The 144,179-nt window shown below is 42.4% G+C and overlaps 1 protein-coding gene across 6 annotated transcripts; it reads left to right on the top strand.

Moving 5' to 3' along the window:
• Positions 1-25,301: 25,301 nt before the first annotated feature.
• BCL11B (BCL11 transcription factor B) lies at positions 25,302-117,704 on the top strand. Of its 6 annotated transcripts, none has more exons than XM_009101758.4 (4): positions 25,302-26,527; positions 40,114-40,482; positions 68,732-68,947; positions 115,668-117,704. In XM_009101758.4, exons 1-4 carry the CDS (start codon positions 26,470-26,472, stop codon positions 117,677-117,679), a joined length of 2,655 nt encoding a protein of 884 aa, XP_009100006.1. In that variant the 5' UTR covers positions 25,302-26,469; the 3' UTR covers positions 117,680-117,704. The 6 variants fall into 6 exon arrangements, with proteins under 6 accessions (XP_009100006.1, XP_009100008.1, XP_009100007.1 ...); XM_009101759.4 differs by having other exon boundaries at positions 25,303-26,527; positions 40,117-40,482; XM_018907245.3 differs by lacking the exon at positions 25,302-26,527 and adding an exon at positions 28,538-29,190 and having other exon boundaries at positions 40,117-40,482.
• The last annotated feature ends 26,475 nt before the right edge of the window (positions 117,705-144,179 follow it).

Raw genomic sequence — 144,179 nt, 5'->3', positions numbered from 1 at the left:
TTTGTGAGCCACAGACTTAGTTCATTAAAGAGTTTGAACATCTTCAGAAGTGTCTCAGTAATCCTGATTGCTGGTATTAGAGCCAGCACTGGATTTTTTAAACCCCAAAAGGCAAACCAAGACATGGTTGTGCAATTCCTTTGCAGACCAAATTGAAACGAATCTTTGTGAAATGAAATCATGTTTTCACACAGCTCTATTTTTTCAGTATTGTGTTTGGACACACCAGAGATTAATGAAAGTGTGTATCACCTGGCTCTTACGTGATCCCTCACTCAAAGGTCTCACATCACTTTACAAAGATTATCGGCACAATTAATTGACCTGTGGTCAAACAGAAAGTCAGTGCTGAGGTTTGAACCCAGGTCTCCTCAGAGCCTTAAACTCAAGCTCATCTTCCTTGTTGGCAGAGTGCTGTCTAATGCAGTTTGTGCCAATGACATTTCATGATTCCGCTTGCATATTTAAAGAATAGGTGAGTGATCTCTCTCTGGACATACCTTATGTGCTCTGGTGCACATAATATCAAGTGGCATATGAATTCAGTACAGTGATATGCACTTTTTCAGAGCTTTTTTGCCTGGTATCTGAAGTATCTACCCTTTCAGTACCTAACAAACAGGCTGGAATTTATGCACAGACTTAACATCTTCAGTTCAACACAGAGTTTTAAGCAATATGTGAAGTTATCAAACAGTGGTAGGGGATGATTGGGGTTTTGATTGGCCAAAACCCATGAATTTCTGAGAAGCTAACACTTCCACAGATGCTCCATGGACAAGATCACTAGGAAGATAACTCTTGTGTCCTGATACAGATGCCAAGCTGGCTTTGTAATCTTGCAAGGACATTTAAAACAAAAGAAGAGAAAACAGAGTCTTAGGCTAGTGCAGGTTCAGTTGAGTCATCATGTCTTAATGCCCAACCTTTGTTTGTTTTCTATTTCTCTTTGGAGATCTTTTGCCATGGAAGGTTAAAGATTACTGAGATAACTAACAATAAATGTGTCTGGCGTTGTGACTTTTGACCAATAATTATAACTTGGCTTGAGTGAAACAAATCTGTATCCAATTTTATTTTACATCCTAGTGCAACAAAATTGACAAGGGCGTGAATTAAAACCCTAGCCCTGGTGATTAACATAAAAATGGGGATGGACATTTCTCTGAGCTGTGACAACCTGAGCCCTTGTCTTTTATCAGCAGTGTGGACTGCAGTGTGCAGTAATTGCTTAACTGCTCCTTTGCCCGTTAGGACTCAAATTGGCTTTGGAGTGGACTTGAGAAATGACTCAGAGTTTCAACAGACACACCCAGTTACTGGCTTTGTACTACACTAAACGCTTTCCAATAGAACATATTTTTTAAAGGAAAGGCTGTATATTGCTGTCTGTAGACCTGAGGGCATATATTCAGTCACCAACCTAGGCGCAGGTTGAAAGATATCGGTGCAAACTGCTGTCTCACACCCTGCCAGCCTGCTTCAGACCTACTCTGAAAGGATGTCTGGTATGGGGAGCAGCTATTTGCATGCCCCACATGACTGCTGCAGCTAGCAGAGCTGGCAGCAGGGACAGCTTACACAGGAGGCAGTGCCCTCATGCCCTGTGCAGGGTAGAGCCTGGAGCTGCAGGTGGCCATCAGCACATGTCCTGGTGCAGAGACCAAGGTTAGGGGAGATTTGCATAGGTGGTCAGCTATTAACAGTTGTGGCTTTGATGGTTTCCTCTGAAAAGAAGCACCTTACAGCCATTCCAGTTTGGGGAGCTTTAGCTAAGCCAATCCCTCTGCTGGTCATGTCCAAGGTATAAACTGGTTTATGGAGAGCAGCTGTCATAGGTGGGTGGCTACAAACCAAGGCTGTGCTGGAACCAGGAACTGAAGAAAAAACACCAGAAATTCTCATCACCAAAGCCAAACAATCTTCACTATCCTGCCCAAGAACCAACACTCTGGTCCTCGTCAGAGGCACACTGCAAAAATAAACATAAATTCTACTATATATACTTCTCCCATTCATGAATATTGAAACAAAAAAGCTTGACAGAAATAAATGAACTTATTTTCCAAAGTTATTTTTGTCCATTTTTTAAAATACAAATTAGGTGGTTCTTCGACTAGAAAAGGTCTAGAAGCTCTGTCTTCCACAATTGAACATGTTTATTAAACAGATTATTATCTTTCCTGCTTTAAGTAGTTTCTAGCATTTTGGTGCCACAGAGGAAGAACAGCAGCAGGTTTAGTTATTAATAATATGTTGTCATGACAATTTTTCATGCAATGTTGGAAAAATGCTCTCAATAACATTGTAGGTACAGCCAACTTTCAAAGTAGTTGCAAAGGCTGATTTCTTTGGGGAAGGGTGGTAAGGAGTAGGACTTGCCCTCTGTCAAAGTTTGAAAGATTTTTAGAAGTAAAACTCTGATATTTTTGCTTAAATTTGCAATTGTTCACTCATGTATGTAGTCATGTGAGAATTTCAAAGATTATTGGATAGGAAGGAGAACAGAGAATTCATGATACGGTGAAATTTCTGTTTCTTTTCAGGATCACAAATGCCAAGCAATTTCAGAATGATCCTTGAATACTTTTTAAATTTTCTTTTTTTGGTCTTTTACTCAAGAATTCGATGAGAGAAATTCTCAAATAAAACCCTTTAATTACCCACAAAGAGGCTTTTGTCAGAAAAGAGGCATCATCTAAGCCAAGAGAGATAAGGCTTTGGGTTTGGCTTTGGGTTTTCATCATCCTTAAGTTCCATGCCATTTTTATGGAAAAAATTGTTATTAGACACTGCGACTTCAGTCCCACCACAGGAGTAAACTTTACATTAAAGGAAGTCCTTTCAGAGTTACATTTTAAACTATTAGATGCCCAATATGTTTGGGTTAGGAAGGCTGCTGAGCCATTGAGGGATCTTGTTTTACCCCATGGGAACCACACCATTTAAAATGGAAAGCAGAGACCACCCTTCAAACTCTTTGCCTGCTTGCTGCACATCATTTCAGCACAGTGCACTGCCCCCAGGTAATCAGATACTCTGGTTTTCCAGTTAGTCTACTTTATATGAAAAATAAATATCCATTGAAGTGAAGGAGGAGAGCACCCGCGCATGATGAGGAGGAGAGAGACTTACTCTGCTGCCAGCGATTAGCACACTAATGTGAAATAAGGAAGAGAGGCCCAAATCTCTGGGCAAATAAATATTTTATAATCTACAACAAGTGGAAGGGTTTCTGCAAGAGAAATCGTGCTGGTGGAAACCAAGTACGGTGGATTGTGCCTCTTCTCAGGGGAAACCTGGCCTTGAGCTCAGGCAGGATGGTAAAGAGGAAAGCAAGCCTCCCCTTCTGTATTGCATGTCTATCCAGGGGACATGGGAGGAGACTTTTTCTTCTCTCCACATAGTTTTTATGAGAGAATGATGACCTGCTTTAGGCTTCTAAAGCAGCCTCTAATTTCAAACGGAGATAGATCCTTATCTGCTTTTGTAAGGCAGGACTTAGATCTATTTTCTCTTCCTAGCAGAAGAACCTCTGATTTCTGCAAAAATAACATCATAAATCACTTCTGGCAACCAAGAGCTGGGTGTGGATGTGGCAACAAACAGTGGGGGAACCCTCCTGCAGCAAAACTGACCCCAACAGTCAGCTTGTGTCCCCACTACCCAGAGAGGGAGATGCAGAAATAGGAACAGGATCAAGAGGCACTTTTGTGCACACTACCATGACAAAATATCTCAAGGCTTGCTTGTCCCAGCCATCAGCCCATCCAGCCTTGCTAGGGATCTAGCAACAGCAAGGTAACACAACAAGACACCCTGGGCACACTGAGTTGTTTTTGTTGTCCACATTGGTATTGAATTTATTTCTAATCTGATCTAAGTGAATAGCTAATATTAAATGTACATTTCATTATAAAGTGTGTGCCACCTCCTTATATCTGAGGACCTTGGAAGGTCCCTTAGGTTTCTTAATTTCTCTGTTTGCATGGGTGGGTAGCCCCAGGAGGGACAGCACTGGGCTGCAGGTTCCCTTGAGCCTGGGGAAGATACAGGATTTCTACAGGGGAGAAACACAGGGGCGAACAGCAGCAAAGAGGTACTGCTAACCTGCCCAGGGAGGTTTGGTACTGGGTTTAACAGGGGCCTCCACTACATGACACTGACACACAACATTGGTAGAAAAGGGCCTTTAGCCCTCTGATAATATCAAAGATGAAGCAGGGAAAGTTCTTAGCATCGAACCTTGAAAAACTGTCTCTTTTGGAATGATAAAAATATTCAGGTTGTTTGTGAGGAGAAGAAAACAGGCTCTGTATGAGGGATGGTTTTTGTACTTTACATCAGCCTCCTGTGTGTTTGTCCTTTCTGGGTACATGGGGAGACAAGTTTGCTTCTGTCCTTCACATTGGGAAAACAATGATCTACTGTCTTGGCAGAAGGGAGGACTATTGCTAAATCTGTGAGGGTAGGGTTTATGTAGCCCAATTTAACCTGAGTATCCCCAAGGTGCTTTATGTTAACACTTGTTCAGTTTTAGCTCTAGGCTGTATATCTGCAGATGGCCATGAACATTTCCTGGCACATCAGGACACCAGGCTCATTGTGGCAGCACTGCCCAGATATTCAGGGATGGATAGGCTGACTTACAAAGTCCTTGGACTAGCCCTGAAGGACCTCAGCACCCAGCTGTAGTCACACAATCCATGGCAGCAACAGTTTTCACACTGGGATTGCTGGGATTGCTTTGGGAGGAGAAGATGGTGGCCTTTTCCTGCCAAAAACATTCTAAGCTGTGAAAAAATTGTAGATCGTAGCTGTAATCCTGGCACATGCCAGAAGGAAGAGTTGATGGAAACTTCTTTGGCAAACATGGACTAAAATGGCTTCAGAAGGGCTAGGTCTCTCCATCGAGGAAAACCTTGACAAGGACATGCATCTCGTGTCTTTGCCCCTCAAGAGTGCCAAGTGAGGATGCTTTCACATGCAGGTAGCAGATGCCTGAGTAAGGGACGGCTGAGAGCACACATGGTGGATGGGTGCTCTAACACAGTGAAATCAGAGGTAAGAGGCACGTAAGGTGTGCTGAGGAGTCCCAGTCTGTGTAGCACTCTGTGGTTAAGTCATTACAATAAAGGGTACTGTAGCTGGGATGTGGTTGCAGGTTCCAGTAACATCTGGAAACCCAAATGCCCATGGTGAATGCAGCCCTGGGAGTCTGTCACCTGATTTTTCTGCTGTGATGGTTTCAGCATGATGGAGGTCCTGGCTGCAGTACTGGCAGGCATTTCTGTGGGGAGGGTCAGGTTGCAGCACTGCAGCAGCTGACACACACAGAAGATGATTGAGGTCAGCCTGTGTTCCCATCACATGTAGTTGGGCCATGATGGATTGCAGCCACCATCTCTACTGCACAGAGAAACTGGAGGCATTTAAGCCACTGCTGAGCTTTTATGGGAGTGTGTTTTGTGCTGTTTTCCCAAGCCATGCTAGCACCAGGTATGTTTGGAAGTTAAAGGATACCCTGGGTACTTGAACAGTATCCACTGTCTTGTGGCTACAGAGTGGAGAATTGTCCAGGACACATGGTTAATGTTACTCACAAATAACACTTAAAGCTGCAACACCTACCTGCGGGGTGGCTAAGCATGCATTGGGTGACATGAGGTTTGTAAGCATGAATCACATTTTTGCTAGAAACTTGGTATGGTATGGTATGGTAGACTTGTATAGAAATGGACAACCTCCCAGGCACACAACTCCTTCCTCCAGGCTGAAATGAGAGCAACAAGCAATAAACAAAGCCCTCAAATCCCACAATTTCCTCTAATGAAAGGTTTTAGCTCTCTCTGCACAGCTTTCCCTTCTTATATATTTATCAGGGATACAAAACTACAAAGCCCAGTCTGGCAGTGCCACGGTGTAATGGGACTGCCTTGCAAACACACCAGTAAACCCAAGCAGGAGGTGTTGGTATGTCCCCAAACACATCACTCCTGGTGTCCTCAGGAACAGAGCTTTCTCACAGAGGCTGTCCATCGCTGAAAGAGTTAAGAACATCTTGTCAAGGATATGCAGTTATCTGGAACTTTTGTTTATACAGAGAGGCAATAAAACATTCAGCGCCTTAGACCAGTGTAAGAAGGGTCAATACAAGCTCCAGCAGTTGTATATAAATTAACCTTTTAAGTATGGCCTAATCCATAATGATTCATTGACAGGAATTATTCCAGGAGGCTGAGCTGCAGCAAATTGTAGCAGTTGTAGCTGACTACAGTATCTCACAGCTGCTGGGCTGCCTCTTAAGATGAGGTATCTAACATTTTAAAAGGCTCTGACAATGTATTTCCACAATACTTGTTAGAACTAGGACGTCTCCAATGATCTTATGTTCCTGAAGTGGAACAAAAGTATGAGGAATCTGAATATATACATGAAGGATGTTTTGAAAGATTTTTGCTTTTGCTCTAGCGCTGACAGAATATGAAAAGGATGCTTCACTCCTACACGCTGGAGTGGTCACCCAAGAGAGCTCATTTCTTCTCCTCAGTAGGATTTAGCCAGGATAGTGCACTGTGCATATGAGCTGAGAAGCCTGCAGCGTCTTTGCAATTGTCAGAATTAAAAGTGAAGGAAGACAAAACAACCTCTCCCCTCCCACCCTCTGTCAAACATGCCTAATGAATAGCTCTACATGCACTGTATCAGAACCCCCAAACGTTGACGGCGATGCGAGGCACTAATTTGTTAGTTATCATATCTGACAAATTGTCATCCTGGTTCCACTCCTTCGGAGGGTGTTGTGCGTGTGACCCGGGGAAGGGCTCTCAGGCTTGAGCTAATGGGTGTGCGACTTGGAACAGGAGATGATGTGCCAAGATGGGAACCACAGAGTGGGCTGCCAAAAAAGAACAGTATAATTATCTGTGCATAATTCACGGCCGGAGAATAAGCTTTCCTCCAAAGTTGTCTGCAGCAGAGCTGTACCAGATTCATGGCTTTTTCAGTGAGTATTCACAAAGTAGTGACAATCTGTGCAGAAATGTTCACTTCTCCAAACTTTTTTTTTTTAATTGGACTAAAATAGACATTTCCATAGCACCCTTTGCTCTCAGGACTGGTCTGTTAAGATAAGTGATGACTCACAGATGTATATTCTTACTTTCTTGGATAGTTATCTCTCCCCTCACCCCACCTAATCCCTTCACCAATGGGCTTTGAAGGAAAAAAACCTCTTCAAGCAAAGGCACTATAAATATGAACTATTACAAGAGTATTAGCTCATTGAATCTTCAGAGCTGCTGCTGTAATGTGAGAACAGTGGCCCTAGTTGTCAGATTCTCAGGACAAATAGTTGGACAACATGAGCCAAAGGAAAATTTTCTTTAATTTTTAGCACTTTTAGGCAAGATGGCTTGCCAGTTCAGGTTCTGTTCAGCAGATGGCAAGATTTGAATGCATTGGTAAGAGTGTACATATATAGCCCACTGCTCTTTCAGTTATTATTGGACTGGATGAGGGTTATTTGGTTTCTTTTACCCTAATAGGAACAACCACCTCTTCATCCATATCACAGAAGATGGATATTTTTTTCTCAGCAATAAGTAAAAACTCCTTTTACAAAGTGCGTTCATTTTCTAGAAGGAGATTCAGCTTCCCAAAGAGAAAGCTTGGGAAATTCCTTAGCTAGTAAATCTGTCTGGAGGAGATCAGGGTGAAGGACCGAAAATCCTATAAAATGAATTTTGAATGGGAGGGAGAAGGTTCTTAGAGAAATGTAAAGGAGATGGAAAATGTTCCTGTAATTGCTGGCAAGGAAGGTGCAGATTTTGCTTGGGCACATTTCTTTTTGAAAGCTGATCCTGTTTTGTAAGGGCAGACAAGGAAGAGTTGCCAGATTTGTAGGACAACGAAGTTTGGAAAGCACTGGCAAAATATGTGGAATTGGATTAAATTTGACAAAATGTCATATTGCTTTAAGGCTCCTCTGGGTGTCCTGAAACAGTTTTGCTCCACGTAGCGCAGATTTCCTGTAAAAGCTTTGGCACCACCACCTCCATCCTGAGCTGCTCAAAAATGTTGCTGTGGCCATGCTGAAGCTGCAGGGATTCCATCTCACAGGAATTTCCCCAAAGAATAGGTGCTGTTCTCCCCCTGGTCTACGTGTAGGAAACACCTCAAGGAAAGTTCTGGGGTTGCAGGGAGCTTGTGGGCACGTGCATAGGAGCTGTGCCATTCAGGGGGCCTTGGCAAAACTGACTGGCTCTAGGTGGAGGCCAAGGGGCACAGTCCTAAGCAGACCCAAAAGTTTGAATCTGGAAGTAACATAAAGCACAAATGTCCTTTCCAGGCCCCAGCTACCTGTCTCTGGGGCTGGTTGTGTGGGAAGATGCTCGTGCACTTTTGTTGCAGCCTGCCCTGTGTCACTGCCTTGTTCTCATTTGCTTTGATAATTTATAATTACCAAATTAAAAGTCAGGACAGGAGAAAGATGTCCTAGTTCTGACAGACTGCTTCAGTCACAGGGATAGTTTGTAATTTTAAGCACATGCTTAATTACTTTGCTGGATCAGAGTCCAACTTTCTTGGTAGATACTGCAAGACTTTCTGGGAACACTCTTGGAAGGAAGAAACAAAAACATTTCCTCTATAAATGTTTGTGGAAAATGAATAAAAATGTGTGAGTATGCAATGAAAATGAATTCCCACTTTTTTATGGAGAAACCCAAGGCAGCAATGAGGATCTAAGCTTAGATGAACAGTGAGGAATGAGCTCTGCAGCCTTTTAAGCTGAGTGAGAAAACCTTGGGGTACTGACATGTCCTACACTTTGTACTCATGCAAGTATCTTTGTCAGACCAGCTGAGGAGAGGGCAGCAGACTGATCATACCTCAGGGATGTCTCTTCAAAACACCTCAGGAACGGGATGCCACACCAGAGTGTCTTTTTCTGATAACCAGATGACTTCAATTTCCGGAGATTTCAACCTGAGAGCTTTCATCAGCATTGCATTCATTTCAATTCATTGCATTGAACTGAAATTTTAAAAAATAAATTTAAAAAAAAAGTATTGGAAAATCAGGTGTGTACATGAAACCAGTCCCAGCATTGATCTAGCATAAAGGATGGCACTTACGAGGCAGATAATCCAGCTTCTCATTCATCTTGGCAGTACTAGTAGGGGGCAATATTTACATTTGGTTGAATTGCTCTTGGACAAATTTTCTCCACAGTACTAAATACAAAGAAGCCTTCCATTAACACCAGGAGAGCAAGGCATTTCATTCATCTATTTTTTCACCTATTTAAAAATAACCCAACATATTCTGGTTCTCTATTCTGTTACTGGTCTTATACTGGGATAGCTGCACTGAGTAAAGGAAAGCAGCAACTACATCGAAGAGAAGATTTGGATCCTGAACATTTACTGCAAACACCAAAGTTTTCTCCTTTTTTAAGTACAAAAGAACAAGGAATTATTATCCTTCTCCCAGCAAAACAAAGTAAAATCAATATTCTTTCCTGCGTCATTTCTCTGAGCTTCTTTCTTAAGCACACTTACTTTATGTTTTCTCCATTTTGGAGGCAGTCTGCTCTTATAACAAAAAAAAAAAAAAAAGGAGGGAAACAAGCATTTTAAGCTTGCTTTTTTTTTTTTCTTTTTTTTTTTTTGGTGGCGTAATTAGCATGCATTTTAGGCTAGGTTGAATTGTGCCATGTCTGTTTTGTTCCATGTGTGATAGAGCTCAAGGCCTGCTTATGTGTGTGTGGGACTGCACAAGTCCTGCCCATTGCACACAGACAGTCCCACCATGTCTGTCCAGCTGTATCCTGCTGGCTGCTAAAGGTCTGGACACCTTACTGTGCTCAAGAGAACAAGAGCAGAAAATGGGTTTCTGTTACTGCATGTCCCATCCCACCTGGAAGCTGCTCAGTGTGCTGTGATGGACGGTGGCTGGACAATTCTAGCCTACCCCTGGAACAGGACAGCAGACAAGAATTGCAGGACAGAAGTATTTATCAGCACCAGGAAACCAATGTCTGTGGCATATCTGCATAAACAAAGAAATTGTCTTAATAGAGAGCCACACCTAGAAGTACTACAGTCCTCTCCTGGGATCACACAGCATGTGGCACATGAACCCAGGTAGTCGACCCAGAGCAAGCAAGAAAAAGCAGGTTTATAAAGCACAGATAGAAAGAGAGCAAACAAGAGATGTGAGGGTAGACAAAAGACTCCAACCCTGTATGGTAGCAGGAAAGCCAGAACCAAGTCTGTATGCAGAGCTGACCATGAGAGATAAAGAAGAGAAAATGAAGGTGAAGATTTTTACTGTCCCACTGGGAATTAAAGGACAAGAAGCAAGTGAGATGCTGTTGCCAGGAATAATGCCTGAAACACTGGAATAGCTGATAAAGGTGTTTGATTAGAATCATGACCCTGCAGACAGAATGAGACTCTGGAGAAATATTGTTATCTTTTACCCCACCTCAAGAAGCAGGAGCTGAGATAGACACCTGCCTTACAGAGCTGCAAAATCTATAACTCTGGAGATGTTAAACACTCCCTAAAATGGAACCAAGATCATCTGTAGGACATGAGTCCTTCTTACAGAAATGTATAAAAAGAGGAGATCTAGCCCTAGAGAAACACCTCTAGATATCAAGGGAACAGCTAGCTATCCCAGGGAAAGGTCAAACCAATACAGCAAAGGAAGGCAGCAAGCAGGAGGGAACAGTCTACCAATAACACAGACAGCGGGGGCCAATGTGGGAATTCTGCAGTGAAACAACAAGAGAGGCTGGAAGGAAAATGCCTGGCAAGGGCAAAGAGGCAAGAGAGGTAAAGAAACAAAACGTTTGCTTCAATCTTGCAGCCCCCTAAGGAATTAAAAAGCTGAATGCCTTTTAGATATCCACAGCATGGCTTCAGCAGCAGGAGGGACTTTGGGGGTCCACACACCTGACAGGGCATGGCCACCAGACTTCAGGCCCCACATCTGTCCTTACATCAACAGGCAGGCCAGAGCCAGCTGGGTCACGGAGCTGTGATGTCGTTGAAAGAAGAGATAAGCAGCAATTCATTGTAACCCGGAGATATGTGACCACAGCATGGTGATGTACAATAAAACCACCTTGAGGTCAATGGGCAACACAGGCTGTTGATAATAAATCTGTGAAACAAGAGATGTTATTGCTCAGAGTTTATAACAGTTGACATTCAAGATCACCACCCAGGGCAGAGCACGGGGCAGTGCACAGCTTTCCTCCTGTCGCAGTACAAACCCTCTGTACCCTCTGCTTGTTCAAGGAGACAGACAGTCTCTGTGGGCCACGTCCAGGACTCAAACAGGACTAAAGGGCATAGCTCTGCTCCCTGTGCCATGTCAGAAGAGATAACATCGCCCAGCGAATCTGGCCCAGACACAGTCTGTGTTGTGCTCAGAGACCTCCTGACTGCATGTTCCTGCATATTGTGTGTAAAGGGTAAAGGGTGGATAAAATATTTTACTCTGATCCAGTAGCTTTGGGTACTCATTTTTGGACCTGATCTGTGTCTATCAGATAGACACAGATCAGATCCAAATCTTCTAAGTTCCTGTTTCAGAAAGTGCATTATTTACTTTACAATAGATCTTACACTGTTAATTTATATAATCATCAAAAATTATTTCTTCAGCCTGTATTTTTAAGAGCTAGCTAAATTTGTGGTTTGCCTGCTGTGCCAAGAATCTGGCAGGTGGCCACATGCTTTCACACATCTCCTTGCAGACTATGGGCTTGAAATCTAAAACCACTGGTGCCATCCTACAGCTGAAGTACTTCCATCCACACGAGCTCAAGTGCAATCACAGTGGGACCGACTGCCTCTTTGTTTGGCATCAGGATGTATAAATATCCAACACTTCCTATACAGGTATTTATATATTTCAAAGTAACTGACATGCTAGAATTATCAATAAAAGAAAGATAACTTACACAATAATCATCACTTGCTGACAGATGAAATTTCAGAGGAATCAGCTCTGCCCTTCTTTTAATGAAAATGAGTAACAAAACCTTACCTATGTGAAGCTTGCCTCTCACTATCAAAATAACTCAGCTGACCTGTGTTAAAGACTGTGTGAGAATTTTGGGGGAATACCAAGAGAATATAGGGGAATGGGCAGAGAATATTAATCTAGACATTGTATCCAGTAGATATAAGACAGCACCGATGACCTAGCTTTAAAATATGGTCTCATTGAACATCTGCATTATTATTCCAATACATAGAAGGTAATGCATAAAACATTTATTTAAACATGTATTTCTTTTGTAAATATAATTTTTGAAGTACAGCTTGAGATAAGACATCTGTGCAACAACTGTAGATAAAAATACAGTTGCCTTAATTTTCTTTGAAATGTTCTGCTTCACAATATTGTGCAATGGGAACTGCAGATTTTTTTGTGCTGGTAAGGTACAAGCAAGACTCAAAAAGACAATCCTGTGCAGAAAGTGCTTAGCACAAATAATTTTCTTGTGTACTAGGGACATTACTGCATTCTGTTCTAAGTAATATTAATAAGCTACAATCTAAGTGGGGAAAAAAAGATAAGTTTGTTAAAATGAATACTGACATTGATAGTGGCTGTTACTAAGTGCATCTGCCTCTCATGAGTCCCAGCCTCATGCTCTGGCCAGCAGGATTTTGAAAGGTATTTGTGTCTCCTTAAAATGTAATTAATACCTCAGAGGAGCCTTCAAAGCACACAGGTTCCTGGTTGATATCTGTTTCAATGAAAACAGAATAATACTGGGCATCTCTGGTTTGAAACAGAGTGGAGATGATAACCAAAGGAGAGGGAGGACAAGGGTAAGTACAGTGAAACCAACAGGATGGGAGACAGCAGTGCTAAGGAGATGAGGGCTCTGCAGAGATGTGGCAATTCCTTTAGCCTGTGGCAGGAATATCCCTCACTGATTAGAGCTAATTAGGGAGTACAGGCTTGAGCCTTTTTATCCTTCTCAGTAAACCTGCCTTTGATGCAGACTGGTTATAGCACAGCTCTGGTTCTGCAATGGATTTTGAATGCCTTTCCTTTACTGGTCCATTTAAATAAATACAACAAGCTCTCTAGGTTTCTTATGCACAATAAATCTATTTTGGTTCCTGATGACTGATTTCTTTGGCTCTGCAAGTGAGGTGAGAACACCAGCTTTGTTTCTTTTTAGCACTGTAAAGGAAGCCTTGTGTAATTTTGTGAGAGCTGGGAAAGGCTTAGAGAAGAGGTAAGGAGGTGATTTGGATTCTGAATTCTTCACCTTTTATTGAGGCACCACAACTGATTTCTCTATGACCAAGAACAGAAATTTTGTGACCAGAAATTGAGAATGACCAGTATTGGGAAAAGGATTCAGTTCTCTGTCCTAGCACGGATCAGTGGGTTGGAAGATGAAAGTGGACAAATTCAGGCTGGCAATAAGATGCATTAGTTTTTAACGAGGACAGAAATACCTAATTGAAGCAATTAATTTCTGGTGGTTTTGGACTTGTCCTTAAGTCAAGATGGGGCAGCTTTCTACGTTTCAGATGGGAGCTGTGGGTTTGGTTGCTGGAAAGCCTGGGTGAGGTTCTGGTGCCTGCATTATGCAAGTGGCCTCTAGCCTTCAAACCAACTAATCCAGGCTCTGAAGAGCAATGGGCAGAGTTGAAAGGTTTGAATTGCACAAGTCCCAGAGACAGGCAATTTGAATACTAAATGTCCCAAATGGCCACAAAATGAGCCTCTTGGGGAATCCAAACATTTCAACATATTCATCATAAAAATTAAGACCTCAAGCACACAGGAATATGCCTGTGATGTGCGACTACATTCAAGAAGTAGTCAGCAGCACACAAGTGCATGTACTCTGTATCAGGGAACAGCAGACATTTTGCACAGCACCAGGCAGTGCAAGTGGCCAGGGAAGCCAAAACAAGGTTAATGCCAGGCTGGGCCAGGCCAGCCTTGGGCCTCCCACCTGGTTTCCTGCACTGGACCTCATCCACTGACCTCTCAAAGGTGAGAAAAGTATGGCTGAAGCTTTACCTCTCACACAACCCATAAGGCTTTTGCTGTGCTTGGAATTGCTGCGCCCCAGAAGATGAGTTTTTGGTCAACCAGACACCTCCAACTCTGCAGATTTATGTCTTGGTGGGTGCTGGCCAGCTGGGAATGATTTCAGGGTTCATGCTCTCAAAAGCAGAGGGAGCCCAAGCTGATAGAGAAGAGCAAGACAGTAACCACAGGCACTCTGGATTCATGAGGTAAGACTGAGTGCTCTGCATGTGACTGAAGAAGCATTTGCTGGTTTAGTTCCTTTTATTGTGTTTAGCAAAGTGCCCTCTTTTTTTTTCCCTCTGGAATGCTAAGTCTTTTGGTTGGCACAGTTTGGAGTTTGGGCACACTTCAATTTTCTTTTCTTTTCCTCACTGCAGTTAGGAAAAGCTCTTTTTTTTACTGTGAACTTTATTTCACCAGAAAAAAATTCCAAATCTTAATAAAATCTGAAGGTGGCAGCAATGAAACAGCAGCAAGGCTGTGACTACAACTTCTAGGGCAAGTTCACATCACACAATGAAGAGACCCCCAACCCTCTGCTATGCTGAGTTTGTAAGGTCTCAGGTCTCAGCAGCTTGGGTCAGGAAGGGTGTGTGGCTGAGCTGGCAAATCCTGCATCTCTAGCAGGAGTGTCCAGCCTCGAGATGGGAAGAGCAGTGCTTGCCTGACGTGGCTGCCAACAGGCAGAAGCTGCCTGTGCAGAACCCACAGACATGCCCAGCCCTCCCCAGTAGTGGGTTTGAAAGCCCTTCTGCAAACACCAGAAGGTTGTGTATGCAGGCATGAGAGAATCTGCAGATTTTGTCTGTAGAAAGCTGATGTACACAGATGCTCTTAGGTCCAATGGTTTTGCTGAATTCATATTTTATATCCTTATAATTTCACCAGAATGTGTTATGCTGAAACTGTAAATTGATTTGCATGGGTTGGTCACCTCAGAACAATCTCCAACCTGCAGCAACAGATATGCTGTACTTTGGCTCAGAGATAAGGCTTGGTTTGTCAGTGGTAAAGGTATTGTCACGGGTGCTCCTGGCCTCTACCTATGGTCCAGAGCACCCCATCTCCCCTTCTGCCAGTGCCATGGCTCCTCCTTTGACCTTCCCTGTAGTCAAAGGGAAGTGTGGAAAAGTTCAGCAACACCCACCAACATTAGGAACTGCCTGAGCTACGTGGCTTGGATAGAGAATGATAAAGTAACACCCATGGCCATGAATGACCAGCTCAGTGTTAACCACAGTGAAACCAATCCTGAAAAGCCAGTCTGTGAGCTTTCACCCTGAAAAAGTCACAGAACAGTTTAATATCCCAGTGAGCTGTTGCCAAGGATGGGGGATAGTAGGTCGGAGTGCTTCATGGAGCTCTTTTGAGATTGTGGATTGCCTGAAGTATTACAGGTGTGGCAGCTTCAGCCACCTTGGTGGGGGCTTTGAGTGGACAGAGCCTCTGTCAGCTGCCTGACCCTTGTGTCCTCAAGGGTAGTGGGTGCAGAAGGTGCCCAAGTGACCTGGCTGGGTGCTAGTGCCTGACTCCCCCCAGGCAGTTGTGTGATGTTGGGTGGGGCAGGAGCCTGAGGGGGTGAGCAGATCTTCCTGGAGGGCACAGTGGGGGATGCTTAGGCAAGGACTGGCAGCTTGCTCCTGCTGCTGCTACTGCTCCTGTGCGGTGCTTCATGGAGGGGATGCAGAGGCGTAGCAGGCAAGCAGCAGGAGAGTAGGATGCCACATGGCGAGGAGGAGGAAAAGAAAGAGGTGGAGGAGTAGGCAGAAGGGAGATTCAGTTTAACATGGCATGCCAGGCCTCCACTGCTGCTTCCCTCCCTCAGGCCTGCTCATCATGAATTTAATTTGCGCATGGGGTGAGGGGGATTTTGTTGGCATAGTTTTATTCTTATTCGATGTGCTCCTTTGCATGGCAAACGCTGGTAGTGTGCTCATCACTGTGCATACAGGCAAACATGGCCTTGGGTGTACTTTAGTCTAAGGGCCTGGTTCTGCAAACACATGAATAATCTGAAAAGCAAGAGGACTTACTAATATGCTTAAAATGACACCTGCTTTTATCTTCATCTCTTTTCTTTCCCCTATCAGTATGCTTCTGTTTCTGGATAGCTGGTTTGAGCTCAGTGTCTCAACTAAAAATTTAATACAAAAAAAAAAAAAAAGAGTGATTTTTTTTTTAATAACCTCAATTTAGAGGCTGATCTCATCTACATATATTCACTAAAATAAATAGAATCCACTTGTGCAGTGTCCCAGCTAAGATTCAATATATGACACCTTGTCTTTCAGGAAGGGCTAAGGAGGGGTCATGCTTCGAATGGCACTTGATATGCAAGGGCATTGCCATTTGGAAAGATTTGTCTTAACCTGACTCAGAAGAATTTAGATATGTACTTCAGTATGTGATTATTTGCTTTGCTTATAAGCATTAATATGTTCTCTTAAAAAGTATTCCTTGGGAAAGTATCTATTGAATTCTTGAGCAATTTAGTGGAAGGCAGTGCAATTATTTCTGAAGGGGGATCAGAAAATTCACAAAAGACAGAATGAGCATATGTATATATATATATATATATATATATATATATATACACACACACACACACACACACACATATATATATATATATATATATATATACATATATATGTTTAAAAAATAGATTTCAAAAAATTCCTGGGCTTTGGTGTGGAGGCTCTGAGCAGCAGCAGAGCTCCCTCTTCTCAGTAGCTGCAACATCATTACACAAAGATACAGAGACACGGGAGCCACTATTCAAATGCAGCCCCTCAACTTCGTGACCACAAGTGGGTTCTATTTTGGTCCTTGCTTTTGAGGCTGCTTTTGATGAAGGGATCAGAGTTTTTTAGCTCCCTGCCACTACATGTTGCTGTTGACCTCTACCTGCTTCTAGCTTTTAGAACTTTGTTTCCATTTCCATTTCTTTAGTGTGAAGGTTGGGGATGGGATCTGTATTTTTAAAATCTTGGTGCCAACTGCTGTGTGCTGTTGTACTGTGCCTGACTTTTGCTTCCTTTACATTTCCTCTTGTGTTGTAGATCTAAGTTGCCCAAAGTATCTGCTGGAGTATGGCCTCTGGACCCACATCTCCTGGTGACCTGGGACACAAAGTGCTGTATGACAAATCCTGACTCGATCAAATTGGCAATAGAGTCTCAAGAATTATTTAGGTACCTAATGACCATTGGTTTCAGTATCAGGCAAGCCCCAAATTGAGAATTTGTGCATTGTTTTTCTGTGGTTTGATGTGTCCCTTCGAAATCAGAGTATTTTCTAGACTTTTCTAACCTTCTCCCCTCCTCCCCTCTGAGCAGACAGTAGTTTTGGTTACCCAGCATTGCTCTTGTATCTCCAGACAACATCTCCAGTGGGCTGTCATAAATTTTCAGTCCTCTTGTGTTCCATTTTATCTTCAGGCAGGGTTACAGCGCAGACCGTGGAGCATTCACCTGGGAAATTCAAGGGTGTACAGGTGCAAACCTTGAGTACCATCTCTGTATGACATTGGGGGAATTTACTCAAGCTGACCCTTACCTTGTACAGCTCATGAGTAATCACTTGACATTTTCATATTGCTGTTGCTTAAAAGAGAGGTAGAGGTGCTGTTGGAAGGTGGGTTTTATCTGTTGAGAGAATCGTTTTTTAGCCTGGTAATCTTGCATTTCTACTTCAGTCCTGCAGCTTGGCTGGATGACCTTTCAAGGTTATAGGAACACCTTTTATGCCTCCTTTTTCTTATTACTGGGACAAGCATTTCATTCATTACACACCTTTGTAAACTACCTGGAGATGCATGGGAGACATAAATGCAAAAGTAAGATTATTGGTATTGCATTATTATTTTCCCCAAACAATTCACTGTTTTCTACACATCAGAGCATGTGATTTCTTGTTTATTGTGTAATAATAACCCTGTGCTGTGATGGTAAGTAGGACACAGATACAACTTTTCAGAGATGTACAGTACTCTTTCTTATCTTTAATTAAATGCTATTCCCCTGTATTGGAACCCATTCTGTGATTATACATGTTTACAGTCTCTAAGTAACTTACCATCAAATACACTACTGAAAATCAGTGCCCCAAAGCAACTTGTGCCTTTTGTCCTGTACCATACCACGCCACTCTCATATTTTTTTTAATTGGTACTTCCAGTTTCCATTTTAAAAATTAAGGGGTTGAATTAAGCACTTTTTTATGAATTTCCTCCAACCATCTCTGCTTTTGATCTAGGGACATGTATCTATCTAGCTCTCTGCCCTTCCCCAGCACAGTAACCCCTGGGGATACCATAGAGCATAGAGATGATACAATTTAATAAAGTCACAATAAAACATCCAAGGCCTTTCATACTTTTTCACTTTCTTTAACTCAATTTATTTTTCATTTCATGGACAGAGATTTAGTCCTGGTATTAGTTTATGATTTTGCTGAAAGAATTACCGAACACATACAAAAAGGAAATATTATTTTTATTATTTATTTTGTGCCATGTATACCATAGGAAAAAAAAAATAGTTGAAATCACTTCAGTACCGCTGTGTTTTTCATTACAAAGTTATTACATATAGAAATTACTCCAAATTATCTGAAATGAATGGAAATTATGAGGTTTAAATTCCCCAGGTTACTGCAAGCACAGCACTGGAAATTTATTTTGTCATCTTGCTGAACATAATTGCTACAACAAAATTTCTTCCATTTTACAACCACAGCATAACTTATTTATACCAGTGTTGTTGTAATTTTACATCAATAAGTTGCATGGGAAGGAGTACACAGGTGGTAATTGAAAACAGTAATTTGTAGTGGGGTCCAGGTGGAACAGTTGGCTCAGAGAAGATTTCATTTGCTGCTCTGTACATGCTCTGCTTCTCGGTGGCCTTTGACTAGGGTGCTATCAAACCTCTGGTCCACCCAGCACTGAGCTGGTCTGATCATCCAAAATTACCTTTCAAAGCAGCAGTGGAGGTGAGGGGAAGAACTGACCTGTCCTTGTGGCACTGACCTGCAGCTCACACTCAGAAGCCAGAAGAGAGGTGCATGGGGAGAAGGTGAAAAATCACATCTGGGAGAGTGGGAAGCATGATCCTGGAGCCAGCAGCAGCATCCTTGAAGGAACTGAGCTGGAAGGGAATGCAATCCAGGGCTGGAGCATGTGTGTGTGCACATGTGTGTGTTCTCAGTATGTTCTGGCCAATGCCAGCTCTTATCCCTGGCTTTCCTGCTCAACTGTCCTCAGCAAGGGTGGCAAGACATTGTCATTTGTTTGTCAAAGGGAATACTGTTACTCGATCATTTTCAATTAAGATGTGAGTAGTTGCCTGAGACACGAGCAATGACGCTAACATTCATATTTTGCTCCTCTCTTTATGAACAGGAATGTGTAATTTGGGTGCAATATACAAGCACTCCCTGGCCAGGCATCCACATTTCTGTGATCCGTAATTGTCAATAGGAATAATGAAACTGCAGAGGCTGATACTGAACCTAGAAACTGATGAATTTCCCTCTTTGAGTTCTGTTGCACAAGTTAAAATAGTAAAAATAATAATAACAACGATGCTGATTTGTTACTATGGATATACCCTATTTAAATAAAATAAGGTGGGATGAAGGTAGAGGGAAAAAGAACAAGAATGAATGGGTTGCTGCTCTCTTCTGATGTTCAGACTCAGATTTTCATGATTCACAAGAGACAGGCTGGAATGTTTCTGTCATTAGTTCAAGCTGAAGATTTCATTGCAACATTCAGAGCTTAGAGGCCTTTGTTATTTTAAACAATGTAAAGGTTTCAAATCCTCTTAAAATGATCTGAGAGGGGAAAGAGAAGAAATTGGTTGAAACTTGCACTTGAAGACAGAAGAGAGCTGGACCAAATTTCAGCTTGTGTAAGTTCTGAGGAATACCTGTGGAAAGAAAAGGGGTTCTTTATCCCCATCACATGCCAACCAACTTATACATGAATCTCTCATGCAAGACTATGTTATGCATTTCCATAATGGACCAAGTTTTAAAAGTACTTTTTCAGACAAAAATAGCCCTCAAGTTCTGTTGTTTTCAGGGGGTTTTCAGGGATTTTTTTTGGATGAATTTAGTGCTGCTTCACAAAACTCAGCTTACTGCACCAAGAAATGATGGCATTTGTTTTCCAAAGGCAAAAACAATCCTTGGATTGAAGTAGCTAGAAAAGATGTGCCAGTTTTTTTAAAAAAAGCCTCCCCAGCAACAGTGGGTTTTTGCCCATCTTCCTTCAAATATTTTTTTGTCCTAAAGCGGGTGCTGTGTGGATGCACAAATGGCATTCATAGTGGGATGGAGTACTTATAGCAGATGGAATGCTTGACTCCTTTTTGTGTTGGATGCTTGTAAAGCATGTTCCCCTCCATCTTTGCCTGTCAGCATGTGCACACAGGTGAAGGGAGTCCTTTGCAGGATGAGAAAAGGTGCTGGACAGAATTGTTATTTTTTGGGGGGACCCTCAAGTTACAAACGTAGGGGCAGGTTTGGCTCTCCCTGCAGTCCCTAAGGTCCTGGAAGTGATTTCAGTGGGTACACAACTGAATATCTACTGTCAGAAAGTCTGATGTTTAAAAGAAGGGAAACATGAACTGATCTTGCATTTTATGTGATTTTTAAAAGCTTCAAAATTGAAACAGTGTTTTTATTCTGTTCTGGCTTGCTGGTTCCATGAGAGTTTTTTGTATGGAGTTTGGTTAGGTTTTGTGTGGGTTTGTTTGTTTGTTTGTTTGTTTGTTTTTTCTTTTGAGAAGTGGCATTGTTTTGCTCTTTTTTATTTTTATTAAAAATAGGTGCAAGGGGGGGGGAAAGCTGGAAAGCTCAGTCCCAGCATTTGAACTGCTATCTGGTACATTTGACACCTGGAAACAGTTAGAAAAATGAGGGACTCTATGTGACTTGAAAAAAAAAAACACCGAAAAGACTCAGCAAAAGAAGTCACAGACCACTGGCTAAGGAAGAGACTCCAAGAAAGGTTTAGAATGTAAATGTTGAGAAAAATCTCATTTTCTAATTTCGCTCCTAGAAACATCAGCAAGTCGCAACCACCAAAAATAAGAGGACACCAAATGTCTTGAAAACACAGCAAAATCTTCATCCCTTTTGCCTCACTCCAAAAAGTCTTGGGAACGGGGCAGAGGATAATACATTATCCTTTTAAGCCTTCATTTCACTGCACTCTCAAATACACCAGTGTCATGGAAAAGAAAATCAAGTGAATAAATGTTGCAATTTATATATATTTGAATAGATAACAAGAACAATTTTACTGTTTGCCATAAATGAAAACCCCACCAAATCATTCCTCTAATTGAGGTTCTGAAGCTCTGTTTATGGCTGCAAAGTGATTTGATAAAAAAAATTACACATTTTGAGTTATTATATCACCCAGAAATTTGATGCCACTTAACTATGTAATTTTCAGAAATGATATAAAACCACTGCAGAAAAATATTCGGGGAAGCCCAAAAGACCTCTTTTTATCTGTTTTTATGAGTCTAAAATGAGAACTTGCAGAGATCCTTGCTCTGTATGTGAAGGCTGAACTGCCACCTCGGGAGCTTTATTAATATGTATGTAAATATGATCTGGTTAGATCCTGTGTTTCTGTGCCGTTTCACAAGGTGGAGCGGCTAACTAAGCCTAACAGATCAACGCCCTGTGTTTATTTCCTTTTTTTTCCCTCCCAAGCAGCAACATTTAAAGATACAAAGAGAATAAGGACAGTAGCCTCATTATGAAGGTGCTAAAAGATGAGAGGCAAGGCAAGGGGAAGGAAGGTGCGAGGAAGGAAGAAGGAAGGAAGGAAGGAAGGAAGGAAGGAAGGAAGGCAGGAAGGAAGGAAGAAGGCAAGGAGGCAGGAAGGATAGTGAAGGAAGGACAGGAAGGCAGGAAGGAAGGACGGAAGGAAGGAAGGAAGGACGGACGGACAGAAGGAAGGAAGGACGCTGCCGTCACTTCCAGGATAGGTCCGGCCGTCAGTCAACGGACTGCCTTCCTTCTTCCTTCCTTCCTTCCTTCCTTCCTTCCTTCCTTCCATTCCTTCCTTCCTTTACTTCTAAACTTAACATAAGCTTTTACATTAAAGACTGAGCAAAAACCAAAATGACTTCACACAGAATCTGCAGCTACAATTTTTCTTCCACTGAAAAGTTGCTTGACCAAATGGAGAGAGAGTGGAAATGCATTCGAAATATGTCCAAGTGGCACATCAAGATTGTCCTCCATGAGGATATTGGGATATTGGGACTTCCTCTTTATGCTGATGCTATTCATGCATCTATATGCATGGCAAATATTAGCTAAAAACATTGCATGATTACAAAAAAAAAAAAAAAAAAGAAAAGAAAAAAGAAAAGAAAAAAGAAAAGAAAAAATAAAGAGAAACCTAGAAGATAAGCCTCTGTGCTGAGAGTTCTCGACTAAGCATGCCTTGCTGTATATAGGATAAAATGGAATATTTGACATCAGATGAGCTTGTTTTTCCCTATAAGGATGGTGTTTCTTTATGAGAACTCCTCAAATCCCTTAGATATTATGAAAACAGAAAATATTATTATCTTAATACAAGAGAGTGCTTTCTCTCCCCTAATTTAAAACAAGGGACCATAGTACTTTTAAAGCTAGCAAAAACCTTGATTTCTTCTGGCAGATTATGCTCCCATTTTGCTTGGCCTTTTTTCCTTTCTTTTAGACATTTTTTTTTTTTGGGGGGGGGGGGGTTGGGTGTTTTGTTGTTGTCGTGGGGAGCTGCCGTCCCAAGTTTGCAGGCCGGTGGCGGAGGCCGGAGCTCGGCCTCATCACGAGGACAGCGCAGAGGAGACTGGGGGGGGCTCAGCCCCCTGTGCCGGCGGCGGGCGCCCAGCACGGCCCCGCTCCCGGGACAAAGGGGGGCGATGCCGGGGCCGCCGCCGCCCGGGCAGCCCCCGAGGACCCGGTACCCTCTCAAGGGGCTGCTGCGGCGGGTAGGGAAGAGACAGAAGCGCGGGGCCAGCTGCAGATGGAGGCAGGTCGAGGGATAGGTCAAGGTTAGAAAGAGCCTGCTATTGATCTGGCTTTGAACGCGAGACAGGGAGAGCAGAGAGACTAAAGGGGGAGCTGTGAGACAAGACATTAACAGCTTTCAGTGCTAATGATCACAAGTGCCAGACAGGGGAGGAAAGAGAAGACTGAGAAATCACTTTGGAATTTTTTTTTTCCTCTATCGGGATGTATTTTCGGAGGAAGAGGAGGAGGAGGAGGCAGGCTGGGGGTCAACGCCCGAAGCCTTGCCCGGAGCCGGAGAGACGGGAGGGGAGTTGCGGCGGCCCCGCTGCCCCGGGCAGCCCGGGAGTCCGCCCGGTCAATCATTGCCGGCCCTTATCTCCTGCTCACGGTGCCCGCTGGAAGACACTGGTTAATCAACAGATGATGCCCAGTAACTTCCCGATAAGCCGCGCTCCTAAGGGGTGCAGCTTCCTGCAGCTCGCCGAAGAACGGCGGCGGCCGCCGGCGGCCGGACTTTGCACCCCACAAGGGCCCCGTGGCCGCGGCCGCAGCCCCGCGGCGTGGCCTGGGGACGGGCCGCGCTGAGGGCGGCAGCACAGCCACACAAAGCCTCTCGGCCTCGCCAGCCGCGAGCAGAGCGGCATCAAAGCGGGGAGAGCCGTGAGGGCAACTCCATCCCCGCTGGTCGGCCCGGGCCCCTTCCCGAGGGGGCGGAGGTCAGCGAGGGGAGCCTTTTCTCCCCTCCAGCTCTCCCGCGATGGTGCCGCATCCCCGACTCGGACACAGCTGCCTCCCAGGGCAGGAGTGGCGGCTCCCCTCGGGGCCCCGGGCCGTGGACCTGTCCCTCCCCGCCCGGCGGCGGGGCCCCTGCCGCCACCACTGTCATTTTCCTTTGCAGGACCCCGCAGAACAAACCAAACACACGGGGCGAACAATCGCAGCAGTTTAAGCTCCGTTAATGGTCTTGGACGTCGAGCGTTAGAGGAGGCGGAGGGCCGGGAGCGGGCTCGGAGGGCAGTGCCAGGCTGGCCCGGCGCCCACCGGCCGGGGCTGGGTGCCCGCCGCCCTCGGCACTCGCCAGGCCGGGCTGCGGGGTCTGGCAGCGCCGGAACGCGAGCTGTGAGCGGGCGGGCGGGCGTGGGGAGGGAGAGGCAGATTTGCTGGAGGAGGCGAGAGCGATGCTGTTTAGCCAAATTCTCCTCAAAGCTGATTAAGGGCACCGAGATGAATTCTGGTCCCCTCAAGACTCTTATGCGATTTTAATACGAAAATCACTCATTTAACGTGGAAAGTAAATGACTCGAGTGCTGCGCGAGTCTCCATGTGGGTTCCGGGTACAGGCTGGTTCCTTGGTTTTCTGCTCCATCTGCCTCCGAGCCCCCAGGCCTCCCCCTCTCCCCGTTCCTCTCGCCCTGGCCAGACCCGGTGCTGAAAAGCTGTTTGCACCGAACTGTTTACTTATCGGGGCAGGAGGGAGAGAGAGAGAAACAATTTCAGGAGATGGGCCGGGAGAGCGGAGGTAGAGGGGAAAAAGTTGGTTTCCAAGAATCTTCCAAGTTAGAAACGCACGCAGTTGTCGGCATTTACCTGCGTGTGAAATAGAAGGACAAGTGCACTGGGATGCAGCTCCTGGGAGCTCGGCGTCTCTCCGTTCGTGGCTGAGACTTAATTTCTCCAAGGAAAAATAGTCTCTGCCAGGATTTTAAGGGAAGGGGGGTTGGGGGGTGGGAGAAGGTCGGAGCGTGTGTGCGTGTGCGGATCGGGTGTGCGCGCGTGTCCCGCTACCATCGCACTTCGGGTAGGGAGAGAGGAGGGGGAAAAAATCCCTTTCCCCAGCCCACACAGATATTTGTGTTGTTGTAAAACTGTTTGAAAGAAATGCAGGGGGAACGCGCTCGCCGCCGAGGAGCTGCGGCGGCGCCTGGAGGGAAGGAAGAGCAGCCCGCGACCCCTGGGTAGCCTCCGTTCCTGGGCACGGACGGAAGGAGCACGACCCAGCGCCGAGCCGGGGCGGCGGAGAGCGGCGGCCGCGATGAGCAGCGGCGAGGCGGCGGCACGGGCGGGCAGCGCGGCACGGGCGGGCAGCGCCGCCGCCTCCCCCCGCGCCCCCCGCGGACCCCGGCAGCCTCCCCCGCCCGAGCCGCCCCCGCTGCGGCCGGCGCCTGGCTCAGGGAAGTTTGGTCGTGCGTGAGGATGCGGATTTATTCCTTCCCCCCTCTCTTTCCCTGGCCGCCGGCGCTCCGCGTACTGAAAGCGGCAGTGCACAAAGCCCGGAGCGGCGGCGAGCCCTGCGTGTGCCGTAGTTGGTGTGTGTGCGGTGTGTGTGCGTGTGCGTGTGCGGTGTGTGCGGTGTGTGCGAGTGGCGTTTCTTGTTCTCTTGCAGGGTACAATGTTAAAAAGCCACCGCTAGTCGCCCCCAGTGCTCCTACTCTCTGGGTCTTTTTGTCTCTAGTGCAGATTAAACGTCACGTCCGCACTTGAACTTGAATTTTATCCCATTGTACAGAGGCAGCCCCAGCCATAGAGAGACAGAGCGCTCCCAGAGAACCAGGACTCCGCCATCTTCACATTGCAATATATAATAGTAATAGCCAGCACCAGCCCAGCTGCACTGGGGGCTTCCTTCCTTCCAGTCCCAGTGCCAGGCGAGGGGGGAAGAGTGCAAAGTGGTGCAGGAGCACTGGCAATCCAAAAGCACCAGGGCAAAGCAGTGCCACTTGAACTGGGAAAGAGGAGACACAGTTTCGGCTACCCCTTTTCAAAAAATTCTCTCTATATATCTACCCAGCAAGGGTCAATCTCTGAGAAACATTTTTTTTTTTGGCGATTTTTTTTTTGAGTGGGGGCTATCCCAATTCTAGTACTTTTCTTCTTTTTTTACTACAGTTTTTTAAATTTTTTTCTTTTTTCTTTTTTCTTTTTTTTCTTTTTTTTTTTTTACCCACTTGGTGGAAAAGCGCACTTGCCAATTTGCCAAGCACTCTGGAAAGAGGGAAAGAGAAAAGTGTCACTGGCGGTGCATATCCTCCTAAGTTCAAGAAGAGATCTGGAAGTCCAAGTGGCAGAAGCAGTGGAGAAAAGACAGTGTGTGAAAGAGAAAGAGAGCGAGAAAGAGCTTTTCCTGATGATGATGATGATGATGATTTTTAATTGAGAGGGAATCCCAACCAGTGCACCACAGCAGCAACAAAAAGGAGGCTTTTTTTTTCGTTTTTGATTTTTTTTGAAAGAAGAACTCGATAAAGAAGAAGAATAAAGAGGGGGAAAAAAAGAGGAGGAGGATCGGCCCCCCAACACATCCCCCCAAACCAGTGCAGCTCTCCAGGCGATGCCAGTGTAAATGCCAGGGCAATGTCCCGTCGCAAGCAGGGAAACCCGCAGCACTTGTCACAAAGAGAGATTATCACACGTAAGTTTGAACTTGGAACCAGACGAGCCGAAATCGAGAAGCAAAATTAGGGAAGGGGAGGAAGCGGTTGGGGAGGGGGGGTGTGTGTGGGGGGGAAACTCCAGGAGCAACCAAAGCTGGTAAATGACTTCAGAGAGAGGGAGAGGAGAAGGGAATTAAAGAGGGGAGGGGGGTGTGCGGCTTGGGGGGGATGGGCTGGGGGTGGAGGGGGGGAGAAGCCCGAAGTTTGCTGCGCGTTTTTGCAGTGGTACGGAGGTGAGGCGGCCAGGCAGGCGGGAGGGCAGGCGGCGTGGAGCCGGGAAGGAGCGGCCGGCGGGCAGAGCGCGGCGTGGGGCGGCGCGGGGCTCTCCCGGGGAGCGGCTGCGTGTGCGGGGGGCGGCGGAGCGGGGCGCGCTGCTCCGGGCCGGGCCGGGCCACCCTGCCGGGGCTCCGCCGCTCGCCCGCGGCCCCGCTCCTCGTTCCTTGCTTCGGGGGCAGCACGGAGCGGTGGGAAAAGTTGGCCGAGAGCCTCGCCTCGGCGTGACAGCCGCGGAGGGTGGGGGGAGGAGGATCAAGGTGGGCAGCAAGGGAGGGAGACGCGGAACGGCCGGGGGGACTTAGCGGGAAGCACATGGAGACGCTGGGCCGGCGGCGGCAAGGCCGAGTCCCCCGGCACTGGAGCGCGGGGCAGGTAGACGGCCAGCTGCGCTCTGCCCGCCCCAGGTGCATCGCCGGCGGGGAAAAAGAGCTCTCCGAAGCGCGGGGCAAGGCAGAACCAGCTCGGCTGGGGCTAGAGGCAGGGCAGGGGCTGCCGAGGGGCCGGCTGCGAGCCGAAGTGTCTGTCGGTGGCGGGGGGCGCGAGGAAAGCCGAGGCGGGGACGGGGATGGAGTGCACGAAATGCGGGTCGGGCAGCGGCACCGGCTCGCCTGCGGGGCAGGAGTGGAGGCTGCACTTTGCTGAAGCTCCCATTGTAAGTGAAAATACACACATATACTCCCACCAGCCCCCCCCCCCAAAAAAAAAAAAAATAGGGAAGGAAAAAATAGAGGGGGGAAGGGAAGGAGGCATCCCCCCTCCCCCCAGAACCAGAATCCCCCTCCTCCCCGTTCCCACCCCTAAAGCTCCGGGAGAGGGGCGAGTGCCTGCAGGCAGAGTAGGGGGCAGGTTCCCGAGCGGGAGCCCCACTCCGCCGCTCCGCCGCTCCCGTCCCCGGGGGCCTGTGCCTAAAGGCGGGGGGGGGAAATGTGGGGGCGCCTCCCGGGGCGTGCGGCCCCCAGCGCTCCGCGCTGCTCCGACGCCTCCGGGGCACGGGGAAGGGGGAGGTCAGGGGGGTGCCCATTTCCCTCCTATAGCATAGGACAAGTTTGGGGGGTGGTAAAAAAATGCCCGGCACGCCGTGGTCCCGCACCCTGCAAGCCCGGTCGGAGCCCTGCCCCCCCCCCCCCCCCCGCCCCGCAAGACGAGTCCGCAAGTTGTGCTGCGGGGGGCGGCGGCTCGCACGGAGCCAGCCCGGGGTTGAGCCTGAACCGCGGAGGATCCGAATATTTATGTTGAGATTTTAAAAAATTTAAATAAATAAATAAAATATTTCCCCAGCTTCTCTCCCCTCCCCTGAAAGCCAAGAATAGGAGCCATCTGCCAGGAGCATTTGGTGCTTGCGAGCTCCTCTCTTTCTTTGTTACCGGTGATAAATTTCTGTTTGTAAGATTTCCTTGGGAATCGAGATATATATGTGTATATAATTTTTCCACCTCCATTGGGATTTTCTTTTCATAGCGGAGGGCTGTTGGGGGACGGTTTGAGTTCTGAAATATAAAATTCTATAGCTGTTTCTGTATTTTTTTCATATATATATATATATATATGTATATATATATATATATATATATATATACATACTTTTTTTTTTTTTTAATGTGCATCTTTATTTTTTAAAAAAGTACCCCTCACCCCACCTCCAGCCCATCAGCTGGTGGAACCTTGATGAAGATGCATATGGTATTCAGCTTTTTCTGGGGGGGGTTGTTTTTAATTCATTGTTATTTTGGAGCCAGATTTGCATCACCATAAAAGGTGGATTCTCCCCTTCCTCAACTCCCTCCCCTTCGTTAATTGCATTTTTGATTTTTGCCATCCGATTTGGAAAATGTCTTATCCTTTTTGTTGATGGCTTCTTATTTTGCCCCCCTTTCTGTTTTTAAATTTTCTTTTTAAAAGAAAAAGCATCAACAGCCACCTAAATTGCCCAGTGTAATTTCTCCCACTTGTTTTCTGTCTCACTTGAGAGGAGATGTGGGGTGTTGAAAGGGGGTGTGCGAAAAATCTGTTTTGTTGCGCACGTCTGAATTTGTTTCAATGGGTGAAACATTTCTTTTCTCGCTGCTGTTGCTGCTGGGGAGGGGGGGAAGGGGGGTGGAGAAGAGAGTCAGGTAGGTTTGTTATTCCAATTTGATCTCCTTTTCCGATCGCTTTACTTGAAGGTAAATAATGAGGCAGGAGAGTATTCAAAGGTGCCGAGGAGCTGCGTGTACAATGGGTTTAGCGAGAAGGCTGGGGGAGGAATGGAGAGCAGAACAGTACGAGCTTCCCTCCCTCCCCTCTTGTATTTATCTATCTCTCCATCCTGAGGAAGCTGGCGGAGAAATCAGGCTGCATACTGAACAGTGGCAGAAAAAAAATGAAGGTATCCAGGGGAAGGAGGTGGTGGGAGGCGGGGGAGTGGGGGGGAGCTGCGTCGGGCTGGGGTTGGGGCTGGGGAGCAGGAGCGCAGGCATTTCAGCACACAGGTCTGAGCCTCAGCTGCAGGCTTGCAGGAGAGAGGGTCGCAGTCTCTGCACTCCTTGGCAAGTGTCAGTCGTGGGGGAAAAGCAGCCAGGCAGTGTCCTCTATAAAGGGGAGTTTGGAAAGTAGTGGGCAAACCGAATAGGAAACCAAAGCACTTACAAAATAGAGTCAATCCCAAGCCAAGCCCCCAAAGCCAGGATGAACTGATACTGTTTTCAGAAATCTTGTTTTTATGTTGTGTTTAGCTTGGGCTTTTTTTGCCCTGTCTCCCTTTTTGGCATCTGTAAGGGGAGTTGCATTTCAGGATTGATTGGAGGTTTCTGCCAGGCAAGGATAGAGATGGGGAGAGAGATGGGGAGAGAGACAGAGAGAGGGAAGGGTTTTCTGACACTGTTCAGCTGGAGTTTATTTGGTTTCATCCACTTGGTGTTTGGAGAAACGTTTAGATCCTGAGTGTAAGACAAACAAACTCAAAAAGGAGAGAAAGTGCAATGTAGTTGTGCTCCAGAGTTGCAGCATCTCATTAGCACAGTGGTCTTTAAGACTGCAAAACGGAGTGGCCTGCCTGTGTTTGCCAGGCTCACCCAGGCAGCCTTGTAACCGTGTATGTGCAGGACAAAAGAAAGAGGTGAAACACACGAAGAGAAAAAAGCAACTCTGGACCTTCACCGCTGGTGGACTGAGAAACTTGGCAGCCAAGCTCATTTGAATGGGTGGACAATGCAAAAGAGCTGATTATGTATAGGAGAGGAGGCTGAAGTGTTGAGCTGCTCTGTGCAAAGAAATGTTATTTTGGTTTGGTTCAAATTGCTGATTTTCCAGCTTAAGATCTTCCATTTTTAACTTAAGAATTCTGTTTTCAAACTAGCTCTGCATTTTGCATTTGAAGGGAATGTGAAAGACAAGAGCATGTGAAAAGCTCGCTGGTAGCAGTTTTGCAGAAGGCGGCAAAGCTAGAACATTTCTGTAGAGCAGCAGCAAAGATTGAGAGGGAAAGGCACAGGAAAATCATACAATTCCAGGCAGAGAACCAGGTTTCCCAAGACAGGTCTTCAGTACCTGGTCAACAGGTTTCCTAGGAAGAGCAATAATTTCCTGTATCACTTTGTTTTGTACGTAGTCATTAAAAATCATAACAAAAACCCCTATGATTTTTTGCATGTCAAAGTTTTGCAAATTGCTCCAAGGAGCTTCTCTTAAAATGCATTTAGATTTAGTGCAATTAACGCACTTTCCCTGCAGAACAAAACCCACACCAATGTAATCAACTCTAATACAAAGAGAATGTAAGCTGTGACTGAAGAATTAGAGAGGAAATTACTATTATTTTAAGGATGGATGATTTTTCCATAATACCTGCATGGCTGTGCACAGAAAAGCACAGCCTTTTAAAAGACATCACATGTGTTTACTTTAAATAGGACAGGGGAATATAAAGGTTATATGCCGTCGACTTCCAGGTTATCTTTCATTTGAATATATTTGTATTGGACTTACAAAATAAGTTGAAAAATACTGGAACATTTTCATAGTTTCTGTTCTTTAAAAATATTTTTTAAAACTGCTGCAGAGTAACTAGGTTGTGGCTGTGGGTTGTTCTGTCCCTTTTGGTTGGTGTGTCCGGTGGCTTAAATAGATATGCAGTGGGTGAGAAACCATTTTGCAGTTTTTTTTTTTCTGGTAGGCAGATGCAGAGCATATTTTGTCAGGATTATTTAAATATTGAGAAATAAAACTCTTAAAGATTTCACAAACTGGCTGCCTTTAATAGAAATGGTGGGAGCCCTTGTTTTGCACAAAATGTGTGTTTCTCTGCAGAACAAAGGATTGTTTTGTGGCATATTTGGCAATAATTATGACTTAGAGAAGTGTGCACTCGAAGAAGTAGTACAAATTTTTATCATTTATAGACTCTGGTTGACTTCAGCTGCTCTTCCCAGGGCTGAGCTGGCTGCGAGCAAACCTCTCCGCTTCCAAAATGCCTCGCACACGATATTAGCTTGTCTCCCACATTTCCTACCTGGATCTCTTTGCTTTTTATGTTGTTTGTTGATGGAAAATACTTTCCAAAATAAACTTCGCCGGCTGCCGGAGCCTGCCGTGTGCCCCGGCCGCCAGTGGCGGGGGTTGGCGACTAGGGGGAGCTCCCAGCCCGTGCGATGGCCGCGCCGGCCCCGCCGCGGGACGCTCGGGATGCGCCGCCGGAGCCCGCACCGCCGCGCCCGGCGCGCACCGTGCTGCCAAGCGCGCTCGGCGTAAAGTTGTGCTATTGATTTTCATGCGAAGATCTATATAGAGCTAGCCGAGAGAGGCTGACGGCGAGACAAATCTATTTTTAACTAAATCGCGGCTGATTAATTGACTCGGGAGGACAGGAGTTTTTAATTAAAATTAGTTTTTAACGGTGCTTTTTATTGTCAACAGACAATGTTTAAATTCTCTATTTGTTGTTGTCAGATAGTGATTGGATTGGGGTAATGATACCTGCGCATGACTGAGCTCCTGCATGGTGGGGAGTGGGGGGAACCCATGGAGAACTGGATGTTTGTTCCAGTGGATGTGAAAACACAGACTGAAGAAGCTGGAGTTGTAGGACAAGATGTGTGCAGCAACAAAGCAGACACACATGTACAGAAATCGGCTTCTATTACATATCAGAAAGCCACATGTATTTCTGCAGAGAGGATTTGATATGAGACAGTATAATGTACTTTGATCCTCAGGTCCTTAGAGCAAACTATCTGTAGTTCCTGCAAATGAAAATAAAGCATTCTTTTTTTTCCTAGAGAAATAAACACAAAATCACATCTGTGATGTAGAAGTTGCTGTTGAGCAGCTCACAGGCTTCTCCGACGGGCTTGTGCTGTTCTCTGCTGCAGTCGGCTTGTGTGTCGTGGACAGACTTTAGCAGGACGTTTTCCTGCCCAAATGTATAATTTAGTGGCATGCACACGGGAAACTTTGGGTATGTGTTTCACTCATCCTGAGAACTCCATCGAGTCACAGCACTATTAACACAGGAGAAGTGTCTTACTTTTAGGGTGCAATATGTGCATGGAGGTTATCCTGTGGCAGGAAAGTGCGCTTTATTCTAACCTTCAAGAGAAGTAAATTAGGTCAGACAAAGGATCAGGGCTGTCATCAGCTGTACAAAACCCCTTCACTCTTGGGTAGAGAGGACCAGTAATTTGTCTGATGATTTCTCTACTTCATTTAATATTTGAATTGAGCTAGTTGGAAGCATATAGACAGCAGCCAGCTCATTTGACAGACCGGTAAGCTGAAGAGCACAGTGCCTGGGCTGTTGTTGTTGCTAGTGTTGCACAGCCATGGGGAAAACCTTCCCTTCTCCCCTCCCAAAACCTCAGACTTCACTTACTGTGGCTTTCCTTCCATTGCATGATTGTTAACTTTTATCAAGAGAAACAGCTATCCCTCTCTCCTCCTCCCCTTCCTCTACCCACCAAGTGCACACACACCCATGCTCCCCTTCCTCTCGCTCCCTCCTCTGCCTCCCACCCTTCCCACTCCCTCAGGTCAAAGCCTGGTGGACAAGATTCCCTGCAGAGACCTGTTACCCCAAAATGGCTCTCAGCCTCCTTGCCAGAGCATTTCCTACTCTTTGGTTGCAGTTTGGTTTCTCTAGGGTTGCAGTGCAGCTGTTGGTTGAATTTAGTCTCCCTTCGGTACCGTCCAGAGAAAGCATGTGGAAAAATAAAGAGTGGCTGGGGTTTACCCACATGCTTTAAAGTTAGCAATTCCACTAAAGCACTTGGTGAAGCATCAGCATCGTCTGTAGACGGCTTTATATGTATGTATCTTTCTAATGAGGGAGGGAAGAGGCATCAATAACTGCATGCATTGATAAATGCATGATTCATTCAGCTGCTTGTACTATAGCACCTTCCTCCTCGGTGTTTATTTACTTTTTAAAAATGTATCTGGGCAGGCTGCACACCATTTCGCGGCACTCAGCTGCAGCCTCAGAGGCTCCTGAACATCAGTTAAATTTTCTCGCTGTCTGCCCTCCTTCTCAAAAAGCTGTTGCTTGCTCAGTACTGTACACCCTTGCTGGAGCTTTAAGTAGCAGCTTATTTCTTTGCTTTTCTTTTTTTTTTTCTTTGCTTTTCTTTTTTTTTTTTTTTCTTTTTTTCAAAGGATATATAAAAAATGCCTAAAGCAGGCTATTCGAAAACAAATTAAAGTAGAGGGACACACTTCATGCATTGCAGGCACGCGCCAGTAGAAGGGGGTTAGAAGAATATAATCATTTTACTGGCAAAAGTGACACCAGATCGGGGATTTGATTAATGGTGCAGCATTCACAGGGACTTAGTTCTGTATTTTTGACATATGCAAGTCTTTTGTGTAGTTGCCTCAGTGCAAGAAATTCCGTTTTGTTTTTTTCCTGGAGCAGCTGATAATTTGTATGTGTGCTGGATATGCCCAAGGTACTTTCCAAAGACTAAGCACTAGACAGCATAGTACAAAAAAGGAATCCAAAGTTAAGGGAGAGGAAAAAAAACATACTGGTTTACTTAACTTTTTTATGACCCCTTTTACTAAGCCACTGGAAGAAGCCATAAATTCGCTGAATGTTATAATGAGTATGCTTCAATGAAAGTAGAAAAAAAAAAAAAAAGGCTTAAGAAAATCGTATATGAGCAACAGTGTGCCATAAACAATTGAAAAATGCAGTCTCTTTTGAGTCTGATATTTAAGAAAAGAACAGATCTGTTGTATTTAATACATGCTTAGAAGTAATTACTTAATTTTGATCATGCCTTTTAAATCCTTGGGTAGGAATCTCTGCTTCCAGTATTCTTTTCTATGCCAGTTGAAAGCCTGTACCCAAATACCGCTCCTTCTCCTTTTGTGGCACCGAGCACTCCTTTCTCTCCTTGGTTGTCGTTTAGTTTTAAATAAAACAAATGTATTCACTGGGGAACAAAGAGTGCTTTTATATCACATCATCACATCCCATTTTATCTGCAGAGATTTACAGCTTCTGCAGTCTATAGAAGAGCCTATACATTTTCTGCTTTCAAAAGCAGTAAATATTTTTTTATGAATGTATCGTTTACTTAAGAGATACACTACTCTCTTCCGTAACACAGTACATAGTTTCTGAAGAAATAACATCTGACAAGTGTTGGAGATATCTGCAGATTCTTGGATATTCTTGTCTTTTGTCCTGTTTGGGTCTGGCGTAGTTATTATGTATTTCTCCTTCTTCTTTTCCCTAAATCCTGATGCGTTGAGTGTCTCTTTGTGGCAATGCTTGGGGTTGTTCTGTCTCAGGTGTGTAGGGTTAAACTGCCGTGAGGGTTCAACTGCTTTTTGAGAGATCCGGTCTTCTGCAAAAGGTGTCTGAGGAACCAGTGCTGCAGCACAGTCCTTCACCTCGCAGCCTTCGGCGGGTGCTGAAGCGTTGGAGTGGCCGGGTCATTTGGCGCACCGTCTCTGCACCGCCGCGTCCCGGGCCCCGTGCGGTCCCCGCGGGGGCGACCGCTCCATCCTGCCCGCGGGCCCGGCACCTGCCGCGCTCTGCCGCCGGCCGCCGGCACGTGGCGGCGGGGACTGGACGGCGGCGGCTCTGCGGCTGCACCGCGGCCGCGCTCGCACGGCACGGAGGGGGCACAGCCTCGCCCGCCGCTGTTCCGGCTGCCTTTGTGCACTTTGCACATGCCGGAGAGTCGCTGGGAAAGTGAGGCACAGTGCGGTCCTCTGTGTTTTGGGGGCTTCTCCATCAAGTTGTCTCTTTTGTCAAACTCAGCCTCAGACTTACATGTAAGAAAAAAATTAAACACCGCAAACAATTGCTTTGCAGTCTTCAGAAAAATTAAAAATTGGTGTCAGATAAGTGGTGTCTGGTACCGCTGAGTGTGATGCTGGTGCAATATGTAGGCGTAATCTCAACTGTGCACCTTGTGGCTGCAGGGAGCTGCTGGGATGTTCTGGAAGCAGGTTATTGATAAACTTCGACGGCAAAGAGCCGCGCTGCCCGCTTTGAGCAGCGTTAGTCTTTGTGCAGCAAGGATCCTGACACCGATCTCGGTGATAACCCAGCCAGAGAGCGTGTGATTCGAGCTACTTTCCGTTAAGCATGTTGATGTTACAGTAAATGTGACATGTGGGTGTTGATTGAAGGGACATAATTTTCAGGCCTGCTTTGGGCCAACACCCTGAAGAGCAAGCCAGTCCTTTGTGCTCGCTCCCCAACTAGGCTGAGCTCTCTCTGGCTGTGCCTTCAAGACAGCAGTGACTGAGGAGAACAGTGCACTTGACGTGCTCCAGCACATTTCTAGGTAGTATCCTGCACCTGGCCACCAGGAACTGTGTTGCTATGGTGGACTCTGGGCTCCCCCAGCTTGTCCCAGAGAAGGGTAGCCCCTGGGGTAGCCTGTGCCTTGTCTCCCAGGTGGGCACTAGGGTGGGCAGTGGCTGTGGCAGGGTGCCGGGGCAGGCAAGGCACCCAGCAGCACCTCTGCGGTGAAGGCACTGGCAGCGCTCGCCTTCACCACCCCGTTATTGATTTGTGCAGAAAGCAGCCACTGGGGGGGAGTTTCACATGCAACACTTTGGCCCAACACCAAAACATTTCCTCTGCCCCCTTTGCCTCATTTTGATACTGTAGAACAAGAAAAATAAGGAAAAGAATAGGTTGGCAACTTCTAGATCCTTTCTTACCCTGGTTCTGCCGAGCAATAAAAAGACAAGAAAATAAATGATTGCTGTCTGGACCCAGCCTCACCCAAACTCTGTGAACATGCATCCATGGTTCTGTCCTTTAAAGCCTTGGAAATGACTTTTAGCAAAGCAGACTTTTCCACTATTAGTGGGTAAGATTTTGAGACAACTGACAGGCAGAAAGTAGTTAGCATTTGCATTCACTTTAATACTGGGCATGAGAGCATTGTTTGCATGGGGCACATATGCTCTAATGATGTCACCACGCTGGAGTAAGAGTGCTGGTGGCTTTGTGACAGTGCCTTTATGGAATTAAGGGGTTTGTCCACTGTATTTTGGTGTGGTAGACAGCCAGAGTCCTTGGAGATTCTGCTTAGAGTCCAGTCAGCAAGTGTAATGCTTTTTTTGAGTAAAACAAATGATTTAGATTGTCCGGTTGCTTTAATTTCACAAAGCCATCATAGAACAACTGTGTCACTCATGTCCCCAAAGATTGCCCATCACCAACTCACTGTGCTCCCTAGGCAGGCAATGCCAAGGCAATGCTCTGTGTAGGAATCTCTGGATGTAGGGAAAATATTGGGCACACCTTAACACGCCTGAAAGAACCAGGGCACGAGTCCTGGCTGGAAATAACTCATTTGCTTTTTTTTTTTTTACTTTTCTCATGTAAGCGACGTGAGATGTTTTCCCTCCTCCTATTTTGTGTGGCCTAATTTCTTCTTCTTAAAAATAAAAATTAATTTAAAATAAATACTTGTGAATAAACACCCTCCTACCTCCAAACCCATCTACCAACAACAGCAATAAAACCGCACAGTTAAATTCAAATAATGTGAAGCGACTCATTTTAAACCCACAGACACAAGCAGAGTCAGAACTTTAGATTGAGACTGGCCTAAATTGCCCCACTGGTATTAAAGGGCTCCTTAAACAGCCTAAGATCTTGGCTGTTGTATTAACCAGGCATGACCCAATGCGTTATGGGCTGGACTTGCAGGCTTTTTTCTCTTTCCCTTTGTGGGTTTTAAATCTCTCCTGTAATGTTACTTGAATGTAGGTTTTTAATGGCTTAATTGAGTTGTCAATAGGAAGCCTTTTCTTTCTTGTGTTTTTTTTATTCTGAGTAAAAAAAAATAAATGCAAATTGACATGGATAAAATGCATTTGAAGATCTATTCAGTATTTTGTTTTTCATTCTTTTATGTCTGTTTTCCATGTTGTGAATAAGGGGATGTAATATAGCTTTTGCATTGTTGGGTGAATAGCTGGTCTCATGATTGATGATTTATTAAGCTCAAATCAGAAATAGAGTTGAGGAAAAAAAAATCTTTTGATAGTTTGAAACCCAATTACTACTGATCATGAGGGCTCGGCGTACCAAGAAAACGAAAAGCTGATTTTTGGTGATGTGACGACTGCCAAAATATGAAGGAATACCAGATGTTATTTTAAAAAAGTGCCATTGCAGAGTCCTTGGAAAGAGAGAGTGAGTGAGTGTAAGCGAATAGGCATATGTGGATTTAGCTAATATTCAAATGAAATGTAGAACTGAAAAGAAAGAATTCGTAACAGTTTAGCTGTTCAAGCCTCCTTCATGTTTCCACAGACGCATGGTCAGGACCCTTATCAATTGCAGCAATTTTGCTACATTTTCAGAAGAGCACGATCTAAATTGCAGGCAAAAAAATTAATAAATCCTCACATCCAAAAGATAATAAAGTTGAGATCTGTGCTTTTCTTTATATTTGTTACATATATATAAATGCCAAAATTCAGCCTTTGTAATTTAAGACACAGACTCTAATCAAAAGGCTTTACAGGAATATTAGTGAAACTAGTTACGAACATTTTTCCCCCGTGCCATCTTTTATTCTTACGACCCTTGGTTCAGTTCCTGTTTTTGTGTTGTCTTTTCCAGCTCTTTGTCCCATCTCCCACTTGTGTATCTTCATTCCTGTGTGTGCCTCTCTGTACAGTTTTTTTAAATATTTTGACACACTCTTCCCCCTTAATAGGAATTCTGGCTACAAATTGCGTGCACGTTTCTAAAAGACCCTTTTCACAGTCCTTTTCTTTTGGCTCTAAAATGATGTATATGTAATTGGTAATTAAAGGTGCAAGCTCTCTTCAATATAAACAATATTGCTCAATGTTAGATCATTAAAGGGAACTGCAGCACTAAATAATTACCTTTTGCATCGTGACACACTGTTCTCAGGTATCTGCTCCCTTCCCAGCAGTGCCTTTTCAGCACAGGGTTATAGTCACATTTTCACTAAGGCAAGGAGACATCTTTTCATGATATAAATTGGTGAATTAATTGCTTAGTATTGTCTTCAAACTCCTTTTAAACCTAGATTAGGAGGAAAACTGTAATTAATGATTTTCAGAATGGGTGAGTTGGGAAGGATAAGCCTTCTCTTGCCCATGGTTGGCTCCAGCAGGATGGTCCATGCCTGGGCACTGCCCTGGGGTCCCCGTCCTTTTCTGCCGTCGCTGTCGCTGCTGCTGCCGCTCTCTGCTTTGCTGTTAGAGGGCTCTGATGCAACTTGTAATACAGCTGGTAGATATGCTGATCAGTTATTTATTCTGGAAGGCAAAAATGGGAGTGATTCTTTTTCTAAACTACCTTTTTTCGAGGCTTAACCATTTTTGTTGCCAGGCAATGCATTCCACTTTCTTGCCACTTTTCTGTGTTTCTTGTTCTTTTTGCTGTTTTTTTTTTTTTTTTAAGTTTTTTTTTTTTGGTGGGTTTTTTTCAATTGCTGTAGAGTGGGGCAAAAATCCTTTTGTTTTCAGAATGGAGAAGAATCCAGGTCTGAATTATAACATCTGTCTATCACAGTCTTATTTCTTTGAGATATTTGTGTTACTTACTTTTCCCAGGAAATCCACGAGGAAACTAATAGAGAACATTTTTCCTCCTATTCCTTTAATCGTGATTAGATTAGAGGTCTCAGTCACTGATTTACATACTGTTAGTTCCTCTATTTTGTTCAGCCCAAATCCTATAGTCCTTGCAGAGGCAAACCAGCCTTAGGCAAAAGTCAGTGGAAATTTTGCCTGAGTAAAGTCCAAGGTTTGTATGATTTGGCAGTTACATGGCAGAACAAGAGAAAACAAACAAAAAACCATGTTTTGCCCCAAAAATGGATTGTGATCCACAATTATTTTATAGTGTAAAAATTATCTTCTAAATACTGATTTAAAACATACTGGGTTTTATTAATTCTGACATGATAAGTTACATATTTCCTAGAAACTGATTCGAGTCACCCAGAAATTCTTTCCCAGTCTTTGGGGGTAAAGGTAGGAAATTCAACACGTCTGTGGACAAGATTTAAACAAAAAAACTTTTATTAGCCTATATAGCAATGGCAGGGGTTTTGGCATTGGAAAAACAGAGTGGAATATTTCAGGCTCAGCCAATATTCCAGTATGTTAAATAAGTGCCTCATTCCCTTTCCCACTGTACACACTTTTGAAACCCCTTAACTGCTCATGAGACCATACCCTGCTTGTGTTAGTCTTGCAAGCAGTTTTTTGTAATTTCTGCTAATGGGTGGTCATTTAATCTTGCTGGTAACTCTGTAATGGGACAAGGTGGTACTACTTTTGTATGGCATGGGGAGCCTGGTCCTGCTAGTTTGGTGCAGAAGAGCTTTCCCTCTCTCCCTGAAAAAGAAGGAAAGACTTGGGTGCATAAGCTTTGCTGGATGGGGCCTTGGCCAGATGGCTGGGAGACGCAGAGGGAATGAGAAGGTGGGATAAAAAGAGAGGCACTATTTCAGAATGTGACTCGGGGCTCGAATGCTTGCAAAATGGCTCTTTGCTGATATCCTTGCAGTGCTGGCAGCAGTGGGAAGGAGCTGTCAAGAAAGCTATGCCAGGTCAGCCTTTCCATTTTGTTTCAGGCAGGCTTGGTTGCAAAATATATTGAAATCATTCTGGGAGAGCGGAAAAGCTGAAAAATAAAAGAAAGATCTAATCAGGCTTGGCTCCTTTGAGGGGGGAGCGGGGAGGCTGGGCCTCTGGTGATGCATCCTTCAGAGTCTGTGAACACTCAAAGCAATCTCTTTCTCTTTTTCCCTCGTCCCCTTCCTCCCTCTTTCTCCTTGTCCATGCAAAGCAGAGGCTGACCATGTGGAACCGGCACTGGCCGACGAGGACGAGAGCCTGGCAATAGCAGACCCAGGCGGCATCAGCATCGCCGCAGGCGGGACAGACCCCGACTTGTTAACCTGCGGACAGTGTCAGATGAACTTCCCGCTGGGAGACATCTTGGTTTTTATAGAGCACAAGAGAAAACAGTGCAATGGCACTGGTGGTGTCTGCTATGAAAAGAGCATGGATAAGAGCAGCCCTCCCCCCTCCTCACGCGCCGAGCTCAGGAAAGTGTCAGAGCCAGTGGAAATCGGGATCCAAGTCACACCCGATGAAGAAGACCGTCTTCTCACGCCTACAAAAGGAATTTGCCCCAAGCAGGAGAACATTGCAGGTACAGCACGTTTTACACTCAATCAACTTGCCTAGGTAATCTTTTAACCTGAGTCCTCTAGAAAGTGCCATGAACAGGCTTCAGCAACACGTCTTTATAGGAGCCATCCATCTGGAGGATCCTCACGGCTCTGCAGGGCTGGCCATCCCCTGTTTAATTCTTTGTAGCTGTCTGTGCAGGGCCAGCTGCTGGAGAAAGGGGCCTCTCAGGCAGCTGGGAGAGTTAAGGGGCAGTCTGTACATCTGGGAAAAAGCAGAAAGTTGGGGTCAGAAAACATTTCAGGAGCATCCTTAATCAAGTAGCAGTGGCAGAGGGTCAGGGGACTTTGGTGAGGTGCCCGGTTCAGTTTTGTTCCAGATACCCTTTGTTACATGCTGACCCACTGGGAAGGGCTGCATCATGATACTAGGAAAAATCCTCTTCCCATTGACTGGTAGTAGGAAGAAGATTTTTTTGTGAGGGCTAAAGCAGGGTTCCATGAGGCCCTTCATTTTTCATTCCCTGGGTAGATGTCAGCTTCCTGACCTGCACTTCTGCCTGTGCTGCCTGTCATGGGTCTCTTTAGATGGCTTGGGTTGGGTGGGTAATGCCTCCACTCTCATGCACACCCCAAAGAGATCTTCTGAATAAGGATACAAGAGCACAGGCTGGCCTGGGTGAGCAAATTGCAGGCATTTTTTTTCTAAAACTCTCACATGTGGTGAAGTTAACGTTCATTCAGTGGACCTCCCCCACTCAGACGTGGGCAGGCAGGTGATGATTATCCACCTAGGTGAGGTGGTATGCAGTGGTTCCTGCAGAGTGCCTGGCATGGGGTTGCTTCCATCAAGCAGGGTGTTTTTCCCCTCTGCAGTGGTGAAAGGATGACTCTCCTCCCTGCTGGTGAGTGGGGGTTTTATGTTACACAGCAGGATCTCCCCTCAAACGGGCCTTTTTTGTTCAAACCAACTGCATCCCATACAGAGGACCAGTGACAATCTGCCTTTGCTGCCACTGTCCCGATTTATCTAGGAATTGTCCTATAGGATTAGATCTGACAGTCCAGGATCCCGCCTGTGGTAGAGATGCTCCCATGAGGGGATCCCCAGAAGACAGGTGAGAGGTTCCTATTTTTACAACTGAAGCTTGAGAGATTTCTGCCTTTAGTGTTGGAGGTCTCTGAGCCAGTCCCCAGCATCTCTGACAGGCTTGGGCATTACATCAGTGAGGGTGTGGGCTTTAAAATGCTGCGGGCATTGTATGCCCTGTCCTAAAAGACCTCCTGTCTTTTAGGACAGGGCATACAATGCCCATTGACTACAATGTTTTCTTCTGAGAGTATTTTTTGGGGTGCAGCCACCACCCTGACATGGGGCAGCTGTTAGCTCTGGGATCATTAGCTGTGGCAGGCCTGTGCTGTAGCATTGGAAGCAAACCTACCGTGAGAGCTGACCCCATCTTTTCCTCATCCTTTTTCAGCTTTCCTCATCCTTCTGCAGTCATGAATACATTTCTTGGTAGAGATGATTACATCATGGTGTAGCAGATTTGAGGGCTAGATTTTCTTTCCATTTGGTAGGAGCAGAAGGGAAGTATTCAGGACCTTCCCTAGTCTGCTGAAGGCTGCCTGAGTGGTGCTGAGAACTCCCAAAAGCTGTGGATCTCCGTGCAAGCTGATGGCGCTCAGCCCCTTGCAGAGGGTGTGCAGTGCTTAGTAAGGCTGGTTTAGGAGAGCTCTGCTGCAGCTGCAGTCCAGAGCTCATTTCTTACTAATCTCTGTCCAGGTTCAGTCTATAGTACCTCAATGGTTACACCCAGAGCAGAGGGTGCTGTCCTATCCCAGCTTCTGGGGGTCAGCAACAGCATAGCCAAAGCTTTTGCCATGCAGAAAATCTGCTGGGAGGTCGTGAAGGAGATGTTCACATGTGGAAAAGGCATAAAAAAATTAAAAGCCAATCTGTAGCACCTAATCTCTTTCAGACTAAACTGAATATCAAATGAAAAATATGTAGGAAAGATTTTGAATTGAGAAAAATAAAAGGGTTTATCATTTGATTGGCATTTTCTCAGCAGTGCATGGAGATAGGGACATCCACTAAACAGTGCTGTAATAATACTTTCTCAATTAGGAGCCCAGCTCTGAGATAAAAAGGTGCAGTGTCCTTCCATATTTTTTTTAATAGCGGCGGATAGTTTTCAATAGTAGGATAAAAGCCTCACATTACAGCCATGGAGGGTAGCCATGAAAAACCCACAGAAGTCATTCACTGGAAAGGCTTTAGTGGGATATACCAAACCCCTTATTTATATTTCAATAGAAAGGCTTTCTGCATTAGCCAAGAAAATCAGAATCTGCATTTAACATTAAAGGTATTTCCCAGTGAGCGGCTGTAGAGCATTGTTGTTAGATTTGTTAAAAAAAGAGACTAAATACGATTTCATAAAAGGGAAACTTAATCTCTAAGGCAGCTTTCTCCTACCCTGCCACCCCCTCCCTTTATTTTTTTATTTTTTTTGTAATAATGCAACAGCCTACAGTATTTTTACTTTATATGTGACGAAAGATATTCTTAGCCTTTCTGTACTGCGACAGGAAGAATGAATTTCTTTATTCCACCAAGAAATATGTAAAATAATCCCTTAGAAGTATGGGGAGATATGTTTGTTCAAAGCATTTAAAATGTTATTTTAATCAAAGGCACAAAACACTCTACATGCTGTGTCAGCTAAAGGAGACCATTACATTTTAACAGCAAATCATGTTCTTTTTCCCCCTCCTAGCCAGCCCCCCCCCTTTGAAACTAACTTTTTTTTATTAAATAAAAAGGCGAAAAAGATTAAAGAATAAAAAAAAAACTTCAGTGGCTCAAATGTATAAAGTAATTTAATATGGTGGAAGCATTAATTATTTTAGCTTAATTGAATTCTGAGGACTGCAGTAGTTGCATTTTTGTAGACAAGCTCTGTTTATTATTTCTTTGTGTAGATTAACAGTAAAGGAAACATAGATAACTTTCAGTTATTTATTGTAAAATAAATGTGTCAATTCATGTGTAAAGCAAGCTGTTCAAAGATAATTGAGTCTTTATATTTGAAGAGGGAAACCAGAAATCACCCACTCGCCACTCCGGCTCCCTGAAATATGCTGCCACCACTGCTGTCCTCAAAGAGGTTTCAGCCCCTCTCCTTGATCCTGTGTTATTTTTGCAGACCTTCTTTTTTGGTCAGAAGGATTTGTAAAGCCTTCTGTGCTGTGACAAAGCCACCAGACCCTACAGCTTCCCATGGCTGAATGCTCTGAGGGTATGTCAAGCGCTGAGCTTGGCTCTGCCATTGTACCTCTCGTAGCTCTGGGTGTGAGGATGCTGGGATGCAGAAACCGTGCTGAGTATTCATCCCGGCACAGGGTGATCCTCAGGTCTTTCTTCCTCTCTTTTCTTTACTTTCTTGGTAGCTCTTCTTGCCCCAGTCTCTGAATGCCTCTTGACCACACAACAGACCTTGTGCTGCTTTGAGGGACATGTTGAGGCAGAACTCAGGAGCCCACGAGAATTTTTATGTATGCAACACAAATCTCCGACAGACATTTCTATATTCCAGTGGAAACAAAAGCAACTTTGTCTCTGCAATCAGCTTTTAAAGATCTGATAATGAAATCTGTCGTCTTTCCCTGGCTGGTAACTTGCAAATCCAAGTTTTGGAGGTGTTTTCATTTAGTTACCACTGTCCGTAAGATGTGTGGTAGCATGTCAGCTGGCACTGGGAGGACGTGACTTGCTTAGGAGCAGTCTGCCCTGTAAAGGTTTTTTTTTTTTTCTGCTTTTCAAATTGGCTGACCTGTTTGAAAATCGGTTCTGCCTCTTGTACAGAGGGTGTGATAGTATCGAAGAGATGTACCAGATTGTTGCACAGCAAAACATAACCAATGAGTTGGCAAGCAGTTATCGGTCACTGCTTCTTTTATTTCACTGCTGGCAGGTATTTTCGAAAAAAATAGACCACTGTTGTATTTTATACCTCTTTTTATCTTTCATATTTATCAGATCTTGGGCATAACCAGGTGACCTGTCCTGACTGAAGAATGACCTGGGAAGGTGCTCCCACTGTCGTTTCACTGATGGTATCTCATCTTTTCCCCATGGCCCTGTGGTCTGTTTGTTAGCAGGATTCTCTGAAACTACCCAAGTTTAAAAAAAGTATCAGTCGGCTTGATTTTAATGCTGAGCACCCCAGCAAAGAGGAGGAAGCCTCTGTGGAGCAGGCACTACTTGGACCAGACCTTCTCCAGATTCACTGGCAGGTCTGCACCTTCAGGCCAGCAAACCTTCACAAACATATTACTACAGCAGCAGCACAGGTTCACTAAGATGGTGAGCTAATTTTTGCAAAGATAGTGCTAGGAGAGGGGAGGGGGTTGATTGGAATTCCTCATTCATCCTGTCCTGGCCACCAGTGCTGGGCTCCATACGTTGTACTAGATGTACATCATGAAAAAAGGCTCCCTGTCAGAGGCAGGATTTAACTGCAACCCCTGCTCCATGAATGTTCATTTCAGGCTTTTGAATGGTAAAACTGCCAGTGAGAGAAACTAAATAACTCGCATGTGCTGGAAGCCAGAGATAAACACCGCTGCAGGTTGCCATGAAATGGGCTATTTGATATATTTAGAATTGTTATTTTTCTCCAAATTAAGATTAGTTAAATCCATGTGTGTTGTGTGAGTGACTGTTAACTCAATGGCATGGATTATCCTTTTTTCAAATCTTGACAGCTAATTATTATTGCTGCCTACCCTGAGACATTCTCTTACAATGTACCATTATGGACCCGTGCACCCATATTTAACTGCAGGACTCAGACAGCCGGCGTGATGCCTTCGCACGTGAGGGGAGGGAAAGGAGCTGAAACAACCCAAGGACTGCCACGGTGACATCAGGCAGGTTGGGAAGAGGTGTTCAGAAGCTGAGGGCTTGGTGGCTGTCCCCTTCCCAAGGCTGTCATGGCACCAGGTGCTGCTACCAGAACCTCCCTGGGGTAATGGGTCTTGCAGGAGTGACTTCTAAAAGTGAGGTGAGGAGAAAACAGTACGTGAAGAGAAAGAGGCTTCTAGAAGTATGTGGTGACAGTGCTTGAGAAACTCAGCTGCAATCTTTTTCATGAGGCTTTTCCAGGCTTGTTTCTTCCTTTGAATTTGCTAGGGCTTTCCTGAGTGCAGAGGAGTTACCTGGTCACCTCCTCCTACTCCTTTGCTGCTTCAGCAGGTATTTAGCAACACGTTTTGCTAATTGGTGTTGCTGAACAGTAAGGGGAGGACACATGACACAAGGAAGGTGTCAACTGACAGTGCCCTGAGAGTGGGTTAACGAGCAAGCTTCCAGCCCCTGGGACCTTGTTGAGGTCCTTGCTGGGGTGTGGAGAGAAAAACAAGCAGGGTGATCTCACCCAGAACCCTGCTTGCACCTGCTTGGATGGGGGTGGAGGGTATGCTTGGGGAGCTTGGCTCTCTGGGGACAAGGCACCCTCAGCCCACAGGAGCAGCCTGCAGTGGCAGCTGCCCTCCCCTGATTTGCTGAGGCTTCAAGCTTAAACAAGGGCTGCTAAAATGTTGATGGCTTAAAGTTTTAAGGCTGTGGTGGGGGTCAGCACAGGGCTCTCCAAGGAACACGACTGTGGCCCTGTGGGAGGTCCAAAGAGAGGGCAGTGTGGAGGGTGCCTGTCAGCATGCCACCCCCAGGGCTGCAGCCACAGGGCAGCTGTTCCAGTGTCTCTCACCAAGGCGGCAGCATGGACCCTGCTAACCCCAGCAAGAGTTAAAGGTGAGAAACCTGCCAGTTACAAAACTCTTCCTTCCCCTTGCTTGAACTGCACCACACCCTGGGGCCCCACTCCAGCACCCTCTGCTCAGACCCAGCCCCTGGCTGCCAACCACCCTCTCCCTGCTGCCACCTCAGCTTGTCCCAGTTGTGTCCTGCCCAGGGTCTGGTCCTGCCAGGCGCCAAGGCTTTCCTGGCATCTGCCAGTAGAGAGTGAAATTAATCCCACCGAGTTTTTAAAGCAGTTTAAAAAAAATACTGAGCATATTATGCTCTTGATTCTCCCTGCTGATCTTAGCGTTTTGTTTTGTTCTTCCCACCATCCCATTTTCAAAGTTATCTTCTGTGCCCTGTATGTGGTTAGCAGGATTCCCACAAGGCTCCAGAAGTGGTGGGGGTCCAGTTTACTCTGCTGTGCCTCTGTTTCACCTGGGGTAATTCCCCTGAAACCAGTAGGACCCTGCTGGATTGCCTGGGTGACACAAGTGAGGACCTGCCCCTGAGTGCGTGGTGTGCCATACTGAGAAACAGGAACTTGCTGCTGTTATTTTCTCCCTCTCTAATCTTTCCTAGTCATAGTCATCTTCAGTTTTATGAGTGACAATGCTGGGTAAAACCTTTTCGACAGAAGTGCCATTTTGCAGGCTGATGAGAGGGGATTTAAGAAGGTCATTCAGTACACACAGCTGGTCTTCTTGCTCTGGGGTGAATGTGTGTGAGGAGTCACTCTTTAAGAGCAAAACTTGCCTGTTTGTACCACGTTGGCACTGCTGTTAGCCTCTTTTAATTCAATGGAAGAACTCTGGGCTTATAGTTAAAACCCACTAAAAATGTCACCCAACAAAGTGGCTTTTTGCCTTTATTTAAATCCTTTTGTGAAATTACTTGGGTCATGTGTCCAGAAACCGTATCCATATCTGGTTATTATTAACCATGGAAAGACTGGTAGATTTTCATAGGCAACAGTAACAGTGAATGGTGAAAAGGCACTGTTCAGCCAGCCATTCCTCATTTTTCTTGACAGCTTAGTGAGCAACTTTTAAGAGCAAAGTAAAAGTAGCGCCCAGCCAGCTTGTGGACTGCTTTGGCATTTGTGTGGATGCGACAAATAGCAATATGCTTGTGCTTGTTGGAGTGCTGACTGCAAGAAAGAATTTGTATGTGTTTGCAAGGGAATTTTGGATTGGGATGTAGCTAAAGGAAAGCTGGGTGTGTGGAAGTATCATAAACGAGAAAAGCTGGCTCCAACGATGCTCTTCTCCAATGATGGATAAATACTTAAAGGCACAGAAGTGGTTCCTTTGCTTGAGCAGGACAGAAGTGTTGCTATAGCATGAGGTTTTCTCCCTTCATGTGTTTTCCATAGATTGTTTTTCTTTCTCAGCCAGTGTTTGAGCTGTGCTGCCTCTACACACAGTGACCAAATCAGCTCTGACATAAAGGTTGAACCTGTCTAGGTTTTTTCTGAGATTGGAACATTTTTCTATCATAACTGGAGAAAAAAAACCCAACTCTGTGAAGTAGTCATACTTTTTGTACAAGAAAGGCTTGGATTTCTATGTCATGTCACATAACTTCAAAGGGCATAGACTTGGGGCTGACTTTCAGCACTGGCTTCAGTGGCCGAGTGGGAAGATGGGAGCCCGCAGGGTAAGAAATAGAGGAGAGAGGCCAGGTATAGAAATAAAACCATTTTTTCTCAGCAGAAAATCCTAGAAGCCAGGAGAAACTGGGTAACTCTTGTCTTGGGAGATGTGTGTGCTCTCTCCAATGAGAACATCCTTTTCTGCATGGTTTCTTTTCCCCATTCCCTCCCACCCTCCAAATGGTAATTGGTGGGCTGTGCAGTAGAAATGTTATAAAAAAAAAAAAAAAGAAGAAAAACTGGGTGGGTGGGGTATCTAGGGATTTGGTGTCTAAGCTCAGGAGTTAAGCCGGAAATCCCAGAGATGTAATGAAAACAAAACGGACTTTTCACTCGCGCTGTGGCATTCTGGCAGTGAGAACGCTTTCGTGAGCCAATGTTTTCATTGTAGGTTTTCTCGAGAGAAGTAGTGGAAATGAATCGTTAACCCCTTAACAGGAATGAATGTGGTTGCTGCAGTGAGGAGAGCAGAGCTGTCTTGGCTCCTAGTTGCCGTGTTGCAGAGCTCGGGGGTGTGTGTATGTTTGTGTGTAGTGGGGAAGGTGGGGTAGATACTGCTTGTAAGGAGTTTAATAACCTTAATGGCAGATGTGAAGTGGTTACTTAGTGGTTGTTGTTTTTTTCTCTTTGCATGTACGCCTTTGCAGAAAGATTCAAGTGTGATCAGCACAAACCACTGTTAAGCCCAACAGGTCATAAACTCTCTCCTTCTTCTGGCATTCGGTAGCATATTTCTTGAGCAAGAAAAGGGGGACACTGCTCACTGGTCCCTCAGCAGAGTCATAAAAGCTGCAGATGGAAAAGACCTACCAAGTAGCAGATCCCGGTTTTCTTGGAAAGTAGAAGTACAGGATGTGTGTCTGTAGCAGGCATGCTATGTATATAGCTTTAAATGTCCAGCAGTCTTGGATGGTGTGCAGCCTCACAGGAGTCAGCCTCTTCTTTAAAATTAAGGGAGTTTGGAGAGGAAGAGAGCTGGGAGTGATTAATCTAATTTACCTTAACAGCCACTTTTGGTGACAAGATCTTGTATCCTTGTTGTGATTAGGCTGCATCTTATTTTACTATTTTATTTCACGTTTTGATCACTGCTGGCACTTACCCTGTTTCTCTCTGCATTCTCTCGTTAGGGTAATTTATCTGCATGTATTCTTGAAAGCGGTACAGAGCACCAGCCCCCTCTGCTCTAGTTAAAGAGCATCTCATCTACCTTTTAGCATCTTGGAAGAACAATTAAAATCGTTATAGACCTTCTTCCAGCTGCCCCAGACCCTCCAGTCCAGCCCTTGCATGCAGGCTGTGGGACTCTCTGTGCTGTGAAGTCTTTGGATGTAATTGCATAGCTGCTGCAAAGGGCTGTGTCTCTGCAGCTGACCTTGCTCAGCGCATCTGGCCTCTGAATAGATGTTTGCCTTCTTTCTTCCCACTTTGACAGCTCCCCCCTCTACACTCCAGCCCCTCACTCTGCTCCAGCCCACTCCTTGTCTCTCATGCTGGGAAAGCACGGCGGCAGCAAGGTATTTGTGGTTGAAACTGCCTTGGCAGTGAGGAGAGCTTGAGGAAAGCATCAGTGCTCCTGCACACCCCTGTTTGGAGAGGGGAAAAATAAGAAAGGATGCTGTTGAATAAATGATGGTTCTACATGGTTTTTTATACCACACTGCTTTTGTAATGGTCATTTAAACAAGGTGGAGTGGTGGGGGAGGAGAGAACAAGATGAGGCTGCAGACAAGGATTAAACAGCCCTCTTCCTCTTTTAAGACATTTATTATTTTCAGAGTCAAACCTGTAGTCAGCTAATGTAACTGTAAAAGTCTCCTTTGAATTATTGCCGAGGTGCTCTGAAGTCTTCTATTAGAGCTGATGTACTTGTGTGCAGACAAAATCCAGATTTGAACTTAGCACCTACTTGTTTTATTTTCCTTATTAAACCAACTTCTGGTTATTTTTTCCTTTCAAGACCCACTTTTTGTTTCCCGTTTTCTAGACTACCCTATTACTAGCTCATAAAAAGAGTTAGAAATTGAAGAGAAGTTTCCTGAGCAAGAAGGAATTTTTTTTTCTTCTGTTTTTTTTTTTCTTCCCCTTATGTCTTGGCCTGGAGCCAACCTGTCTTTCAACAAGTGGAGAGCCATTCCAAGTTGAAATTTATAGAGCAGAGTCCAGGTTCAAGGGCTGCAGCCCGCCAACAGCTCCAGTCTCTTTGTTACTGATTAATTCTGCAAGCGGTTCAGCTGGTTTGCTCACTTCTGCCCGCTCTTCACAGCGCCGCAGCGCTTCCGAGCCGCCTGCCGCTGCTTCGCCCTCCCCTGCTTTCAGCAGGGCTTTATCCCCTCATTGTATAGCATCCCCCCCAAATGTACTTTAACCCCATGCAGTTCAAGCTGCAGTGAGTTGACTTTTTGGTAAATTACAAAACATCCTTTCCCTCTTGCCTCCACTATTTTTTTTTCTTTTTCTTTTTTTTTTTTTTCTTTTTCCCCTGACAGCTGATTTTAAATGTCTGGAGCTTCCCATTTCACTTCAGCTCATATTAACGATTGCTTCTTGGCATCAGTTGGAGCCCAGGTTCCCAGGTTTTAATTAGTTTACTCAAATGCACACAGTGGAGCAAAATAGTTTCTTTCAGCTTTACCTGCAAAGGATGTTTCCTGTCTCAGCGAGGGGGTTTTCCTCATGGAGGGATTTGAAAGGCAGAAGTTTTCAAGTGGTCTCAATATGAGGCCCCACAAGAGCGAGTGTGGGAGGTGAGGGGGAGAAAGAGCAAGAAAGAGAAAAAGAGAGAGAGAAAAAAGCAAACAAAAAGCTAAACCAAAATAGATTTTGGGAAAGTACCTTGAAATGAGGATGCTCCCAATCCTGCAAGAAATTGGATGTCAAGGCACAACCTTGTTGACGTCAATGGGGGTTTTGCCATTGGCTTGGGCTCCATCCTTAGCTGCACCGAGCTGTAGGTACGCCAACGGCCCTCTGCAGTCAGCGGGATTACTGATGTGCAGAAAGTTAAGCATGTCTGTAAGCGTTGGCAGGATTAAGATCTGTGCTGGTATTTTCAGACCAAGTGAAATGCATGTGGGAGTTTTTTAAAGAAGAAAGTGCATGGGAGTTTTAAAAAGGGAGAATATAGCGGAGCCTGCCATTTTTAAGTGCCTTGGGGAAAAACCTGGGTTGCTATTAAAAATATCGGAGGACTAATGTGTTACTAATTGTGACACAATTAACTTCTTAAAAGTATTTGGTTGTGAGTCCCAAGAAAATAAAAAGAGATGGAGATGAACAGCTAGAAATTCAGGCCTGTGTTTCAGTTAAAACATTTCTTTTCTATTAACTAGAAATAAAAGCAAGCCTAGAGGTTCACTTTACCGTGCATCTTGGTTACTTTGTTCCTAGAAGTCTGCTTTTTAGTGGGTTTTTTAAAGAATTAAAAAAACAAAAACACAGAAAGAAGCTCAAACCCAGTAGCTGTCTGAGACCCCTGTATGTGGCTTTACCACACAACTCTTAAATTCTTGTTTAAACATTTCTCAAGAGCTGTTTCTTTGGGACGTAAAAATGTGTGCTGTTTGTCTCTAGCAGATTAAAAGTTTACCTTTAATGTGACAGCTTCTCAAATCTAGTGTTGGAAACATGCCTCTATTTTATGGTATTATGAAACAGGTCTGGAGCAGAAACAACATATTTAAGTAAGAGAGAATGAGATAGAATTTGTGGGTTTCTTTCTTTAATAGTTTATAACCAGAAACCTTTTTCTCTGTCTGTCTCTGAAACTTTTGTTCCTGCAAGTGGCCAGCACATGTAAACCACACTTTGAAATTTAACAGTTAACCTTAAAAAATATTAAGTTCAGCAAAATGGCTTTTTTTTTTTGCGTAATCTACAGACAGCTCTTATTAATGATCTGGCAGAGGAATCTAAAGTTGGTTGGGTTTTTTTTTTTCCTGCAAAACATTTGTAATTTTAGCAGTAGATAACTGAAGCACACCCGAGCTCTGAGAAGGCTCTTTCACATCTGCCTCCGCCTGTGTGCCGATTCCCTGGGGTCCCATTTATAACAATCTAACAAGATAGAATCTGCCTTTGAGTATCAGTAAATATGGCTAAAGATCACAAAACTGTACTCATAATTGTTCAAGACTAAAAGGCAGAATATAGTGTTTGATTTATGTTTGTGGTACAGGGCCTTTTTGCAAGAAGGCAGTTAAAATGGTAAGCCCCCAAAAATTCCTGAAAAACCCCTGAACCCCCACTCCAGCTCCCAGATTCCACTGAAGGATGTTATCCTCATTGTGCCAATTTCATCATTTAAGATGATGCATGTTATTTTTGATTTTGAAACTGATCGGGGATTCCTGGTTGGGGCTGATTCTCCAATGGGATGCACAACAGGGTTTTCTGTTAGCAGTTCTAGTACACAGGAGCTAAAGACATTTTTACTGGCCACCAGAGCACCCATCCCTTCAGGGAGCTTTTGACAATGCATTGTCTTGGACTGGCCTCAGCCTTACCACATCTGCTGTGCGGGTAAGGAGAAGCACCCTCTGTCCTCAATGCTCCCTATCTGACAGTTAACATCCATTAGAAATAATTTGGCAAGGGGAGGTCAAGGATGCAGTGGTGGTTGGAGACCCATAGCAAAGGCACCTGCTTGTTTTGGAAGGACTGACCAGCTGGATTGATGAAGTCTGTGGGCTGGAGCCTTGGGGCTGTTTGGGCAAGGGTTTTTTCCGGGCAGCTGGCAGCTTGCAACAGGCGTTTCCCGGGTGGGGCAATTCACTGGTTGTCCTCACTCCGTCTGCAGGAAGCTTGGGAACAGCTGTTGTCTTCACTTTTGTGAGACTTCCCTGCTATCTGCAAAGGTTTACTTCTTTGAGAGATAGTGAGTGGAGAATACAATACAGATGGATCTGTTTCTCTTTCATTAGCCCTTTTAAGATGCTTGTTTAAATGTCTTTGCTTTGCTTTTTAAATGGTAGATGTCAGTGTTTGAAATATTACTGCTAACAAAAAAATAATTTAAAAAATAGATCTTTGAAAATGCCCAGGTCCGGACTTTGTTAAAATTCTGGTCTAGAAATGGCAGGGATCACTCTGCAAATGCACAAAGAGATGATGTGAGGAAGAGTCAGTGCTAGCCTGGGTTCAGGGCTGGTCCCACTCAGAGGGTCCTGCCAGAGCAGGTCCTGGAAGGAGCCAGCGGTGGGGCTGGGTTCTGGCCAGGGTGCCTAGGAAACATGCTGAGAGAGTGGTTGTGACTTTTGCAGTGAAAATCCCATGATTTGGGGAATGGGGTAAGGATAAAGTGAGAAAACCTGGAAGGGCAGATGTGTGTATGCTCCAGTGGAGTTTGTTGCTCACTGAGGAGGCTGTGGCCTTGAGGATGAGACAGTGACTGGGGTGTGCAGAGAACTGTGCTAGCAGAAATACCACCCCACCGTGCCACGACAGGAGAACCCTGGCACTCCCAGAATCATGCTGAAATACTTCTGTTTCCCACCCCCCCATCCCTGTGCTTCTCCCAGCCCTGGCTGTGTGATGACAGTGCAGAGCAGAGCCTAAACCCCATCCCCCATAACCCTTCTGTAGGACAGGTTGGCGTGGTTTGATGGATGAAGCACAGGGGACCATCAGTCCTTTTTCCCACCCTGCAGCCCCAGCTTTGTTCCTGAGAGGGGAACAAGTCCAGGAATTTTTAGTGCTACTTGCTGTTGGTTTTAACTCTCCCATGTCTTTGCCAGCACCAGCTTTGAGACGCCCACAGGAGATATGCACTCTCATTTCCCAGGAGGCAGAAAAGATTGTGAATGGGTTTATTTTCCAAAGCACCCAGCTGTGTCCGGCAGGAACCTGGGGCAGCCTGCAGTGCTCAGCACCCTTCTGGATGAGGCCACAGGTGCTGCTGTCCACAATTCCTGCAGGGAGCAAGGAAGGTCAGCAGAGCTGTGGCTGGGAGAGCTGCCCTCTGGTTCACTGCTCACAGCCCTACCCATTGATGTGTGCATGAGTATTTTTAAACAAGCCCTAATCCCTTTGAGCCTCTGTGCTGTTAGTGTGCTCCCCCATCCCCAAACTCCTTGGCAAAGATTAAACAAAAATGAAATCACAGGGCAGGCACTGGGGAAGGCAGTGGTGTCTCTCATCCCCTCTCACAGCCTGCACTGGTTGGTGAGGATGGATGAGGATGGGAGGCATCATGTCACTTTGTGCAGCCTCGGCAGCATTGCCACTGTGGGCACAGTGCCAGGAGATGGCCTCTCCCTCGTAAATGAAGGATCTAAGAAAATTCACTTGTGAACATGTGATAGGGCCCTTCCCCCTGTGGGTAGGCATGAACCCCAGAGCTGGGCGGCTCAGGTGAGCCCTTGTCTGAGTTTGGCTGGGTTGGGACATGGCTTGTGCCCTCACCTCCACTCTGGGTGTTGGTTCCAAGAGGAGCTGACAGTCCTCTGTTCTGTATCCCTGCAACTGGGTGCTGAGGAAGAGGAGAAGGCAGGGGGAAATCTGGGGGGGGAGGAGTATAGGGGAAAAGAGAAAAGATCTGTGACAAAATCATGCGACACCCACGTAAATATTGTTTGTATGAATTGGGTCCTTCATCTTTTGTTAGCAGCAGCTTGTTAATTAACAGCAGATTAGTGCTGCTTTCTTCTGACACATAAATATATTTTGGGCTAGAAAATACTTGTACTCCATAAAACTGTGTGACTGAACAATTCAGAAAGTACCAGCGGAGCGCCGTAATGGATTCCCTTTTCATCCCCTCCCCCTTTCCTCCTCCTCCTCCTCCTGCTCTAAATGCAAGCAGATTTCTGCAGTCTAGTGCAGAAGAGACATGTTAAACACAGCTAAATAAATCATGTTTACTCTTGGCGTTCTTGGTAGTGAAAAATCTGTTGGCTGTTTTTACTTCCTTATTTCTCAGCATTTGCTTCCTACCTGTTTTTGAGCCTGTGCCCAGAAATAGTAGTTTTGTCAAACGAGTGGATTATGCCAACCAGCAGTTCCCTCTGCCAAGGAAGCTGCTGGATCGCAAAACCCGGTGACTTCTTTCTTAGAGTGACACTGAGATTCCCACTCTTCCTCCCCCCACTCCCCATTAGAATATATAATAAAAGTATTAAAACCTGGGAAAGTAGAAAATCTTACCAGATGCAGGCAGTTAAGAGCCCAGATTAAGGAAAGTTGAACTTCTGTTCCAGAAGCCCTTCTTTAAGCTGTTTGTGGTGGTGAAAGTGCTGGAGATAGTAATAATAGGACCCAGACATTTTCCCTTTTCTATTATCATTCCAAGTCTCATTCCCCCCCACAAATGGGAGTGGGTTTTTTTTCAAAATTTTCCAGGGCTTTTTTTTCCCCTTCTCTCTACAGAAAGCTTCACAGCTGGGAAGGAGAGGTAACTAAGCCTTTATTTAACAGAATTGGGTCTGCTGTTGCAGGCAAAGGATGAACTCTCGTTTTTGGTCTGAATCTGCTCATGACCCTGCATACTTGGATGACCCTATAAACCTCCTGCTTGAGTGAGGGGTTGAGCTTCCTTTGCAAGATGGGGTTAATGCAAATGTGACAAAGCAATGCACAGTGCATGTATATATCTATATCTAGGTACCTATATAAAACAAATATATATAGTGTGGCACATTTGCTGTCATCAGCAGAGCTGTGTAGAGTGGAGGGGAGTGTAGCTCAAAAGAGAAGTAAGTCCATTTTCACAGAATCTTGGGTGTTAAGTGCTCCTCTTTGACCCCAGGTGGCAATTTTTTAGCCTGGACCCATCTTCCTCAAGGCTGTTATCCCAGATGTCAGTGATCCCAGATGTGACTGTAACATGGATTATGATCCTGGTGGACTCTCCCTGTTTAGTTTTAAAATTAGAAAAAATATCCTTTTCCCCATCAGAGCTTTGCATGTATTTACTCTTTGATCACATTGGAAGGGCCTTATCCTGTCTCCAGAGAAGCTTTAGTTCTGCTTTCAGTGGTAACAGGGATCTGGCCCATGCTGAATATTAGCATTTTAATGGCTTACTTAAACCCCCATTGCTGGTACACTCACAGGGCTCCCTGCATGAAGAGAGTCCAGCTCTGGGGTTTTGCAAAGCGATGTTGCAGGCTGTGATGTCTGCAGAAAGAGAGGAGCAGGAATGGCCCATTTGTCATAGATTATTAGTATTGTCAATAATAACATGCCTACAGAAGCCAAATTAATTCCTTCTTCCACTTAGTACTAAGTCCAAGAAATGCCAGATCAGTTTCGGAACAGGGGAAAAAAATAAACAGAATCAAAGTTTGTATGTTATGATCCCTCTGAATTTCTGGTGGGAATACTCTGTGATAGAAATGATATTTCCATAGAGGCTCTGGCTGCCAGTTTGCTTAATTACATTAAATAGTGGTATAAACCTCTGCAGAACATAAACCTCTGTTACAGCCAGTCATTAGAATATTGAATCATAAGGAATAATGATACCAGTGCTAACGGGTTACAACAATCTTTATTATATTAGCGATTGAAGTGTTATTTAAAAAATAAGGTTTGTTGTAGCAGTTTAGGTGTGCATGCATATTTTCTCTGATCACCTATTAAGAGACTGAAGACTGGATTTGAATTTATTACAGGCAAATAAAGGGCTTGCTTCAAGGAAGAACTAGTAGATCACTGCTTATGACTTTACAATTTGATTCCACTTGTCCTTAAGGAAGGTTCATAATGCTTACTATGGAAATACCATCTACATCTAGAAAATTAGGGTTAAAAGGATGACTTTGTTGAAACTAATTACAGGCTGGTTCAGTTTTTCAGTTGGTGACATTTTAGAGATTTTGCTTGTAATGCAGGAGGTTATAGAAAGATTTGGTTAGACTGTGATATAAAGCAATAAGCTGTCATTGGAGAATATTGACATTTTCATCAGAAACAAAACAAGCCTACTCAGCCTTATTTTACTGGGGTGATAGGTATGAATTTAATGTTGCTTCCTCATCCTAACTGTGGACTTTTGAAGGAATTGTCTTGCCTCACCTTGCTTGTACAGTATGTCTGGTTTTTTATCTCTTCTTTTTTTTTTTTTTTTTTTTTTTTTAATGCACTTTTCTAGGTAAGTGTATTCAGCTTCTGTTTCAAGCAGACAAGCAGACTTGATAACAAAAAGCCTTTTTGTGTCTTTTGCTTTTATGTTATGGAGAAAGATACTGTTGTGTACAAATAATGGGTAAATTGAGAGCTACAGGGAAATCTGGTCCAGAAAATAAATACCTCAGAAAAAAATTCTTTATGTAGAATGGTTCTTGATTTCTTATACTTTGCTCTTAGTTTTGTGTCAGAATGAAAGGATTACAGGGTTCTTATTATACTGAACTTGTGTTTTTCCTCTCCTGGTGCAGGGTTTGGTTATCCTGTCTAATTAGTGCTTGTGACTGGCCAAATTCTGTTCGGATCCAAGTCTTTGGGTAAAACTTCATTGTTCTATTTAGCAGAGGGATTGGGCACAAGTTCCCAGCATGCTTCCTCGTGCAAATGAAATGCTGGTTCAGTCTTTCCTTTTTTTGGCTTACATTATAGTCAGAACTATGTTCCTGGTTGCTGGTTTATTTATCTGCTTTTTTTCATTTTTTAAAAGCTGGTTAATTTCCTAGCATCTTTTCCATTCACAGCATTATTTGCTTAATTGTGCTGGTGTCCAGTGGATTGAAGACTGAACCTTTAGATCTTCAGTGTTATTCTCATTTGGTGGATTGTTTTACCATCTCCAGGTGATTGCTCTGCTCATTTAATTTGACAGATTCAGTTATCAGTCTTGGGTCTATTCGTACACACATAGCTGGAGTAGTTTTCACCTGAGAGACCCAAAACTCAGTGGGAACCCTCATTTTAAAAATCTCTGCTGCTCCCTCCCTCCCTCCCTCCCTCCCTCCCTCCCCAGTCATTCACTCTGTTTTGCTTTTTCAAGTTTGCTTCGTGTTAGTGAAGTTCTTTTCTAAGTGTGAAAGTGCTCCATGCACAAGGAAAAATTTGAAAATCATGAATGTGCCTGTTAATGTCCCTCCCTTCCCCCACATATTTAAAAGTTGTGTTACTTTAAGACTTTTGTGTGCATTCACACTAGGCAGGTAGACTACTTTTCACATTGAAATTCAGCACTTACAGTGTCTACACTTACATTGCTTTTGGCAAGGTGTGAGCCAAAAAAACAGAAGCTGTGATTCTCCCCCAAAGCTAATTGTTTCTGTATATTAAGTTTGTCCATCTGTGCTGTGCAGGGACATGGCATCACCTGATGGCTCTCCTTTGCATTTCCAGCAGTGAAGCAGTTAACAGTGCTGCTGCTTAATATATTGCTGTTACAGAGTCTTTTTAGTTTCCAGGACATTTAACTAAATCAGGTGGATGTCATTAGCCGATTTTCACAGATGGGGAGACTGAGGCACAGAGGGGCAGAGTGACTTCATCTACTTCTTTTTCCCTAAGTTCCCTCCCATTCCAGGAATTGATTTTGCTGCCAAACAGCTGAAGAGCTGCTGAAGCCTCATTTTGTCTAATTCCTCCAAGATTCTAAAAATTGTTATTTTTTTTATTGTGAGAGGGAAAAAATTTAGGGACAAAATTTAAAACTACTACTAGAAGGCAAACTTCATAGTGAGGCAGAGATATTTAGCGAAGCAGCAGATCCTGCTGCTGTCTTTTCCAGAGGCCACATTCGCCCTGAGGATACATGTTTACAATGCAGCATCTGCCAGTGTGTGGGATTCAGCTCCAAAAGGCCAAGGCAGAGAAGTCCACTCTCCTGCTGATCTGTGGCTCTGCCCTGGCCACTTCAATTCCTTCATTTTAACCTCTTGACCATCCTCTTGTGGTCAAGCCCTCTGACTATTTGTAGGGGCGTTTCTTGCTCTAGCTGCATATATATATATATATATATAATATATATATATATATATATATATATATATGTATAATTTTGCCCTTTGGAAGCAGCTCTTTGCATCCACTGAGTTACTTTATTAATTTCAGGGCCTTTTAAATTGCTACAGTTGTCTGTTGGGGTAGGTATATGTTCCAATTACATCAGAAATATTTGCTGGTAGATAGAAATATTCATGATATAATCAGGTCTAAAATTTTTAGTACCCCCAAGGATTTTCACAACCACTGAAAGCTCCCCAGGACTTAATTACAAGAGTTGGGGAAAAAAATTGGGAAAACTGATGAACTGTTTATTGTCTACCCTTTATGCCTTTTGGGGAAAAAAAAAAAACCAAAAAACCCCAAACAACCCAACCCTCCACAAATCATGGTGATTATTATTATAATAATTATTATTATTATTATTTGTTAGTTTATTGTGGTAGCTTCTGGACATTGCAGCTCAGACCAGGCCACCACTGTGTTAGGCACTCGACATTCCCAGAGTGAGAGCTGGGCTCTGCTCGGGAGCGTCTTGGGGCTGAGCAAACCCGACAGGCAGTCAGTGGGAAGGTCAGAAGGGAAGCTGAGCTCCAGGAGAGAACGTGCCATGACCTGTGTGGCCCACAGCCTGTGTGGCTCACGCCCTGGGGTGTGTACCCCAGCCTTCTTCCCAGACCAGTGGTCTGCAAGACCACTCTCCTGAGATGAGGAAACTCCCTGGTTTCCTGTGTTATATTTTCAGCGTATCTATTAATATGTCATATTCACTCATTCCTTATGATGTTTTTAGGCCAAATCCTGCCCTGTTTTCCCTTGCTCTTGCACCTAGTTGCTCTTATCACAAAGGGATACATTCCTCCTGGGGCAAAGGCTTGTGTTGGTGAGGGGGGGCACAGGACACAGCAGGAGGTGATGAATGCAGCCTTGGGGTGGGTAAGAGTTCTTTTTCTTGTGTGTTTAATTGGGGTGAGCCAAGATGTTTCAGTTTTTCTCTTCTCATGTTCATAGCACATACAAGGGGTGAGGAAGAAGTTTAGATGAGCATCAGGTGGGAGCAGGGTACAGGTGGCTCTGCAGGACACCCCGTGGAGACCTGGCTCAGAGGGATGCTGCCATGTGGGTACCTGGATATCCCTGGGGACCACCCACCCTGGCCCCTGAGTGGGGTCACTGACAATCCCCACCCCTGTTTTCTAAAAGAGGGCGTTTGGCAAAACAGTCCTGTAGGCATAGTGTGGGCTACTTCTGTGAATTCACATGATCTCAAGGTAAGAAAAATTCTCCACAGCCTGCCCTTGGTGTCCAAGTCTCCAAAATGTCATATGCAAATACATGGATGACATAACATGGATTTTTACACAGTGAGAGGATTTGCATGATCTTTAGATATGTTGGGATATTTATTAACCACATGGGGTGTTCCAAACTCAGTTTATTTATCTTCGTAAAGTACTTCCAGATCTTTTCGTGGAAGGCACTAGAGAAATGAAAAGATTATTATTATTATTGTTATTATTGTTGTTGTTATTATTATTACAGCATCTAACTACTGACAGGCAACCACAGCTGCATGCTCAATTCAAACCACTTAAATTTAGGGGCTGATTTTTACAATATGGACTCTTAATGCTTTTCCCCATTGACTCCATATGCAGAAATGTGTGTTCACCTGCCCTGCAGAAGTACCATTATTCTCCAGAAATATGTAAATGGGGTACTTTTAAAGAAAGAATGAAAATATGGAATAAATATTAAGTATTCACATTTGTATGGTAGAATTTAATGGCCATTTAAGAAGCGCTTCAAAGCAACCAACTGTAGGAGCTGGTAGTTGCTCCTCTGTCATTAAAAAAAGAAAATGCACTGATTAAAACAAAGCCAAGGAACCTTGCAGACAAAGGATAACATTTTCGGTGTTCAGAGGTCTGACACGAGCTACAAACAGCCCAGGAAATGGAGATCTGGGTTTCACAGCCGGGCGTTTTAATCAGTACGGCTGTGCAGAGCCGCTGCCGCGTGTGAGTTATGTAATATCACACTTCACCCGCCCACGCGCACTCAGAGACAACAGACATCTTCGAAAGGTCTTGGCATTATTCAGAGCAAAGACTCCCAGCAATACCTCGGCATGGTGTTTAACCTTATCTTTACTTACATTTAGCTATTTCTTTTTTTTTTTTTCTTTCTCTCCTTCCTTTCTTTTTTTTTTCCCCAGTCCTTTTCTGTGATGCATCAATAGCGAATAATTTTGTATTTCTAAAAATGAAGCAAATATAGGGGGAAAAAATCCCATTAGCTACATAATGTGTTTTCATGACAACTTTGAAGGTTCTTATCTTGGCCATTTTTTGCATTTTGTAGCATTGTCTTCATGCTGCTTCTGTTATTATTGTAATTTTAAGTAGAGTTGAAATTTTACGTTCTGAAAACAACAGTTAATTATTAAATGGTACCTAGCCTATGCTTTCTTTAGATTTTTAAATAAGAAATAATTAACCAGAGTTTTTAAAGGTCTGCAGAAAAGGCAAACAGGCCAGTGAAACCCCAGGATCTAATAACAAAAAGGTGAGTTGGTTTTCCAGTGCACTAAGACTTGGAAGATATCCTTACTCTGGCTTTTGAGTAAAAGAAAGAGCTCAACCACATTTCATTCTGGTATAATATACCTCTGAAGTTAACTGTTTTTCAAAGAAAAACAAAAAAAAAATTAGCTGGCTGCTAATTAGATGTATTTTAACTGCAAAGTCATTTTAGCAGCTAATATTGTTACTATCTGTTTCAGTGTGAATCCTTAGTGAAGCTATTAAACTGTGAGAGCCTGAACTTATCAGACATTTTATAATGTGACTGAATTTTTGTATCCTTGTTCAGAAATCTGTGGGGAGTGGAGGACCTTTCTGGCTCAGACATGGAAAACACATTTTTTACCAACTGATTACCAGGATGGGCAGCTGAGACCTCCTTGCATCCTCATTTTCAGTTTTTTTCTTGCTTTCTTTTCCCTGGCAATAATATTTCTTGTTTCTGTTGCACTCCCTCCTCTCCCAGACAGCAGTCAAGCCCTGCAGTGTGCCCTTTATCCAAGGAAAGGGATTTAACAGCAGGGACTGGTCTTGGTGATTTCAGGATACTTTTGACTCCTGCCTGTTGTATACAACAAGTTGGTGATTCTCAGCAGCCAGGAGGCTCTCAGCATCAGGCAGGGTCCTGCTTTGGAAAAGCAATAGCCCACAGCAGAGGGTGGCCTTAGCCATCATTTCCCTATCAGTTTCTGACCCAGGTTTCTCATTTTGCAATTGCTGGGTCGCGTTTCTCAGGGTTTGGGTATTTCCCCCCATCTTATTGCATTGGTTGATTTTATTCTCCTTTGCACTCTAAAACAAAGTGACTGATACAATACCCAAACTGATGAAAAAGAAGGTGATTTTTCCCCCCTTTATTTGCTCAGATTTGAATTAGGTTATCTGCCTATCTTGTTTATGAAATTTTGTGCTGTCTTTTCTGCACAGACTGTGACTCCCAAATCTTCCACAGCTCCATTTCCATATTCCTGCGTGCTTGTTCTTTGTTAATCACTTGGCAAGCGCTTATTTGAATATTAAAAATTTCTTTAATCATCAAAGGCAGGAGCACAGCTTCATGAATATTCATATTTTTTCCCTCCTCAGACTGGATTCTAGTTCATTACCCTGCAGTAAAGCCAAACAGTCATCAATCGCGCTCATTACAGCCGCTGGCGTTTTGATTGGCTGCCTGCTGCTGGTAGCCCGCGTCCCCCATCCTCCCGCTCTCCTCCATGAGCTGTCGTGTACCTGCCAACAACAACAACAAAAAAAAATATATCAACAATGCAAGAATAAAATTTCTCCGGTTGAAAAACAACTTTGCAAACTTGTCAAGCAGTCCTCATCACTTTTTTTTTTTTTGATTTTACACCAAAAATCAAGGAAAAAAAAATTAGAAGGGAGAAACTTGAGCTTTAGAAATGAATATTTGTCAAGAGAGTTGACGTAAGTTTCATTTGCATAATGACTTTGTACTTCTGCATTAATAAAATTTGCATATGAAGCCATGTTAATTACTCCTGATCATGCTTTTTGCATTCATGCATAGTAATTTTCTCCGACTTGTGAGAATTAATGTCTTGGCATGGGGGGAGGAAGGGGGGGAGTTGGGGTACTGTCAAATTTCTGTGCCAGTGCCCCTCACTCACACTCTTTCTCCTCCTTGCTCACCACGTCGTGTTCTTGATCTATGACTCATTTATGCATTATCATTCGAAATTCTTGGAGAAAGAAATGTATCAATTCCAAGGGAATCCTGGTCTGCCAAAATGAAAAAATCCCTGAGCAAAATACAACAAGAAATCTCTTCCTTGCTCTCCTTCTTCTCTACCTGGTGCAACTTTTGCATTTCCAGCATGAGCAAAGTTTCAGTCTAAGCATCACAATCAGTGTGGGGACACCTCTCCCAAAGGGCTGTGTGTGTGCTGGGGGCACAGGTGAAGGCTGGTGTGCAGGTGTGTCTGGCTGAGTGCTGGACTCTGGGTGTCAGTGTGTGCAGTTGTGTGTCTGCACACCAGGGAGTCGATCTGCTTTCCTGGGGGGTGCTGTGTGTATCTGCCCCTCACAGGGGGCATTGCTCTGCTGGTTGCTGTTGGAAGTGTTTGTGCTTGTGTGTATTTGGAAGTGTTTCTCTGTGTGTGTACATGTGTGTGCTTGTGTGTATTTGCTTCCCAACCCTCTTGATGTCTGCAAAAAGAGACATGGCTGAGAGACAATGCTATCAGGTGGGAACAGTCCACAGGAGAGGGTGTGATGCACGTAATACAACTTGTTTCAGAAAAAGCTTGGAAAAAAATCTGTTGGAGAGATTAGTGGATAGATTTGTCTATCATTTTTGGAAACCTGCTGCAATGGTTCATGTAAAACTCTCCTCAAAACATCTGCAGTATTTTCCCTGAACATGATGGGCACAGGGCAGGGAGGATGCTTCAGACTGCACTCCAAATTTGTAGCTGTACACTGTTTGAACAGATGTTTTTCTTTTTATTGAAAGAGAATTTTTTAATAATGGAGCTGAGCTTTATTCTCTAACCAGCTATTGATTGGATTTTCTATCACCAGACAGGCACAGAGAAACACGTAGAAAAACTTGGTTTGTGCCCTGTTAAGCAGCTCACACGTCTGCCTGTGCACCTGCCTGTCTGCCTGTACATGGATACACACCCAGGCACCCACAGCCAAGCACACAGCCCCCCTGGGACACACCAGCTACGTGTGGCTGCAGTTCCATGTGACATGAGATGTAACGCCAGGGCTCTTAATTTAAGATTGCTTCCCCTGGTCTAAGCCACGTTGAGGTGGGACATTTTGAATGCTGCTATGGCTCCTTCTTTGTATTTTGCTCAGGGAGTTTTCTGCAGATGTGCCAGAGAAGTGTGGTGTTTTACATACACCATATCATATGGCCAGACATGTCTAGGCTCTGGGAGAGGGGCAACAAAAGGATGCAATTTATGCCTTGATTGTGGCTTTTGTCAGGTTCATCTAGGCTTTTCCATTTTCCATCTGGGGTCATGTCCAATTTACCTTATCTTCTTTCTTTCAAGTTTAAAAATAGCAGAGAGAAAAAAGAAAATTACTCTTAGTGGTGCATTGGAGTCAACATCACCTGTGAGCTGCTGCCACGTACAGGTTCTGAGGAAATGCTGAGCCTGTTTAATGCCCGAGAACAAAATCTTCCTTTACCATCAGCAATGCAGATGTTTTATTTACATGGTGACAGTCCCTGTGCATGTTTCACACTCATGCTATGTGCAAAACTCTCCGTGCAGCATGAATGCAGAATATATAATTGAGATCTGCAGTGCAGGTGAGTGATTTCCCAGTGCTGACCCAAGAGGAAAATCGAGCCTCACACATCGTGTCAGGGATGTCCAGGCAACACAGTGCTGCATGTGTGTGCCTGCTCTCCCCATCCAGATGGGATATTTGCCTCCAAGATTGCACTGTAGTTCTTGTGGTTTGCTTTCCCTTTACTGCTGATTGTGGCTATGCCCTTTGTGGCAGGCAGGGGCTCACAGGTGTGTTTTCTCTTTGAAAATGTGATGTGGTCGATTGGATATAGAATTCCAGAGATCAGCTTCACTCCCTTGCCTCTTGCTGTGTGGGCTGAGCAAAAAAGTCTCTGCTCCACCTTAAGATTCTGTCTCTATCTATCTATCTATCTATCTATCTATCTATCTATCTATCTATCTATCTATCTATCTATCTATCTATCTATCTATCTATCCTACCTAATTTGTCTATCTCTCTTTTTATCTTTGTTCATTTTGTGTTTGTCTGCTACCTGTAACAGTTAAGTTGAAGAGCCTTCATCTTCATTTTCAACTTTAGATAGACCCTTTGTGGAATAAAAAATATACCTAGGATCCCACAGAGAGGAGATGAAGAGATGAAATGGGAACATGTTCCTAGCAAATACAAACTGGGTATTTTTGAACACAAGTGGGTTTTTTTCTATAACTATAAAGAGATATCATGTACCTAATGGTGGACCCCTCATTTTCTCCCTGCCTTTTCTTGAGGCCACTGGATATAATTTCCATCTTCATGATTTTCCACTTGATCTGATTCTGTAGGACTGTCATGATTAGTAACAAAGAAGTAAACCTTGACGTGGTAGTAAAGGGGAGGATAAATCAACCGATTTTACCTTGCTTGTAGGGGTAGACTTAAGTCTCCTGGTATGGCAACTTCATGATATTTGTCTCTTAGTGCTGGACTTGGGAGTGCTGGTGGTAATCCCTGATCATCTGACAGAGTCTCTCTTGGTCCACTCTTCTTCTCCCTTACCAATCTGTTCTTTTGTGCTACCAGGTTAGCAATTTTTAGATTTCCTCAAATCTACATCTGTCCTGGACAACATCATGTCATAGAATCATAGAATGGTTTGGCTTGGAATAGATTCCTCTGCAATGGTCAGGGACACCAAACACCCATTCAACCTGCTCTTGAGCACAGTTCTCTGGGCAACTTGTTCCAGTCTCTCACCACCCTCACAGTAAAGAATTTCTTTCTTAAACCTAATCTACACCTATCTCTGTCAGTTTAATTCCATTGTCCCTTGTTCTATCATCACATATCCTGTAAAAAGACCCTTACCAGCTCCCTTGTCAGCCCCCTTCAGGTACTGGAAGGCTGCTATAAGTTTTCCCCAGAGATTTTCTTCTCCAGGGTGATGACAAAGAAAAGAACTTCTGAGTGACTGTTTCAGTTCCATCCATCCACCGGCATCTGGTTCATACAGTTCTTCTGGTAAAATTGATAGTTAAAACAGATTGCTGTTTTGCCCCCAGTAACACTGTTGGGAGGCTCCTACAGGATCCCTTTGGCCAGATGGTGAGAAATCTCCTATCTGAGACCTTTATTCCCTTTCCACACTTGTGCTGAGTAAGATCTGGGAGGACCTTCCTTGGTGAGAACTTTTTGCATCTTCTTGCACACCTCAGGGCTGCACAAACTGCATTAAATTCATTGTCAATGCACGAATGGGACACACCAGGCTAGAGAGGAGGCTGTTACTCTCAGGGTAGTGCTGTGTGCCAGGGCCCACGGACCTCCAAATTAAAGCTCCTTGCAGTGGAGTCAGGTGATGCATTTGCTGGACTTCATGTTGTTTCTCTGTGTGACTATCTCCTTCAAAACCCTTAGTAAGGCATCATGATATATAGAGGGCCAAGTGATGGCAAGACCTGTACCCTTAGTCATGGTGAAAACGCAGACACATCTCGGTGTAACTTGAGATGTAGCTGCCCTGTAGTTCTGCTCCAAATCCCCATTTCAAGCTGATGAATTTCCAAGCAAGGACAAGTGCCCAGGCAGCTCAACACAGCCTAGCTATTTTTCTTATATTAGGAATATTAGATACAATTTTTAAGTCATTGGAGGGAATCTGTACTGTTCTTTCCTTATTCCATGAAAAAAACAACAAACATTATTCATATCTGTTACAGTGGCAGTAGAGTGGTGCCTACACACCTAGAATCCATGTCCAACATCAGTTTCCACAAGCACAGCATACTGTCTTGCCAGAAATGTAACATAGGTAGGATCTGGATAGTAGTTATCATACCTGCTTGCATAGTACTTCCAGAGAGATCAAAGAGTTACAAAAGTCAAACAGAGCTCCCAAAATAAAAAAAAAGTCCTTCCTTGTCCCACAAGCCCCAGAGATGGCTTCTATTTAAAACCAGTCCTCACAAAACAGCACAAATTTTATCCTCGATGCTTGAAGCTCAAGTATTTACACAGGGAATTTAGACTCTTCACTTGTGGTTTTGGCAAAAGCTTCACACAAATGTTTTGCACTGGTGGTCTCTTAGCCATTTAAGATAAACGCCAAAATCAAATGCAGTCCTTGCAGACTGGAGCGCTGGATGCTGTGCCAAGGATGAAGTATCCCCATTTGCCTCACATGTGTAGCTGTCAGATCAACATGCAGGCCTGGTTTCTGAAAAGAGACTCTCAAGGTGGAGAGACTCCCTCGGAAAATTTTGCAGATTTAGGGTTAGAAGGAGCATGGATAAATATTATTCCTTGCTGCCACAGTGTAGGTTCCTTTAGGAAATGTTTTTCCTAGGGTTGGAGGGAACACAGATAAATATTTCTGCTTGCTGCCATGGTGTTTGCATCTGTCTGCAAGGTGCACACTCATGCACAGCTAGAGATGCCACCATTTAGTAAGAAAGCATTTGCCAGAAGGTACCCCACAATTAGCACACATATTTCCTGATCTGAATACAGGGGGAAACTGTGGCTTCTGATCTACCACTGTGCGGTCACTGTTGGTAAATGCCAACTTTTTAATGGCGACTACTCCACCACATTTCTTTATGTAGAAACTGGCCTTGATTAGTAGCTACCCTTTAGTTAATAACTTAGAGGCAGGAATAGTTTGAAATGGAGGGGTTGGGATTCCCAATGGATGGAAAATGGTGCCGTTCACTCAGCTTCCCTTTAAAGTCTGCTAATTTGTGCCAGGCAAAAACGTGACTCTTACATGATTCTGTGTGTGTGTCTGTCTGTATTTGTGCAGGTGTATGTCGATATTTAAGACTTGTATCTTAGTTTTTCAAAGCCACGGAGTTCAGTTTGGACTAGTGCCAGGAGGAGCAAGCACTTCCAGCAGAGCAGGAGAAAACTCTTAAATACAGCTTTTAAATGGCAGGTGATTCCTAGAGGGGTTAAAAATAAATAATAAGGTTGTAGGTTACAATATTATCTTTTAGCTACCAGGAAAAAGGTTGCTCCCTTCCTCGCAGGCTCAGTAGGGAATCAGCCTGCATAGTCGGGGCATGCAAAATGCACAACTGGCCGCAGCTCAAGCGGGAAGGCAGCACATGGCCGCCAAGGCTTCCTTCTGGGAGCCTGGCTCCTGGCACCTCACTGAAGCCATTTGAGCTCTAAGTCACTGCACTTTGTCCGGGCTGGTGCGTGGAGCCCGCTTCAGCCGTGGCTCAGCAAAAAGCCTGCCCAGTTTTGTGTCGGCTCAGTGCATTAACACAGCCATAAAACAATTATCCCCCTTTTGATTTGGTCCCCGAGCAAGCCCTGGTGGCGACGACGTCCATCGCCTCTGGCTCTGCTCTGTGCCAGGGCTGGCCATCCCCCAACTTCACCTCGCTCCATGCCCACACAAGCCCTCAGCCTGGGTTCCCAGGTCCTCCAGGTCTCTTCTTATTCTTCCCCCACCCTGCGTGAGCCCGCCAGCCTCAACTGGACCCAGAGAGGGGTTCAGAGGAAGCGTGTTAAGCGTTAGGCAGCCAGCCCCCACTTCGCTTGTTTGATGCCTCCTCTGTCCCTTCAAACTTAGATCCGACTGACAGTTTTTTCTATTGTTTTTTCTCCAGGGCCGTCCAGGCCTGCAAACCTGCCGGGGGCTCCCATAGCTGCCTCCTCCCACCCTCACACATCCGTGATCACGTCACCTCTCCGCGCACTGGCCTCCCTCCCGCCCTGCCTTAGCCTGCCCTGCTGTGGTGCACGTGCAGTCTCAGTTGGCGGGACTCAGACTGAGATTCAGACTGAGACGTCAGGCACATTTGGATGTCATTGTCAGTTGTCAGGTAATAGAAATACTTTTTTTTTGTTGCTATCTGAAGGTCAGTAGTGCTGCCAAGTGATGTCGTCTTTACTGTGGGAGAGCTGACTTTGCTGGGTCGCATGGGGAAGGCAGAGAAAATGCCCTAACCTGCCCTCCCCCACCACTTCTCTTCCTCCTTCCCTCTCCACCCTGGAAGAGGATGGGGAGTGGGAAAGGGCATGAGACTTCCTCCATTTCCTCATCCCTCCTCTCCTGCCTGCCCACCCTCAGTTGTCACCTGTGGCCGCTGCTGGGCCGCCTGCGCCATGTTGTGAACAAATGTCTGAGACTCCTTGCAGAATGTGATACCCCACTATCAAGATTTCATCTCTCTAGGCTGTTTATTTTAAGCTTAATTGGATAGCATTTTACATCTGAGGTATTTTTATTTCCTTCTTATTTGCCCTTCCTCCTCAGTCATTCATATTAAAGGCTCTCCTCCGCATCCATGTGCACGCAGGATGTATGTGCTCTATGCTGTTTTCTCCCTTGCTTTGAGAAAATGCTCCTTGGTAACTCACCATTCATCCCTGGCCTCTTACCCCATCAGTTTTTCTTTTCCTTTATTCCTTTTGGATGCCTGACTTTTATCACCACAAGGAGGGGAAAGTGAAAATGAAGGCACACCAAGCTAGCCAAAGAGAACACGGACATATTGTCACCAGACCCCATCATTTCAGACCCAGTCATCTCTTTGAAATCAGTGGGTGTTTCTGAGCATGGATCAGTTGCAAGACTCGGTCTATGATGAACTCTGGGCTGGTGAGGTGAAAATGGGGAGGGCTTAAAAGAAAATGCAGATGTGGCAAAATACACAAAGTTTCATGGACTCTTACTGTGGTGGGCCAAGTCCCACAGCCCTCATTCATGATAATGTGCATGTAGTTTTAATAAGGAGTTCCCTAAATGATGCCGAATAAGTAAAGCATGAGGACCAAAGGATTCAGAGAGACAGCAATGACTGTCAGGAGTAAAGCCTTTGGGAATGACTCCTCGTTTCTCCCCTGAAGCTGGCAAAACTGTTGTGCTAGCTTTTTCCTTCCACAAGCACTGGTACCACTTGGCTACAGTATGCTGTATCTCATGAGAATGTTCCTGTACGTCTCACATTGATGTAATAAAGCGAGACATAAAGTTTTGCAAGAAATTTAAATTTGTATCTTGAAAACCCTGGGTCTTGAAAGATAAAATGTTCTCAGGAGGAGAGTAAGAGCACTCTGAAGGGTGCTGTGTAGGTCCTGGGTGAAGCTCAGGGCACGCAGAGAAGGCTCCCTCGATGCCTGGAAGATGCTCAGCCTGCACCCATCTGCTTGCACTGGTGCACAGGTTCTGGGTTTGTAGCAATGTGTTGTGTGGTGAGGTGCCATCAGTAAATCCAGGGTCTGCTTACATTTTCTGTCCAAGCTGCTGCATGCAGTATGGCAGAGGATGCTGTTTAATGAGATTCTGCTTCATCAGCCTTGGCAGACTGACCAACAGGCCTGAGATGGGTGTCAAGACAGGCTCTTGCAAATGGTGAGTGTTCGATCAGAAAGTCAGAAAGCTTCCCTGCCTTCTCTCCTCCCAGGAACCAGTAAACCAAACTGGAACTGGTCTCATGTTTTGCTGTCTTCTCTGTCTTCACTGGTGTAGTATGCACCTGCATGCCTTCAGGAGGCACGTAGTTGTAACACCGAATTGGACACCCCAGTTCCCTCTTGCTCCTGATTCCAGCATCTAGTGGGAATGGAAACAAGTACACCTAAAAATAGAAAAGGAAGGAAGGAACAACTTATTAAAGAATGTGGGGAAAGCTAGGCTTTTGTACCTTGTGTACTTGGAGTTCTCACTTTGGAGTTGTGTGCTGTGAGTCTTTGGAATTGCCTGTTTGCTGGGAGAGCGATGCCAGCTCTGTGGAGAGGGAGACCTGTTATCATGGCTTCCTGTAATTACTGCTGCAGTCTGCCACACTTAGAGAATAGGTTTTATCAAAGTGCATGCTACATGTTTATGACAGTAGTTGGTCAAGGTCTGCTTGAAAGAAACATTTTCTTCCCTTGAAAAAGGAGATTCTGTCTACTTAACCCTTTCTTAGCTCCTACAGTATTCACTGTACGTGAGCCTAGGCAAGGGTTGTGGGTTCTTTCTGTCACCCAAAATGTTTTGTGGAAATGATAGAAAAGTGAGTTCTTTGTGTTGATTAATAATCTAGTGACAATCCCTGCATTGTGCCTTTTTTTAAATATAGACATTTACAACAGTCACTTGCTCCAGCTTTAGAGATCAGCTTGTCTCTCTGATTTGATTAGCCTTTTATTCTGTCAGCCCTGTTCTTCCTTCTGAGGAATTGGTTACTTCTTTGAACAAAAGCCATCAGCAGTTCCCGCCTCCCCTCATCCTTCATCATTTCTTACCTTTCCTGTTTTTCAGCATTTATTTAATTCAGGACCTGGAGATTTTCCATGCAGCTCTCAAGCAGACTGTGACTCTGATGGCTTGAAGTTGCAGGTACTCCAAAATCTTTGCTGGGCACTCACAAACTGGGCCCTCAAGAGTCCCTCACAGCAGTTTGTGCAGGAGGATCCAAATGTCTGGCTGCTGGTGGGATTTGGGGTACAGATGTGTGAAAACTGCATTTGGAAATCTCCGACCTGGATAAGCGTGATTGTCTGGGATGCTGAGTAGTGTTCAGTCATGCACAGAGGAAGTCGTGCTGCCTCATCCAGAGTTGTTAGAAAATGTGCTGCTGATATTTTCAGTCACAGCAAATGGTGCTGGGATGTCTGCTTGGATGTCCACTATGCTACTCAGCCAGTGCTGATCGTGGCCCTCTCTGTCTTCATTCAATTCTTTGTGTACAAGGCACCCCAGGATGAGGAATTTGCAAGTAAAAGTCCATGTTTTTTCATGAGATTTAAAAAAAATCTCTACCACTGGTTCAATCTCTCTCAGTCTATTTATTTATTTATATATTTTGCCCCAGAAGCTTTTGTCAGTTGAATTGGGTTCTCCCATTCAAATTTTTTTAGTGCCTATTTAATTAGAAGTTGGAGTAGAGTAATGAAATTCACAAGGTTATGTAGCTTGGATCTGAAATATAGATGGGCAAAGCATTAATTTTGCTTTACCCCTTGCCAGATTAGGGTGCTTTTTTTGAGCCTGCTTTTATTTCATTTCAATGAATTGCAACTGCTCAGAGTAACTGTAAAACACACACAGTTTTTTTTTTTTTGCATAACAGAGACATGCAAATGATTGTTGAGAGACATAATTATGTAAAGAAAAGTATATGTCTGTGTGCATGCACACATACAGTGCAATGCTTTTTGTGGGGCTATTTTTTCACAATACATCTTCATAAGGCTCTTTTTATGATGCTGATTTATTAATATTGTACATTAAGGCTTAAATTGTCAAAGCTGCCTAAGAGATTTGGATGCCCATTTCCCATTAAAGTTAACGAGAAATGAGCATTGAAAATCTCAGCACAGAAGTGCATGGCACTTTACAGTGTGTTCTCCAAAGAAAAAAGTCCCTGCCTTGAAGATACTGTGGTGCAAAAGCCCCAGGAAGAGGATCGTAATCAGCATAAGACAAAGGGGATTGTAATGGCACAGAGAATAATTAATCCCCTGTGCCTGCATTCTCATATATACCTGGTCCAAATTCTTTGGACCTGGGCCTACAAATGAGGGTTTTATATACCCCTGTAAAGATAATTAAATCTGTCCAATGCACATATATTCATCTAACCAGTGAAACTGCTTTCTTCCCACATGTAGGCTGATGGAAGGAGGTGGAAAGCAATTATGATACTTAGTTGCATGTATAAAAACAGCAAGTGGGCATGGACAGCAGTGATTAATGGACAGGGCTGTGAAATTTAAGGTCTAAAATAGAGGAAGGCATGGGGCCATATCTTGGAAGAGAGGAACAAGCTCCTGCTAATTCAAGGAATCAGCTGTGTTAGTCATTAGGACATTCTGAAAATCACAGTCATCTTGTAAAGTTAATATCAATTTACTTGGCTACTGAAATTCTACTTACTGCTTCATTTAACTAGTCTGGTGTTTTCTTGGCAGAGGTTAAGGTGACAATAAAGATAAAAGCAGTCCCTGTAACTAAATCGTGGGTTTTAAAAGAATACTTTTTCCTTCATCTATTATATCACCGCATTCATTTTATGTTGGTTTTATAACTGGAGTCAGCCAATGAGAAGAGCTAGATTAGACCACCCTGCTGTAAAAAGCTTGATGCAATTAATACAGTCTGTCTAGAAAGAAGTATTATTTCAAAAACTTTTATGCTAATGATATGGTATGCACTCGGCACGTTTCTTACTTGAACAAGAAGCAAGCTTTTGTTCACTCCAGCCTGGGTTTTATTAACACAGGAGGATCAATGGAAAACAAAACAGTAATCAGAGCAGAGAATACAAACTCATCCAGCAAAAACCTTCTAACTCATCATGTCCCAGGACAATGGCTGATACTCTACTCTTCATTTTTTGCTGAGTGGAGTTTCAAAAAATAGAAAAGAAAAGAAAAGAAAAAAAAAGATGCAAAAAAATTGATTTCTCTTCAGCACTGGTGCTTTTTTAAGAGGAGAAAGAGGAATTTGGTATAAGTGTCAGAGGACAGACAAAGATCTATAGTTTCCCTGAGAGCCTTTGTAAATGTGTCTTTTCATTTTGCTGCATAAATAAGAGGTTTGCATAAAACACTAGCTAACATTCAGGAGAGATGTCCCTATGAGTCATGTGTATTTATTTATTTTAGTGAAATATTTAATGCATGCTCTAGTAGAATTGACTTTGTGGACAGTACTTACAGAGTGCAGGGATGTGTGAGAGATGTATACACTAAAAAGAGTAATACATCAGTCTGAGTGCACGCATCCATCTTAACACCTATCTATCAATCTCTGTGTTCATTCACCTATCCAAGTATTAAAATCATATGTGACCTGCTGTCTAGGCAGCTCCCTGTCTCACTAGATATTAAAATCAGATCCAAACTCAAAATAAGTGGATTTAACACAGGCTGTTTTTTTGACTGAATTGTGTGTTTGCCAAGAGGCAGCGAAGAGACCTTAAAATTGCAGAGGTGACTAAAAGGAGGGTTCTGCATGGGGCAGGGTCGCTGGCACTGTGAGCATGGCTGTGGCTTTGTTCTAGACAGATGGCTGATCACTATAACTTTGTAAGTCCTAATTATGTCAAGTTAAGAACCAGCAGGAGCAATAGTGATATTTAAAGGTTCTTTAAAGCGGATGCTTGCCATTTCCAGACATCCCAGCAAAAAAGAAAAGCCCTTAATTGCAATATTAATGGGTGGAACTGAATCTGGTGGTCTTGGTAGGAAAAGGTTCAAGGCAACATTGCCTGCAGTAAGGACAATGGTTCCAACATTGAGAGAGTTAACTCCATCGCATACCACCACACTGAGCCCGAGAGTCTGAACTCTTCAAACGCTCCAAATGGAGAGCTAAATCAAAGAATCCTGTTTCAAATCCATCCAAGATGTTGCTGTTTTTCTCCTCTGACAGGAGAAGCATTTGGAAGTGCAGTTTCTTTCTTTTTTTATAGCCGTCTTAAAAAGGAGTTTGGATGTTTAGCACAGCTGGTGCTCATTACATTATGCACTATCAATAAAATAGCATGTGTAATTAATTTTTAATGCAGTGCTGTATGCAGCGCTTTAAAGCAGTTACTGTATGGGGAGAGCCGACACCGGTCACTGACATCAGAAATATTGAAATAGAGGGCTAGATTTTGCATTTTTAAAGGGTGTATGTGAGAGTGGGGGAAGGTAATTCCCAGCCAGCAATTCTCTGGCCACAATCAAATTTAAAAATATAGGAACAAGATGGGTGAAGGTGATTTTATAATTTGTTTATGGGAATGAATGAATTTTTGTCCTTTTGGAGTTTGCTGAGTGAAAGCTGAATTAGGAGAGGTGACTTCAGAATATAGGTAAGGACCAGGGGAGCACATAGCAACAGAACTAAATTTGTTAAAGCACAAAAAGGCTTTGGTGGTATCAGGTGGGAGATGAGGTAAAAAAGAGAGCTTACGGAAAAACAAGTGAGTGACATTTCTGTTCTATCTCACAGAGAAGAGTTTTTTTCTTTTCATTGCAGGGCTTCCTTCTCATTCCTTGTTGTGTCTTCTTGTTCCCATTAGTAAAAATCCCATTTTTTCCCCCTCTTGATTCATTAAACATTTGGGAGTACTGGTAGTTTGGAAGGGAGAGAGTAGCTTGGTTATAAAGAGGCACCGCTGATGACAAGGTTTATGCTGCTCTGACAGAAGACCCAAACAAATTAGGGTCTTCGTTTTGCATGGCAGTACTTTCCACAAGACACCAGCATAAATGAAGACTGCTGTAATTAGACACAGTAGGAGAGGTCTGGGCACCATCATGACTCTCAGCAGCCATTATGTCCAGAAACACCTTGGTTGACTGAAGGAGGAGCAGACCTCTTTTTGAAGTTGTAGCATGGTGTGTGTCCGTGCTCAGCAAAGGGATGGGAATGGCTTTCATGTTTCTGCAGCAGAGTAACTGCCAGGGATGGTTTGCAGGATGGGACCAGCCTCTTCCCTGCTGCCGCTGCTTTCCCACCCATTTTCAGAGAGTTAAATGCCTCTTGGTGAACACTTCCTAAAAAGAGAAGAAATCAACTGCAGGAAGAGAAGGAAGGAAGCAATCACCTAAAAAGCAACAAAATTAGGGGTAGTACTTGTCAGGTGCCTTGCCTTTTGGTTGGGCAATGCAGCAGCTTCCTAAAGCTGATTTTTTTTTTTTTTTAATACACGTGCATAAGGCATAAATGTTTGCAATTATTCTTTCATTCTCTCAGCAAATTGCCATTCATTTGTACATAACATATGCTAAGCAGTTCACTTGCACAGCCTCACCTGGCATATTCAGGATGGAGTTTCCTCCTGCCCCTTCAGCAGTAGCTTTTTGTCATCACTTTTCTTCTCGCTTTCTGTCAGATTTGTGCGGATGTGTTTGTGTGCCTGAGCCAGGAAGTGAATTGGCCTGTTCAGTTTGTGAGAACAGAGATAAACCTCTCGTGCACAAATATAATGCTCAGTGTCAAAGGAAGTAGGGCAAACTATGGTGTATGGTGTAGGTAGTTGTGATGAGAACTGCTTTTTAGTTCACAAGCCAGAGTGGGAAGGGTGGAGGGTACAATGAGGTGTTGTACATTTTGTAGTGAAACCACTTAATTTAATTTTATTTGTTTTAGAGGAATTGGATCATTTATTCCTAGGGTGGCTCAGGTTTAGGCCAGAGAACTGCAAAAAAATTAGCTTGTCTCTGTCCAGAGCTAATTCAGAGGACCTCTGCTTTTTTGTTTTCTGAGTGCTTCATAAAAATAGATGAAAGGAAGGGTTCTATGCTCAAATGGGATGCTTTATGTTCAGAATGGGATTTGAGTCAAAGAAACCATGCTGATGCATCTCATGTGTGCCCCACTGTGTTCCTGTGTTCTACATGTTGGGTCCTTCTTTCTGCTGAGCAGTAAACAGCTGAGCAACTGTTAGCAACATACATTTTTGTACTGTTTGCCTTCTTTTGGACAGGCTTTTCCCAATAATTTTTTCAGTACATACAGAAATCTGGTAGGCTAGAGTATGGTACATGCCTTTGGTCTCTATTTTCCTCTTGTTTATGTCTTTAATCAAGCCATTTCTCTGGGCCCCTCTTCCAGTTAATGTAACTTGCCGTAGCACAGGCTGGGCAAGCCAGGTTCAATGAGACACTAAAAATTGCACTTTGAAGGAAGCAGGAAAAAATCCCACATAGGAAGGTTTGCATTTTTTATGAATTCAGCTGTACGAGTCAGAGGTCCTGGGACTTCAGGAATGAGGTTAATGCAGGCTCTAAGCAAGGAGATGGGGAGACAGTGGCTGGAATTTTGCTATGAAATGGTGCTTTCTAAATTACTGCCTTTGCTATGAACTAAAAGGTCCTCTGGTTAGAGAAGATCTGGTTTGCACAACATATCTGCAGCTTTAATTCTTGTTTAAACGTCACCTGGCTATTTGAAGCCAACAGTAAATGTATTATTTTCAGTACATCCCCTTGGCAATGTGAGAGGAGCATCCCATCCTTCCTGTGTGCCAGGCTGGCTCCTTACATGTCCTGTATTGACCTAGATTACTCCACGTGAGGCACGGGTCTAAACCTGACCCTTACATCTCTTCCACGTCTGCGTGACAAACGTGGAGTCCCAGGGTGTGCTGTGCCATGCCAACAGTCCACTGAGAGATGGGTTGGGGGCTGCCCAGGGATGCTTGGCTGAGCATCTTCCTGTGAGGTGTTTTCTGACTTCAGTGCTGTTATACAGTTCTACCAGTGGTGAACACGGTCTGTGGAATTCCAGGATGTACAGAGATTAAAGTCAGAGTGTTGTTGGAAAATACATATAATTTAAAACTGTCCATAGTAATGAGAGCAAAACCAAAAAAATAATGGAATCTCCTAAGACCTTGGTATAGCAGCTGTGCCTTCTGCTTGCAGGGGAATTATTTTTCAGTTTGCATCTTCTATCTAGAGTTTTGGGTTATTTTTTCATCCCTTCTGGTTGAATAGGGGGAGGATAAGTTAACTTATTATGGCACAGACAGGCTTACCACATAAAGTATGTCCAAAAATTGGATCTGAGTGTTTATGGATTGATTAATCCAAATCCTTTATAAAAATGTGTGAACTGTCGATTAAACAGGGAACAGGACCATTGTGGACATACAGCGAGTACAAGACTTGTGAGTAACTTTACCTTCCTGTAAAATCTAATTCAAAAAACATCAATCTTTCTTTATTTTTTCCCCTTCAAATGGAACTAATTCCTCCACTGTAAATTTGAGGTAGAATCTTAAAAGCTCCACAGTCTATTGAAACCAAACACTTCACTATCATTATCAATAGATACATAGAATAGTTGTAAAATGATCATCTGAGATTGCTGTAAACTCCTTCCCAATTTCCTTCACACTTTCCCTGCCCATTTTCCATGAAGAGTGCTGTGAAAGCTGCATCCATCCTGCTCCTGCCTCAATCACCACTGTCACCATTCATTAGTTCAGTTGAGCACACTCATAAATGTCTGAGCTCTTCCCATATTTAGAGCTCTCTAGCCAGAAAAAATCTCCCCTTTTGCTCTTCCTTTTTGAGAAAAAACACAGTGGTCAGGGCTTGAGGTGGGCACTTGAGATAAAATTTTAATTCAGTGACCTGGTATCATCCAGAGCTGTAAGGGGGAAAATTAGTGTGGGAGACAGTACCATCAGTGCTTAAATAATTTGCTCCTTGCCCTTTCTGTCTAAATTTGTCAGGCTGTGTCTTGTGATTATAGACTGAGATTTCTTAAATTTGTATTCTCCTTAATAGGTAAAGATGAGCGAAAGCTGTTTTTCACTTTCTCCTCACTCTTACTTCACAGATGTCTTTGCTCTCTGGGACTGGCTGGCACTGCTGGGGAGGTATTTCCCAGGGGATTTCATTGCCCCAGGGTTAGATTTCTCCATCTACACAGCAGCATGGAGCTGTATGCATACAGCTCCCTCCCAGCAAGTCTCAGTGAGTCACCATCCTGCTTGCTGGCTCTCTGATGGGAACAGGATGCTCTGTCCCAGGCCACTCTGTCCATGGAGCTTCTGCCCATCTGCACCTTTCCCTTCCCCTGCTCTGCCCTAGACATTCATATTTCTTTCTTATTTTATATCTTACATTTAAATTTTTCCATCAGGTAGGTCCTTCATTTGTTGCTGTCACTTCCAGTAGTCCCTGAAGTCATAATTACAGCACTTTTTTTTTTCTAAAAAACAAGTCCAAAGTGAAATTGTTCTTTTCAGTGTTTTTTTTTAAACTTCACATTTTTTAAAATGGAAATGACTGCTGAAAATAAACACAGTTTGCAATGTACAGACTTACTGAGCCAGCATGAATTTCCTTAATAAGCTGGGGTATGTGTGTGTGCGTGCACGTGTGTGTTTTCCCCCCTTGGACCTTGGAATAAGAGTGCTGTCTCTTTAAATCCTAACTCAAACTTTACTGGCGATTTTACAGAGCCTGGTTTCATTTATAGTGGAGCCAGACTTGCTGTGTGAGAGCCGTCCGCATGCTGGAATTAGTCTTAAGCTCGCTTCTGTGGCGTTGCCAAATTCCATGTTTGTGTTTTATTTAGAATTCTTTTCACGGCCAGTCGAATCTGTTCAGGCACACATAGGCAGTGTTGCGCCCCATGGAGAAAATAAGCAAGTTTGCGTTTTCTTTGGCATAGGCCATGGCCACAAAAGACTGCGGTCTAAAGAAACATTTTTTAAAAGCTATTTTAACCCATAACAGATGTATAAAGTAGGCACACACATGCCAGCTTCCTTAGTTTTAATTAAAAAATAATTATGGCTTTAATGGGATGCTAGTGACAAATTTGGATGAATGGTGGGTGACATTATCTCAAGGCTTGCTTCAACTTATAAATTAGTGCATTTCTCTTGGCCAGTGGTACAGATAAAATTAAATGAAGGAGCAGATTAATATTTCTTAAAGTTACATTGAACCGAATGAAAAATCCAATCAAATAAAAAAGCATGGTCTCTTTCTCCCTCTCTTCCTCAGATCCCCATTTGCACGACATCACAGAACACAGAGGAAAGGTTATTTTCTCTGGCTCAAAATTGCTCTGGCCAGCCATAAACTGGACTTCAAGTTTTCAAGATGACTGTCTCTTTCGTAATTTTGCAGTGGTAGCCACATTGCCAAATTATTGTGATTAATGTCAGCAGGTGCTTCCATTTATAACCACATCTAACCAGCTAACACGGTACCTTCGAGCCAGGAAATCTTCAATATAAACCCAACCCTACATGTTGCATGTTGCAATGGTTCTCTCTCCATACCTTGGCTAACTGGTGGTGATGCTGGCTGAGATTTCTCACATCTTTAGGCTATTTTCAATTTGGGGCTTTTAAGGCTCACCAGAACTGGGGCTGGATGCACAGGCTTGCACAGGTAGCAACAGTTTATATTTATGAAGAAATAAACAAAGGAGTAATAAACATGTAATGAGCTAACCCCAGATGGTATCTCTGCTGTTATTAGTCAGGTGTATGTAGAGTTGAGGAAGGGAGATTGAAGGATCAGCATGAGTGGCTCTGGATATTGAAAGAGAGGTTGGATGGGTTCACTGGAAAAAGTGTCTTCCTCCTTCCCATGCATCCCACCCATGGACACCCTGAACAGATGCTGAGAACAAAGGCGATAAAGCAGCACAGCTTTTTAAGGCATGCAGCAGAATCACATTTCCTCCAGACCTGCTTGTCCCACCCTCGTGCTCTCCAGCAGCAAAGGCAGCCCAGCGTGGGATGGGGCTTTCTGCATGAGAGCAGATGATCAGCTTTATGATCTATGGCACCAGCAGATGAGGATCATTTTGGTTTTGGATGGCAAAACCCTGTTTCCTGTTCTCCAACATATTCTTTCATGAAAGTTCTCATCTGCTTAACATTTAGCTCCCATTGTAAAAGACAACCCTGGAATGCTGCTGATACATGTAATCTAGATGGTGGGAACTCTGCTTCACTCAGGCAGTGCTAGTTTTCTCTAATGAATATCTTGAAATCTTTCCTTAGTAAAATATAAAAGTGACTTTTGGAAAAAATCAGGTTAAGGAAAGAGGGAAAGTATCAGGAGCTTGGTGGATAGCTGTGCACCTTTCTCACGATCAGTCCATTCATCGTGTGACTTACAAAGATTTTGCTTTTAATTTCCATGCAAATGTGGCAGGGTCTCCCACCCTGCTCACTTAAAGCTATCTGCCATGTTCAGCTGGGGAAATCCAGCAAGAGGAAGCTGCTCTGCTTGGTTTGAGACAAATCTGTAGAATTTGAGCTCTTCAGGGCAATCCATTTGATCCCTCAAGGATGGCAGTGTCTCTTCTGGGTGTGCAGGATGTCCATTGCCTAAAGCTGAACCAAGCCAGTCTCTCTAAAGATAAAATTTCTACGCTTTGTTTAACTGTAGCAAAAGAAAGATTTTCCTTTGTCAATCGAATGAGAATTTCTGTGGTAACATTTCCCTGAGCTTGAATTCCTCGTGAGTGAAAATGAAGCTCCAGCATTAAAAACATGAGTCATGCAGTGCACATGAGACTAATTTCTGCATTCCTGGAATTTTTGGAAGGGAAACATTACATTCATGATAATCCTTTCAATTATACCTTATTGCTAAAATAATCCATGAGGCATTCTGCAGTAGAGCCCTTTGCTATTTGGTTACAGTTGAGGCTTTGAAAATATCACCTGAAAGCTTTCAGACTCCTGTGTGTCAGTCTCTTAATTTTCTTTTTATGTTGATGTACACAGGATGGTCTGCCATCCTTTTTATTTACTCCTTAGGATTTTTTTTGTTTAATAAATAAGGCTAATTTGATTTGTTCTGATCTGTCTCGAGTATCTAATTGCTGCTGTAGAGAAAGATTAATGTCCAGTTGAAAGGATTCCATATCTATAAATGAGAACTGAAAGCAGATGTTAGTTTGATGAACGTGTGCTGCCCATTCCTTGCCTGCACTGGCTGAGAGCAAGCTGCTGAGAGAATGCTATCTATCAGAAGAGAGATGTTAGATGCCAGACAGAGTTCAAAGTCACACACCCATCACGAGCAGAGTGAACAGTTAGCAAATAAAATATCCCAAGTAGGTTTTTCTCTGCTTGTGAAATATCTATACACAAGATATCCTCAAATTGTGTTATCCTCAAATTGTCAGAAGTACTTGACAAACTCTGGTTCGGGGGAAAGCGCTGTGAATTGATGACAGGAAGGACTCTGTGAGTTTTCACTCAGGGAGTAGTGTTGGTATATAGTCCAAGGGCTAGTAAGTTCAGTTTCTAGTGCATTGTGTGCACAGTGCTGATTCTGAAGTTAACCCAGTCCTTGAAGAATCACCCAACACAACCAAACCAAAGCTGATACTGGTGTCTTTGCTATTGGTGGTGCTTGGGCATTTCTGGCAAGCCAGGCCAAATGCTTTTCAGAATTTGCTAGCTTGAGCTCATGCAGATCTGTGGAGAGCAGACAGTAAAAGGAGCAAAATGTGAAATGACCTGGGCAGAAGGTCAGTTTTTGTATCATCTAGGCAACTTTGATGTGCACTGCACACAGTAAGTGCAACAGCTTTTTAGATAAAAGCAGGTACAGACGGGATCTTTTTGCATGGGCTCTTCAGTTTAGCAAAGATGCTTTACACCCCTTTCACAAGCAGTGCTCTCTTGTGCTCTCTGGGCTGCTGGAGTTCCCCCTCCCAGCCACTGTGTAACAGCAGGGTAGTGGCCAGTGCACAGAGGAGGAGACATTTTGGCCAAGGGCAGGAAATTCTGATAGTGGCAGTAGGATTGCCAGTGTTTCCAAAAAACAGAGAGTGCTTGCTTTGTTAAGCCTCTTCTAAAAATACTTCCAGTAGTTTTAAGATGCTCACTATTATTACTGTGAGCTAGGGAGAAAACATAACATTTAGTCACTTTGATTATATTTGTGTGTGTGTGTGTGTGTGTGTGTGTGTGAAATAGCTTTTGCATTTTTACTGTTTGTTAAATTGCTATTCAGGTAATGTCTGTGACAAGAAAACTATTTCACAGATGGACAGACAAAGATGTAAAGACCAACATAACTCTTCCTTGATGTCAATAAATCAGGCTGACCTGGGATGTGTGTATGGCAGGAGAGGGAAAGAGAGAGAGGAGGGGAGATGGAAGATAAAAGGCACAGAGAAAGGATTAGGAGTCATGGAGAAGGACAGGTACTGGCATCCCCGAACTCTGTCTATGTCAACTTTTGTACTGTAATCATGTCAAAATTACAGCAAAGAAGAGTACTTCCAGTTTCACCTCCTGCTCCCCTGGAACCTCAGTGAGGCTCTACATACAGCAGCCAGGTGAGAACAGAGAAGGGACTGTTTTTTCAAGCTGTTTTTTTATTTGGGGTGTGACTATAAAAACAGTAATTCCAAATATAACTATTTGTGTTGCTGTTGTGGGTATTTTTAAAGACAGTACTGATCTGAGCAGTGAGACTTTTTCAGTTAAAGTAACCATACCTTACTGGTATAAAACCTGGGCATTCAGATTGTTCTTGATGATTTTCCCTGACCTGTATCTACCTGACTGTGCTATGATGTCAACAATTCCCAGCTGATATAGCTAACAAAATGACTGGAAGTCAGAAAGTGGACCAAAATAAAGTAGATGGTAACTCTCTCACTATTAGGACATAATTTCAGGTTACTAAAAAACAAAATCTGCTTCTTGTCTTTACTTCTCTTACTTTCTGCACCCTCTTTTTAGCTTTTATTTTCTTATAGGCAGGAAATGGAATTGGTGCAAATATGACTGTCCTAAATTAAGCTGATGAGTTACTCATGTAGCTGATATCATTATTGGTCACTGAGTAGTACATGGCAAACTTCATTTCTTTGGAGAAGAGTCAGGACTGAAGTTAAGAAAGGGAGCACAGCTGGCCATGCAGTCAGCAATATATGTGAGATTTCTTTGTATCTGGTCTCCTGTCTTGTTGCTCCTACATCTTTATGTGGAGTACAAGAAAATATCTTAAAGAAAAGGGAGATATCTTTTAAAAAGATATCTCCCTTTTCTTAAAGATATCTTTTATAACAGGGTGGCTTTCCTCATTGCAATGAACTCAGCCTGCAGAATGAGCTGTGAGTGTGTAATTTTTGCAGGACAGGGCTTGTCTGGAGTATTTTATTGTTCCTGGAAGTGGTCACTTGAGCAAGTACACATGTGCTATGAGTAAGTATTGGTTTTCTCTGGCTGCTTCTTAGCAGGTTTTCCTCTGAATGAAGGTGTGCCTGGCCCTGGGCAAATTGTGGAACTCCCTCATGTTGGCAGTGGGAAGGTGTAATGGGGTTGGGAACTTCACCTGGTGCTCATAGCTCAGTGCACACCTCAGGCTTAGCATCAGGAATCTCTTGTTTGCTCTGCATGGACAAATACTCTGTTGGCCTTACACAACTGCAGGCACGGCTGTGAGGTTTAATCATGCACCTAAAATCAAAGGAAAACACTGCACAGGGAGTGTTCCTTGGAAAAAACAGCTCTAGGAGACCAACCGCAGGCTCTCTGTTCAGGTGGGAAAAAATAAAACATTCTTGTCTAGGACTCCCCAGTGATCCCAGTGTAAGGACCCTGTATCTGGTTAAAATAGGAAAATCCAAGTTGAAAAGTATTGTGACAGAATTTGAGAATTTACTGTATGCTTTTATTGTTATCCAGTGAAAAGCATTGATAAGAGAAGAAGATTCTTGCATTTCCTGGCCTATATCCTATGGCTGGGGAAATCTAAATCCAAGCCTTTGTTGAATTTTCCCCGTGATCTTGGAAAAGTTCTTTAATTTCTCCATGGGACGTCTCATCACTTCAGAAAGGAATTTCAACTCTTTGCTCTTGGATGGGAATATTATGAGGATAGAGATGTGGAAGTTTCTGAGGTGCTCAAATACTAAAATAATAAAAAGCTACTCAAGTATATAAAATGAATGCAAATAATTTAGGCTAATTTTTGATGAATTGCTTGTCCAAGGTTTTATTGGATGTGATGTAAATGACTCTGAGGGCCATTGATAGTGATTGATGTTTATCCAACTGTTACTGTGTTTAAAATACTCACAAATACATAAGAGGTACTGCTGTTACTCCTCTCTGTGAAAACAGTAGATGAAATTGTGCTCTCAGGTACAGCAGCTCAAGACCATTGCAAATTAAACCACTGGAAATCAATGGGGTTGCACATTTGTAACTGAGATCAGAATTTGCCTTGGCCTTGTGAGGTGCTCTGTGTGTTAATTCTTGCATCTGAAACTGGAAGAAATGGCTTTTTTATTACAGCAGTGCTTGAAGAGACCCCAGGAAAGTGAGATGTGTATATTAGAGGCTGCCAACAGCTAGTGGCAGTTTCGGCCTAATAAACTGGAAGTAAATAACTTGGTGATTAGCTGGAATTGGCAGGCCACTTAAACACAGCACTGACTGGGTACATGGTTTTCCCTGTTCACACCTTAATACTATATAACAGCATGAATGGATGCCTGGAAGAAATACAGCCCTCAGAAGAACTTGTTCTGAATCCACCTTGACACTTCTATTCGTAAATGATCGCAATGATAACAACAACTACAACAACTACTTAGCTGGGACTTCTCATTCCAAGGAGTCCAGAGCACTTCTAATTTGAAGAGTGAGCAAACAATAAACAATGAAATCCAAGTCCTTATAGCAGGGGTAGTTTTGCAGTTCAAGGGATGAACTAGTTCAAGTGGTTTTCTTGCTGCTGCCCCCACCACGCCATCTCTCTGTGAACTGCGGCTGCAGAGGGGATGTGTGAGGCTTAATCTCAGGCAAATAGTTTTGTGGATAAAGCAAGCAGTGCAAGAACCTAAACAGGATTATTGTGAATAGATTTGTATGTTCAGAGAAATTGAACCCATGGAGATCCACTCTAAGAAGAAATACAATCAAATAGCGAGGGAATAAATGAACTCTTTCAGGGCAGGACATAGTTGAAGTCCATGGAGTTACCCAGAGAATCAGTTGCTATTGATTCAGTAAGCATTAGGTCAGGCTGCTTGCTCCCTGACTGCTGTTGAGTTGTATTTCAGGAGACAACAGGGCATTTTGGCAAGGGCAGTAAGAGAAAGTCTGGCACAGTCCATTCATTTTTGCAATTGCCGTACTCTTGTCTCACTTCTCTCACATCTTTTGTACCACAAGTAGCAAGAGAAGATTCTGATGCAGTTGTCACTCGCCTCCTTTCTGAGTCCTTAGAACTTTAAGTTTTAATTCATAGGCTTGCTTTAGCATTTTGTTTCTCCATTGGATTACTTTACTTTTTCTTTATGGTCCTGAGGTTCCTGCTGCAAGGAGGAATTCCCCTCCCCTATGCAATAAAATGACCAGGCTGGGTTAACATTGTGTTCCCAAAAAGAAAGGATAAAAAATACTCAAACCATGCCAGGTTCCCTGACAGAAATAATACTTCACAGTATTGTGTCATTCTTGCAGCCGCTTCTTTTCAGTTACCCATCCCTCTTAGTCATTTCATTAGTCATTATTTTTGGAAAGGGGTGTAGCAATCTGGTTTGATTGGAAAGCACCAGGGTAAAGTGTCCAGCTTTGTTACTTATAGTGGTCATCATGTTGACACGTAGATTTCTAAAAATATCGGCTGCATATGGGTCAGAAATTGTAGTGCCTCTTGATTGCTCTGCTCTCTGAGGTATAGAATTTTGGTGGTTTGGAAGTGGAGCGATAATCCTTTAAAATGCTGCAACTTGCCTGAGATTGTGTAGCCTAGTTCTTCTTTGTGGTTTCTCCTAATCGGCCCTCACAGGTGCATATGACCATTTTACAGGCAGGGAAAAAACAAAGAGCTTGGGCACAAACTTGGTTAATAAGTTCCCAGCCTCTAGAAATCTGGTCTGGTCACGTTGCTGCATGAACAAAAGGCATAAAATGAATTTACTGTTGAAAGTGGTTTGCTTTGAGTTTGGATTAGGCCCATAATCCAGGTCAGCAGTCATCAAATTATCTTGTAGAAGGTAAGACTATCTTGGCCCAAGGTAGTCAGAATTGAAATGCATGACAGATGTACATCTACAATTCTTGCTTAGGCATGGAGATACTGGAGCATTTTGGATCAAATAATAAGTTTTAACTTTTTGCTGTAATTGAGAACATGTGAAACAAATTAAAAAAAAAAAAAAAAAGAGGGGACCTGAAATATTTAAATAAAATTAATTTTATTTTGTTGAGATTAAGTATTTAATACCTGGAGCCTGCTAAGGAGGCAAACCAGGGTCAGCTCTAGAGTGTGAGTCTCTGGGTTTTGAAGAAGCCATGAATCCATAATGGCTGCTCTATGTGAGTTTTCTTCATCTCTTCAGCCTCCTGGGCGAGAGTCAGGTCTGTGTGAAGGTAGGTGTGTGCAGTGTTTTGCAAGCAGACATGAGCTTGCTCTGCCCATGCTTCAAGCCAACTGGAGCCCAGCCAAGCTCCAGCGGAAGCTGTACAGCTGCCTGAGCGAGGATGTGGAGCCCCAGCCCTGTTTCTCTGCAGGGCTGGTTAGAAACCTCGGGTTTGGGGTTGTACTAACCACAGCTACAGGTCTTCTGCATTGGTGCTGGCTTGTTCCTGGCCAGGCTGGAGTGCAGGCAGGGTGAGCTTTGTCAGCCTGCCAGGTACCATGCAGACATACCCTTCCTCACCCTAGGTAGCAGTTTCTCAGGCACTTAATTTTCGTTGAAGTCAGCATGAGCAAACGTTAGTCATCTTGAGTAGTGGCTGCCAAAGGAGGTCCTTTGTGTAACTCATGGATTTAGCAATGTAGGCACTGACTTTGCATTACTAATATTTGGTCTGCTTTCTCCCAGGCCTTTCCACTTTCTTGGTCACTGTAAACCCCCTTTCCTGCTGGCTGCTCCAGCTCTGTAATTGCATGTGACTGCGGTGATACAGTTGTCAGCCCTGAAGAAGTCTCTAGACTTTATTGCTACCCTCCCTCAGGCCATGCAGTTTACCACCAGCCCTGAGAGGCTGGTTTGGACTCCCTTGAAGTTGTTGAGATCTCGATAGTGCTTTATGGTGATATTGCCCTCCCTACTCACCTTGAAGAAGGGAGTGGTGATTTAGCCAGAAGCGAACAAGTGACTTCAGCAAGCTGGTGCTTCTTCCCTAGGGAGCATAATAAAAGTTTCCCCCTACAGGGTACAAACTATGCTTTGCCAAGTGAAAAAAAAGAGTAAAAGAGAAATTGGTGTTGGCTTATGTTTCCAAGTTGTCTGAGCTTTGATTGGTCGCTGTAATTCAAGGAATTGTAGATGTATATTTTATGTTTCCTATCTGTTACTAATTCATTAATATTCCTGCCTTGGCTTCTTGCTGTGGAAACCTGAACTTCATGGTGATATAAAAACTTGAAATTGCTGAGAAAAACTTATTCTTCTTTCATTTTTTCATGTACTAGCAATAGTGTTCTGAAAAAACCCCACATGATCTACACATGAAACTGTGGTTAAACCCACCAGAAACTTCATGGTGACTTCTGTAGGTTTTTCATAAGGATTTGCATCCTAAGAATTGAAAAGAGCAAATGTTCACTTTGCAAAATTATTAAGGTCTTGTGGGTTTTTTCTACTGGAATGAACCCCAAATGTGGAGATTTCTAAGAAATTAAGATTTCTTCTCAGTTTGTTAGGCAAGCACACAGTATTTTATATCTGATGACTTCTGGGTAAGTACCAATAATATTTCAGCATTTTTCTCTTGCATGATTTGTAGTCTGACAAGAGGAGTTGAACATGGGGCTCAGGACCACTTAGCAACTCTCTCTTACTGACTATTTCTGATGAAACTCCTCTGAAACTCAGCTCCTAACACAGGTCATATTAGCTGTCAAAAATCTTTGGTAAAAATGTTCTGAGCATCTCTAGTTTGTTGTCTTCTAACTTGTTTAACTTTAACCATGTCAGATCTGCAAGATAGGATCTGTGGTGTTCTGTGAGAAGTGGCCTTTACATGTTGACTAAATTGCTTGGCTGGTACAGTTATCATCAAAGAGCTTTTTTAATGTGATAGACATAAGAAAAGCCTTCCAGTTGCCTCTTCCATGTCCTGAGTATCCCAGCTAGATTACAAATAGGATATGAAAGTCCAGGCATGGGTCACTCAGCCCTGGAGTGTTATGGATGCCCCCTTGGACCTGTATGGAAAGTAGTGGAAACATACCTTGTAGGATGGATGCACTTCACAATTGGAGAGAGGTAACCTAGTTTGTCAGCTCTCACAAAACACGCATTTCGTTTCTATTGCTACAGTTTTGTCTAGAACTGTTCAACCCCTGCAGGGTCCAGTTCACAAGGTTGTGTGTGAACTGAACCCTGCTCTCAGGTTCAGGAAGGGTGGGTGGAGAAGCAAACCTTGCAAGATTGCTTAGAGGGATGAATCTGAGAAATTCACACCTTCAGAACTCCTCTTCATCTTTCTCTATTCATATGAGCATTGAGCCCTTTTGTACTCTTTACTCGGGACTTTGAAGTGATCCTGGTAATACTTTCCCTCTACTTGTGTTTCTGTCTTTGCTGAGTCACTCACAAGCTGTGCAGTGCTTTCCTTTGGGGCCCTGGGTGCTGCCACTAATTAACTCTTGCATTGCTATAACATGCATTCAGGATCTGCCCCATGCTGTAGGTTACCTCGCTAGTGATTTGATCTTCTCTTGGTAATTCACATGTGGAATCTGTCTCTCTACCCAAATTCATGAGAAATGTGGGTTATATTTTGTAGATATACACTTTTTGGAGATATCCTACACAGTAGGATACACTTCTGCTCAAGCTCCTCACAATTGTAATACTGTGGCTCATTAGGGTTAACTGCAGCAGGATCCACATGCGAGAAAACCCCAGCCTAAAATCTAGTAGGCAAAATCATATTAATGTTGCATACCCTTGATGTGGCACATGCAAGGATTCAGTAGCAATTTTAATTCACCACTGTGCCCCTATCAATGTCCCCTTCTTTAACATTCATAATAATTTCCAACTTCATTTCAGTGTTTTGGCTGTTTTCTGTTCTTGCTTATAACCAGTTGATTACTGGGAATTAAATTCTTGTAATGGCAAAACATCTTAAAGATGAGATAATAAAATAACAGGGTTTTGTGTATGCTTCCAATTACTTTAATGAGTTTATATATTTTCACTTTGGCTGTAGAAATGTTTTAATGTGGCTCCTCAACTTGGCAGAAAGTAATTCCCTTTCTTACTACTTCCTGTAGGTATCCTAAGAAGAAATAATCCAAGCTTGTACAGTGTTTTACCTGCAAGGTCCAGCTCACTTTTCTCACAGTGACAGTATAATTTCCTCTGTTTAAGTGCAGTACAGAACATGTGGCTTTGAACATGTGGATTTTGGTGAAAGACAAAGAGATCCCCACTCCCTTGATGCTAGAAATAGCAATAGCACTGAGCAGTCAAAATATTTCAGTCTCTTGTTCTAACTGTGTTTGAGAGTGCCTGTGTTTCATGTCCTGTTATTGTTGCAGCAAAGAATCCCCCATTCTTGATATCTTTTTTTGGTTCTTTTTGCAAAGATGAGAGTGAAGAAGTAAGGGGGAGCTCTTCCACAACAAATATCTCTGCATGCTTTGCGATCTTTTGGAAAGAAACCTTTTTATATTTTTAAAATTTATATTCCAACAGTCCTTATTATTAAGATATTCATTCTTATAAAGGGATGTTAAATAATTAAGCCGGTGGAAGGGGCAACATCAACAAATGCTGGAATATATTTAAATAATGAAGAACATCTTTAATTTGTACATGTAAAATAATTGTGGGCCGATGGCAGGTTAAGCATTCATATTTATTAAAATGTACTTGCCTCTGCTTTAGAGGAAGGAGATTGTCATTTCATATACTCTCCTTCAGCCTGAGACACTTCAAGACTTCCTTCTCTTCAGTCAAAAAGAATCAATTATGCATTGCGGCTACTTTCCCCAAAATACTTTGATTGCCTCATTTTGTTTTAGCTGAGAGCTCTCAAGTCGTTCCTCTTTATACAGGAGGGAAGAGGGGTGTGGAAATTACCCAGTCTGTAACCAAATAACCTGGCCTTTAGTGAGGATTCCTAGTGATTCAGAATATTGACAGCAATCAGGAGTCTCAGGCTGTTGAAACTTCCCCTCTAATTGAACTGGGAAAGGTAAACCAGTTTCAGTGCTCCGCACGCTGTAATTGCAATAATTTAATTTAGCTATTTAACCTGTAATTCAGTGGTATTTATTAAAGAGCATAGGAGAAAATGAGGCCATTAGGAGCCAGAGATGAATACATTGAAATGAAAATGAACACTTCTAACTGCTAGTTGACCTTCGTTTTGTAGCAGTTTTTATTAGGCTGGTCACAGTAATTACTGGGACGTGAATCATGAAGAAAAGTGAATAATTCTGTAATGAACATTTTTATTCATTATCTCACATTTTCAGGAATCGGAAAAGTATCATGTAAAAGTATCTCCAATGTTCTCCTTTTGTTTGTTTTTTGACAAATAATGGTTTGTGGACAATAGGCCGGTGCAAAGCATCACTCCAGAGTGAGGGTTTGAATCAGGCTGAATTGATGGGCCTGCAGCGTTCCAAGTGCAGCGTACACGACTGCAGAACATGCTCAGGAAGACTGAGAGGTTTGTAAACCAAGCAGAAATCATATGAGTAAACATAGGACATGCTGGTCACCCCTGTTAACACTTAGGAGGGCACATTTTGGGTCAAAAACTGAGGTATGGAAACTTCCCAGTGATTTGTGCTGGGCACTCTGGGCTTGAGTTCTTTTACCCTGGCTGCTGCCAAGTAGTCCTTTTAGGAAGGGTTCTTTCTGACCATCAGCAACCTGTTTTGGGCCAGCAGCCAGCTTCTATGGAGACTTCCAACTGGATTTTGTAAGACAGGAGTGAGGCACCTCCCAACACCACTGTATGAGCAACAAAGGATCCTCCATTCCTCTTCTGCTTTAGCCCACTCCAGCATTTCCAACACCAGACTAGCTCTGGAGCACCAAGCTGTCTTCCCAGAGTTTGGCTCAGAGGACAAAGGCTGGAGGGAGAGCAGGAGTGGGTGGCTCTGCTTCTTGCATGGCTAGTCTAGGGTGGGTATTTTGGTGGGGAGGAGCCCTGGAGCTGCCTGGCACGAGTGCCTGTGTGCCATGTCACACGGGCTGCCAGGCCTCCTGCCACCGCAGCCCTGCCGGCCGAGTTGTTCCATTAAATCTGTTCTTAGCTGCAGCAAATTGTCTGGAGTTGGAGCCTCAGAAAGGAAGAGAATGGGCAGTGCTTTGGCGGTTGTGCTCTGGTTGGTACCCTGTCCTCTGCTCCTGAACACTCTCACTCTCTTTTATCCCTGTTGTTTTCTTACAATTTTTATTAAACATCAGCCTCTATAGGGACCTGGCCTCCATAGTTCACAAAACCTGGAGAGAGTTTTAATTTGCTTTTGTGTTTTTATTTATTTTTTAAACAATTAAAAAAAACCCTCTAGTTTTGTAAACTACTGCCCAATACAGTGAGATGTAAGTTCAGAGAGACCATTGTGGTGTGCAGGGTTACTACCCAAAACCCTGCACCTTGTTTACACTATTCACAGCCACAGTAATTCTAACATGGATGAAGAGGGTGAATTTATTTATTGTAATTATTTACCCCTGAAGAGGTTGTTAATAGTTCCAGGTTTGAAGCTCCTCTTGCTGAAGATGATTTCTGCTAAGCATTCTTTTCTCTACTTAAAAGTGGCCAATAAACCTACATTAAGAAGCATTGATTAAAAACTCCATCTACACTAACCTCTTAATTTCCCAAAATGTATGTTTTCTTACTCGAAACTCTGTTTTTCAGCCTGACTTTGAAAAGGAAGATAGATGAAAAGGAAGATAGATCTCATTGGGATTTAAAGTGTGCCTGTGATGCACATTCTCAAGATAGTTTTCCTAATTTCTTCTGCTGTCTTCACTTTAAGGCAGATCTCAGTCCCTCTGGCAAATCTCTCACTGGGACTGACATTGACTTGAGGTTTGGTATTCAAATGGCTGAGGCCATATTGTGTGGGCTTAAGGAGGTAAAAAACAATGGGAGTTGTAAATGGTAAGACATGAATACTTTCAACATTCACCTGGGGTCAGAAATTGAACGTAACTTAAAACCTGAGGTTGGAAGCCGAATGTGCTTGCTTATGGAAAGGCACCAGCACCTGGGCTGAGGAAAAGGAATGTGATGTTTTCCAGCTGACTGATTTTCCTGCCAGCTGCCTCTTACTGCTCACCCTAGAATCCCAAACTGGTAAAGATGCCACTGTTAGCACCAATTTTCTCTACCTGATACTGATTTAAGCTCTGTGTCACCAGAGAATCTAGCCTCTCCACTTACTGAGGACTGGAAAGCACTCACTCCCTTGGAATTTGGCAGTGTGATCTTAGGGTGGCTTGCCAAGTCTTTTGTGGGGGGTTTAGTTACCTATGACTAGTTTTCTTTAGAATACTGCCTCATTCTTTTGGGCCTCTGGGGCTAAATGGAGATGTACAGATGCATGTCTGACCACCCCCATTCAGTGATCAGCCAGAAAACTTAATCTTGGGTCAGTGTAATAAATACTAATAGTTTTCAACTGTGGTGTCTAGTTGGCAATTAAGGGTGATACATGAATACTAACTCAATATTATCAGGATATCCAGGATTTGAGAAGGCTTAATAAAGCTCAGAGTTTAAAAACAGTTAACAGAATCTCAGCTGCATTTATTTTAAAGATATTTGCCTTGTTTACTCAAATTAGAGTAATTAGAGCTGAATGTCCTTATTAGAGACAACCTCTTTGCAAGGCAAGAGTTAAAAATCCTTATTGTCTTTTTCTACATCTACATCAAATATGCTGTAGTGGTGAGAATATGAGTACAAATAGATATACATTCCACATATTCTTTTATATTCAATAGATATTTTATACACACACATCTATCTGTATGTATATGTGGGCCAGCAATAAACAATTTTACCAATACATTTTTCTTTGGAAACAAATGCCAGCCAGTGATAATGGTATACTTTTTCTAGCATAGGATCTTTTCAAGCCATAGACTTTGCCACTGGGGATTTTACTATGAGATAATTGACCCACGTGAGTTATGTGTCCTGAGTCTAAAGCAAGGGCACACGTGGTGGCATCAAAATCAATTATCTCACAATACATTCCCCAGTGGAAAAGACTACTGCAGTTAGAATAGACCCATGAAAAAGATTTAGGTATTTTAAAATGTTTTCAGTGACTTAATTCTTATAAATAATGTTCTTGCGTTATGCAAAAAAAAAAAAAAAATACAATAACAGTGGTGGATTAAACTGTGCTAAGTGTACCTAGTGATGAGCACTGCTCACTTGGGATGAAATCTCTTTGGGGTATCACTGATGGGGTATCACAATGGCTGTATTAACTGGGCTGCCTCCATTGCTGCTATGCAGGTGACTGTCAAGTGGATGCATCTTCATTTCCTCTGTGGTCGTCATCCTCTTGCATGTGTCAGGGAGCAGCAGAAGTAATGAATAGAGCTGCCAAGCTCTGAGGACCAAATTCCACCTCCGCCAATCCTTGCAAACCCTTGCCAGGGTAAAACTATTTGGAGAGAGCAGAGGTATTTAACTCAGGGATGGGTTCTCCAGTCAGAGCCTGATCACCCAAATGATCATAGCTAAATTATCATGTACTGGAACTTTGAAACTCTTCAATTGCCCCGTTGCTTGGTTACAGGATCATTAGTCATCCATTCTGGTAGCAGGGTGAGAGGTGGGGGAACTGGAGGGAAGGGGGGAGAATATTACATGTGCTGTTGAAAATGCAATGAGCACATTCGATCATATCTAATTCTCATTTATATTACTGTGGACATCCCTACTGCCCAGCTGCCCTCTCAAAGACTCAGAGCTATGGGATTTTTTGATGCATGAATGAAGACTGGGAAGAGGGCCAGCATACTGTTCATAGGCTTCTTCATCATTTATTACCTTCTAGCTTTAATTGTTTTCCTGCTTCTCCTGAGATATTTCACTAGGAGGAATTGTAGTATGCAATGCAGACACACGAGGTGGCAACTGAAGATTGCCTGTTAGCTCAGTGCATCATACAGTAGATGGATCTTAATAAAATGGGGAAGACTATTTACATGAATAGAAGAGGCCCATCTGTAAACCCTTTATTACTGAAGTGCACAAGTTTGACTCCTGTTTGTCCATTATAGAAGTGTGGATTAAATAATAATCACCACATATCTGCACTGTCTATCCTTCTAGTAATGAAAATCATATCTTTCCATATACCTTGCTGTTCCATCCTATTGTGTCTGCGGGGCTACATTTATCTCTGGTAAAAAGCTCTCTATTTTACAATAGGGCAAAAATTTGGTCTGCTTAGTTTCTGACTGGTAGTCTAGTGGTGGAAAAATTAAACAGAAGCTCCCATAAGAGAGCTTGATAATAGGAGGTAAAACAAAGGGAAAGTTGGCAAAGGAGGGATGGATAATTAATAGGAAAGATATGAATGGACTGTGTGTTTCACAGAGTGAGATTTGAAGGGGAAAATGCAGATCTCTCATTCCCTGTGTCTTCAACAGAGCTCCATAGTGTTTTTCTTTCGGCAGCTTTCTGATGTCACCCTTGTCACCATTTGCCTTCCCCCATCAGAGCCTGGTGGCTTTGTCACAGGCAGTACCTCTGTGGCAGTACCTCTGTACCTTTTGCTGTCCTCATGCTGCGTCCCAGCCCTACCCTGTCCTGCTGAAACTGTGCATGCCCCTGCCATGGCCTTTGCTCAGCACAGAGCGAGGTGTGCAGAGGAGCTCAGTCTGCCTGCAGCTCCAAAGCCAAGCACAAACACACTGGTGTACCCAGGAGAGGGAGAGCTGGCAGTGCAGAGCTGGGTGGAACATGGCTCCAGCCTCCACCAGTTGCTGCTTTGTGTTTTCAGAGAGCCCCACTCTGAGCAGGGGATGTGACAAAGTGCTCCTTGACTCTGAGGAAGGCTAGAACCCTCAGCTGAAGGCTGGAGTGACCACTTTGATTTAGGTCCTCTCTGATTTGAGGAGTAAAAAGATACCAGCCCTATTCCATGCTTGGAGGGTAAGAGAACTAGGGGTGGTTTCATGTCTCTCTTCCATTTTAGTCTTCAGTAAGGCAAGGGATTTGCATTACTCCAATTTCTTTTTTTTAAAACATAAGAATACAGTTGAGAACAACTGTGTGTGCATTGGGGCTTGGAAGAAATGAAGGCTACTATTTGTAGGGGATCTTAGGTGAAGAAAGTGGCTTTAGAAACTGATATCTTTGGATTGACACTCCCAAAGTTATTTTATTATTTCTCCCAACACTTCAATTACCTTGAGTGTTTATCTCACCTCTTGAGGGAATAGTTTTTGTCTTCATGAAAGTTCATGTTATTCACTGCAGCAGTCAGGACTTTGTTTGCCTCATACCTAGAATTCCCAGTTAGTTAATTGGGAGAGTATTTGTTGACTTAGATAGGTCTGCTGAGCAGAGTCCATGTTGCCAGGTTCAGTAGACAAAGCATATACACCAGATTTATCCATTCCTCATCCATCTTGAAAAAGGGATAAATATTGACTCAAATGTTCACTCTTGTTTCCCTCCCATCCCCCTTCCTAGCAAAACCTGAAGTACATGTTTAATGGATAGAGGCAATTGACCAAGCTTAGATAAAAATACCTTGTGCTTGTAGTTATGAAATGGCATCAATTAGCCTGAGTAACAGGTCATCTTGCATGAGACAGCACACATCATTAGGCCTAAAAAGATGATAATATGTAATTTATAAATATATATCATATGCTTTTCCTAATGAGTTAAGATAAAACCTTTTACCATCATATATTTTTAATTATGTAATGAATGTTACAGTATGTGAATCAGCTTGATTTAAAAATACAAAAGAGTTGAAGCACCCTAATAATAAATCTGTAGGTGTGTGTTGGAAAGGAGATGAATTTCGCGTGACTGATGAGATATTAACAGTTTTGACCTGATCTCTCAGTGACTGATATTGATAACACTCATTTCTAGAGCACACTGATGCTCCCATATGGCACAGCCTCTGCTGAGGTTGGAGGGGGTGTGTGCAGCTCATGCTGAGTCCAGTGTTTCTAAATGAGGTGCTTGGATGAATCCAATTCATTTTTGTGAATCACAACTGTAAATTTGGGAAGCAGAAAATGCCTGTTTCATAATGCTGCCTGACTTTGGCAATGGGACATTATCACTGTGTACTCTGAAGTGCTCCTCCTTGTCTGAGATGTCAGTGTCTTGGGGCTCCTTGCAAGGATTTGCTGGCCTCAGAGTTAGGAAATATTTTCCTGATAATCAGCCTATACTGTCAGTAGCCCAATTAAATCTCGTTACTTCTTCTTATACCCCAGTGGGATCTGCAAACAATTCCTTGCTAGCCTCGTTATCTGTCCCCTGTCAGACACTCCTGGATGACTCTCTGGAGTCTCCAACCAAATTCTGGTTATAAGTCATATATTGCTGCCTGTTTGTGCATGTCCAGAGCCCTTTTTCCTGCTTTGCATCCCATATCCCTCAACTGCATTTTTCTGTAAATCTGGTGTGCCATGATGTTTTGGTTAGAAAATAACTTCTGTGTAGGGTTAAACATCTGCCTGGGTGATAAAGGCAAAACAGCCCAGACTGAATGCTATCAATCAACCCTTCTGTCACCCAGCTCTGTCTTCTGGTCTCAGGGGTAGAGGAGGGAAGGCTCTTCATCCAGGAACCTTGGCACAGAACTGTGGAAAATAATCTTACTTCTCAGTTAAGTACATGGGCCAAATTCAGTCCTTAGTTTCACCATTCCAAGGTGTTCTTGAAGCCGGAATGAGATCCGGCTGAGCAGCCCTCAGCCAGCAAGACTAAATGGGAAACGATTTTTTCCACAGAACAGAGACCCAAGATGGCCTATGATTTTGTGCACTTTGCTGATTGGAGGGTGTTGTCAAATTGGAGGTAATTCAGAGAAGAACAACAAAAATGATTAAAATGTTGACAGGATTTTTTCAAAAGGAAAGATGAAAAAACTAAAATATATGAGCAAGTTAAATAAAGAACAGGTAGAGGAATTACGATTGAAGTGTCAAGGAACATTGGACATGATTCAGTAGTATGACAGCCTTTCCAGGCCCCATTTTCAGAAGCTTTGGAGTGAGGTTTCAAAGTCTGTGAAGCCAAAGAGACTTCAGTATCAGCCTGATGCTACACAGAGGTGTATTTTCAGAATGAGAGCTATAGCCATGAATAATAGGTAACAGAACTATGTGTGAAATGAGTATTAGAAAAAAATTCCAGACCATGACTCATTTTCAGGTCATAGAGTGCTCTTAAAAGGTGGAAAACTGCCAAATTTCAGCAAAGTACTTACAAAACCATCTCCTAGCATTTTGTGAACATGTCTCCTTTGTTTAAGCCTCAACAAAGCTGGGAACAGACAAGAAACTCTTTAGTCAATCAGAAAGCAAGAGCAAACTAAGGGAGGGATGGTCTAGAAAGGAGCTATCATATCTGACTCATGCCCAGTCCTGAAGTTTTCCATTTGCTGTTAGTTACAATTCAGTCTCCTGTGGCATCAGTAAGAAAGAATAAAGTAAGAATTGTGTAAAAGCAGACAGTGTGATTTTTCTGTCCATATCTCTAGAGAGTACCTTGCAATGGTCTGCTGCTGTGACCCGCTCAGGTTGCACTTGACAGTGCAAGTGTCCCTGTTTAATACCCCCATGGATCAGGCAGCAGACCAACAACTGATGTCGTTTTTTGTTCACAACAAATAGAGGTGTGGAACTCATTGCTGCAGGCTTCCCTATGGGCTAAAAATAATCAACGGGCTAGGGCTAGGCAAAGGCAAAATCAGGACGATTTGGTGGGTGGTTTATAAAAATGTTGATCTCGATCAAGTCATGTCACTGAAATAATTGATCACTCATACTCTAAATCATTGATTGCTAGGAGGTCTGGACAGGGTCTGGTTGTGAACTTTTTTCTGCCTTGGTTCACAAATTTTTTCCTTAAGCTTCAGCAGGTGGCCATGCTTGAAAATGGGTTCTTGACTGTGGGTGTGACCCAGAGGGTTTGGATTCTTACATGAGCAAGAGCAGCAGCGTCTGGCTGATAGTTTCTCACTGATTTCACTTGTTCAGAAAGAGACCTTGAGATTCAGCTCAGGAGGCCATCACCTCTCTCTCCTGTGTGGAAAACATCATTTGGGTCTGGCCAGAACACCTCCTTCCACTAGTTTAGCTAAAGGGGGTCTTCCAGACAGATAATCCAGAATACTTCAGGGTATAGATTATTTAAACTAATTGCCACTCCAGTTCAGCTGGCCTGTTTTAGCATACCTATATTAATGTACAGTGAGAAATTTCCTGATCCAGCCAGTTTTAAGCTGACAGAAATAGCGGCTACACTGGGGTTTGCACTGGTTAAAGTGAGTCCTTTTGATTAAACTGGTGCCAAATTCTGTGTGGACAAATCCTCATATTGTAACAAACCCACACATCCTCCCTTTCCTCTGACAATCATATCAGGCTAGTGAGTCCTATGGACCCAATCTAATAGAAATGGAATTTTTACCATGCAAATCTTATTACCTAAAGTGCCAATGAAACTAATGGGATTTTGGATAGTAAAAAATACTCTGTATGTGATACATAGTTTGGAATATAAATTCATGGGGTGGGGGGGAGGAATATAAGGAAAAGGAGCTGTTATTATGTGTAGTCCTTTGTGACTTTGGAAGACCTATTCCTCCCAACACCTCTCAGCTCCCACTTGATTTCAGTCGGACCAAAATGGCGTTTAATATCTTGCTGAAAATACTGAGCTCCTTGCAGAATTTGGTTTTGAAATTACACATCTAAGTGTCTTGTTTGCTTTAGAACTCATATAAGGGAGGGGAACTGAGATAAAAAATATCCCAAACACTCCACTCCAAGGACAGACATACAGAGGAATACATATTTTTCCATTTTTACTGTGGAGGTTGACTGAATACATAAAGAACACAGGGAACATTTGGACATATTTTGACAATCCCTTGATTAAAAAAAAAAAGTTAAAAAAAAAAGCTGAATCTATTTAGATAACACTTTCATTCAAGCCCCCTCCCCAATATACACACACACATATATATGCTAGTGTCCTCAGGCTTCCAACCTGTGTGGCAGCTCTCAGCCTGAGGACAGTGTCAACAGACAGATCTAAAGTTAATAACTGAAGTGTTGCAAACACTACATCCTTTAAAACTGTTTCCTGCAGTTCCTGTGTTGTAATAACACAGCACATCTTGAGAAGGGTTCAACACCCCTTGTCATTACTTGGGCATAATTCCTACTGATTTTTCTGGGTGCTTAGTTTATGTGTACATTCAGGCCTAAAATATTTTGAAGTAAAATCTTTTTAATAAACTACAGTGTTGTGCTATTTTGATGATGATGGTGATTACTCAGTGTCGCTGAGCTTAATCCCAGTTGGCAGCTAAGCACCACACAGCCACTTGCTTACTCCTTTCCAGTGGGATGGGAGAGGGAATTGGGAGGGTAAAAGTAAGAAAAATTGTGGGTTGAGATAAGAACAGCTTAATAATTTAAATGAAATAAAAGAATAATGAAAATTTGTAATCAAAAGGCAAATAAAAAAACCAGAGAGAAGTGAAACTGAAGAAAAGCAAGTGATGCGAATATAAACCCACTGCTTACTGTGGAGAGAATGATGCCCAGACTATAGACAAGCAGCAGCCCTCAGCCAGCTTTCCCCATATTTTATATACTGACCATGAGGGCATATGGCATGGAATATCCCTTTGGTCAGTTGGAGTCAGCTGTCCTGGCTGTTTCCTCTTCCAGTTTTTTGTGCGCACCCAGCCCACTTGCTGGGTGCGCACAAAAAACCCAACCCACTTCTCTTTTCAGCAAGAGAAGCAGAAAAGTCCTTTGGGTAAGCAACAGCTAAAACATCGGTGTGTTGTCCACATTATTCTCATTCTAAATCCAAAACACAGCTTTGTACTGGCTGCTGGGAAGAAAAATAACTCTATTCCAGCTGAAACCAGGACCCTTGGTTTCCTGTCACTTTGGAAGCAAAGATGCAATAAATGATACCTTTATTTTTGCATTTATTTTAATGAAATAGGCAGAAAAGGCACTTCAGAAAAGTGTAGGAAAGAGGAGGAGGTCAGATATAAACAACTGCAATGTGATGTACGTTTTTGTGGCGTTGATAGTTATTATTCCCAAAGAAAATAATGCCCTTTTTTATTTGCTTTTAACATTTCGCCCTTGGCATCTGTTCCATCCATTGTGGACTAACCTACACTCTGTTCTCTGACAATGGGTTAAAGCAAGCACTTACTGAAAAGCATTCTCTACTTAATTACTTTTCCTTCTTCTGGAAGCTATTTTTTTATAGTCACATGTTAATTGTGTATTAGTAGGCCTTTCTGATTAGTTGAAAACATAATGAAACCTTTGTAAACAACAGGGAGAAAGAGGGAAAGAGGGAGGGAGGGAGCGGGAATGGGGGAGAAGGGGACCCGGAGAAAGAGAGGTGTGAAGTGGGGGCTGGGTCGGTGGGGAGGAGGTCAGCCAGCTTTGAAAGGCAGAAATTATGCAAGTGGAAATTTCTGGTTTTTTTTGAATGACAACTTCCCTCGCCCAAATTAATCAACTTACTTAACGAGAAATGAGATGCATGGAGATGCAAATTGCTGTTGATCTCCAAAAGCAGGGTGGCAAAGGCAGCAAGTTGGAATGGTGCGGAGGGGGGCTGAGCCGCAGCTGTCCACTAACAAGTCAGTCCTATTTGTAAAGGGCACGGAGCTGAATAACGGTTTTGTTATTGGCTTTTTCTCTTGCTCAGCCGTAGGTAGAAATGCTGCATTTGTTTCCTGGTACTACTGCAGCGAGATAGATGTCCCCCTTTTTCATCTCTCCTGCCCATTTGGTTTTCACAGTGGAGCCCTGTGTTCTCCACGCACCCCAGCCTCTCCACGGTGAGGCAAGAAATTGGGGCACGCGAGGAACACAGACTCAGGTGCAGGGTCTCAAACATGCAAGGTAATCCTATGAATTATTAACTTATCTGCACACCCCTCAGAAGGGCAGGAAAAATATTTTTAAAAAAGAAAAAAAAAGAAAGCACATAAGCAGTACTTAGGACCCAATTCAGTGATGCTCAGAGACCAGCCTGTGCAGCTGAGATTCGGTGAATCAGCTGAATCTTCTCGGAGATGGTTTTTCTTTCCCTGGAAAGCTGCTCCTTAAACACAATTCACGTTGGTTGTTTTTAAAAGGACTCTCCTCTGTTTGCAGCACTGGATTTTGAACGGGCAGAGCCTCCCCCTCTCCGGTCCTCCGCCCCCACCCCCTTCTGTTGCTGCTTTAAAGAGCTGTGCTTATAGGGATTTTGCAGCTCTCCGTGTGTTATTAGAAAACGTGTGGCTGGGACGGTTAAAATGGGAGTGCTACTGTATGCAAGAGCAATGTTCACTGTAAGCAATCCAAGGAAATCCTGCCAAGGCAGTATATGAACAGCAGCCAAACAAAACACAGGCGCCTTTCCAGTGAAAACCAGCACACTTCTGCAAATAGAGGAAAAATTGACTTTCTGATTTGGAGTGTTTCTACAACTAAGAAGAATTACTACAGTGATTGTTCTAAAAATATTTTAAAGCAGCACATTCTCCAAGGGGTTGGGATGCTTAGCATTGTTTAATTATGCTACACTTAGGTGACCAATCTGGATTGTATAGAAATAAAAGATGAAGTTTTTAGGATGTTCTTTTTTAGCTAAGATCTGGATTATTATTTAAGGAGCAAAAGTTGCATTTTTATCTTTGCACTTCAAGAAGTATGATTGGAGATTCATCTTTTGCAACTTCATAGTCATGGATTGCAATTTAACTGCTTTATCTAGAGGAAACCTCAAGATCCCTACCTCTGTAATTGATGGGTTTTATTTTTCATCTGAGTATTTTATACCTTCCTCCTTCCCTTGTCCCCCTCTTGTGCCCCCTCCCCATTTAGGCTTTTAAGGATTCTTTGTTCACTGAGACTGGATTTTCCTTTACAGGACTTCTGAGTTCTGTAGGAGCTCTTTAGTGTAGATGTGTCTGCAAACATTCTGACACTCAAAAATTTCCATAATGATGGAAATGGAATGGAATTCCAAATTTGTATATTTTCAAGAATAAGTATGTTATTAAAAATTGTTTTGCTAGTCAAAACAAAAGAATTCCTAAAAATGGAGTTTAAGAATGCAGTTTATCCTAAGTAAGCTAAAGAAATAGGATAGACCTAGGGCGAACTACTTTTTTTATTTCCAAAACCAACATAATATCAGCAGAAGAAAAAGCAACAGAATTGTCAAGGATTAATTTCAGTTTATGTCTTTCTTATATTTAAACTGTTTTTCCTTTTAACTAAAGATACATAAGATACTTTACTATCTGTGTCTTGATTTATTCTTCTAAAATATTTACAGCTGAGTTCTTTAGGCTTGTAGCTGCTGTGAAATCAGTTATCTTCTTTTAACTACACCGCCACAACCACATTTATCCCTACACTGAAGACAGTGTCTTGAGACTAACAAATCCCAGTGTGGAAGAAGACTTGCTTCCAGAGCCCATTGAAGCCAGTGGAAAGATTCATATTGACTTTGGTGGGCTTTGCATTGGGATATTAAACATTCATTTCATCTTCTTCTTTTTTTTTTTTTTTAATTTAACTATTCATTCTCAGAGTGACAGATCTCTCTTTAAACAAATCTTAAAGTTGCCCTAATTTAGTAAATTCACTTGGGCTGTGTTTACCATTCAGACAAAACTTCCAGTGAGGTGAAACTCTTGCATATACTTCTCCCATGGTAAGATAATGGGTTTGAAGGTCTAGTTTAAGCAGCTAAGGAAGGATGGACCTCTGCCCTGTCCAGAGCTGCCCTTTTCCTTTGTGCATAATGCTGTACTCATAGCCAGTCTAACAGAGACCAAATAATCTATTTATACATATATAAACACACATATGTGCAAACATGCACATATACATTTATACATGTGAATGCATATAAAAATAAAAGAAAGCTTGAAGATGTAATAATTTCTGCCTTGACTGTGAGGGATATCATCCTCTGTGTTCAAATTAGGACAGGGAAGTTGTGGCATATGTTGTGTCAAGGCACAGAGTGCGGTTCTGTGTCTTTAAATGTTGATGCATAGCAGTGAAACCAGGTGAGATCTGGCCCCAGGTGCTGGCTGCTGCATGCATTGTTGAACAATTTTTAAAGGATGCAGATTGGGTGGTTGGAGGAGGAAAAAGGATGTCTTTTTATAAATACATTCTTTTTCCCCAGTGAATTATGCTTTAGTTTTAATGAAATGATTAAAACATTATCGACTTAAGCTTCGTACATTCCTCTAATAACAGCTCTGTATAATCTAGGCCTGACCTGGCTCTCGCTGAGGAGCAGTACTGGTTGTCATGCAGCCCCAGTTATGCCAGACAGAGGGAAGATTTTGTTGAGACCATGCAACTCATTTCACTGGTGGTTGTGCATGCATGCTGAATTAAGGATCCTTCACATAATTATTTAGAAGGGAAAGCTTGGATGCTGAAGAGGTGCTCCAAGGACTGCTTCTGCTTTCCCTGTCTGCACATTGAGAGCCTACATGGCTTGAAAAACTGCTCCACAGCAAAATCTTTTCCTTCATTCCTTTCAATGTTAATCCAGTTTTAAATCATTTTACATTCAAGGTTCAAATTCTGTGGTCATCAGAGAAGGGGCATCAAGGTAAATTTGTAGATAATTTGGGTAGTGGCCCTTATTGAAGGTGTGTGGCTTCTAAAACCTAATTAGAGGTGTAGTTTGTAGCAGGCAAAAATTATTGATACACAAGGAAGGTTTTATTCAGAGACATCTGTAGGTTGGCAGCTGTGCCAGCCATGTCTGTTCTTCTAAGTAACGGAAGCCACACAGCCGGGAATAGCAACGTTTTAGTGACAAGTGTTGAGAATATTGGTTGAATTGCACTATGAAAATATTTTCATTATTTTTATTATTACTGTTCTGCAAGCGAGTTTGAGGTACGTGCCTGCCTATGTCTGCATGCGTGAGCAGATGAGCTGGAGAGGGAGGGCTTTTATTTTTTATTTTTTTTTCAATCACACCTCCTTAGCATTTTGTACATATCAGCATTCTAGCCGAGCGATTTGCTAATTGCACTGGAAGACCCACTTTAAATTCAGGAATACTGAAACTTTGAAACTGTAACATTTTGACTGGCGAGAATGACCAGTCTTCTTTTCTCTTTCACAGTGAGCTAGTTGAAGGAAGCTGGCATTGTCGCAGAGTGAAAGCTCTGCAGAAGTGCCGCAGGTTTTTCATATGGAAATGTGAAATAATGGGGTGATTAAATAGAGCTGTATATTAAAGTACATCTGACATTAGAATTAGCATAATGTGCTCTAGCCCTAGGCTGAGTACTTTATTTGCCATCTGCGTCGGACCAAAATCCCCTGGGGAAGCGCTAAAATATTCTGAATAAACTCAGCCCGAGTTCTTATTGAGAGTAAAATACCATTTGTGGCACGTCGTATTGATTCGTCTTAATTGCGGTGCAGAAAAGAACATTCAGTTGCTGATGACTTTTGTACTCTGTGACAAGTCGGCTGGAGTTATTCTAACACTGCAGTTGGTTAACCTGAACAGACTGTCGTGCTCAGAGAAGGAGAAAACCTTATCTTCAGTAGCATAAACTATAGTATCCTCTCCTGGCTTTACTCCTTTCTATCTTGATGGAGCATCCTTTTTTTTTAAAATTATTATTATTATTATTATTCCCTGAAAACAGCAGCCAACAAACTGGAGGGAAAATGGAGCTTCATTGAATCAGCCTAAGAAAATTCGCATTCTTACCTAGTTATTCTCTTCAGTTTCCCTCCCTACACTTCCACCCCCATATCTTTTTAAAAAAAAATCCAGGAACATCTGACCAGCTTTCATCTAAGGGAGTGAAAATCAGTGGAACTTGTCCTTGAGGATCCATCTCCAGAACCATTAGTTCAAGAGATTTATTATGTATATTCTGTAAAAAGCTGTGGCTTCTCCTGTGCATAAGCCCACAGTCTTAGCCGGCTGTAATGGTTTGATTTTTGTCAACTCTCTGCTCAAATAGGTTGCTGAATACCTTTGAAAAAGTGCTTATAACATGCATAAAAGATAAATATTTCATCTGAAGGAAAATACTTTGATGCTCCATGCAATTCTCTAACATTCATAAGGTCCAGTTTTTACCCTATAATTGCCTATCATTATACACAATTTACATATTCAAACATTCTCTACAAACCTTAGTCTAGCATGTTTTTATTACAAATTCAGATCAAGGGAATAACCTTTAACTTCAGAGACAAATGAGACAAATTTACAAGTGCATGTCTGCTGTTTTCTTGTGTTTTATAAATCCCTGCAGACCTGAACACTTTTGCTATAACGCCACTCAGAACAATATACATATATTACTACTTGTTTGTAGTGCTTCTGTAATGAGTCCCCTTTGTATTAGATAACCTATATAATTCAGCATCTAGGCCCTCCATAACGTCAATTATCTCCTCATAGCTAAATGTACATTCCATTAAAACAAGATTTACAGCCTTTACAATACTTCTTAGGCTTGAATGTGGAGATTTTGTGGATTTAAAGAAGCAGAGATGGGAGTTAGCATTTGTTAAAGAAGCAATGAATTAAAACAAAAATGCTATTTTATTTAGCAACTATGAATAGACACCTAATATCCTTAAGAAATAGTTGTAGTGAAACAGACAGAAGTACTCCTGGGGAAAAAAATCCCAGGAAAATTTGTTTTCCCCTTTGGCTTTTTTTATTGTTTTCTAATTTACTCTTTGTTTTTCCATTATATGACACGGACAATTTCCTTCATGTACCCTCCATTTAGTTCATATTCAGATTACTGAGAATTCTTGACTGTAAGATGAGAAAATGGCACCTTAGAAGTTTATGGGAAAAAAAAAATCCCAGCACTTGCCAGTTTTCAAACAAAACTGCTTACAGGAAACCGATTTAAAGGGAAGCTGCTGGCATATTTCATATGTTGTAGAAAAGACTGACATTATTTCAAATGCATTTGAATACCTTATGCAAAGAAAAGGCCTAAAAGTGTCCTTGAGCAGTACAAGGGTTTTTCATGAGTGCTGTAAATGGAATGCTATATATTAAACCACCAGCCATGGGTAGTCCTGTGGTCTTTTAATCTCATGAGTGGGTACGGTGCCCCTCTGTATTGTTGTCCCCATTTCAGCTGATAGTTTTCACTATTTTATGCTGCAGGTTTGTAAAACATCTGTTCAGTCTGCTAGTTGATGTTTTAGGTTCAAAGAAACTATCTAAAAGACACAAAGCTGTTTAGATGCTAAAGGTGGAGTTAGTTGAAACTGTTGTATCACAAAGGGCTAATTTAAAAGTTAACTCATTCACTATTGATCTTTTAATATTGATTTTCCTGTTTGCTCCTTACTTTTCACACTTCTCCCTTCCTCTGCTTTATAAATTGCCTTTGCATTTTAGATTTAACACCAATTAGGAGAAGGTGTTCAGAGATGACAAACATGTTTTTTATCTTCCATTTAAATAGTGCTTCTGGGTAAAAGTCCCTGTGTCACAAGTTCCAACTTCTGCAACCCATTTTTCTTTCCTTTTCTGCACTAAGTAAAAGCATTTCTCATACTTCTGTAGGCTGAACATTAACTTCCAGTAAGCCAGAAGCTCTTTTAAGGAATGAGAAATTGGACATCCAGAAGGAAGTCGCCCAACATGCCTATTGACATTTTATACCTAAAAATATAATATTACCATTTTGTTACGCACTAGAAATTAAACTGAGCTGTGCATTTGGTTCACTTGTGTGAATCTGGCAGTACAGATCTGAGGTATGATTAAGTCTCACAGAAAATGGGACCATTGAACGCAAGCTGCTTCAGCCAAAGGTCGCCCATGTCCATTAAGAAGCAGGAAGCATCTGTTTGTGTTATGCATGGCTGTAGTCTGCCTGCAGCCTCCTCCTTTTTTAAAAGTATAAATGCCAGAGAGGACATATATTATGTTTCTGGGGAAAGTTCAATGAAAAATACGAATGAATTGCAACTTGGTATATTTATGTAAGTCTAGTTAAGATCCTTGTTAGCGGCAACCTGGTATGGTTTTTCTGGAAAAATTTGAAAAAGTCTGCATTGGTGATCTTCACAGCTACTTTGAATTCATAGCAGGATAATTCAAATTAGAGTTTGGCAAGGTGTATCAGCTTGATATCGCTAAGAATTTCAAGGATTCATGCTCTTTGTTCTTGGAGTTCTGAAAGGTTGGCTGTAGATGGCATGACAGTCTGACTTCTCAGCTCTGTATTGGTAAATAATTAATTTGGTTTTCCCCTAATTTAATAAAATAGTTAAATTGGCAAAATAGATATTTATTATTACAAGACTGACAAACAGGTTATTTGAAGTTCTGCCTAATAGGAAAAAAAACACTGCTGTAATAGCTTTAAAAAATAAAAGTTTTGAAAAAGTGGGGCAGCACTTAATCCACCAAACCTAGAGTTTGACAGTTGGCTTTAGCACAAGAAGAATTATTAGTACATTGCTAACAGTAGTGTAATATTAATATTTTTTAATATTTGTGTCAACCAGTACTACTGTAGATATTTTCCAAAAGATAGAAAATGCTCTCAAGAATATTCACATCACTAATCAAAATCAATACAGTGAATGATAGGGTCTTGTGAGGTGTGTAGGTTCTCTTGGCATAAAGCTTCTTGCATAACCTCTGTTGAGAGCTTGCAGTCTCACTAGTCAAGGTAGAAAGTGGATGGGGAAAGCTGTAAAACGTACAGGCAGTGTGTGGGAGAAGAATATTGCACGAAGTCGTGATTTTTCTTCTGTTGAAGATGGCACTGGAGGAGATGGGCTATCAAGAGGCAAGGTAGGAAAAGAGAGCAGGGCCTTGTATGGGAGGAAATAGGATTCTGGAACCGAGATGTAACACCTCAGGATTAGTTCTTTCTTCAGACACCCCTGATTTTCCATCCACCTCTTAAAAACATTTCATTTTTGTTTCCTTGTCACATTCTTTCCTTTTACTGCCCTCATCCTGAGATTCCCCATTTCCAGATGATGACAGGCCCTGTGGCCCCTCGTGCTTGGGCTTTTACACCTAAACCTTCATCTACTCTTCCTGACTGAGATGCACTTCAGGTTGGCTGAGATTTACAGGAGACCAGGGCTGTTTATCTGAGAGTAGAATTGGAGGTGCGTGGGTTGTGAGACTGCAGGCGACTTGTTAAGTCATAAAATACCAACTTTAGCTTCCAACTAACACTAACTTTATGAACTGTTGGTGATAGTCCCCGTAACCCTCAGCAGGATGTGCTGCAAGACTCTCTTGAGCCCTTTCTTTAGATGAGGCAGTATAGGGATGGATGAACTGTGTTAACTCTGGGGATGGAGTTGTGCTTGTTTTTCATCTTCAGTTCTTGCTGCCATCAAAACAGAATTAATATTAAGAGAGGTGGAAAGAGATATGGGACCTTTGTGTCTGTTGTTTAAAGCTAGTGACTGGCATTAGACTGGCAGGGGTGATTCACACCAAGACTTGGACCCTACTTTACATTTCGGTCTTTTTATTGAGACTGTCAGTCCTTCTGAAATGGAGGTAGCAGCACTTCCAAACAGCTCAGTGAATATAGGGAAGGAAGGTAAATCTCTCAGTATTGTGTCTGCTCAGATAATGTTTATTCTATTTTAACATAGGTGAGTAAAAGTTCTTGCTAACTTGGAAAATTTATAATATGGCTTATAAAACCATCTCAGCATAAATATTGAATACTGAATACTATACTAAATATATTAGAGATATTTTTGTAGACCTAATCAAGCACTAAGCATGAATTGATATAGGTCACATAGCAGATCAACACTGCAGACACCTGAAAAGCATTTGGCCCTTGTCTGGGAGATCTGTCAAACCACTTATGATGATATATTATTTTCACCATGCAACACTAAATATTTCCAGTATTTAATGCCCTTCTCTTTAATGTCAGCTGGTCTTATAAGGAGACTTGTTAAAATTGTGTTCTCAATTATGGCACTTTAATTTAATAATAATTCAATTAAAGGTCTGTTTTTTATGGAGCATCCATGCTACCTTTACTGGTATTATTAGAGTAACCATCATAATAACAAGGAGTAATTATTTAAATGTTCATTAAAAATCAAGTGGTGGAGAAGAGAGTAATATTGGAGGAAAGATTGTAGGAACCTGATACATGTCTGTTCCTGAGTGCTACAATAAAAGGTGTCCTTTCTTTAAAGCTTGCAAGTTTCTACTTTTCCTGAACTTCTAAAGGTGCAGTAAACCAACATTAAAATTCCTTAATGTTTTTTATTGCTGCTGTTGTAACTTTGTAAAATGGAACCAGAAACATTATCTGGAAAGTAGTGCTAGAGGTGAGGAATGGCAGTGGTTATAAGGACCTGACTGCAGGTCCTCACTGCAGTCCTGGCAGGGGTTACGGGTGGGTGGTTAAAATGAGGGGGAGTTCATTCCCTGTTACCACTAATGGAATTATTCAGGCATGCTGAGGGGAGGATTCATAAGGCACTGGATGTCACTGTAGCTCAGCAGAAAATAATGAATTCTCAACAGTTCTTATCTCACACTGATTATTGTTTGATGGCATCCAGAATAACTGAAGATATTTTGAGGGAAATTTTTATCTCCAGGGTAAAGGCGCTCAGCATTCAGGGTACATATAAAGTTATATACCAACTGGGCAAGGAAGATCTGCATATCACTAAATGATACAAGTCAGACCGCAGGGGACAGATAAGTCAGGGGTTCAGGCTGACTGGTGCAGTGGGGTGGATGTCTACAGACCCAGTCTAATCTTGTTCTGACCTGTGTTTTCTCACTGAGTCCTGTAAGGGAAGAACTTGGGAGGCAGGGTCAGAATTCGGCTTTGTTTAGAGCTGTTCGTGAAGGAGAAAAAGGCTCATTATAGCATTGACATTTTGAATGAATATATTCTGTCATGCACTAATCAAGGGAACACATTTTAATATTTCTGGAAAAGACCATTTTTTTCATGATATGCAGAAAAGGCAACAGAGTTCAGTAAGTTCAAAGTTTATAATGACCTGCTTTGGGAGAAGATACTAGAGAGATTTTTAATCTCTCAGGTAAAAATACAGCAAGATCTAATTGTTGGGAGTTGAACTAAGCAATTTGAATTGGAAAGACATCTTTCTTTTTCATACTGAAAATAGTCAACATGGCCACTGACTATTCCAATACAAAGTGAATTCTCTCTCAATATTTCCAAATCAAATTAGGAGAAGGGGGTGCTAAAAGACACAAAGTGGTTCAGCTGCAAATCCTTGGGTTGGATGATAAATGTGAGGTGCAGACTAACTTGTTTTCTGTGTTTTGCATGTACACCTGGGTAGGACAATATATTAAGATCTTAAATTGCAGGAAGAAAGATTTAGATTAGACACTTGGGGAATCTTAATGATGGTAAAGGAGAGAAGGAATGAGGTAGACTTTAAAAAGATTGTAGGCTTTCCATTTGGTGGCCTTTGAAGCAGGATATTGGAGCAGCTGGCACAGGTATGAATAGATTCATAGATATGGACGTGTGGTGACAGGACAAAGAGGGAACTAAAAGAAAGTAGGTTTAGATCAGATATTAGGAAAAAATTCTTTACTATGAGGTTGGCAAGGCACAGAAACAGGTTACCCAGAGAAGTTCCATATGTCCCATCCCTGGAAGTGTTCAAGGCTAGGCTGGATGGAAGTCTGGGCAACCTGGTCTAGTGAAAGGTGTCCCTACCCATGACAGAAGGGCTGGAACTGCATGAACTTTGAGATCTCTTCCAATCCAAACCATTCTAGGACTCTATTATCCTTTGGGTAAGGAATTGGATGAGGTCAAACCTTAGGGTTTATCCCAGTCCTCTCATTCTTTAATTTCACAATCCCTCCTGGTCTTTAAATGGTATTTCTGAATACCTGAAATACCATTTCAGTAGGTCTTAGTAGGATTCAGCCCTACAAACCTCTGTCATGTCTAAACTGACAGTATTTGTTTGGCTTTACTGTAACCTGGAAGCTACGACTGATTGCTCAGGAGCTGTGACCTGGATGTTTCATCTCTGTACAGACACCATATCCATGAACTACTGTAAAAATAAATTATACTTCAGCTCTCAGCCCCGAAATTCAAGCCTAGTTACAGACTGTAGGATTGAAACCATGTGCAATTCATCGAACAGTATTAATGAAGTCTTGGCTGGTGTTTGACTCTAAGCACATGAATAATTTCATCACTATCCAACAGAGCACTTCAGCCCATGCTTAAGTTTCACTGATGTTGATTACTCACATGCTCAAAGTGAAGCACATGCTAAAGTGATAAAGACTGCATATGGCAAAGACTATATAGGTAGTTGTCATAAAGTGGGTATTTAGACAGACTTCAGTGCAGGTGGTAAGGGATTAAGATAGCTATATATCAAAAATAGCCTTATAACAAAGACTTTTACAGTGTAATTGCCTTATTAAATATAAGGCTCATTCTTGAGCAATACATGGCTGTTTCTGGGCATGTTTAAAATATTTAGCAAGTTTTTGAACATAAAAATATTCGGAGTGGATCTTCAAAGACTTTTTGACATTGTTCTGTTCTTAAAAGTGAGGATCTACACTGCTCAGGGCAACTTTTAGGCAAGAAAACCATGAAGTGATAATATGGTAATTAACTTTTTTTTTCAATTTTTTTAAAGAGAGAGTCTGGGGAGAGTCGTTGAAGGTTATGAAAATATATATATATATATATATATATATATATATATATATATATACACACATATACACATTTATATATAGGTATGCATATATGAACATTCATGAATCATTCAGACATTAGTAGCCAGGTAGCTTACAGTCAATTTTGCTGTTGTGCTGAGGTGTCCTGAAGAGGAGCCCTGAGGAACATGAAAGCTAAACAAAACAAACAAGGGAGAGAAGACCTATGGCTGTTAGCATATAGATCTTAGATCACTAGTGGCACTAATTTTGTCTTTTTGAAAGAAAACTAAAAAGGTGGAGACTTACTTTCCCCTCTTGAATTTCATGGAGGTAAAGTTTTGGAGAGCAAAACAAACCAAAATATCTTAGTTCCATGTAACATGTAATAGCAAGCATACAGCCAGCTGCCATTTTGAGGGTAATTTTTTTAATCAGCCATTTCAGTTTTAGGTTGGCCTTGATCCTCAGCCTGCTCAGGAATTTTCCTTCTTACGTATGTGCCTTTTCTGAAGTAAACATGTTGCTGTTGTTGTTGCCTAATACACAGCTGCTTTCTTCCTCCTGTCAGTTCTTGAGCTAAGCAAAGAGAAAGCATGCACATACACAGACACTCAGTCACTTTATTTTTTTAAAGAAAAAAAACCCACAACAAAAAAGGAGTGCATGCTGTGACTTTAAAAATGAAAGAATTGAACAGCTGTGGGTAATAAATCGATTAATTAAAGTGGATAAAGTGAAGGTGAAGGGTGCAGAGCACTCTTTAATTTGAAGATATATGACCTTGTAAGATGCTGCACTTCATTTGCTATTAGATCACACTTCGTAAGGGGCTTTATTAAAATCTATTCTAGGGTGAGCTGAGGTAAAACATATTGTTTAAAAAAGCTTTTGACAGAGTATGTTATATACTTTAGTCTGCTTCAGTGATTTCTGTCACTTTTTATACTACACATGTTGCTGTGCAAGAAAAGTTAAAGGTCTAGACATTTTCATAATATTTCTGTAAGAAACAGAAATTTAAATATTTGAAGTAATAATGGGAGCATTTACTGTTGCTTTGGCTGCAAAGCTGACATAAAACTTCCTAACTGCCTCAGTGCAGAGTAGATTTTTAAGGGATAATATATCAACTCCTTTCCATGTTTGTATGTGGCTTTCATTAATGTCAATAGCAGTTATGGGCACTTTTTTCCAAGCCAAGGGAAGTTCCAAAACTTGGGGTTTTTTTTCCAATAGTGATTGTTAGAAATTAATCAAAGCAACTGTGTCTGGCCCATGCAGACCCAGAGTGTGGGGCCAGGGCATGGAGGGCCACATCAGCCAGGCAGAAATGTCTACTGTATTGTGTACATTTTTTATTGGCTGTGAAGAGAAAGCTTCAGTGAAAACAGGATTTGAAGCTGCTATCCACAGCAACAGTCCTACTAAATCAATAAGTGCATGAAGATTTGCACTACATTTATCACCTACCTTTGTAAATATGTCTCAAATCTGATACATGCTTTTTCCTTTATGCTGTTATGGATGCATATTGGTTGATAAGATTAAATAAACTGACAGGCTGATAGGTAGGCAGATAATCTTCTAGCCTCCTTGTCTAAGGTTTTGTAGGTTTTGTTAGCAGCAGTCATTCCTGCAACAGCCAGAAGAGGGGAATTCAATCAGCTTCTCTTGATGTGCCCAAGTTTAAATGTTTGGTTTCTGTTTTTTCTTTTTTTTTTTTGGTCTGCTATGAGCCATTCCTCTTTACAAGCTAGTTTCAATAATATGGTTCTGTTCACTTTATAAACACTTTAATTTTCAAGCTCATGCAACAGGCTTTTGGGAATGGCAGTCCCCTGTCTAGAAAGGCTCTGTTAGTTCAGCTTTGGATTTGAGCTCCTGTGGAGGGGCTGAATCAGGCATTGCTTGGGTCCTGGTTCCATCATGGGTCAGAAAGGAAGCTTGGTTCAAGTACTGAGCTTTCAGGAAGTTTAGTGCCTTTAGGTTCAGTGGGGCCATTGCTAGACAAGACATGTGCTATCATAAACAAACAAGCAAGCAAGGAATTAATTTTTGATTTTCCAAAATGGTCAGTTTTTTTTCAGGAAACCTCCCACTCATTTAAAAGCAAACAACAAAACAAATCCTGGATCATGATTTTCAAGTTGACACATATTTATGTATTTATCAGACCCTTGCAGAGGCATTGAAAAAAGGAGGGGGGCAAGGGGGGAAGTGCTTTTTGTAGATACCACATAGTTTACATTGTGCCCAGGACCGGAATTTTCTAGCTAGCAAAATTATGACTGTGATGCAGACTTGTCCACACCTGTCCTTTATGTAAAGCTGAATCAAGGTTAAAGGAATGCTTTCCACCTTTATGCAGTTGTTCCAAGAGGCTAGAAAAGCAAACAAAACAGTGTTTTTGGCTCTGGTGAGCATTTCTGCATTGGAGGGCAGGCTCAGGCTCAGAAATTCTTGGGACCTGGTTCAAGCATGGCCCGACATTTGTTACTGTTAATTGCAACTGTGCTGTCGGCTTTGATTACCGGATGTTTCATTTGAGTGGCTTCTTGGTGTTTTGGCAAAAAGAACGTCAAAGTGGTTTATGCAAGGGTATGTTTTCCAAGCTCCTGTTGACTTGAATAGGACTTTTGTGGCTAAATAGCTACATAATATTTTAAAAATGGAAGTTTTGGCATGACTTAAGCATGTATAAATTAAATTCAGCAAGATCTCAGGGGACTGCTGCATGAAGTATATAAAATGAGGGAGTGAAAATGACACTGAAGGTCCTTACAGGTGCCTTGTAAAACCTACCGCGCCGCATTTTTCTTGGTTTTTTTCTGTAGTCATAAATCCCTTGAAACAAATTCCTATTTGTGGAATAAACACATGAAAGGATTTGGATCCTTACACGTCATAAAAGAAGGTTTTATTTGCAAATTAGAGGATGTAAACGTATATAGCACAAATGCGTATGTGTGATATTTGTCATACATGTTAAGTGAATAAGTGCGGTGAGTAAATGTGCTGTTCAACAATTTATATCAGTCAATACATTGCAATTAAATCCTTCTTTCAGAAATGCCAAGGAGGAAGTGTGTTAGCAAAATAAAGTGAATGCCAACTGTATTTAAATGTTCTCCGCTGTATTATTTTTTAAGTGTTCTTTCTGTTTTTTCTTTTATAGGTAAAGATGAGCCTTCAAGCTATATTTGCACAACATGCAAGCAGCCTTTTAATAGCGCTTGGTTCTTGCTTCAGCATGCCCAGAACACACATGGATTCCGCATCTACCTGGAAACAAGCCCTTCAAACAGTTCCCTTACTCCACGCATCACCATCCCTCCTCCTCTGGGACCGGAGACTGTTGCACAGTCCCCGCTGATGAATTTTCTTGGAGACAACAACCCCTTCAACCTTTTGCGCATGACAGGACCCATCTTGCGTGAACACCCTGGCTTTGGTGAGGGTCGGCTCCCAAACACGCCTCCGCTGTTCAGCCCACCGCCTCGTCATCATCTGGATCCACATCGCCTTAGTGCCGAAGAAATGGGGTTAGTTGCCCAGCATCCCAGTGCCTTTGACAGAGTTATGCGTTTAAACCCCATGGCAATTGAGTCCCCAGCGATGGATTTCTCCAGAAGGCTTCGAGAGCTGGCAGGAAACAGTTCCACCCCTCCGCCAGTCTCACCCAGTCGCACCAACCCTATGCATCGTCTGTTGAATCCTTTCCAGCCGAGTCCTAAATCACCTTTTTTGAGCACCCCGCCACTGCCCCCCATGCCCCCCAGCAGCACTACGCCTCCCCAGCCTCAGGCCAAGAGCAAGTCCTGTGAATTTTGTGGGAAAACATTCAAGTTCCAGAGTAACCTTATCGTGCACCGGCGCAGTCACACAGGAGAAAAACCCTACAAGTGTCAGCTCTGTGACCATGCTTGCTCCCAGGCCAGCAAGCTAAAACGCCACATGAAAACACATATGCATAAAGCTGGCTCCATGACAGGCAGGTCAGATGATGGACTGTCCACCACTAGTTCCCCTGAGCCAGGCACAAGTGAGCTCACTGGAGAGGGACTGAAATCCAGTGAGGCAGATTTCAGGAATGAGAGTGATCCTTCCCTGGGCCATGACAACGAAGAAGAGGAAGAAGAGGAGGAGGAGGAAGAGGAGCTTGAAAATGAGAGCCGGCCAGAGTCGAGCTTTAGTATGGACTCAGAGCTGAGTCGTAACCGAGAAAATGGCTCCAAGTCGCTGCCAGATGAGAAGTCCCTTGTCCTGGGAAAAGTCATTGAGAATGTAAGTCTAGGTGCCATTCAGCAATATAACGACATGTTAGCTGAGAAACAGAAAAGGAGTAGCTTCATGAAAAGGTCCTCTGACCAGCGAGACTTGTGTCCTCGAGACCTCTGTCAGAGAGATCCGGGCGATGAAGACTCAGTGGTAGGAGAGCTGGACCGCACTGAGGAAGGTACGGTCAATGGAAGAAACTTTGGCCCGGGTGAACCCTTCCCAAACTTGTTCCCCCGCAAGCCAACACCTATCACGAGCCCCAGTTTAAACAATTCCTCTAAAAGAATAAAGGTAGAGAAAGATTTGGACTTGCCACCAGCAACGATAATACCTTCCGAAAATGTTTACTCCCAGTGGCTGGTAGGGTATGCAGCATCGCGGCACTTCATGAAGGATCCGTTCCTCGGATTCACAGACTCCCGACAATCCCCCTTCGCAACCTCTTCTGAGCACTCGTCGGAGAACGGGAGCCTGCGTTTCTCCACTCCGCCGGGGGACATGCTTGACGGGGGGCTCTCAGGGCGCAGCGGCACGGCCAGCGGAGGCAGCACCCCCCACATCAGCGGACCTGGCCCCGGGCGACCCAGTTCGAAGGAAGGACGCAGGAGCGATACATGTGAGTACTGTGGCAAGGTCTTTAAGAACTGCAGCAATTTGACGGTACACCGTCGGAGCCACACTGGAGAGCGGCCTTACAAATGCGAGCTCTGCAACTATGCATGTGCCCAGAGCAGTAAGCTGACGCGCCATATGAAAACGCATGGCCAGATAGGGAAGGAGGTCTACCGCTGCGACATTTGCCAGATGCCCTTCAGTGTTTACAGCACCCTGGAGAAACACATGAAAAAGTGGCATGGAGAACATTTGCTGACAAATGACGTCAAAATTGAGCAGGCAGAAAGAAGCTAAGGCCCCCCCACCCCGCCTCCCCCCATCCCCTCCCCACCCCCACCTCCGCTAGGTTAAATTTCAGGGGTCTAGGTAACATTTTATTTGTACAGTTTAACTATTGCCAACTGAGAAAAGATGACCTAACTTGCCTCCATAAACATAACTTAGCATAACTATGGTAAGGTGCCAGACTTTGGCACTTAAATATAACCTGTGTCTACAAAGTTCTATTAAACCCGAGGGTTGATTAAGGCAGTAAAAATTGTGGAGCCTTTTAACTGTGCAATAATTTCTGTATTTATTGGGTTTTTGTAATTTTTTGGCATGTGCAGGTACTTTTTTTATTCTTTCTGTTTAAATTTCTTTTAAAATTTTGTTGGGTATCCCTTTTTAATTTTACCCAGTCGTAGCCTGAGATTACTTGCATTGTAGGAGAGAAACATATCTTTTAAAATTATAATTTTTGGGCCGCTGCTTTGTTGAAATTTAAGCTAAGTGTGTGTAATTTCTTGTGAGGAAGCCAGCATTTGAACTGAAATCTCGTCTGTGTTTTGCTTCTGGTCTTTCGTTTCTTTCTTTCTTTCGGGCTGTGGGTTCGGTAGTGCTTGCTGTGCTGAGTTAGGTCGTGCTGAGCGTGGTAGCGATCTATGTATTTCGGGATCGAGGGTCGAGGTGAGTTCGTCGGCGAGTGAGCGTTCTGCGTTTAGCTCTTCTGCGATTTCTCGTCGTTCTATCTTTCGGGCTGTCTATGGCGTATCGATGTCTCTCTTTCTATCGTTATCTCGTCTATTAGCTCTCGATTCTCTCTGTATCTTCTCTCGTGTATATGTGCTGCTCTTATCTCTTTCTTCGTCTGATTCGCTCTTCTTCTCTCTTTCTCTTCGTACTCACTTCCTGTATTCCTTCCTTCCTTCCTTCCTTCCTTCCTTCCTCCTTCCTTCCTTCCTTCCTTCCTTCCTTCCTTCCTTCCTTTTTTCTTTCCTCTCTTAAATACCCTGAAGATTAGGGAAAACAAAATTGTACAGCGGATAACAATCTTTAAAATTAGCACTTTCATTTGAAATTGGATCAAATACATAGCACTGACAATGTCGCTGAAGAAAGAGGCCTTTTCTAGATGGATTTCAGCACTAAAGTTATGGCAACAAAAAAGACATAGATGCAGAAGGCTGCTACACTCAAACCCCAGAAACATTCTTAATTGTGCATTACTATAAGATAGTTTCTTCTTGTTAAAAGCTATGGCAACATAATGATGCCAGTTTGTCACTTTCTGGAGTGTTTTTTCCTCCCTCTTCCCCTCCTGTGACTCTTCTCAGAGACAATAAAAGTACATCTTGAGCATTTTAATATTATTTTCAAATCTCAGAGGAGCCAAATGCCATCTTTTTTTTTTTTCTTTTAAAACCACAAAACCATAAATTTGAATTTAGGACATCTACTTTAGTCCATATTTGCTGTAGTTGATTACTAGAGGATAGGAAAGTGTGAATTTCTCAGTGAAAAGCCTCGACTCGGGCATTTGGTTTGCGAATAGAAATATTAGAACTGTCTTAGATGCTGTACAGTGATGTTATTATAAAGAAGGGAAAAAATAAATTCTGGTTGATTTACCTGTCTTGGCAAGATTCTGCTCCTACTGAAGTCGGTAAGATTTTTTTCCAACTTAATTAGGAACAGAATGGAATTGTATTCAGATAAAAGCATTACGACAGAGAAAAATTAAAGCAAAGAAAAATGCACCTGCTCTACTTTCAAATTCTAAATTTTTAAAAGCCTTTTTCAACTAATATTAGCAAACAGTAGACAATTATGGTTAGAGATTTTAATTATGTTGACCCGCACTTTAAATCTTTTGTTTGTGGTTAAGAGAAAAATGGCTTCTCAACAAGAAATTACATCATATTCTACTTGGCCCAAAGGTGGGTTAAACTGTAAAGGAACAGCTGAGATTAAGTGTCAGTGTTGCTAAGCATGGCATTCACAATACTGGCACTATAAAGAAAAAATAAATAAAAATAATTTATTGGACAGTTTTTCTACTGCCATTCAATTTGATGTGAGTGCCTTGAAAACTGATCTTCCTATTTGAGTCTCTTGAGACAAATGCAAAATGTTTTTGTGAAATGGAAAGACTTTAAAAAAAAAAAGTAAAACAAGAAAAGTACATTCTTTAAGAAAAAAAAGAGCCACATTTACTTAAAAAAAAAAAAAAAAATTACTGGTTGAAGATAGTGGACATGAAAATGCCATAAGACCCAATCAAATGAAGATGTATACCCAGCACAACTTCGGACATACATTAGCTGAATTATTCTCAGCCTTTTTTTTTTTTCAGGACAACGCTGCTTAGGAAATGGAATGGAAATGATTTACTGCTGAATTAAAACTCAAATGACACAAATTACAAGTTACTATCATTGAATGAGAAAAAACAATTCAGGAACAACGGCTAATTTTTTTTTAAAAGTTAAATTTAGTGCACTCTGTCTTAAAATACGTTTACAGTATTGAATACATACAAGGGTAAAAAAAGAAATTGTGTGTATGTGTGTTTGAGCAATCTTTTTTTTTTTTCAAAGTTTGCTTAATAGGTTATTAAAAAAATGCCATAATGGCCATGTGTATATTGTTTTCTTTTGGTGACGGGGTTTTAGTATATATTATATATATTAAAATTTCTTGATTACTGTAAAAGTGGACCAGTATTTGTAATAATGGAGAATGCCTGGGCATTTTACAAAACCAGAAAGAAAAAAAAAATTTTCTTTTTTCCTTGAAAATGTTGCAGTAAAATTTAAATGGTGGGTCTATAAATTTGTTCTTGTCACTGTAACTGTAAAGTCTTGAGTTTTAGTAAATTTTTTTCTGCCTTGGGTGTTGAATTTTTATTTCAAAAATGTATAGAATCTTGTATTCGGGGATTAAAAGGTGATTGCTACACCATGTAGAAAAAGTATGTAGAAAAAAGTGCTTAATATTGTTATTGCTTTGCAGAAAAAAAAAATCACGTTTCTGACCTGTACCTATTTTTCTCTTTTTTTCTCCCCTTCCCCCCTTCCTTTCCCCTTCTGGAATGGATATTGATATTGGTTGATTCATATGATGTAGGCACTTGCTGTATTTTTACTGAAGCTTGTAATTTTTTAACTGTACGCTTGTCCTTTTAAAGGGATTTAATGTACCTTTTTGTTAGTGAATTTGGAAATAAAAATAAAAACAAACAAACAAGCTGCCATAATATATTTTTTTAATTTGGCAGGATAAAATATTGCAAAAATAAAAAAAAATTTGTATGTGAAGTCCTTATTGTACAGGAAAAAAGGGGGTTGTTAGACGACCTTTGAGTAAAAGAAACAAAACAAAATAATTGCTTTTTTATTTTACTTTTTTTTTCTTGTTGTTGTCCACAAATAATTTTAGTTGTATATATATTTTTTTGTCAGAAATGGCCTACAAAATAGTGCTGTTCCCACAGGGCTCTAAATAACTTCAAAGCTGCCTGGACCCCTTGCATCAAGGTTTTACCAGGTATGGTTGAACCAGGCTGGATGGATATTGCCTATTTGTGTGAAAAGAAATTCCGTTCCTGGAAAGGTGTCTGGGGTGACATCCCACAGCTTCCCTACAGATTTGAGAGAGAGAGAGGAGATTTCTTCCCCTCCTTCCAAACAAGAAGATGTCCAATACATCTTCCCTCTCCTGGCCAACCCCCACTCATTGCTCCTCACACCCTGCCACTGCCCTCTGGAAGAAAGTCTTTTTATAGCAAAAAGTGAGAGCTGCTGCATCACTTTGACATAAAATGGTGAAATGGCCTGCTGTTGGTACAGCTGTAATCGGGTTGAAGTAAAATTAGTCCAGGCACAGCCCTCCTCTTCCCTGTCAGAACAGGATCGACTCCGTGTACAGGTCTTGCCAGTCCATGTTATTAGCTGCTTTGCTGCTGTTCACTTCTAATTGTACATTCCATAAATTTCTGAATGTTTGAGGGACTGGGATGAAATCCTGTACCTTTTGATGTCTCTCTACTTTGCAGTTATTTTTCTCTCTCTCTCTCTCTCACACTCTCTCCCTTTTGGGTCGAGGGGAAGACGTGGCAGAAGAGGCACTAATGCTTTAGTGAAGGGGAGGAGAAAATGATCACCGCTCTCGCAGAAAATGACGGTAAAACTTAAAACAGAAACAAGAAAAAAATATATTGCCATGCCAAATTATTCCGCTTTCATCAGAGCAGAACCACTGGAGCAATTGGAGAGGCATGGGTGTGACAGTAGGGAGAATTTGGTCTACCTTATCAGATAGATATATGCCCTCCTGGCTTGAATGTCGCACCCTTAAGTCTTCTGGACAAATTCTGTATCTCAATTAAACTGATATGAATCAGGAATTATTCATCACTCTTAGTCCTGGATCATTCCGGCATAATTGGGGTTGGAATGTGGTCCCTTAAAGGCACATTTTCCTTTTTTGGTGAAAATTCAGACCTCTGGCTTTTGTATGAATCCAGTCATACGACAGAACTCAGAAGAATCTCTTGGACTTGCATCAGTTCAACGAAGATCAGAAGTTAACTGCACATTTTCAGTCCATAATTCATTGATTTAAGAAAGAATTTCACCTTTCATTTTATTGTAAGTTGTTTAGGAGTTTCAGTCTCACTGTCGATTTTAATTATCCAGGATAGCTAACACCAGCAGTTGTCTAATTTTGTGACTTAGATCACTGAAACTAACAATAAGTCACCCAAAAGCACAAGGGTTGTGTTTCTGCAGACTGTAGTGATACTGAAATGGCCCTCCTTTTCTTTTTGCTTAGAAGAGCCGTAGTTTACTAGGCCATAAGCACAATATAACATGGACATAGCTAGAATGCTGCCGTAGTTCTTTTCACACTTTTAGTTTTACATTTTTTTAAGGTTGAATTTATTACTTTCATTGTGTCTAGTCTTGCTGCCATTGAAGTCCAGAACAAAACTCCAGTTGACTCCCTGGCAACAGGACAGGTGCAGAAACCTGGTTTTGGAAAAAAAAATAGAAATTTTTAAGGAAAGGGTTAAAAAAAATCAGCATTTCATCCCAGTCCTCTGTAAAAGACAGTCCAAGGTTTTGTTTATCACAGGCAAACTCATTTTTATGGTGCTCTTTGTATTTTAGAACTGCAAAGCAAAGTAACATTGATTTAAGTTGTTTGCATTTGTACCGGCAAGGCAAAATATTTTTATTACCTTTTTCTATTACTTATTGTATGAGCTTTTGTTGTTTACTTGGAGGTTTTGTCTTTTACTACAAGTTTGGAACTATTTATTATTGCTTGGTATTTGTGCTCTGTTTAAAAAACGAGAGCACTTTTTTTTTTATTATGGATAAAATGTTGAGATGGCTGGAGGTCATTTCAATATGGCTTAGTGAAATATTTATTGTTCCTTTTATTCTCTGTACAAGATTTTTGGCCTCTTTTTTTCCCCTTATTGTCACAATGTTGAGTTCAGCATGTGTCTACCATTTCATTTGTACGCTCGTTCAAAACAACGTTTGTTCCAGTTTCAAGTTATAAAAATAAATTGGACATTTGACTTGATCTCCAAATCTTGTCTTTCCTGTTTTTTTGACACTGAGGGGTGGGAAAGGGAAAAAGAAGGGAGCAAGGGGTTGAAGCCTCATTACAGATGATAGAGCTCCTGCCATGTTTTCTGTCAGTTCTCATGGGAGTCCATCAGGAGAGAAATCTTGTTTGAGAATGATGCTAAGCAGGTGCTCAAGTTCTGCTTTCATCCCTTGGACTTAAATAGAATGCAAGGTATATATATCCTGACTAGGAGTCTTGAGAGAAAGTGGTAGAATAATGCTTGAAACAGACACATTTCTCACACAAAATTTTGGTATGTTTGGGGCCATTATCTCAGGTTTCTGAAGGTGCTGAGAAGTGCTTTGCTCGTGGCTTTTTCCTTCCCTCCCCATAAATGTAACTGTATGGTGTATGCACTCAGGTTTGTTACCCTGTTCTGCTTTTTGAATGCCAATGCAAATAGGGAGAACACTTACAAATTCAACCAGGACCTGAATTTGGGCCACAGACTGCATTATGTGAGAAGTACCAAAATGTAACTGCAGCTAAACATCTGCTCCTCCTTCTCAGCTAGGGACAAAGACATGAACATTTAAAGGCAGAATTTTGCACAATTTGCATTTAGAGGATAGATCTGACAGCTACAGGCAGTTCACTGTCCTGATACTCTTTATCAAGACAACCTGTTAGCTAATGCATGGAAATCTTAAATAAGAAAATTGTTATTCAAACCATTATTGGAAAGCATAGGAAAGATTTGGAGTGTTAGAAACCAGATTCTAGTTTCCTAGAGGCCCTGGTCCAACAAACCATGTAGCAGGCTTTTGATTCAAAGCAGGCAGGTAATTGAAATTCATTTCAAAGGATCTGCTCCTGGACTTTAAAGTATTTGGCTCAACTCAGAAGTCAGGAGGGGAAGCTAAGTGGTGTGTGCTACAGAAGAGCTCCTACAGATGGTCCCTTCCTGATCTCAGGCTCCCTGAATCTACAGTCTAAATTTAGGTATGTGTGTAAGCGCTTTGCTGGATCAAGGCTTCAGAGTGATATAAAAGTTACAGGCTTTGAAAAGTTGCACTCATGAAAAAACAGTGAAAATGAAATCAGAGCCCGACGCTGACAATTATATTGGGCAATAGTTCACGCTATAATTTCCCAAATGCCATGTTCATTTTGGATGCCTTCTGAAGAGAGCTGTAAGGGCTGTTACATTTTACTTCTAAGTTTTGTACAGTTTGCATTTGAATGGGGTGTTTTTGACACCCCATAAACATGACTTCACTCCAGCCAAGCTTTACACCACCATGTCATTTTGCCGGCTGTAAAGATGCTGCAGGCCTTGCAGATGTTGATGTGGTGCTCGAAGACTTAGCAGCAGCAGCCACTGCTGTGCATGGCAGCTTGTGGCTGGGAGGGTTTGGAGGTACAAGGGGTCTCTGCCTACTGCCTCTGCTAGGGAAAGTGATATCTGCCTGGCAAGGAGAATTCTGGACGTCCTCGGAGTTGTAATGCCTTAACTCATCACCATTGGATATGCTAGAACTTGTCTGTCATTACCCACACACATTGGCATGAGGGGGAAAAGTAGAATTAGGCCCTTTTGACAGAGAAAATGTGAGAAATCACACAAATAAAGCTGCAAACAACTAAATCCAAATGAGTCTCTTTGTGACATCCTTGGGTTGGTTACTCCTGTTTCGCACATGCTTGTGTAATCCAAGAACTCCATTATAATTAGTAAAGGAAGAGGGCTTAGAAAAATCTTTGTGAAACACAAGTGAAACCAATGGAATTCAAACTTTTCATGAAGGGGGAGGTAATTAAAGTCAGCTTTGTAATGATAATGAAAAACTATTATAAAGGAAATTTGATTTCTCAAGGTCCGTATTCTTCACACTGGTTGTACAGTATATTTGGATTCAATACACTTCTTCTTTGGATTCAATACGTTTACTCCTGATTTACAGGAGTATTCTATGGACTTGAATCTTCAGTGGTTTTATGTATATAAAACTTACATGAATAATGGGAACATATAACAGAACGATAGTGGTCATTGAACTCCAAGACAGTAACTGAGATTTTTCCATCAAAAAATAGAGTCCAAGAGTTACATTTAGTCTACCAAAGGACAGAATTACATTTAGCCTGCAGGCTAAAGGATAGAAAGTTGCCATGTGATCTGTACACCCAATTAAAACAGCTTGAAAACCAAGCACCCAAAATGAAAGGCTTGTGAACAGACCAATAATTACACACAAAAATCATTCAGGAAATAATTCTGAATAATGAATATATTTGAGAAAATTGTGATCTATTTGCAGACAACTTGTAAGCAAAAAAGAAGCAGCATTTGCCTAATAGTTGATTTGCTCTGAATTATTCTCCTAGCTCAGCTAAACACTGACCTTTAGCTACTCAATGACAACATGCATTTCATTGTCTGGCAGATGACAGACCATTCTCTGAGATCACACATGTGAGAGATGGAAAAGACCAGTTCACTCCATTCACCAATGCTTTACCAATGCAAGACTATTTATTTCAGTACATTTCCTAAACAAGCTGTTATGTAGAACAAAATCAAATGTAATTGAACACTGAAACAAAAAAATTGGCTGGTAGGAAAAGATTCTTCATCCAGTCTTGTTACTGTCCATTTCCCCATGGCTTTAACCACAGTACTAAATTTACTGAGAGTGGACACACCATTCAGGGCTTTGTTGGACTGCAGTCTGAGGGTGACACTAGTTTAAAAATTTGTTCTGATTCTTCTGCTTCCCAAATTAATGAGGAGACCTGTCACCGACATGTTTCATGAAAAATCCTTTCCTTAGGATTTTTCCCCTCCTGAGAAACTGAGAGGCCTCAGGAACAAACTGTAAACAATTCTTATCTGCTGCTGTGGAATGCAACAGGGGGAATCTGTGATTGGCCTCATCAGGCTGTTTCCAATTACGGGCCAATCACAGATCACCTGTCCGGCTGGTCTCGGTCTGAGAGAAGACCTTTGTTATTCATTCCTTTTCTATTCTTAGCTTAGCCTTCTAGTGAAATCCTTTCCTCTATTCTTTTAGTATAGTTTTAATATATTATCTATCATATAATAATAAATCAAGCCTTCTGAAACATGGAGTCAACTTTCTCGTCTCTTCCCTCATCCTGTGACCCTTGTGGAAAATACCACAGAGACCATCACATATGTAGACAAGGTATTGATTCATAGATTACTTCCTCTGCACAAAAGTTAGATGCAGGTTTCCTTCTATGTGTATCTTTTAAATTATTTCTTATTCTGTCAGGATATTTGTGACAAACTTTCGGTGCAAGTGAAGATCACTTGCATATTTTCAGATGGAGTTGGCAAGTGCCTGTGCTGATTATGGTAGAAATCATAGGTATTGTCAGAGAACATAAAAGCTAATGAGAATGTGAAAGAAAACAATGATGACTTAATTGTTCCTGAAAACTGACTAGGAATTACAGTAATGCAAAAAAAAATATTGCTCTTCAAAAATGTTCTAAGAGTAAAGAATAGATGTCCAATAAGCAACATATTAGATGCTTGTAAGTGTGCAAAAACAATGTATAAATCTCTCTGTGCCTAACTTAGATATTTGTGTACCTGTAGAAAGCTAGAGTATAATAGTGGTTTCATTTGAATTTCTCCTAAATAACAGAAAAGTGTAGCTGAGCTCATTTTAGTCCACCACATTATGTTTTTAAGATTGCCAGTCACTTTAGTGACTGATTTAAAATGGATATTACAATGATAAATGAAGACCCTTTGCTTCCCTCCTAGAAATCACAATTGGAGCACCCATTGCATGTGGACAATGTCTGTATAACATTCTATGAGACACTATTAAAATACCTAAAATGCTTTTTTTCACTAGAAACCAATAGATCATAAAGCAAAGTTCAACGACTAGCCAAGATAATCTAGTACATGCTAAATTTCCACAGTAGCAAAGTATCACTAGAAGATATGTTGATAATACTTTCCCCCACTGTATTTATTAATTCATATGTGAAGATGGATAAAACTACATAAAACTACATGTGGGACTTCACTTACAATGTTAAATAGGTCTTCCCAACAGGGTAAGGTAAAGACAAAGTGAAACTAAAATAAATTAGGAAAGCCAAGGAGACATGAAGCACAGAACAAAGAACTCAGGACAAACTCTCATTTAACTCTCTGTGAGTTAATGTGTAATGTGATGCTGAGAAGAATTGTTGGAGTAAAAAGGAGGCCGAAGGAGTAGAGTCTTCATGGAATATATTTCCAATGTGAAACAGAACCAAACCCAAGGAAAATTGATATTGATAGCAATAGCAGTTTCTATTTGGGATGTGGCTGAAGTAATCTAATCAGAATCCAGATACTTATTACAAAATACTTTGAATTCTTAGCAATGATGTAACAAATGCAGCTTCCCAGAGAAAAGCATCATTCCAGCAAAATATCCCAAATGACTGACAGAATGAAATGACACAATTACAGAATTAGAAGAGGAGAGGTAAGGAGATGTTAAGAGATATAAACAAGGGAGAAAATCATGTTTCACATGGTAATCATGTTCAGATGAAAGAAATGTGTTGGAGGATCATTGATGAACCAGGACTGTTAGACATTTCAAAGTACCTAAGTGAAATGGGATTTTAAATCGCATTTAGAGGTAACTTGAGTTCTAAGACCCACTGATTTTTAACAACCTTTGTATTTCCAAATGAATATTGAAAAAAAGGCAGTGGTCCAAAGCTATTTTAGAAAAAAAATCTTGTCACAGGTATTATTCTGCTCATATTCATATGGCTTAAATTATTGCTTTTAATGCCTGAACATTTTAAAGGAATTGAAATGCCAGATCCATCCTGTTTCAGTTTGTGGCTTAACCTCATCTTTACTAAAGAGAGACCTTACTCCTAACTCCTCGTGTTAGAAACCCATCACTGTACTGAACAGATTATGCAAATTCAGGGTAAGCAGCACGTGGCCAAGACAGTGTTTTAATTATTTCACTGGATATGAAGGGCTGCAGAATTATCTTCAGATCAATAGGGCTTGTAAGTGTTGCAATAGTCCTCTGAAACTCTTGGAATGACATCCTGGTGGATACCACTCTCTACCTGAAGGAAGTTGAAATTCAGATGAGCAATTTGGTTTATTGAAAGACTTGAAATAATAGTATGAAATCTTAGTTATTTAAGATGCCCAATCTACAAGTGACAAAAAACATGAACTTTCTTGTTGAGGGAAACACATTTTTAGTCAAAAATTCATGTCTCTGCATGAAAAAATGTTCTCTGATGGAAATGTTGCTATGTGTGCACCAGTTTTGAAGTTTGATATGTGAAACATTTGCAGTTTACTTCTCTGCCATAGTTTATTCTTTCTATAAAAGACTGGCAGTATAGCTCTCATAGGTGCTCCTTGTTCCCTCTAGTACAAAGTCAGGGAGATTAACCAGTTCACTGCTGGCAGATCAAGCTAATCAGAGAAAAATAGAGGACTTCAACAGTACAATTTCAATTGGCACACTTTGTTCTACAGTTTCTGTGTAGTGATGGCTGTAGAATGTCTTGTCCATTCAGCACACAGGGATACTCCCCAGCAGATGTATGCAGAACAGTGGTAATGACTAGTGGAGGTGGGGCTGTGTCTATGAAGATGGACTGTCTTCCCAGATGTGTATTTTAAAAACTGATATTTTTTTTCCCTTTTTTAGTAGTAAGTTAGAGAAATGAATTTTCTAATTCTGCTTTGTGGGGGAGCAAACTAAAGTGGATATGTGCTGATGTAAATCAGCATCACTCTGTTGTGCCAAGGCAGAGAGGCATATTTATTTATCAACTGAGAGTGGTTTTCCAATTTGTGCTATCCAACTCAGCTTGGTAAATGGTTTTAATATTGGATATATTTTTTAAAAGAGTACCATGTTCTTCAGACTTTTTAAAGCAAGAAGTGTTTTAATCCAAATTACCTGATTGCTTTGTGATACTGAGTGTCAGTTCCCAATAAGTCAATCCTCAAAAAAAGAGTGAGTAGTGGAAAGCAGTAACTCTTGGCAAATTAAGTCTACTGTCATGTCAGTAGGAACTTCTGTGAGGTATGTGAATGATCAGCCAGCAGAATGAAGTAACTTTTTGTCATTTCAGTCTGATGTAATTTCTCAAGCAATTTTTCCCAGAAGTATATACTTGTCTTGATATGCAAAAACCTTGGCCAGAGAGTCCACATGATTTTCCATACTCAGACTGCTTCTTTTGTTAGCTGTTATTCCAATATGATTTCACGTTACCACTTTAACCTGGTGATGAATGATTCCTCAGTGTAAAATCAGTATATTTCTCTTCACCATGGTGTTTTCCTACAGATGAGGTTTCAGTCCTTCTTTCTCTGGCTGGGTAAGACTGGACATTGATTTCTCCCTAAACTGCTAATGTGAAGTAATTTGTACAGGTAATTGTGCCTCTAGTGAAGTTTCTTGATCTGTGAAACACTTCTGGCCCGGGGTCTGGTGATCTGCTCCTGCAGTTGTCCCACATAATAGCTGCTTAAGTGAAATAGGAGCTTAAAGAAAAATGAATTCAGATCCTCTGAGCACAAAGGACACCAGAACAACCTGCATACCTACAAGTAAAGTGTTGTTCAGCTTGCCTCTGTGTCTACCAGCCAAATATCATATCTCAGTTTGCTTGTATTACTACACATTCCCAATTTTCTTTTCAAGGCACTTTTTCTGTTCAGGAAGAAAAAGACACATACAGCTTGAGGGGAACAAAGTCATCTTGGAGGAGCCACTCTCAAAATAGAGCAGGTTTTAAGGGGTCAGAACTAGGGCCAGTTCTTTGCAATTAAATTTAATTTCATTACATCCTTAGGTGATAGACTGACGAGAATTTTTTATATTTGCAGACCAAACCAGGTTGTGAAAGATCAACACTGTGTGGAAGGCTGATAGTGGTTTTCAAACTGATCTTAATATTTGACTAATTTACTAAACAGCCATTGGTCAGAGAAAAAAAAAGGGTATTAAGGATCATAAGTGACAGGGAGACAGCAATACACTCTTGCAAAAAGACAGACACCACCATGGCATTCATCAACCAGAGTAGCCTGTAAATGGTGTGATGTGCACTCTGCCCAGCATTGGTGAGGACTTTGGACATCAAGCTGTGGGTTCAGCTCATAAGAATCAAAACCAATGCAGTCCAGTTGGAAGGCTGACCTAAAGGGAGTAAAGGAAACTGTGCATGTCTGATGAGGAAATATTGGAATAATTTGGATTTTTTGTCCAAATGTGAGCAGAAGAAGCCAAAGTAAGGAGGGAGATAACTCTTCTCAAGTAGGGAAAAGAATGTTGTAAAGGTGTTCTCCCCCTCTGTGGGGAATCATATGATTCCATGGTATCTGGAAGAAGAAACAAATCCACTGCATCTTCGCAAGGAATTTCACCCTATGTCACTCTCAGAATTTTTCCTTTGTAAACCTTTCCTCACAAATTAGTGATCATGGCTCCCTTGAATGGCATCTTAAAAGAGCAAGGGGCTTAGGGTTTTTTGATGTTTACTAACCAGAGAAGTTCAATGGCAATCTTGCCTTCACCCAGGCTTCATCAAACACAAAAAAAGACCTGCAGACCAGATTCAGACCTGGTGTAAGCTAAAGCAACATAACCTTTGAAAGAATTCTCCCTTCTTTCACCAGACCTGATTTTAGCCCCTAAATTAACTCAGAGAAAATTAGGCAAATTAGCCTAATTAAAAGTACAGTTCAAGCAATCAAGATACTGGTTTTTACTATATTGATCTTCTTTAAAATATCAACATAGGACAGTTAAAAGCAAAGGGGGCAATTAATGTCTTTCCCTGGAAAGGTGTGAAAGGTACCTGTCAGGTTTCATTAGGTGTATTTATTCTTTCTTTTCAAATTGTCTCTGCTTTGAGCAGACCACTCTTCTGGGTTAATGCTGACAGAAGACAGCAGCACTGCTGTAAGCATTTTATACAGCAAATCTAGCCTATTAGTGAAAGATGGGGAATCCTGAAAATGAATTCCTTTATAGCTGATGCCTCTGAAGTGCCCCATATGCTTTTAACTGTCCCAGAAAAGCAGTGCTGGAGCTTGTTACCTCTGCTTTTGTGAGACCTAATATCTTTGGGCAGGATGTATAAACAGTAAGAGAAAAACTATTATAATAGTTTTATAAAATGGGGACCTGAATTACAGAAAGATTAATTTATTTGATGAAGGTCATACAAAAAATTCTGTGAAGTAACCAGAAATTTTGTGCAGCTCTTCCAAGTTCAGCTCTGGTGGGTTTTGATCTTATTCTTTAGTCCTGAGGTACTTTCTTTGGGAGATGTGTTTTCATGGCATGGTTTTTATGTCACAAACTCTAAGAAATTGGATTTTTCCACCAAAGAAGCTTCACCCAGAGATTGCCTAAATCAGTGAAAAGTGTCCTGTTGGTTTCAGTAGGCCAGCTAAAAACTTCAGGGAGCAAGGCCATTCCCCACTTTCAGTGAGAGCACAGCGTGGCTGCCTTAGATCACACGGGATCAGCCTGACCCTGGCCATCCAAGGCACCTGCCCATAACCAGGAGAAGCTGACCTGCTGTGGAGAGAGAGAAGGAGATGGGGAGAGTTTCCTAATTGGGCATGCTGCAGTGGAAGGGATGGGGCTAGCAATAAAAGAAGGGAGAAGAAGCAAAGGACAAAGAGGAGGGTATTTGTGTACTTCCCAGTGAAACCTGTGCTGTGCCTTGTGTGTGTTTCTGCCTGTTCCTCTGGAGCAAGTACTGCAGGGCTGTGATCACAGCCACACAGTTTGCAAATAACCAACAAATGTGAGCAGCCATAGGTCTGTGAGTTGTGACCTTTGATGGCGGAATAGATTTCCCTTGTGATGCTGAGATTCTTTGACAGCTGAGCCTGACTCTGAGTTTACATGTTTTGTCAGGCCAGCATCTCTCAGGGTTTGTGGTTAGGGTGGCCTTGGTGACAGTTACTGCTTTCAGTTCAAGAAGTGAAAGAGATGCTGGGCTGTAGCAGTAATTCTTTGGCTATTTCTCCAGCTGAAAATCTGCACATCTCTGAGAATGACATTTTCTTCTCAGTAGCTTTTAACATTATATGGATCTTTAAGAAGTATAATTTATGTCAGTGCCATTTAATGATGCACCTTTAACCAAAGATAAAACACTACCCACGTTGCTTCTGATTTAGCCTTTTTGGCCTGGTTGCTGCAGATCATTTTAGCAAGGGAAAGGTTGTCTGCAGTATGAATCCCCCAACCAGTGAAACTACTTTGTCTTAATTACCTCAGGACGAGAGAGTGCCCCTGAAGCAATCATCTTTGTTTGTTAACACACCCTATCTGCTGCGCTGCTTCCCATAAATAAAACATGACCAAGATTACAATGTCATGTTCCCGTGGACTCTAGACCCTGGTAACTGCTCAAGTAGAATGCACAAAAACATCCCACAGCAACCCTGTGCATATTGGAGGGCATAGCAAAAGGATGTTTCTCATTCCTAAGCAACCACATGCATACCGGCTTCTAATATTAAACACGATGTTTGCTCGAATGCTAACAGGATGAAGAAGACGTATTCTTTCTCGGGTTTGTCGCGGGAAAACAGCAGATCTCAGGCCAGATCTGTAGGTGGTAAAAATCGGCAGAAGCTCCGAGATCCAGCCCAAGTGTTTAACCCCTTGCGGATTGCCTAATTGGAGCCCACACCTACCGTGTTAGCAATTGCCCTGGAGCTGGTGGCAGAGGATTGTAGGTGATGTTGAAAAAGATGTAAGGATCTGCAAGTGTTTTGATTTGGTTTTCTCTTGTTTTACTTTGTAAGGGTTTGTCTATTAGTGCTCTGCCACTGTCGGTGCTCTCCCCAGGTAGGGTAGAACTTGACTGCTTAGGCTAGGATAAATGAATACTATAAACAGATTGGTCTCTTAAGTATCTGTGAAGGAGTGGTAACAGGTACCGGCTGTTAAATACCTGTGAAATACTTCCCAGACTGATTCTTAGAGGCAAAAGTGGAGGGTAGGGTCACTCCTACCCTGAATAGTGTCTTAATCTGTGGTTGATCTTACTAAAATTAAGGGGCACTGTGGAATTAAAGATGGTTTAATGGAGGTTAAGATAAGGGCAGTGCGAAATCACCTCTTCCAAGATAGATTAGGAGGGGAATGAAGCTACCCAAGTAGCTCAGAGGAAGGCAGATCTTGCTGCTATCCCCTAAGGGGCTTTCACTTTTGGTGCAGTGGCAACCTGGGCTGGTGTGATAAGACAGTAGGGAAGATGGGTTGGTCAGAGATCTGGCATTTTCTGCCCGTTCTGCTGGGCTGCTTCAGCATGATGGGGCTTCATAAGAGTCGAGGGGACCTCTTCTGATCTTCTCTTTGTACAGAAGATTTCTATTACAGAAATTCGATTACACCTGCATTGCATTTCTGCATGTATGTCAAAGACAAATAAGTTAATTTCAATGCATTATCAAATCTCTCCTGCCTTCTTTTTCTGAAAGAAATGTTTTTCATTTTGCTTCCCTCTGTCACTAAATCCCTCCCCCCCCACACCATTAACACAAAACTGCCTTCTGCTGGTCCTCAATTCAGATGCAAGGACTACTGGTGGTATTTTCTTTTTCTTATTCAGAGAAGGTCTACAGGGAAGATGCAACATATGGAAAGAACAATTAAGAAAAGATCTCTGCAGACCATGAAAAAGATATTTGAGGTTCATAAAAATGTGTTTGTTTATAGGGATGGAGGAAAAGATGATAGCTGGAGAAGGTCAGAAGTGATTTTTCACCCTACATGCAGGTAAGCCAAAGCACTCCTTGATTCATCTCTTTATAAAGGTTTACATGCCTTAAAGGGAAGGCTTTGCCAGAGTGCAGAAAGGAAACCCCAGGATTCCTGAATACACAGAATCCATCTTTGGCCTAGGAGGTTACTGAGGCACAGAGGGCTGAGGACTGGAAGACTACAGAAGTGTTGTACATGCTGCCTTGATCTTAGATGCTTCACATGCTCCTGTATTTGAGCACTGCTGGAGAAAAAAGGTGCAGACCTTTGTTCTGATCCCATTGCTGCTGTGGTCATACTTGGGGGCTGACAGTCAAATGTGGAAGGCTGGAGTAGGCACTTCATGGCAGCTTGCTAAAATTTTCTGAAACAGTCTCTAATGACCTTTCTAGCAGAGGTCATGCTAAATGTTAGTAACTGTGGTGCTCTATTTGTTCATTCAGAAGATCTCTATGTCTTAGCCCGTTATGAAAAAAAAAAAAAAATCTGTGCCCAGTCATCTCTCAGTGTCTTTGCTCAGAGAATTGGTTGTGCCAACTACCCTGGTATTCTTTGTAAGAAAGACAAGTATCTCCTGCAAGGGGAACCAACAGCTCTTTTTTATACAGGACACTAAACAGACATCAGAACGAGCACACTGCTGTCTGACAGGCTGTTGCATGGATTATCAAAGGCAGCTGCCTGCCAGTGCCTTGACCTGCTGTACGCTTTGGTCAGGCCACGCATTTCATTCATTTGTGAATTCAGAGGTGCTTTTTGAAGGCAAAAACTCTTTTCTTGGCTAGTTGCTATAAACGCAGGACTCCAAGTCTCTGTAGAATACTTCAGTTCTTTTAATGATTTGTGCCCTGTCACTTACAGAGTTCTGTCTTTTTCCCAGCACTGCAATAAAATGTTATTTCCCTCTCTTGTGCTTTCTTTCTACTACCATACTTTCAAGTTTTGTTTTGTTTGTTCAGTCTCGTCTTGATAAATTCCATATTGTTCTTCCTGGTTTTCTCTCTCATCTTTGTCTTTATATCTTTGTTCTGATTTACAAAAACCTGCTTTATTTCTTGAGCTTAAATCTCTATATCTGCCTTCTTATCTCTTGCAGTTGCCTTGTTTCCTCAGATACGTCCCTGGCTTTTATCTGGCATCTCACAGCCTCTCTTGGCAACTTTCTGCTAAGTGTCTTCTTTCTTCATTTGTAGCACCATTGTTCACACTGGTTTTACTTTGAGATTTGCTGGCTTTCATTAGTCAGAATGGCGCACTGGAAGTTATGTAAGCAATGATTTTTTTTATTTTTTTTTTTAATGTAAAATCTATCAGGTTAAAATTATTAAAAAAGAAGGGAATGAAAAACAAAAGGATGGCCAAAGAAATAGAACAATGTCCACTCAAAGTTTGTTGCTAGAGCACAACAGCTTTGTTTTACGGGGCAATATAGGGGGGAACAAACGCCCTAAACCAAACAACAAAGCAAATCTCCGTATTGCATGAAATCACCGTGGCTCTAAGTCTCCACAGCTGAGGGTTTGGCCCTGGCTCTTAACACATTCATCTTGCTCAGAGACCTATCATCTGAGAATATTTCAGTCATTTTGCAGCTGGGGAGCGAAACCTGTTGGGGCAGATCAGTGTGTCCGTGCCGAGGAGTGAGGATGTTGCGAACCCGCCTGTGCCCAGGTGTGCGGGTGCGGCTCCGGCTGCTCCCGCTCCCACGGGCAGCGGCTCCCGGGGCCGGCGCGGCTGTCACGGGCAGGGCTGCCGGCAGCTGCTGCAGCACGCTGGTGGTACACAGAGCTGTCTGCCCCAGGAAAGGGCAGGAGCGGGGCCTCTGCGGGTAGACAGGGCTGTCTGCCCCAGGAAAGGGCAGGAGCGGGGCCTCTGCGCTGCCGGGGCTGTCTCTGAGCAGCTCAGCCTCCCAGGGCTGACTCGCTGTCATCACCTACTGCTGTCCCAGGGCTGCGCCTGCGGCACCATCAGAGCCATAATTTGTTGATGAAAGGATCTCTTAATGTGGAAAGTCTGAGTTACTGACCTCTGAGTCCTGTTAATTAAAGTTTGGTAATCCAGGAGAGAGGAGAACCTGGAAAATCACACTTTGTCCTAGGTAAATGTTGGTTGCAGGAGGCCACTGCTGTTACATGCTGGCACTAAGGGAGACTCCAAACTGAACAGCGGAGTCAGCAGACAGAAATGGGCCTTGTAAATCGGAATTGCCAGTTTTTGTGACAATGAACAAAAATGTATTTTTTTAACCAAATGTATGTGTCATAACTGGGTGACCTCAGTGAATACGCGTTAATTAAGTCCTTTTGTTGCTTTTCACCCTTTTCCCGCAAGCAATTTCAAGTTTTTGCAAACAGCCAAACAAAGTCTGTTGTGATTATTATGTATCTGACAGAACTGCAAATGACCCACAACTATAAAAACATAATATTCCAGCTCCTGTCTTTGGCCTTTAGGCAGAGCTAGCCATGGCCATTACTGGGGTAATGAGAACTTCTCAGTGTGATGTGGTGCAGTCAACCCCTTGGGCCAAGCTGCCTGTGAGCTGCTCAGCTGCTTGGAGCCTGCAGCCTTCCCCTGAAATCAGGAGAGCCAAGCTGATGCATATCAGCTTCGGATTTGGCCCAAAGACATTTGCTTTTGTCTTGGGAAAGGGATAGTCTTTAACTGTACCATTGGAGTTGGAAACCTGACCTAAAGGCATGTAGCAGAGGAGATTGTGGGAGCTGCAGGTGCGATGGAGATATGGAAGCCCTTCAAAGGAGTTTGAAGAACTTCAGAAAGCCCGGGTGATGTGGAGGATGCAAAATAGGGGATAAGCCAAAAGAAGCAAGGAGAGAACAAGGAATGCATGGGAATGAAATCCAGGCCAGGGAAATGATGGGAAGGCAATGAGAAAGTGCAGGGCTTTGTAGGAGGTGAGGGTCAGCAGAATGGTTAGGGAGTTTTCACTGCTGGGGACCTGAGCAGGAAGTGGGAAAAGGGGGAAAGAATTGGAAATTGGAAGTACTTATTCCATTTGAGATAATAAGGTATGAAAGCCTTAACAGGAGGATCCAGCAAGCGAGGAACTGATGTGATCTGAGGCACAGGGCTATGGCTGGGTCTGGTGAAGTGTGTCTGAGTTTACAATGCAGAAGCAGAAGGAGAAAGGAGAACTATGGAGAATTTTCTAAACTCAAAAGAGGACCACAGAGGCACAGAACATTGAAAATAACTAAGTGGATGATCTCATTTCATTAGTTTTAACTCCGTATACCATTGATAATTAATTTGTCTTTAACCATATTGATTTTCTGTCTCATGTTTTATTGTCAGTGTTTTGCTTGCAATATATAACTGGTAAAGTTACAATTAACCCATATTGCCCAGTCCAAACACACCTTGGATGTGTGCTTGATACAACCTTGATACACACCTCAGCCATATCATGGCTTGAACTGGTGCTTGCAATGTACAATAAAATGCTCATGTCTATACAAAAAAATGTATGATGGAGTGCTTTCATGGATGAAAGTCAAGTAAGAACTGAGCCCTGTTTAGGGAACAGAGGGTAGAGTACATTTCATCATGAAATTATTCCTGTTTCACTCAAATCTAGGACAAAAGGTCTCTGCAAAATAGTCTTCTGTAGATTTTTACCTGACTGGTTAGTGTTTCTAAGGGAATACTTATGCTCAAGCCAAATCAGGATACTTTACATTTCTTGAAAGAACTTCCCCTCTGATAACATTAAAAAACCTTGATATGCACGTGCTAAACATGTGTTTCTCCCTGCTATTCTTGATGGTCTGACATTTATTTATTGTCTTAAATGTAAGCTTTCTTGCTTCTAGAACAATTAACTTTGTTTTGAATCTTCAGAATAACTAATAGGTGTATTTAAACACACACTTTCTTCATTTTCTTTGACTTATTTTTCAGTTGCACACTGTGAACTTCAGCCACCAGGTACAGCAGTTCCTTTGGGCAATTTGCAACAGAATCACTGAAATTCCAAACCTAAACAAGCAGCAATGCCCTCCTGTGTGCCTTGGCTTCTGCACTGTCAGTTCTGCATGTCAGACTGGCTTTGCTTTGCCATTGAAATTCAAGGGGTCATCCAGAGACAGTCTAAGAGAAGCCCCTCCCAACCATGATGAGAGTATTTACAGACCCCTTGTCCTCTTAGCTGCTCAATCTCCTGCAACTGAGATACCCAGACCTTCCAAAATGTTTCATCCACCTGCAATTTCCCAGACTGCCCAAAACCGTCCTTCCCAGCTGCCAACAGCTCTCACTACATCCTGGACAAGCTGACTAAACATCCTCCTTCCTCTCATGATCCATGCCAGCAATCATGGCCATGCAGTGTTGTCACATCTTGCAACTGCTTCTCCTGAATTTTACACAATATTATGGTCAGTAAGTCCTTAAATTAATTCTTATTTGTGTGTAGGTCTGTGGTTAGTGTTGGTGTGATTTGTGTTCATGCTGGCATGAGGACACTGGCATAAGAGCTGGATATCTGGGGGAATGAGTAGGCTCCTAGCTCTGAATCCCCAGCCTATAAACACATGGGAGTTTGGTCTGTCAGCAGAGCCCTTTCCTGAAGTTAAATAGTGTGAACACTTGTTGCAGAAGTTGGTTTGGGTGTTAAATAAAAGCTGCAGTACCTTTTTTTGTCATGGTTCATAGTGTGAGGATCATTAGACCTAGTAATTTCTAATCAGAAATGGGACAAAGCCACAACTCATCTCTTGAATTCTTAAGGGAACACCCAGGGTTTATCCATTGAATTTTCTAGAAAGCTGTATAAATGGCATTCTGATGGTGGACACTGATTTTTTTTGCTCCTATGGCTCAAGAGAGCACTCTTTCATTTGGATAAAGCTTGCCTGGGAGGGAGACAAAGCCTTAGGGTTAAAGCCATCAGTTAAAACAAAAGCCTAAGAAGCTAAGGACTATCACAAGCCTCACAGTCTTCCACTCCAAATGTGAGACATGCTTTGTGACCTTGCTTTATCCAGTGTGCAGAAACATGTGCAGACAAAACCAGAAAAAAACCAACAATCCCTAGGAAAACAAGAGGCCTGGCGCCACATACTCCTCCTCCATGGGGAGATGATGAGAGAACAAAGAACATGTGATGGATGTGAGACACATCCCATATTGAGATGTCCTCAGATACTCAGATGAGCAAGTATTTAACTTGCAACAAGACAGAAGGATACCTGAATTTCTGCAGCAGATTTTAATAGAAAGTGAAGATGTTGGGGTGAGGGTTTCAGTGCCATGGTGCTCTTCTTGCAGTGAATCCTCATGGATTTCATGAGATTTAGTAGTTAGTATAGACATGTTTTCTTCTGGACATTTCATGGCATTCCTGACTTTATTAAAATCATGTGTTGCACTGCTCTTTTTTTTTAATTTTTTTTTTATTTTATTCTTCCTTGTATGTAGAATGTCCTAGTTTGACTGCTGGTCTGGTGGCTATTTTCCAGGAAAACTGTTTTGTAACAGCTGGCGCACGTTCCTCGACTTTAGCTCATAGACTATCAGAGTTGAAAGTCTGCCTGTAATCATGTAATGGAGACAGGACATGTTTTTAACTTACATAGTCAGGCTGAAGCTGTGACAGCAAACATCACTTTTCTTACAGAGGAGACTATAGAGAAGCAGAGGGAAAAAAATAATTGTGACCAAAGAAAGAAATTCTTCAGTTCTGCATCCACACTGAGTGACTGGAAGTCTGTAGGTGCATATTGTTGGTACCTGCTGTGTTTGCTTGCCTTTGGAAGATAATTTTCACACAGAAGGTTTAATAATAAGCAATTCCAATATTTCTCAAAATCAAGAGCAGTTTTAAGTGGGGAAAACAAATTTCTTCGTTGCTTTTTGGAATTGGAGCTTTGAAGACAATTCTTCTGGAAATTAAACTTGAGAAAATGAACAGCCATAGTTTAATAATAATCTCATGTAAATTATACATGGAGAATTAAAATGATAAAGGGATTTAGGAATTTGCTGCCCATAACCATCAGACATATTTGATTCAATCTTCAACCATAGTTATATTGCAGAGACAGTTGAATGTGATGCTTTTTACAGGGTCTGGTCAAGGAATCATAAAAGGTGATTTTTTCAAGGTGTACAGGAAAGAGTGGTTCACTGGACAAGAGACGTGTGTGAGTTATTCAGAGGAAAACAATTAACGGATTCCTTTGTCCCTCTGAGTGTTGTCTCACTTAGTGAGGGTTTGTGTAATGGGAAGCCCTGATGGGGTTATTGGCTGTCAGAGTCTTTCTCTCTTCTTCACTTCCTCAGCTGGTCCTTCTCACATTATTTATCTTGTTCTAAAAAGAAAAGGCCAAAATTTCAGGGCGTTTGCAGCAGCTTCCATACCTGCCTGTCTGAATTTGAACTGACAGAGCAAATTCTGGCCTCAAAAGGCTGAGCTGGCTCTAGTTACCCTCCCATTTCAAGCTGTCCTTGCTGACTGGAGCTGAGAATCAGAGGCTTACCTCACCCATAGCAATTTGTTACTCTGCAGGCACAACATACATATCCAAATCTGTTCACCTGGTTTGCTGGTACTGGGGTCCTCAGCCCCTCAGCTTTTTCTCTTGCCTTTCATCCTTCCCTGCAGAAGGCAGCTTTCTGGGTGCCATCTCTTACCAGCTACCTGCTGAAATGAGACATGCTGTTCTAGCGCAGATCCAGCCTGCCTAGGGTGCAGATTCAATCTGGAAAGCAGGCTCCAAGGCACATAATTAAAAAGGAAGTTGAAAATTATTTAAACATGAGTCTTAGCAGGGGAAAGCTGTAATCTGAATATGTGTTTTCACTCACTGCAAATATTTAGTGGCTGTAGATACACGGAGTGAATCCAATGGCTTGGCTTCCTCTTGTAGGTGGGTGTATTGATACGGCGTTTGCGCTGCACACTCATTTGACACGTAGGAGGACATAACCCTGCTGAGCTGCAAAAAATGGAACATCATAAACAGTGGGACAGTTGTCTGCCTTCTTGACGTCAGCATATTTGGGTTCATTATCAGCTGGACTTCTGTCAGATTCAATACTTTGTTAACTGTGGTTGGGGGGAGTGTGGTTGGCTGAGGACACTGGCACATCATTCATTTCTGCCCACAGTACAGCACAGAGGCAATGTGATTATTCCTATGCTCTGTGCAAGTTGGTCTCAATGGAAAAGTTTTCTCAAAATATTGGCATTTTCTGTAGCAGAAAGTAAGAAATGAAGTGTTAAATTTTGGGTCACATTGTACAAAAACACTATGGGAAAAACAGCATGCATTGTTCCTGCTGATGAAAACCCAATAAACAACAAAACAAAGGCCCACCGAAGCCAAAGGATCTGCTAGGGACAAATGTGAAGTCCCGTTTAAGAGAGAAGAAGCATTAAGTCTGCACAGCACTCACAGGTAACGTGACAAATAACATGTCTCTTCTGAACTTTAGACAATGTCTTCTCTTTTACAGCTGTTGTCATTTCATTTGAAGGACATTAGCAGCTTCATCTTTACTGCACTCTTGGGAAGAAAGGAGAAGAGGCAGCACCTAGAAGTTACACTTCCCTGAAAGGGTGTGTTAAGTGTTATATGGTAAGCTTTAAAAGGTGAACTAAAAGTGAACTGATGTCCTTGGTATTTGATGTTCAAGCACAAAAACAGAGCTAGCCAAAGTGGTGCATGGTTCAGTTTTAGTCCTTCCTACACGTATAGTTAGTGTTGTCTATCATAGGAACTTCTTGAAAGAAGAGATTCTAAAGATATTTTATATATATATATATACATATTTATGTACATATACATATATATATATATACACACACACACGCATATTTATCTATCTGTATATATATATGCACACACACACACACACACACACACACATATCTATATATATATATATATATATAAAAGATGCAGAAACCTATCACATAAGCAGCCTATCAAAACACAATATACCTACTTGGGAAGCCACCTTTCCTAACGTGATTCTTACTGTACTTAAATCAGCAACGTTAAATGTGGTTAGCAGGACTTTCTTATACACTTAAAATTCTCCTCAGTTATATAACTTAACACTGTTTCACACCAAGTTTTTCCTTTGATAGCTTTTGTGAGCTTCCAGTTTGCTTGGAGAATTAACATGTTTTCTTCTGGGTTTCAGAGAGTTACTTTCTCATGCCAGTATTGTACAAAGCCTTGTGTTTACCTTGCAGGCATCTTGATGTTGGTGCCAATACAATTTATTCTTGTGATGATAAGAGGCTGGCTTGTACTTGGTTCTTCTGTTAGCAGGGTGTTTTGAAAGTCTGTTCTGATGTTTACTGGATGTTTTTCTGCTATGCTCCTTTCCACATCCTGCAGATTGAGTCTCAGTACCACCTTCATGTTAATGTCCTGAGTTTGTAATAAGTGTGTCTCTGTGATTTTTGCGGATAATATACCCAGCCACTGCTGTGTGACATGATTGAAGCTTTATCTGTTCAACACACGGATCTTCCTCACAAATATATTATTTCTCATGAGGTTGCATTTGATCCCAACAGGGGCTCCTGATGGTAGTTTGAGATGTTTCTGGTTCATCACCTATTGTATGCTTTGGAATCAGGAAGTCTCAATTTTTGTCTTACCTATGCTTTCACTGTTGGCCCTAATAAAGCTCTAACAACAGAAGGACTATTGGCATGCATCTGTATATCAACCTAGTAAGATCATTTTGTGAGAGATCCTCTGTTTTGTTCCTTGTTTAACTTTTCTGCAATAGGCTGGAAATATTTTCCTTTCTCTATTTGACCAGCTTTCACATTTCCTGGTAAATTGCTCAGACTCTTTGCTAACAAACTGGTGTCTATTGTCTGAAATTGCACAGTGTGGGATAACATTCGTGATGAAATGCTTTACTGCTTTGTTTGTGATGGTCACTGTGGTAGTGTCTGACAGCTTGTCTTGGTGCCAGGAGGAGGGTTTTATATAAACAGTTTAGCATGAGTGTATCCCTTGTTTTGACCAGATCACTTTTTCTCAAGATGCTTCTCTCTGCAGTGCCCTGGCCAGACTCCAATTCAGGGAATAATTTTCTCTCTATAAAAATCCCTCTCAAAGTTATAAGCAGTCACGTCCTAAAGACTCTTGAATTTAACTTGTCAGGTTAAGGAAATGTCAGCTTAAGATAATGAGGAGAAAGTCTGAGATGTTTATTCCCTTTTTTCATTTTTTCTAAATTTTGAGGAAATTGAACTTCAGCTTTTATGAACTGCAGAACATTTTCAAATGGTGAATAAATTTCTCCTATTTTTTTGACATATCTTCTGTTTCAGGCAGCTGCTGGGGTGTGTATCTCACAAATCAATCTATACTTCTATCATGAAATAGATGTTGTGCTATTGAACGCTTACATCATTCTGTAAATCATGTTTTCCTGTGTAATGGATTACTAATTTAAAAAGTTTTGTTGATTTGTTTAATGTACATTTTGTTCAAAAGTCAATTTTTTTGAAAAAAGCATTGTTCAAAGAAAGAAAATTCTCACTTTTAATTTCCTTTTTTAATTTCCATTTTCACTGACTGAACTGAGATTTTACTTCCTTGCAAATCCTTTCAAAATAAGATTTTATCATTTTTCTTATTGCATAACTAAAATTGCCCAACCACCTCCAATATTTGAGCAAAAGGTTTGCAAAATTCCTGCAAGGAAGAAGGCAGGTATGATTTATGAGAAAAAATTGGCTTGTACATAAGCAAAGGTGCCTGTTTATCAAGACTGTATGGAACCCAAGACACCGGAAACACTGGGAAAAAAGTCCCAAACAAATGCACATTGGCAGTTTCACAAGACCAAAAATGGTAGTAGGAAATTTAAGTATGCATTGTGCTGCATGGAACAAAATAGTTAAAGGTTGACATGTTATTTTTTGGAACGAGAAAAATGGAATTACTGACAAGTCCCTTTGAGATCCTTTGGGATGGAAGATGGCACATAGTGGCAGGATGCACAGTATATGCTGTATTATTATAATCTTTCTAATTGTTCAGAGAAATAAAATGTACTTTGCTTGCCATCCTGTCCCTCAAATTTCCATCCCCTCTTAGAATATGCATTTGAACAGTATAAAATGA

Source organism: Serinus canaria, chromosome 5 (genome assembly GCF_022539315.1).
Source record: "Serinus canaria isolate serCan28SL12 chromosome 5, serCan2020, whole genome shotgun sequence".
In the NCBI taxonomy this organism is placed as follows: Eukaryota; Metazoa; Chordata; class Aves; order Passeriformes; family Fringillidae; genus Serinus; species Serinus canaria.
This window is presented reverse-complemented; position numbering and strand designations above follow the sequence as displayed.

What these genes read in the sequence shown, in the direction of transcription:
- BCL11B (XM_018907245.3), top strand. Translation starts at nt 28,995, where the DNA reads ATGAGGCAGGAGAGTATTCAAAGGTGCCGAGGAGCTGCGTGTACAATG. An exon ending in GTGGCAGAAAAAAAATGAAG is followed by an intron (nt 29,191 to 40,116) that starts GTATCCAGGGGA and finishes CATGCAAAGCAG; the next exon opens with AGGCTGACCATGTGGAACCG. An exon ending in CAAGCAGGAGAACATTGCAG is followed by an intron (nt 40,483 to 68,731) that starts GTACAGCACGTT and finishes TTTTTTCTCCAG; the next exon opens with GGCCGTCCAGGCCTGCAAAC.